A 127,412-nucleotide genomic window follows, 5' to 3' on the forward strand; every position below is an offset into this window, starting at 1 on the left:
GAAATAGCGATTTCCGGGACAATCCAAAACTACTTCAAGTGGAAGTAGAAACTGTAAGGCCAAAAAGTATTTGAGTTGTTAATTTCAAAAAGTAGATTTTTTCGAGAGGTCGCATATTTCTATCAGTTAACCGCAGACGGATTCATTCTAAATTGCACCTTCGCGACTAGCGCAAAATGACTCTAGACAGTACAAATAGGGGCGATTTTGGAACATCTATTCGATTACCGTGATACAGGGACTATTTCACGCGGTTGTTATGACAATTTCACACGTACAAGTCATCCAAAACCACTTAAGGTCCAAAATGGTCCAACATGGTCCAAAATGCAGCACAAGTATAGGCAAAATAAATTTGAGTATTCCGAAAAAGTATAAATGACCAGGTACTGATCGCCTTTGCATTGTACATACTCAATGCTCATATAGCAAAGATAGCGGCAAGACTGTGTTATATGTTACGTTTTTAGGGTGCATTTAGCGGTGATATTCACTCTCTTCTGACCCCTTATCGTTTTATGGGGATCTACATTGCAGATTTATAGAACCTCGTTTCGTGAATGGCAAGAAATTTATACTAAAGCCTTTTCGTACAGGTTTGGCATTCACGTTCCGGGTAACCAGCTCTCAGCCACTAGTGCGAACCGCCGCGCGAAAGCGCCTGCCCGGTACTGATTCAGTGCTGATGATGTTGAAATGGGTTGAGCGCCACATGACCTTCAATAGACTCCCGCGATCGCCATCGCCCGCGCGTTCTCGAAGCCCGCCAAGCCTGTCCTCATCAGACGACGAATCCGTGGAATACAAGACGGAGATAGACAACTACACAATACCACGCGGCGACCCTCCCGCCGCCGCTGTCATCGCGAGTTGAGCTCGAAATAGTTATACCGCACATCGCTTTTTCGTATGCATATCTCGGTACGCCTGTGTCCATGACATGAGATCCGGCTCAGCGGAATCTAATATTCCTGTAAGCTATACACTTCGTCGGAAATGCAGTGTTCCCTTTTGTAATGATTGCAAGAGCCTATCAACGCGTTGCCGATACGCTCTGTAAATCTGTTCTTATACACACAGGCTCCTTGAGCTGCTCTAAACAATCGATCGTTTATAAACTTTATAATCTTCATGACGACTGAAATTTGTGCATTTATATATACTTGCAGCGTTATCGGTGTTTTCTTTATGATGCATTTCTTTGCCAAAGTGTTCGTTAATATAATTTACTTCTTTTTCAAACTTTTTATCGAATAGGCTGTGTTTGCATATGTACATTAGGGCTCTTCAAAAATGACTTTTTTTCTCAAATCGTACTGGCTACTTGATAAAATTGTTACGTTACCTAATTTAAGCCTACACACAAAATTTGGTTCAATTCCAGCCAGTAACCGATTTGCTACAGGAGAAGAAAGTTTCTATTTATGATATAAAAATAAATAATAAAAAATTTGAAAATTTTTTGTTCACCCCATGAAAGTGTTAGGCTGTCTATAGAAACGATGCTCACCAAATTTGGTTCAATTCCAACCAGTGGAAGCGGAGTTATTGCCGTCGAAAAATTTGGATTTGAATAAAATAGTATTTACGGTGAGCACAACTATATTAAATAAACAAAGAATCGGTCACCGTAAATACTATTTTATTACTGGGTGGAATTGAACCAAATTTTGTGTGTAGGCTTAAATTAGGTAACCTACCAATTTTATCAAGTAGCCAAGAGTACTAGCATGCAAATTAATACTTCTAAAAGAACTAGCAAAGATGGACAAACCTTCGGAATTTTGGCATAGACACGCGATGTATCAGTTCGGATCGAAAATCAAGGACATTAATCCGCAACTGTACACAAACGAAATCCCACACAAAAATAAACCGGACAAACATTGGCTGAACATCATTGCCGAAAACAAAAAAATGGGATGGAATAGACTAGAGTGGGCTGAAACGAGCTACAAGACACTGTATTTAAACCTGACCAAATTGCACGAAAAGAGCGATGATTATGGAAGAAAGAATAAAATATGGACACACGTCAACAAGATCAAAAGCCTTGACAAATCATTTCTAACTAATAAAGAGAGAGAGATAAACTACAGATTAGCGAACGACGGTTATATATTTGGAGATAGAAAATTCAGAATGGGTTTGCTAAAAACAAAAGAAGGCAGACAGGAAATCTATCGGTGTAAATTCTGTAATAGAATCGACACCATAGAGCATGTGTTTCTTCATTGCAAAGTGACAAGAGATATACTATCGATGGCCGAGAATGTTCTCGGAATACGACGAATCGAAAACGGAAAGATATTATACAACGAAGGCGACAAAGTCGACATGGTGACGACACTAATTTCAGTGTATAAAAAGAAGATTCTGAAGAAAAAAAGGAGCTTGGACATTGACAACACACTGCTGAAACAAGAAAACAGTTGTAAGGAGAGTACGTTAAGGAAAATTTTGACAAAAACATACAGAAGATTGGAAAATATATACCAGAACCCAACGTATGAAAAGACAATCAGGAAATGGAAAGAAAACATTGAAAAATTTATGGAAGAGAAAGACAAATAATAACAACAACAATATTTACCCTCCGTACTTACCTCCCAAAGACACTGACGATTGATCGATCACCTGGGACCGGTCGATGGAAGTTGAAGTTAAAAACGGAAGACGTATGTTCCACGGAACAAGAGACCGAACCGGTCACCGATGAAAGAAAAGACAGAACGAGCCCGGAACCAGACGAATATGCCTGAACATAAGCGGCAAAACGAGCCCGAGCTTGCAACAAACGATCCTGACAGCGACAAAGGAAGGCGAAACGAGCCCGGGCCCTGAACGCAAGATCCTATGAACGATGAGACGACCGGAGATGACGACCTATGACGATGTTGATGAACTGATGGAATTGGAGTGACGAAAAAGAATTTGAAACTTTGCAATTTTTGATATATTTTTGAAATTTATTGTATTGAAATTTTTAAAGTATTAAATATTGGCGGAAGGCCGTAAGAAAAAAAAAAAACAAGTAGCCAGCACGATTTGAGATAAAAGGTCATTTTTGAAGAGCCCTAATGTACATGCTGCTGACAATACAACGTGTTATGGAAATTATACCCGGAGAAGTAAATTGTTGAGCACTGGTTGCGCATTTAGCGCTCGGTTTCGACTGCGGTTTCTTTATTCGAAATTTTATTTATCGTCAGACTAGACCGCGAAGCTGGAAGCAAGATCAAGGTCATGCACTTTCAGGTCTGTTGCTGTGTAGGGTGAATTAGCGACAATCTTGCGCATGGAACCAGATCTGTGGACTTCCCTCAAGACTCCATGTCCCGATACCTAGCACGCGACTGCGCAGTGCGCAAGTGCGCATTCGAACGCTAACAGTTTCTGTCACAGATATGATATAATGTGGGATTAATGTCGTAGCTTTCAAGTTCCAAGCTCATTCATAAAATTTCATCGCTTCAAAAATCACAAGACTGCGATGCAATGAAAGATAAGAAGGTGCCGAAATGACTTGGAGTAGTCTTTGCGATCAGACACCAACCTGAGCCAAGGCGATGTAAATAGGCGGCATGCACAGTGAATGAAAGTAAAAGAAGATTATATAAAATGATAAGCGACAAAATCAGGTGGCAGGTGCCGGAAGGCGAGATCGATTTCTCAGGTCATGGTCCGGTAAATGTTGGCGATACCGGTGCAATATTTCTTAAAACCGATCTTAAACGAAATCCACTGTCTCATTTATTCCGAAAGGGTAAAGGGAACCCAGATAAACCTACGATGCTTCGGAACGCTTTGATGCCGAGAATCGAACTGCGCCATCTCGGCTGATTGGTCGCCCTGCGACCACAGTAGATATCACAAAATTTGGGTGCATGCCCTGCTAACAGTGACTGAACTGTTCTGAACCGTTAGCAGGGCACCCAAGTACTGTGATATCTACTGCAGTGGTCGCAGGGGGCCAAACCGCCAAGATGGCACAGTATCCACCGTCATCGACGATCACGTACCTTGTTCAGGGAACAACTATGTGATATCTCGGAGAAACAAAGTGCGCGGTAGGCCTTTTCTTGTTATAAAAAAGCGTTTGACTGCGTCGATCTGCGGGTTCTGGGGTTCACAACTAGAGCTGATGAAATACGTAGCCTACTCATTTAGGAGGATCTGTCCTCTTTTTTCAGGAAATTGAATATGTCCTTCTAGGACGCCTAAATGTCCTCCTTTTTGGCAACTCGTCCTCCTTCACAGCTTCTACAGCTAGGCTAACTTAAGGTTGCCATACGTCCGGACTTTCCCGAACATGTCCGGAATTTCACTGTTCAAACTTGCGTCCGGAGGAAATTTCTAAAATATGCCTAAATGTCCGGAAGTTTGAAGGCTTGGCGTAGGCTCACTATTTTTTCGTAAATCACCATAATAACATTATTTTTGGGAATACTTAATCTACATGGGATTTTTCTTCGCGCTGCGCGCGATTTACCATCGCATTTATTGATTTCAATATGGGGACTACCATTCTCGCAAAAACTGCAATAAAATATAACTAAAAGTAACCTTCATCTACTGAAATAAGCCTAATTGCAATCGCAATTATCGGAGAACGGTATATTCCTAAAGATGGGCGTAAAAATGCTTTATTCAAAGATAGTGGTTCCAAACGTGGAGGTCGTTTGCCTTTATTGTGGGGTTCGCGAAGATGCTGAACGTAATCAGCTTCCAAAATAGCCTGTGAGTAAGTCTGAGCAAAGTTGTTGACTTCTTTCAATAATCAGCTCGATAAATTTTGATCTGGGCCACGGTACATTTTCAAATTGGAGAATGAGTCGCGACCATAAAAGGTTGGAAACCACTGGAAGCAATGTTCCCTCTAATTTTCAGGAGTCTGCGCGCACTCACCAACTCACTGCGCGGTCCCTCGGACAACAGTGCGTAACGATTAAAAAAAGTTCATTACTTCAGATTTTTTGTGCGCAGCTTAGGTTTTCAGTGCGCTGAGACCATGTCAGCACTGTACAATTGCGCACGTGTGCACTGTGCAGCTTGGAGGGAACATTGACTGGAATTGGGATTTTGTAAAGGTCAGTGGTGCGCACCGGCATAAGGCTGATAAACAATCTTATCGGTGTGACATGAACATCATGACTTAACGATGTACAATTACGCTCCCTGTATTTTCGAAGTCATCATCCTCCACCAGCTCTACCGCTAACTCTGATCATGTGGGCGGAGAGAGGATCAAACTATAGTATTATATGAAAGAACCAATGTTATTGACAGAATTCATTCAAAAAATTTCACGACCAGATGCATATTGAAACCAGATTCATATAGCAAGTTCCCAGAAGTTGCATCGATTATGCTATGGTGGGCCCAAAATCATTGTTTAACTGGGCGGGAAGGGGCTGGAAATTAGGTTTCGGTCCCAGTTGCACAACACACAGCCACGTAGCCTACTCCTGAACCGGATCGTGACCACCTCTGGTCTGTAGGCAAAGCTTTGCTAATGTGACGTCATATTGACAGACAAGGTGTTAATAACGCATTTTGAACTCCACTAGTGGGCGCTAAAGAGTGTCCGGAATTTGGATCACAGAAATATGGTAACCCTAGGCTAGCTGAAAATCGGCATAGATGACGCGAAAAAGGTGATGCGGACTTTCGAACGGGTCATTCGGGAGTACCTTTTTCAAGTCAACACAACAAATTTCCAGTAAATATTTCAAAATCCGCTATTTTCAATTTCGGTAAACTATAACTCTTATGATTTGAAAAAGTGTCCTCCTTTCCGGATTCCAAAATATGGTAACCCTACTGTCTAGTCGACAACAAATGGTTTCGATATCCAACACTTTATCATCACCCGCCTATTGTTTCTTGTGATGTTCCGCAAGCCTCAGTTCTTGGGTCGTTTTTCAAATTTCACTGATATCTTTGAAAACTTATTGAGCACAACAAGGTTCACTGACCTATTATCTCACGCACCAGCTTAATACGCCATCACTCATCGTGACTATAAATTGCTAAGACTATTCCAATTTTGTCATTTCAATACAATACAAGATTGCAGTACAGCGTAAAGAGTTAAATGACCTGTTCATGAATCCTTTTAATCATTATGAAAAGTGATAACCCTTCCTGTCATATGAATATCGAAAAGGCAATGGTAAAATGCGAGAAATGTAAACTGAATGAGAGAAAATAGCATGGAAATGTAATTGCAACAAATTTGTTTGAAGAGGCATGATTTCATACAATGATCCATACCAGTGGTTCCCAATTTTTTTGAGCTACCGCCTCCCTGGACAACGAATGAAGTGCCAGCGCCCCCCCCCCCCCCGACACCCCCTCTCCACGCTTAAATCACAAAACAAAATTTGTTCTGCATTTAGTACAGCTAATAACAAGACAGATAAAATCACGCATGGCAGTGTCTCTTGAAAAATCTATCACACCTTGCAGTGAGCAATAACTGCTCAAGTGCTCAACTACTTCGTAGTTCTCACAGCACACAATGAACCACGCTTTCCATCGATTCTGTCGATTACAAAATTAGTCCATTGATGGGCAGGATCAACATTAGGCCCATTTACATGACGGTTTAAGCATAGTGTCCTATATGGTGTCGACACAAGCAAATCGCACGGTTCAATGAAATTGTATCACGTCACAGTTTCCATTTGGCTACAGGCAATTTGACGGTGATTTTTGACCGGCTTGCCGAGCATTAAATTTGATGAGTCGGGTATCAATCGGAAGCTGACTCTGCAGTGATTACGAAAATATAAATTTTATTCCGCTCGCGGCCCTGGAACCCCCACAATCAGCCTCCAATTATTCATTGTCGAGTAGATTGGCAGTGTGACGCAACAATGATGTCTGGCGAAACGAGAGACTCGCTCAAGAGCAAGGATGCGGCCGAGCGGCGAGAGTGGGATCAGCTGACGTCGCGGCAATAGCGATGTGCAAACGCGCCACAGAGAAACGCTGCGCTGTTGATACTTTTTCTATGCGTTTCGGTACAAGCGAGCACACACCAGCCTTTCCTTGACTTGTAAGGGTAGAACTGGGTCCACGGAATGTATTAGGGCCCTACCAATTTTCGCGCAATATCCTTCAGCTGATAGAGATATGTAGGCTACGTCTAAGTAGTCTACATTGGATATGTCAGATTATTATGATATCGATTGCCTTAGCCCGCTTGTTGCGTAGGGCTCCAGATATGCGTGGCGCTGTTGATACTTTTTCTATGCGCTTCGCTAAAAGCGAGCACACACCAGCCTTTCCTTGACTTGTAATGGTAGAACTGGGTCCACAGAATGTATTTGGTCCCTACCAATTTTCGCGCAATCCTTCAGCTGTTAGAGCTAGTAAGAAAAATATACTTTCAAGTAATAAGATTCACTCAAGACAGCAAATTTAGATAATGTAAATATATCATATTGTAGTAATACAACTACAGTGTTGAGTTTTCACTCTAGTCCCCATAAGCACCACGTCGGTGACCTTGCCAAATTCCGAGAAGGCAAAAAAGTGCTAACTCTGTTGGGCCGAATGGACAATGGACATTCAGTTATTCACAGATGCGAAAAAATACTGCAAATCCGTATTACGTAAGTTACATTAGGAATATATATACAAATACAGGCTACAGAATGAATATAATTCAAATATCTGTGATACCACTGTATTACTTTTAACGCAAAAGGTCCCCGGCATTCAAAAAAACTATTTGGTGATTGAAAAATGCTAAACCAACTTCCAACGTCAACGTTTATAGTGATATCAGATATATTCCAGTGAAAAACAAAGGTATGAATTTGGTGGTAACATTTTGGAATCATTTGGCAGGTATGGCCCGCAAGCTTTCTAGTAACGGATTGAATCCGGACAGCGATACCAGTTTAATTCGACACTCCTGCTGTTAAACTTTATTCAACAATCAACATTTTACCTGCTGCATTCGCGGACCAAGTCCTACCCATACGGATCAAATAAAAGCTTGTAATGTATGCTCAATGCTCATGCTCAATGCTCCCTGCTCACACTTAACCATAAAAGCGACTATAGAAAGTATCGACACCCGCCATCAACAGCGCGACGTGTCTCTGGAGCCCTACGCAACAAGCGGGCTAAGGCAATCGATATCATAATAATCTGACATATCCAATGTAGACTACTTAGACGTAGCCTACATATCTTTATCAGCTGAAGGATATTGCGCGAAAATTGGTAGGGCCCTAATACATTCTGTGGACCCAGTTCTACCCTTACAAGTCAAGGAAAGGCTGGTGTGTGCTCGCTTGTACCGAAACGCATAGAAAAAGTATCAACAGCGCAGCGTTTCTCTGTGGCGCGTTTGCACATCGCTATTGCCGCGACGTCAGCTGATCCCACTCTCGCCGCTCGGCCGCATCCTTGCTCTTGAGCGAGTCTCTCGTTTCGCCAGACATCATTGTTGCGTCACACTGCCAATCTACTCGACAATGAATAATTGGGGGCTGATTGTGGGGGTTCCGGGGCCGCGAGCGGAATAAAATTTATATTTTCGTAATCAGTGCAGAGTCAGCTTCCGATTGATACCCGACTCATCAAATTTAATGCTCGGCAAGCCGGTCAAAAATCACCGTCAAATTGCCTGTAGCCAAATGGAAACTGTGACGTGATACAATTTCATTGAACCGTGCGATTTGCTTGTGTCGACACCATATAGGACACTATGGTCGGATCGACGAGTCAGCTTCGAAGCTGACTCGTCGATCCGACTCTCTCGTATTTGATGAAGAGAGAAAGGCAAACTGCTTCAAGTTTACTCGAGCCTCAAGCCATCGTGTAATGTGGTTTACGATCGGCTTGAGTATTCGGCCATCGGCGTCCGACGATTTTCGTTCGACGGCGCTGGTTTTTGCCGCGCGGGCTCTTGGCATCGTAATTCATGTTTTTCATCTGTTGTTGAGAAATTGGGCAAACATGGCAAGGAAAGGTGGGGTTACTTTGTAAGTGCTCGCTTGTTTACGATGGAATGCATGTAATACACCAGTACCGGTGTAGCAACCGTGCTCTGTATTTCTACTTCTCAGACTACAGATCGGAAGATATGTGGATTGTACCGGTATATACAATTCGACTCTACGACATGCATATGCAAAACCGATTGAAGAAACGGCTGTGCAGTGTGCTACATCGATACGGGAATACATGAACGATTGCTGCATTTCGTACATACTGTTCCACTGGCTAAACTATGTGAGCGCGCGTGTGATGGGATGGAGCTGGTGTCTCTCCCGGGAGGATGATATGGAGATTTGTGACTCTTCTGGTGATGATGAAGCGCAGCGGTGTTGGGATTATTGCTTTGTTTTTAGTTCTGGGTTATAGTGATCTGCTGACAGTTTTTATAGACATTCTTGGTATTGTTTACTTCCTATTTGGTATCTCATGCCGACAAGATGCTTCAATAAAGTCTTTGCAGTAGTTGCTGTATCGTGATTCTTGATCGAGTCACCCGCATACATGGGGTAGTCTGTTACAGAGGAGCGGCCGAACAAATAGAGGCCACATATGGGTTTTGCAAGTGGGTCACTTGAGTGGTAATGACCTTATATTAATCGCATCGACAAGTGATGCCTGAAATATCAATACAGTCGTTTCTCCTGCCTACTCCACGGCCCATCTTCGTTGACGCCGAAAAAGCTAGCTGCATGATTACTTATAGGCTACTTATTGTTTTCCTTGACAATCGTGACATGAACAAGAGTATTTTCCTCTACAAATATCAAGTATCTCATCATCCTCGTTAATTTCGAGGATAAGAAACGTTTCAGAGTACGACCAAACACACATTGTCGTTGTACCTTAGCCCACCAGACACTACGAAAATATTTGTAAGGGGTAAAGCGACACCCGGTCGTCCACGATACCGCTTCCTGAAGGATCATGTAAACAGGGCCCTTTTACGAGTCAGCTCGGACATGAGGCGTGACGTCACCGGAGACGACTTGAACGCAAAGTCGAGTCGAACATGTAACCAGGCCTATTGTCTAGTAGCAAAGGACTTTTCCTGTACAGCTGAATAAATAGGCGGACGTCCCTAAATTGTCCTGACTGAATCGATTGTGCACTTTACTTCATATTTAGCTGTTTTATTTATCAATCGTTTCAACACTACTCAGCAGTTGCCTTCTAAACCTACACCACACCAATTTGCTGTCAGCGCCCCCTTACCGCCCAATTTTATAACCAGCGCCACCTTTGGGAACCACTGATCCATACAAATATTAGAAGGTGAGAGATATAAGCGATATCAGTATACATAAAATGTGATCCGGCAATATCAAAAGCATGATTAATGATTACGCATGTTCGCTTGATGACAGATCATCGATGCTGAAGTATCATGTCGTAGGCTACTTCTGTCAACTACAAAGGCAGTAGGCTAGGTAGCAGACGGTATCATATACATGCATGGCCGAATGGCCAACTATAATGCACGTTTTTCCCGGGATCAGACCACTGAGCTATACAAACAGACCAAGTCCACGACTAGTTCAAGATAATGGTAAAGCTTTGTATGCAGCTCTGTGGTTCGAGTGAACAGCGTGCTGTGCAATCAAGCGTGTTAATTTATGTGATGGACGAAAATGACTACTGTCGAAAATGTACTAAAAAGCTTGCATTATAGATAACTAACCGACGGTACGCTACGAGGAGGTTAGTTGTCTGTACTTGCATTGTATACCGTATCGCAGATTTTCCTAGTAAAGTAACATAGGTTTATAACTGGTGTTCTGGCAATTGTGAAGACTCTTCTTGTGTTATTTTGCTAAGTTACATACCGTACTGAAGCGATATGACAGGCTTAGTGACCGCTGACGCTGAGTCGTACCAAACGACGTACGAATAATAATGGAAATGCAAATGTGTATAACTGGGAACGTTGGTAACAGTCTAGACACGTTATGCTAATTAAGGTGGTAGTGGTGTTACATATATCATTACGATTCAACTCACCAATGACCGAAGATCGACGAAGACAGATTTATTCATCAGTCTGTCGTCTGTGTGACTATATAGTTTACATACAGGGAATTGACGAATTGTGTAAACACGGGACACTAATTCCGTAATCGTGTATTGCCATTAACAGTATGACTGACTCCATGCGTGGAATAGGTCCTATTCCTATGTCAAAACTGAGTTATTTACTTGTTTTGAATTGTATAAAACTCATCATTAATATGAAACAAATGTTTTAAAAGGCATTTCTGCTGTGGTTACACTCATCATACACAAATCATGAATGATCACTTATACTGATTATTCTGTTCTACAGTTTCGAAGGCTGTCGGTTGCTTCTTCGTAGCCATGTCTTTTAATTACGCTGTCACTGCGCACAAGTCCAGTGCCGTCCATTTTTCCATCACTGGCAGCTTCACAGGACCTGACGATCTCAACCTGATATTAGGCAAGAACACTCGCTTCGAGATCTACACGATTACCAGCGAAGGACTCCGGCCTGTTAAAGAAGTCAATGTATACGGCCGTATCGCGGTACTGCAGCTGTTTCGTCCTCCTGGTGAGAAGAAGGACGTACTGTTCTTGCTCACCGAGCGCTACAATGCTTGCATACTTGAGTACACCGCAACTGAAAATGAGTGTGAAATCATAACCAGATCGAGTGGAATATTAACAGATTCGGTTGGACGCCCGCCTGAAACTGGTGTACTCGGATTTATAGACCCAACTTGTAAAGTTATCGGGCTGCGCTTATATGAAGGTGTATTGAAATTTCTTCCATACGATTCAACCTCAAAGGAGTTGAGACCATTCAATGTACGAATTGAGGAACTTACAGTCATCGATGCACAATTTCTTCACGGATACAACACTCCGACCTTGGCTATCATCTATCAAAATTCAACAGGAAGACACATCAAAACGTACGAGATTAGTTTACGTGATAAAGAAGCTAAACCAGCCAAGTGGCGTCTTGATAATATCGATGCCGAAGCAACCCTAATTGTATCCGTACCACCTCCGTTATGTGGTGCATTAGTGATAGGCCAAGAATCTGCGATGTACCACAGCGGAACTGACATGACGACCCTGATTCCACCTTCGTTAATACAGCACAACATCGTGACTTGCGTCACACCTGTAGACAAGGACAGGTATTTAGTGGGAGACATGGCCGGGCGCTTGTTCATGCTACATATCGACACAGAAGAAATGATGGACGAAAATGTATCGGTCAAAAAACTTCACATTGAATTATTGGGGGAGACTAGCATTCCGGAATGTTTGTGTTATCTTGATAACGGTGTAGTGTATGTTGGGTCCAGACTCGGAGATTCACAGCTTGTAAAACTCGAAACCTCGCCTGTTTCAGGGGAAGGAGATGCCTCATCTTCTTATATATCTGTACTTGAAACATATACCAATCTGGCTCCGATTGTCGATATGTGCGTCGTAGATTTAGAGCGTCAAGGACAGGGACAGCTTGTGACCTGCTCAGGTGCGTACAAAGAAGGATCGTTGCGTATTATCAGAAACGGCATCGGCATACAAGAACACGCCAGTATCGACTTGCCGGGTATTAAAGGACTGTGGCCGTTGAAGCTGTTCTGCGATGGAGAAAAATATGACAGTCTCATTTTATCCTTTGTTGGGCATTCGAGAGTTCTGCTGTTTAGTGGCGATGAGATTGAGGAATGCGAATACCAAGGCTTCGATGATGAGCAACAAACTCACCTATCTACCAATGTGATCGATAATCAAATTGTGCAAGTCACTGAAAAAGAAGTGCGGCTCATCTCGAAAAAGGATAAGTCTTTATCCAAAACGTGGGCTCCCCCGAGCGGAAATATCAGCAGAGCTTCGTGCAACTCAAGCCAGATTATAGTAGCTGCTGGTAAAAAGATTTATTACATCGAAGTTGGAAGTGGCATGTTAGATGTTAAGTCTCATCGCGAATTACCAGAGGAAGTAGCCTGTTTGAGCATCGATCCTCTTGTGTCATCGCCTGGCGAGCGTTTTGGAGCTAAAGCGCAAATCTGCTCGGTTGGTCTGTGGAATGATAATAGTGTACGTCTTTTGCGCATTCCTGACCTTGAAGAGTTACACGTGGAAATGTTAGGCGGCGAGATAATCCCTCGGTCTGTGTTAATGATCAAGTTTGAAGATGTTGATTATCTTCTAGTTACACTCGGAGACGGGGTGCTGTTCTATTTCACTATCAAGGACGATATGAGAGGGCTTGGCGAAAGAAAGAAGGTGCCGTTAGGCACGCAGCCGACGGAATTGCACACTTTTGTATCAGGCGGAGCGTTGAATGTATTCGCGTGTTCGGACAGGCCGACTGTGATTTACAGCTCTAATCATAAGCTAGTGTTTTCAAATGTGAATCTACGCGAGGTGAAGTACATGTGCGCTCTGGATTCGGAGGGATATCCCGACAGCCTGGCTATTGCCAATGATAATACTCTGCTAATCGGTAAAATTGATGAGATACAGAAACTTCACATCCGCACGGTACCGCTGTATGAATCTCCACGACGTATCGCTTATCAAGAACAAACTCAAAGCTTTGGCGTTGTTACGTTGAGAAACGAAACTATCACTTCGGACGGTTTGAAATGTAGTTATCCGTCTGCTAGCTTACAGGCGTCTAATATTACGAAAGAGAGCAATTCAAAATTCCGGCAAATCGGGACTGATTCATCTTTGCACGGAGATGAGGTTGAAATCGGGAATTTGTTGATTATCGACCAGCACACTTTCGAAGTTCATAACGCTCATGAGTTTGCGGCTTTCGAATGGCCTTGCAGTATCGTTTCTTGTGTCGTAGAAGGGGAAGCTTACTTCGTAGTAGGCACCGCGTTTGTGTACCCAGAAGAAACCGAGCCGAAACAAGGCAGACTGCTCGTTTTTCAAGTTACAGACGGGAAACTTGTCAGAATCTCGCAAAGAGAAGTACGTGGTGCTGTGTATGCAATCTGCGACTTCAACGGAAAGATAGTAACTGCCGTTAATGGCTCTGTGATCGTGTATCAGTGGAGTGCGGAACGCGAATTGACAGTAGACTGCAGCCATCAAGGTAATATAATCGCGCTGTACTTGAAGACGAAAGGAGACTTTGTGTTAACAGGCGACTTGATGCGGTCTTTGAGCGTGCTGTGCTACAAACCGATCGAAGCTAATTTGGACGAAATAGCGAAAGACTACAGGTGCAACTGGATGACCGCGGTTGAAATATTGGATGATGATAACTTTGTCGGCGCTGACAACAGTTTCAACTTGTTTGTATGTCAGAAGGACAGTTCGACTGCTGGTGATGATGATACTTCGAAACTTGTCGAGACTGCTGTTTTCCATGTAGGAGATTTGGTGAATGTGTTCAGGCATGGATCGTTAGTGATGCAGCACTTGGGGGAAAGCTCGACGCCCACTAGCGGGAATATATTGTTCGGTACTGTTCATGGCGCTATCGGGATGATCACCACGTTTGAGGCGGATACTTTCGGACTGCTGGCGGAGGTGCAGAGGAAGCTGGCGAAAACGGTTAAAGCAGTGGGCAAAATTGATCACGGTTCTTGGAGGTCGTTTTCGAACGAGCGCATCACGTCGGCGCATAAGGGTTTTATAGACGGGGATTTGATAGAATGCTTTTTGGACTTGCCGAGAGAGAAAATGGCGGGCGTTGTGCAGGGAATCAAGGTAAGTCGTGTGTAGTTGTGATGTTTGATGAGGTCGTACAACAATTGAACGTGCCATTTGATCATGTGACTTTAGAACTCCAACCCTTTCCTCCACTGTTCCCTTATCCCTAAATCTCACCCTGACCCAACCCCAACTTTAACCCACTGCCGCATGTCACATGCCCATTATGTCCATGGACCAGTCGACCAGCATTTATCTGTTTGTTTTCCGTTGTCTATGTGGCTTTCGGAATTGGCTTTGTTTTGGAATACTCTATCAAACTTGATAATTTTCATGTGCCCCTTATCGAGAATTAATGGCATGATAACAATTGACAAGCGTACAAAACGACATAATGAAAACCAATCTGTCAAAGTATTATATGAGCAGAAGGTGGTCCTAGTTGGTAGCCTATCAAAGTATTTCAGCTTTTTCGAAGTAATCAAGTAGGTTTTGCGTACTTCCTCGAATTACCTCACCTACTTCCACATACCTAATAGTTTTCCAGACAAAACTGCTCACTTTTACGCTTGAACTTTGTAAAGCACAAGTTAGCTTTGGGATACATCTGTATCACTTTTATGAGCTGCAGCTATTTGTAGCGTCATTAGTCAATTTGCGTTGGTTTCGAAAATTCCCCTGCTATTTCGAAAGTTGCCATCACCAATAAACTGCCAAAATACGTGATTCCTCAACCAAATCTACTTTCTGAAACTGCTTGAGTAACTTTACTTCCACGAGATGTAGTTTGTTATGTAATTAGTATAAATTCATGGCTTTGCTTCTACTGGTCGAGTAGTAACGCGGACTATTTTGATCTGTACGATAATTTTCACGAGCTCGACGCACTCTCGTCTGTATCGAAGGACGTATCTTTGTAAAATTTCGATTAGTTCAGAGACAAAGCCTATTTTGTACAGACGATTAGCATCCCCTGTACGATTTCTTGATCATTACGCCTTTATCGTGACAATAATCTACAGATCAAGGAAGATGGCTCAACGAGAGACGTGACAGTCGACGATATAGTGAAGATAGTTGAAGAATTGACGAGACTACACTGACGGCCCGGAGATGATCCTTTGAAATTTCCCTGGTCCAAATCTGAAAGAAGCATTCGGACTTAGTGGAACTTGCCCTCAAGTCTTTTTTTTCCGTGCTAGGAGGTCGATATCATGCCGGCGAGTTGTTCTGGGTGAACATAGACGTCTATAATTAGACTTCCTGGGGGTGTGAATTACGATTTGAAAGATTGCAATGTTGCGACTTCGCGTTGTTGAGGTGTTAAGCCCCTCCCCAGTCCCTGTCAAATACTTCTGGCTGCTACTATGTTTATGTAAATTGTGCTAACTTGTTCAATCATATTTGGAAATACTCGATCGAAGAGGTTACGGGTTATATAGCTCTACAAAAATCATCCTACGAGAGTATTTATTTCTTTGTTGATCCTCTCTGTTGGTTCTGACTGTAATAGTTGACTTCTGAAGATGGAGTTGGATTCAAGTTTTGTGACCGACCGCATGCTTCATACCTGCATAATTCAGCGGCCAGTGCTTTTGTTAGATACCTTCAAAATATTGGATTGGATTTGGTAATGTCTTTGCGATATGCGATTTTCAATACACTTTCCAACCGAATGAGTCGTCAAATGCGGTGGGGCTTAGGTGCGTCGGTGATGATATGCTCTCGGGAGTAGAACGGGCAACCGACGGTGTAGCTGAGCGGTGGGGAAAAGGCTTATGCCGAATGTGCTTCATTCGTTAACGGAACGTATAATTCAATTCATTGTCAAATTTTTTATCATTTCAATACGCCAGAAGACCTGCGATTCAATGATGGATAGGAAGGTGTCGAAACGACTTGGAGTAGTCTTTGAAATCAGACACCCAACTTCGGTACCTTGCGTAGGCGATGTAAAAATGTAGGCATGCACACTGAATGAAAAGTTGAAGAAGATAATATAAAAGGACAGGTGGCATTTGTCGGCAGGCGAGATCGATAAGTCAGGTCGTGGTCCAGTAAGCAAGAGCGCCAAAACTTTCATTCATTCAGTAGAAATTGTTTGTATTTCGACTTAAATGTGGACAACTGTCGGCGACATAACCTCCACTAGGTAGCATCTTTAATTTGATTTCAGGTCCCTGGACGAATGACTACGCGACACTTGAGCATGTGGGTCGAAGTTAGAGCAGTGCTTCTCATCCTTCTACCGGATTAGCAAATAAGTCGGTCCAGAAATTTCGAAACAAAAGCGACCCACGAGTTAATGCGCCCCTGATTACTAACGAGACAAAATGTATTGTGATGGTTGGTAATTTTATTTCCAAACTTGCCCCTCTCCGCGTTCTTATACGTACGGGCGAGCTGTTCGTAAAGTCTAAATAAAATCCCCCTAAACTTATTCTGGCACTGTTGCGTTGCGACTGCTCTGTTGCTTTGAATTCCGTGGCACGGAAACACAGTGCTCGGCCACATTGATGACAATGCTGATGATCACGTCAGTCACTTTTAGACCGACGACTTTGCCGACTTGGAAATCATTGGATGTAATCTTATCCTGTTCTTGCTGGACCAACGCGAATCAATCATGAAGCGGGGTGTACTGTAGGCCTATATAAACTTCGTGATTACAACGTAAAACTCAGAGGTAGGTTAGCACAAGTAACAAATTCATGGTGCACATGTCGATGCAGGACCGTTGGTAAGAAGTTGAACTTCTGAACCGGTCGTTCCCACGGATTTGCACATAGTGTTGACGTTCATCGCGATTCGCTGAAGAATTTGCTATATCTGAAGTATTGGCAGGTCTATGATTTGAGCCGTTCACTTGTCATTGATTGTCGCGTGTATCCATTGTAAATAGCTGGAAACTCGTGTGTAAACCCCCGGAGACCGAGCCTGTGCGCATCCGTATCCGAAGGATACTATTCCTGCCACATACCAAGAATCTTCATCACGCGAGCACATAAGTGGTCCCCCACTGTCTCCCTGCAATAAATACCCATATTTAGACAATTTATGTTTGGTGGTAGATTATTCCAAGTAGCCTTACTGGATTGAAGTAATATAAGAGTTTGTTAATGTCTTGAATAGGGTTGCATTTAAAACAAACGGTGTCTAAAACAGTGTTCTAAACAAATGGCTATTTTGAAAAACAATTTTTTTTCCAAACGTTAAGTATAAACAAGCCATAATTTTTGTTTTCAAAAAACATGTAGTGTGAGCATATACGGACGATTTGCCCCCAATATAGGCGACGTATACGACATGGAGTGGCTAGAACCCTCGAAATCGTCGTAGGTTCAACAGTTATAGCGAGTAAATATAAATCATTGGTACGGAATAGGTGTTCTGATGATGATGACCGCCGACCGTAAAAATGCTGCATAACGATTAACGATGTGGTCCATATTAAGGATATTTCTGGTCTGTTCATGACAATCCTCGATCGGAAGCCCTTCAAAGGAGCCATATTCACCTTATATTTTCAATTGTAAATGTCAATTCACTGTGGAGTTACAATTAAAGATTCGTGACGTCATGACTGAAGCCCTCGTCAAAGGAGCCATATTCACCTTATATTTTCAATTGTAAATGTCAATTCACTGTGGAGTTACAATTAAAGATTCGTGACGTCATGACTGAAAAATGACAATAAAAACATTATTTATACAAGACCCATGTTTTAAACATAATTGATTTAAATTTATTTTGTTAATAAATGCAACCCAGTAGTAATGATCTTTTTGCTGTTGTATCCTATAGTTAAGGTTGCATTTAAAACAAAAATCAATTTAAAACAAATATGTCTAAAACATGGCCCTTGTTTAAAACATGTTTTTTTATTTATTTATTAGCCATGACGGTTGTGGCGTCACAGCGGGATAACATTAACAATTGAAAATACACGGTAAATATGACTCCTTTGTCGAAAAAGGCTTCTGATCCCTGTCCTGAACGGACCAAACAGTATGTCTGACCAGGTCTGTATTTTTATGGAGCATTTTTACGGTCGGCGGCCATCATCATCATCATCAAAACATCCATTCCGTACCAGTGTCCAGTGATCTATAACTACGTTCCATAACTGTTGAACCCACGGCGATTTCGAGAGTTGCAACCATGTCGTATACGTCGACTATGTCGGGTGCGAATCGTCGGCAGGCACATATAGTATACATGTTTTTTCGAAACTATTTACAAAATTATGACATAGTTTTGAAAAAAAATGTTCTCATTGCCGTATAAAAGCTACGCATACATATACATATTATCCATATGTACATATACATATTATACATATAATCCATATTAGTACACAACTCACTTTACACGTATCAATATCTCCTTTTTCATATCCAGCGCATATCATGTCCTTCGTCACTAGGTGATATTTATTATGAAAACTGTACATATTCCGGCAATCGCTGTTTGACAGTATGGGCAAGTTGGCTTCTTGAAGATGTGGCGTACTTTGCGCGTATTCTAAAGTTCGATCTTCCGTTATGATTGCCAGAGAGCAAAATGAGACTGTATTCTTGATTACCAGTCGCTCCCCAACCCGCGATCCAACACTTGGATCCAGGTTTTGGGTTATCCTTTCCATGACTCGGAAGACATAGAATATTTGTATATTCGTCTGTTTCAACGGGTGTTTCCAGTTTGATAAGAGCGATGTCATCCATTGGAATGGTGGAGTTTGTGTAATTCGCGGACAACGCTTCCGCTATTCGATAACTTTGATGATGTGTCGATGCTCGTCGACCTACTGATATAGTTACATCGCGAATAACATTCTTCTCCCTGTAATTGTCAGGTAGTCAATATCATAATGATGCAAAGCCTGCACCCTATTGTACGACAATGAATCTACTATACATAACACCAATCCTCTATTCCAGAGGTGGCCAATCGACTGCAAATATTTTAAAGAACTCGCGATCGACCATCAGTTATAGTCACAGCAAGAAACATCACAATATATACCTTCTTTGTACTGCGAGTTAGTTTATGCTCCACTTATTTAATCTATACGATGGCATCTAGCGTATGATACAAAATGATGTAGGTTCCACTGGCCTATTGCCTATATGGGCTGCCGTGTGACGGATGCCTACACAAAACAAACTTGAAAATATATATCTCCACCTTATTATGCAGTGGGCGGCAGTTAATATCCACGATGGATGAATAATCGTCCCTCCACAGATATGCGTCCCATTGCTTCAATATAGAAAATAAATGTTATATAACAATAAGATAGCCTATAACAACGTCACGGCACCATGCTGGGAATCTGCAGTGGTCGGTATATTGTATATGCCTTGTATCAAAGTGACCTCCCAACGATGATAACCGGCCACTGTATGAGTGTGCTCAATCCTATCGGAATAATAAATTGTAGGGGATTGCTGAGAGTCGAAATATGAAACAAAATGCCCGAGTGGGCGAAATATCAGTAATATTATTATTTTATACACTGTAGAAGTTTAGTGGTTCTTACCACCTACAAAGGTATGGTGTGGCACTGACAGTATGATGACACAGTAGTCGAAATATCATGTGCATTTACGTCACGCGTGAAAAGAATACAATCTCCTACCAAGGCCCAAAATGGAACCGATGTTTTATCTGTTTAGCAGATATATTCTGAGACTAATCCGTTTTTCGGAAACAAATTAACGGTCTTTAGTCAATGCTATCTGAAACGGAGGTTCTTCATACGCGCATGACGATTATCTGAAATTACCGACACGTAATTTCAACTAGCGTCGGAGTCGGTTAGTCGTATTACGACCGGGACGTTGTTAGAGCTTACAGATTGAGCCTTAAAGGGGCACCGCGCTCTAAAAATGATGTGGTCTCAAATTGAAGATAAAAACGAACAAAGATTTTTGGCCGTTGCCATTTCCTTCAGAACGCCACCGTAATAGAGCTGCAAGTTATTGAAATTTCTACAAGACCAGCTGCCGCTGCTACTTAACCCGTTACATGGCACGATATTTTCACCGTCGCACTTGCTCGACGCGATTAGGCAATCACGCAGAGAACGAATTTTAGACAGTTGTCAGCCGATGTTATGAAAGAAATGGGTATAACTTTCGTTCTCCGCGTGACTGCCTTATCGCGTCGAGCAAGTGCGACAATGAAGACATTTTGTCATGTAACGGGTTAAGCAGCCGCTGCAGCTGGTCTTGTAGAAATTTCAATAAATTGCAGCCCCATTACGGTGGCGTTCTGAAGGAAATGGCCGAGGCCAAACATTTTTGTTCGTTTTTATCTTCAATTTGAGACCACATCATTTTTAGAGCGCATTGCCCCTTTAAATATACGATCAGAAAGTGGAATGTAATCTATCATCGTGTCAGTAAAAATAATTGATCAACCTATTACAAATAGGCATGATTTCAACAAACAACTATGCGATCGGACTGCTTGCATGATTTGCATGAAAATCTTACCGTTTTAGTCGCACCATCCATGGCCAGCTTCGCTCAGAGGCCTGACTTCCTCCAACGACTCGTTTTATCCTTCTGGCGGAAAGTCTATCGATTTTCTCATTTCGACTGCCGCATCTCCAATCTTTAGCGATCTGAGAATTTCAAAAGAACGTATAATTTCATTCATAACCCTCGGTACTAGGGCTAGCTTAAGTACTACTGATGTAGCGACGTGTAATAGTCAGTGATAGTTTCTAGACGTAGCCAGTGCCAGTATATTTTGGACGGAACGGGGGGTTGACTCCGAGTGATGGAATCTGCAGACTTTTATTTGTCAAAAACAGAGAGAAGCAGCGCCTAAGCAATCATTACGATAAGTGCGACGCAAGAGTATACTTACGACGCAACAGTGGGTTCAGTGGTATATCGTATTTCCCAGGCTCTTCCTCTGGCCGTGAAAAGCGTGTTACTCAGTGCAACAACTTACATATTTGACGCATTACATATTTTATATGCCTGGTGTCTTGTTATGTGAAAACAAACCTTAATTGTAGGAAATTGCCTTGTAACGGAGCCACGGAAAAGGTCGGGACGACAGTTGAATATGGATTACCTCACAATGTCTTCCCCAGTATTTATGGCTACACAAACATTCGTAAACACGGCCGTCGCGAGCATTGTCTTGACACGTTGCCTCGTTCATGCAGACCTTTTGCATGCAGATGCTGTCGCCTGAAAAGGTCGATATCGTGGTATACAAAACTATATTGGTGTGTGCTTGATCTGTATGACATCGGAAAATTAAATGTACGCAAATAAAATATTTATCATTACCGGGTTAATAAAACTTGTAATGCATACCTGGTAAATAACATTTCACTGGACTTGAATCGTCAAAACAGCACCCCAGACTGAGACATTCGCTTTCGTTCGAATTCGCCCCCACGTCCGTTAGCCCGCGTAGGCAGGTCTGACGTTTACGCTTTTTAACAATGCACTCTTTCCTCATATCATTTCCTGTAAAAATGGTAAAATAAACACTTTTGTCGAGTTTTGATGGCGATGTCATTTTGTGTCTATATAGAACTTTTATTGAGATTTTATAATAACTAACAATTAGTTTCAATCGTAAATCGCAAACTCATTTATTGTCGTTTCAACCAACTGCAGACACTGAAATGTTGCGAGATTGCCGGTATATATTTATGAAAATTAGACCTATACCATTAGCATAGTATACGCGTTAATGAATTTATCCGTGTTAACACTTGGAATGTACACATCACGATGCGATTAGCAGTATGTAATCACTGATGTCATCAATTGATCAATAGGGACGAAACTAACTACCGTGTCGATATCTTTACGAACATGTTTTGTGTTCATATTTACGTAGTCGCGAATGGCATGAAGGAGTCGATAAATGATACCGCGACGTCAAGATTAACGGATTTGCATACCTCAAAGATAAACAAGACATCGCGTGGCGGAATGGCCATGTCATCGTCGTTATACCCATACCATTCAGAAATATAATTACGTCATATACGGCTGTGAAACCAGAGGTGGTCTGTAACGAAGTATATCTACTTTTTTCGAAGTATACCCAGGTGCGTTTGTCTATTCGCACTATTTACTCAAGCGGGGGTGTTTACTAACTATTTCCATGTTTACTTCGACATTTTTGAATCCAAAACAATTTCATTTCGCGTTTTAGAGTTGGAAAGGTAGTTTCGTGATATATTGGAATCACTGCAATGAGTAGAATTGTCATTACAATCAGATGTCATAGCCACTATCCATCGCAGTCGCAGAATAACTTCGAGACATACCTATTGTGACGAAATAGTTGTGTAATCTTTAAAGGTATCGCCAGCAACGACAGAAGTCTGCCACTCCGACACAATCTTCTTCGTGAGATGCGTTAATTCAGTACTTTTCAAACATTGCATTCTGTGGTTCTATTTTGAGTGGCTTTGGCGCGCCCCGTTACCTCTACTTGCCTACTAGTAAGCCCTCAAAATTACCGGACTTCGATCTGACATATCAACCTCGCGTATCGACATATGCGTCATTCATTTTCATGTAGGGTTGCATTTAAAACAAATGGTTGAAGTTGTATAATTATGCCAGAATTGTGTAAATACTTTCCAAAAACATGTCGTATGAGCCTACGGACGACGATTACCACCCGATATAGCGTAGCGATATATCGTATACGATATGGGCAGGTTGCAACACTCAAAATAGTCGGTTCAACAGCTCTAGTACGTAGATATAGATCATTGGTACGGAATGAATTTTCTTATAATGATAACCGCCGATCGTAAAAGTGCTGCATGACGATGTAGTTCTGATTAAAGATATTTTGGTTCGTATATGACTGGGGTTGGAAGCCTACTTCGTCAAAGGAGCTATAGTTACCCTATATTTTCAATTGTGAATATCAATCCACTATGACGACACGATTGAATATGCGTGACGTCATGACTTAGAAAAAAGCAAAAAAAAAACAAACAATAATAAACATGTTTTAAACAAGGGCCTTGTTTTAAACATGTTTGTTTTAAATTGATTTTTGTTTTAGACACAACCCTATTTTCATCACCACTCGCTTTATGTTATCCCTTATTTATGTCCATCCAGTGTACATGCCTCTAAACTACATCGCATTGGCGCAGCTGAGTGTCTGATTTCAAAGACTACTCCAAGTGGTTTCGACACCTTCCTATCCTTTAAACGGCATCGCAGTCTTGTGGTGTTTTGAAATGATAAAATTATTAATAAAATGATACTGATACGCATTGTAAATTACGGCATTTCATCAACTTGAATATCACCAATGACTACTTTGACCACGTGTGTCTAAAACACGTTCCTTGGCCAATTTTTAATTTCTTGAACTTCCTGTAATTTCCAAGTAATGGTAGAAATGTAAAAAGGCAACGTCAATAATAAACCACTCAGTTCAGTGGAGATTGTAGATTGGTCTCACCTTTGACACAGCGCGGTTTAACTCCGGACCACGTCTGGTCGGATTGACAGGTTCTCACTTTGTCCCCGATAAGATTCATGCCATCAGCGCAAGAGTGTCGACACGTGTAACTGTTGACGATCCCAGTACGTAGGAAGCATTTGGTTCGGACGTGTGAGGACTCGTCAATCGGACAACCTATATACACAAAAATAGATGCACGCGTCATAATTCAGCGGCCACTAGATGATATATATATCGTTTCTCTTCCGCTTTTGGGCTTGGCTCTCGGCTTTTTGAAATAGGTTTATATTGGTAGATAATCGCCAGAGATCAAGAGAGATAATCTTACCACATATTACTGATGCTCCACGCATGAAATGACTGCACGGTAAAGATTTCTTGCCGTCCCACTTCTCGGAGGGACATTGCTCAATGTTCTCTTCGTCTCCACGGCAATTCACCTTTTATAAAGCTATATTTAAACGTAATACGCATTCTAATTTGATAAGCTATATCATGCATTATATTTTGATTATAATTATCATTTATTTCACGGCGTTTGGGCATCTGGTCATTTGGTCATTGGTCATGTTACGCTATATAAGCCGATACACCTGTAAATTCGTCGACTTATAGCCTATAACTGCCCACTTTTGCTTTGTACGACACATACCGATACAATGTGAAAACATATAGTGATTATGATATGTGCTGTATATTGTTTGCGTTGAAAAAAAACTTTGGAAACAACAGGACTCCAATGTCCAATCCCCCCTCGATACTCTGGATCTCGGAAGTCACGATCGCCAAAAATGTTTACATTCTGGAGACGCTCCCGGCTGTAATGCTATGGTACACGCCATAAAAGCCCACCTTAGACATGACAACCGGGCCATATCCATGACCAAACCCGCCTTTTTTCCTCGCAATTACTCCTCCAACGCGGAAACCCAGTTGGCGACAAATAACAGATGCATCTGCCGTTGTCCAGCCATTTCCGCAGATCGTACCCCATGAGTTGTCTGGTATCGGGACTTCCACGCGACCCATAAATGATAGACTGCTGTCTACAATACGCGCTCCTGTTGAAATCTCCTCTGAATCTAAAAGTAAATAGAGGAGCATTTGATGAGTCATGCATATCTGCTGATCACGGATAGTACGTACTCATGGGTATGCCTATCAGACATGGGGTGATTACTTCATGAATGTAATCGATTGCGATTACGATTACTTGTGAATCCCGCGATTACGATTACGATTACGATTACAGCAAAATCAGGAAGTAGTCGATTACGATTACGATTACATTTCAAATGTAATCACGATTACTCACGATTACATTTGTTTTGCTTCTTGAAGAACTAATTTCAGAAGACACACAGGAAGACAATATAAGGCTTGCGATGAAAAGGTCTAATGATATAACAACTTTCTTTATATATCATACGTCATTTGCTTGTTACGTCATAATGTACCCATTGCCCAACTCTATGCAGGACTATTCGTCGCACCCAACGATTTGCATTCTTGCCAGGTCCGTAACTGCAACACCCCAAACTTCCCAATAGGACCGGAAGCGAGCTCCAAGGGGACTCAAAAGTATTTCGTGAATCAACATAAATTATTATAGAGTATTTTTAAGAGAGTTTATTAACTTGGAAATTTTCTTCGAGCTTCGGGATTTAATGTCTCTAAATAGCTTGATTTTGAAATGCATACCTCTCCCGCTCAAGAAAAAAAGCATGCATAATTTATAGGAATAGGCATTTCGGTGTCAGTAGCCGCGATCTGTGGGCGTGACGAATAGTCCGGTCCTTCCAATCTGAGCCCCAACAATGCAAATGCCGCCCACAGAGGAGTGAATACATAAGAATTCGTGTGTGCGTCTCACGAAAGTTTTTTTTAATCTGCTACGTTAGGGCGACTACAGTATCTTTTGATTATATAAAAGACGGGAGGTCACGAATCAACAACATACAATAAAGTAATTATAATAACATACCAGAGGCTATAGTTATGAATTAGGTGCCCCAGCTCTACGGGTAAATCTGAATGAATAGCAATATAATGTAATTACCAATATTATTGACGAAATTAAGTCATCAACTTGAAAACTACACCCTATGAGGCCCCAATACCCAGGGTTGTAATGACTCGAGTTCGACTCGAATCGCGATTTTTCGGTGACTAGACTTGACTCAAGTCATATTTTTAAATGCGTAAATTGACTCGTTTCGAGTCAAATTTTGTATTGACTCGACATGTACTCGATTCATTTTGCGTGACTCGAACCAAGTCATATGACTCGAGACTAGAACGGCCAAGACAGACATTCCATATGTAACTTCGAAGAATAGTAAAGTTACCACATCATTTGAATTTCGTCTATCAGTTCTGATACTTGGAAATAGGGCCGTAAACTGTGAAAACTGATGAAGATTACTATATTATGAATACGAGCCATTCTATATCACTCGAGCAGAGTTGGAAAAAGTAGGTTAAACCGGATAGACCTGAAAACTGATCTGTGAACATAACGACTTGGACTCGACCCTATGCTAGCTGACTTGGACTCGGACTTGACTCAGGGATGAATTGAAAATGACTTGACTTGACTCGAGTCAAAACTATAAAAGTGAGATTGACATTGTGACTTGGTTACAACCCTACCAATACCAACGTTTGGAGTGGAGGACGAATTGCTGTTTTGGTCCTGATTGTACCTACAACCCACGCTAACATGGTGTATAACCGGATGGCTATGGCGACAGGTATAAATGTCGAGTGAAGAATTGTGAAATAATGATTGGCGCCCGTTTCAAGTAGAGTCATATGAGAATAAAATAAAGTGAACTTAAAATTCTACCTTCCACTTTATACAGATACTACAAGCTGCCGTTAAGAGAAACGGCAAAGAACGTCTCGGTTATGATATATAACAGCAGCTGTTGATTTTAACCATCGTAATGTTTTATTTGACGAGTACAAAATTTCAAATCTTTGTCCGGTGTGCGTACAATACATACGTATACTACATAGATAGGCCTACTGCTCGCCAAGCAGCAACAGTCAAACTGCGTTTAACTTAGGCTTACCATATTTTGGAAATCTAAAAAGAGGACACTTTTTCAGAAATTTAAGACTAGCAAAAAATAAGAATTCTCAAAAATCGGTGACCCGCCGGAGCGTCACTTCTGTGCTAATTTACGGCATATCACTCGCATTTTGCTCTAAATGTTACCTAAATTTTCAAAAAAGAGGACAAAAGGGCGTCCTCCGAGGACACTTTCAAAAAAGTCAAAAAAGAGGACTAATCCTCTTAAAAGAGGACGTATGGTAACCCTAGTTTAACTAAGCATAACCAAATAGCAATACATAAGTTATTATTTGAAACTAGGCAGAGTGGTGATTGGATTATTATCTTGAGGCGAGGTAGTGGCGTCTGATGTGTATTGATAACCTGATATACAGTATGGCTTACACTGCTCTAATAATCACACAACAATGTACATCGAATATATATTTACTACGTGTGGATACTTCTTACGCAAAGACGAGCAAAGCTAATACTTCTGACGTAATAATAAGCAGTGGCGTTTGAAAATCAACCGGTTGCGCTATCAACAACCTGGTATAATATCTCTTCCTTGTTCACGAATGTTCGGTTATGTCATATTCATTGTACAAATAAAAAGTAATCGCTCTCTCACAAAGAAATCGATTACGTATGTGAAGTAGTCGATTACGATTACGATTACTTTGGATTTTTTTCGAATGTAATCGATTGCGATTACGATTACTTGAAAATGCTGTAATCGTCGTAATCGATTACGATTACTAATCGCGATTACCCCATGTCTGATGCCTATGGAAATATTCTTTTCAAGTATACTGAAAATATAAGCTACTTGTTACTAAGAGTAAATTGATCAACGAGAATTATTTGGTTTATTACTATTTTCCACTGCAGAAGGATGTAAACCTCAATTGGCCGTCTCGCACTGTACGAAACATAAAGCTTCTTTGCGTTATATGGAAATGATGTTTCTATGAAGTCATGATCAATCCACAGCATTTTTACTAAGCACATTGAACTAGGTGCGGTTGCAAAAATACTTAATAACCATTAATGTGATGTCGAAATGGCATTACATTGTTTGTGGTCCCATAAATGGCACATATTTAAATTTTTCACATCATTCATGGTTGATTTGACGTTCTATCGAGTGATTATCGACTCGGACTAAAACCCAATTATTCGATTCAATTGTTGAAACTGAACGTCAGGTACGTTTATGACATAAGCTTCATAATATTCAGTTTAAGTCAGAGAAGAGTCCAGAAGGAATAAAATTCTTCGAATCTCGGTTTCGCAAGAAAAGAAATTATTATGGTATTTCTGATTTCAACGGTTACTTTTTAGGACAAACATTAATCTCTAAAGATGCGGTACAAACCTAGGCATTTAAAGTATATGCAATCAACGCAACACAAAATGAATTATTCGAAAAGGCATAGCTTATCAGCGTCCACGATCGCCCACGCTGGAGGCGCTTAACAAGGGCCCAAAACTGATTATCTTGATGTTCTTTTGTTTCCTGTTTTCTTTTGCCCTTTATTTAATTGAAAGTCGATATATATATATTATCAGCGTTTCTTAATCTTGTCACCAGCGCCGCCAAGGGGCGATTTGGATTTTGAAGGGGCAGAAACGCTCAGGGGTGATATTGGGAGCTCTGTGTTCAGGGAGGGTGGTGGTGGTATGGCGGCTGCTAAAGAAAAATGGCGTCGCTGTATAGGGTGCAGTAGGGACATATGTTATGACATATTATATTGTAGAACGATAGTTCTATAAACCCCTGAGTTCTTATTGCAAATCAACATTCGACAAAATCTGTCAAATCTCGACATTTTTCGTCGCGCTCCGCTCGAAATATATGCCGACAAGGTTTGCAACATGTTTCCATGAATGCAGTGGCTTATTAGAATTCATATAAAATTAATTGCGCGTACTTTTAGATCCCCAATTTCCCGTCAAAATACTCCGGTCACGCTAGATGGGACTATTTTCCAGAAAATGTTTCGAACTAGGTAGGTATTTTATCCCACAGCGCACAGCGTGCCGAATTCGAAGAAAGAGGCACTGTACCACTTTTGAGAGTGAGAGCCCGTACCATATGGTTGTTATAACCACCTTGATTTGATCCCGAATATAGCACAGCATGCAATTATTATAGCGTTAATTAGTCGATTAGTCCTCGGGCGCGATTCAAGCTATTTCCAACAGTGAAGTCCCAACCAGAAAAGACCGACCGGACTTCGAACTCTTACCCGTTATTTTACGACCGTCCTTAAAATATGGGGGAGGGGGGCGCCAGACCTAGGCAATGTTCGAAAAGAGAACCTGAAAATTCTGCTTTTAACTGTCATAGCCTTCCATGCCATCAAACTATCCGCTGCAATTGCTAGCATTCTTGTTGCATTTTGTGATATCACGACGACAAGGGGGTGCGAGATTTTTCACTATCATAAAGGGAGGGGGGGCGGGTGTCTAAAAAGTTTGAGAACCATTGCTGTAGATGCTGATGATTCTGGTAATATGTTAACACGACTGGACATTGTCAATTGGACAAGTTCGATAACTGGACTGTGATGCAGTCGATTACGGCCCCCGATGATATTGAAACACGGCATATATAATGAGATCCCCTCGAACTACTCTCGGTGCAATTTATATTATGCTTTATCATGACTAGTGTGAAGCAGTTCCCATGGGCTGGGATGGATTGACTTTGATCATTTACTGAGTTTGTTTTCGTTGCGCCGAAAGTTGAAAAGTTCAGAGCAACGAAGTTTTGACCGAAGGCGGAAACTATTCTGCATATTTTCTCAAGAATTTAGCTATGATGGGAATATATATTATGAGAGTGTTTCCTAGAACATTCATAAACGAACACCAAGATAAGCTGCTATGAGAGGTGATTCTAATGAGAGGTATGTATCGTAGCACGCATTACAGTGCAGTTCTATTTTTCTACCGAAATGGACGCATTTCGTTAAGTAATCTGTTACGGCACTTAATCCGTGTAATGAATGACTGTACTTCAGAAGAAAGAAGCATAAATATTTATGGGATTAAAACTTCATTTCGTCTGATACACACATTCATGTCGATTTCATCTCGATAATTCACGTTCGCAATTAAAACAGAAATATCGAACATTTCGGTAACTCGTAATCTCTGTTATCATGATCAATAAATTAAATAAAGTTTTTCGGACTGGATCATATATGTAGGCCCTTCCGGTCGCGACTGGCGCAGATATGAGAGCATTCACCTCAACACCAATATAGCTCGTGTCCGACCGGAATCGATACCAAACTTCATACCGAATCGTTGGAGATTTAAATAGGCTCATCGCTCATACTGCAGAGACTTGCAAAAACCACGGGCCAAATTGGAGCGTGCCGTAAATCAGATATACGCTATATGTGATTAGGGTTGCATTTAAAACAAACGGTGTTTAAAAACACTTTGTTTAAAACATGTTTTAAACAGCGTTTTAAAAAAATGCCTTTTAAAAAAAAAAATTGTGTTTTTTTAAGTTGTAAAATTATGCCATAATTATGTAAATAGTTTACAAAAAACATGTTGTATGAGGCTATGGACAATTACCACCCGATATAGCCGACGTATATCGATAGGGGATGGTTGGAACCCTCAAAATAGTCTGTTCAACAGCGATAGTACATATATTTCGTCAAAGGAGCTATTTTTACCCTATATTTTCAATTGTCAATGTCAATCCACTATGACGTCACAATTGAATATTCATGACGTCATGGTTTTAAAAAACGTAAAAACAATGAAAAATACGTTTTAAATTAGGTCCTTGTTTTAAACATGTTTGTTTTAAATTGATTTTTGTTTTAAATGCAACCCTATATATGATGCAGTTTTACTATCATGCTGATGTGAAATTTCAGACAACTTCCCCCCGAAATATATCTATAAGTGTAAACGAACCAGGGCTACATGTCACAATGTCGATGATTAAACCATAGCTATAATCTAGTGTATGAACTCATAAGAGAGGTTTCCTAATATAATTAACCCATCATGAGCAATAAAGGTGTTTACAGACACGATCTAAGAACAATATTAATCTTTGTTGTGGCCAGAGTAAAAAATCCATTGAAAGTTTGAAATAAGACTAATAGATGACAACAACTTAATTTGCTGCGATTTAGGCTGTACATAATTACTTCAGTTCATTGTGACAGCAGACTGACTCTCGCTTTATAGCATGTTGTGAAAAATATCGAAGAACGCAGGCGTCCCAACGCTCTTAAGAATATCAGCTGTGCGTCGGAAAATACATGAACTAGTTGACCTCTGAGCTACTTTTCTACTTGAGTACCAACGCTGATTACTTTAACAAGTTCTGGTAATAGTCCAACTGGAGAAAACCTCTTCGAGAACTGAAGCAGGGGAACTGGAAGCATTATAATATATCAAAGAGCATCTTAGTACGTTATGCCGCATGTAAATAACAAAAATAACAAAGAACTATGGGCAGGGCATCGTTCTGAAGATTTTGCTGCGCGGTTTGACGTTCGCTATGCTGCAAAATGATTTGCGGGTTGACATGCATCAATGCACCCTACATAAGATATTTGTAATACTTAAATTCAAATCCCCGCTTATACCCTTGTAATAATTACGACCTGTTTGTGTACATAAATATACAAGGAGTGGATTAGTGGCATATTGTGTTACTAGATAACGTTTTGCCTAATTGATTAAGCACAAGTATTGATGCGACACATTGGATACAATCTTATCAAGGCAGGCTCAGATGTTGATTTCGGGTTGAAAGAGGTATATTCAATCTCCTAACTGGAAGGTCCCCAGATGATATCGGTAGCTCCCCCATTTTGTTCTCATAGCATAGCGGAGTACAGAATGTATGGAGACCTTCATATATCTCATGCGACTGCAATATAATTATTCGTCCCATTGCACATATACTGAAGAACTCATATTCACTCACGTACCCACGTATCCACGTACCCACGTACCCACCCACTCACTCACCCTCTCACCCACCGACCCAAACAACCCAGTGGTCAGATTCAGCCGGTTCGCACTGGTTTTACAGAGCCCTCTCGCGAAATCTTATGAGATTAGCGAGTCGGTTGTCATTACTGGTTACTGCCAATTACTTTTGGTATGTGAACCTACTGAAAGATATAACTTTTGTGATAGAACCGGCTGATAAAAATTTGAATCTGATCCCTCTGACTATACCGAGCAAAGGTCGTGGCCCTTTCGAAGTTCTAGATCGATATGTTTGAGAAGCACTGTTGGATACTTTATGCAGCTTGGCGGAGATTGAACAAGTTAAGCGGTTCCGAAACACGGAAAAATTGCAATGTCTCTGCGGCGGGAGTAATAATAAATACGACGCAATGACAACAATATATAAAGGCCCATATGACGGATGGCTTGTATGAAGTGACATCGGGATCCTCAAATAAAGGAAACCTAAAATATGCTGAAAACTTTTACCGGAATGTAACAGTAATGTAGCCTAGTCAACGGACAATCGTACCCGGCACATTTAATCCTAAACATTTACAATTGCTAATGGTTCACAGTTTGCTCGGTACATACAAGATACGTATCATTGACAGTATATGGCTCAAAGACACAGCAGGATACTAAACTTACAGTCGTAATATTCTGCGTCGTAATAGTCGTCAAAAGCCCATCGTAATCGTTGCTTCGGAGCATTATTTTCCGAATATTGAGTTTCATTTATCGGGTATTTCTTGTTGCCCACGCTTCCGTTTATAACTGCATTGACTTTCTTTTCCGCCGTCCGACCCAGCGTACCCGGATCTATTCGCCTCGATACATTTGGGTTGGAAAGGAGTAACAGGTAGAAAAGAGTGATCCTTGACTTCAATGCGAGGATATGGAATGATATGGTTTGCACGTTGTCGCTATATGTCGACAGTTTCATTTCAATTTGTTATTTTGCGAAATAAGTAGAGCAATATCGTCACCTGTCAAGCAGAAATTTCAATCTCTTCTTGCCACTATATTATGAATACCATATTCATGCGTTAAATGAAAAAACGAGAATGTTTCAGTGGTAATGAAGAAGGCTGGCCAGTGGCCATGCAGGCATGCAGGCATGAGCTCCTCAACACTAGAGCTTGACCGATATCAGAATTTGGCCGAAAAAATTATGTTTCTGCTATAATATAAATATGTGATCTATTTCAAGTACAACTTCTGATTAGTAGGGTGATTTTTGTGACCCAAAAAAAGGAAGAGTTCGACCTAAAAAATCAAAATTTTGACATTTTTTGACTTTAAAAACTTAATTTTGACCAAATTGTGACCTAACGTATGCAAATTACGTGTTCTCCCACGTAATGTTGGAATTTTACTTTGTAAACAATTTTGATATGTTTTGACCTAACGCTACAATTTTGACATTTTTTTGACATGTCAAAAAAAAAATCGCCCCACTGATTAGTAAAAAATTGAAAAATAAATCTTATATTTTGTTATTCTCTAGCTGAGTGAGAAACTGGTACATAACTTCGAGTATAAAAGCAGTAGGCCTACTTGTATTGTTTAGGAAACACAAATCTTCAGCATTGTCACCGAGAATTCAATCCCTATCACCCTCAATAATTAAGCCAAGATTACCGAAGATTGAATCAAAGTCAGGATATCTGGTGGAGCATAAGGAAAGGACGTGGAAAGGAAAGGCATAACTCTCAATAAATCGTTCAATATTGCAAAATTGAGCGAGCTTGGCTCAGAATGCTATTCGAGCTGAGGCTCTTGACCGACAATCTTGAATTTCATCAAATATATATTATAAACTACCTTCATCGGCAATATATCCATACCCCGTAACTTGACTGAAGGGGTCAAATTTTCGATTGGAAATTACAGTATATAGCTGGGGCGGGAAACTTCTCCAGTCGGCGGGCCGGATATAGGAAAATTGGGTACTTGGCGGGTCGGATTGCTGAATCGTACAATATTCGCCCTTTTATCCACATATACACGGAATAAATCGTATTTAAGCAATGTATTTGAACGACAGCAATGTCACCTGAAAGCCATTTCTCGCCGATAATGACGAAGACGATGCGGATTTGAGAACAGCATCGCCATAAAGGTGCCTCCGTGTCTGCTTCTCTCGGATCAACACACGGTGCATTCAAATTGTCCTTTAGTGACCGGCTTACCGAGCGCGACATTTGATAAAACGGGTATCAATCGAAAGCTACCGCGGTACTGATTGCGAAAATATAAAGTTTATTCTGCTCGTGGCCCTGGAACCCCCCCCCCCCCCCAAAAAAAAAATAAGCCTCGAATGTTGCATTGTAACAGGGTTCGGTATTGCGACGCAATCATGCCGTCTGGGAGCAAGTGAGAGCAGCGCGAACCGCAAGGGTATTGGCTATTGTTGCGCAACCGATTGAGCATTCACATTCTCACTCTCGTGCGCACTTGCTCCTGAGCTGCTCAGACGGCATTGTTGCCTTATTAACCATAAATTGTCTTTAGCCAAATGGAAAGTGTGACGTAGATCAATTTCACTGAGCCGTGAGATTTGCTTGTGTCCACAACATATATGGTGCACACTATGGCGCAATTCTTAATTAAGATTTCAAGGCGTTCGTTAAGCCCGGTACCCCAAATTTACCAAGATATCATTTCATTAGGGTTGAGTACATGGTAAATGCCGATAACGCAAGTCTTCTCGCTTCGACGAACTTACGCATAAGCTCTACTCACGCACGCTGCGCAGTGCGCACACACGTATATAATAACGTACAGTCACTAAAATTTAGCGTTACAGCAATTAGTGAGGAATCTCGGCAGAATGGGGCCGCGGGCCACATTATCATATAAGACGGGGAAGCGTCCGCGGGCCGGATCCGGCCCGCGGGCCGTATGTTGCCTGCCCCTGGTATATAGGCTATATATAGTAGCTAGAAACACAGTGCTGAAACACATTGCTGAAGGTTCGCCAATATCGGCAAGTATACGCTGTCGCCGGCGTAACTAAAAGCGGTCCTAGAATTTAAGCATTTCCCTGTGATAATATCTGCGTCACAACCGATCCATGACGTCATGATATTGCTGAAACTTCGTCTCATGGACTTTTATCACGGCGATACATCAGGGATATTTAGAACTACAGATATTCCTGTTAAAGCAAACGTCTCTATATGCGCACAGTGACCAATAACGATATACGGTGCTGATACACCATATAAAAAGAACATTAGCGAAGAATAACTTGTTTCAAACTGAGGTTCCGCACCATACGGAAACAGATGTTGGCCTAATCACTACTGACCTATGGTGCACTCTATCTCCATCGAATTTCCATAAATCTTTTTACTCCCGACCCGTTGATCGGTTGGCTAAAGCTACTCATCAACTCAATCAATGAATTCTAGCTTTGCATTAGTTGGGCAAAGATTTCGCTGTAAAATTTCAACTCGCTTGCTTTGCCTCTCACCATCAGTCAGCTCTGACCAGATTATTTGCCAATATTGATGCAAACTGAATTGAATCATTAAAGAAATCGCTTATTGTTCAAACGAGCGTCCGCTGTTAGTGGAGTGCAAGGCATCCCGCACTTTACCTGCACACGCGACCTCGAAATGGGTGCAGAAAGTCTACTGCTCCATGTTCTAAGCTATTTAACTCTATTTAACGACAAGTCCAATGGCGTAGCTTACCTTCCGGCGCCGCAAGCCGAAGACCGCCGGAAAACTAAGCAAGAGATTATCTGTTACTATTGAAAAAAGTCTAATAGACGTAAACGTCACGGGAATGGACTTCATGAAATTTACCTCATAAGATAATCCGGCAATAATCCTGACCTATGTTTTATCTGACAAACATCCCTAAAGCAATTTGGTTTGTGGTATCATATTTATGTTTATGTCACCGCGGTGATTTGTAACAGATTACTCACATTGGTAGTAGCCTATATGCCGAAGTCACTCAATCAACGTGATTATTCTACCAGTTGTTTGTGGTGTATACGTATACACTATAGCCAACACAATTTCACCAGCGATTTTAATCACGTTGATACTCGTTCTTTTGGTGCAATCTATAGATGCAGTACATCCTAATATAATAGATTATGGCAATTGTTACAGATATGTTCGTTGGATTTCGTTAAATGCTAGGCTACATAATATTTTAGCATTACTGATCACTAAGACGATTTTTTGACCTTAAAAAACTTAATTTTGACCTCGTGTATGTAAGTTTGGTGTTTTCCCACATAATGTTACAATTGTACTACTTATATTCATTTTTGGTGGGAGCTGTCTGTCCTTACGAAGTAGTTTGGCCTGAAAATCGTCTTTGACTTAAAAACTGCCACCTTTTACATGAAAAAACCTTATTTGAATGAAATCTGGACCATGAAGAATTCCAGTATCACGTATTATGGTAGAAATAATTTAAAACAAATTGTAGTACAACGAAAGATACTTTCCTACATTCTCGGGTAGAAAGTGTCTGATTTACTAAATAGCTTTCCAAGAATAGAGAAAGAATGTTTAACAGCAGCAGTTGTTGGCTGGCAAGACTGAAGTTATGCGTACACTGTTGGTGACACACTGTGTAGCTTCATTTTGACAATGTTGTCTCCGTCACAATTTTTCATCGTGCTCTGCGTGATATAATAATATATTGTAATTGCAATGGCTCTTTGACTTTTGTAGTCTTCGAGGCGATTTTCATTCTCTTCTCTCAGCCAATCGTCAGTCTCTCGCTCCCATGCGTCCCCCCATCCCGGTCTCTGCTGCCGACTTTTAGCACGGCTCACTTTCAGTCTGGGCTTTTCAATGCACTACCGTAGCAGCGAGATCAGAAGATGGTCAGAACCGGGATTCGAACCCAGTTCCTCCGGTGTCGAGACCGAGTGCGTAACCAACTGCGCCACTCGCTTTATGACAAGTGATTTTGACTGAATTTTCTCAACGACAAACGGATAGCATATGTCAGGGGCAACTTCTCCAGTAGGCGGGCCGGATACAGGAAAATTAATTACTTGGCGGGTCGGATTGCTGAATCGATACATTATTTGCCGATTTATTCACATATACATGGAATAAATCGTATTTAAAGAATGTATTTTAAGGAAGCAATATTATTTCAAAGCAATTTCTTGCCGATAATGACGAAGAGAATGTTGATTGGAGAACAGCATTGTCATACAGCAGTGGTTCTCAAACCTTTTTAAACACGCCCCCCTTTTGATAGTGGAAAATCCCGCGCCCCCTTATTGTGATATCACAAATAATAAAAAGGTGAATTAGAATGCTAGCCATCCCAGCGGATAGTTTGATGGCGTTTAAAGGTTATGCATGGCTATTGATGAGAGAATTCTCAAATATGAAATTCGGACAATAGATAGAGTAAACACCGTGAGCTTGCGGTAAATCGCGCGAAGCGTGAAAATTTTTTCAGTTAACTGTGACTTCGCGTCCCCCTTCAGATGCTTTCACGCCCCCCAGTTTGAGAACCACTGTCATACATGCACCGCCATGTCTGCTTCTCTCTGATGAATCAACACAAGGTGCAGTCCTTCATTAAGAATTTAAGTTGTTCGATAAGCCCGGTACCCCGAATTCACCAAGATATCAATTCATTAGGGTTGAGTAGGTGGAAAGATAGTGTAGTGGTATAATCCACAGTTACAAAACCGTGTTGTGGGTTCGAGTCCGACTCCAAAATTGCTACCTAAGTGTTGGAGGTTTATCTAGGCTCCTCCTCGCCATCTCATCGGCATAACTATTAAGCGGTGTCTCACAAAAGCCTGGACGTGTGCCGTGCTACCAGTTGGCGGTTACGGAATCAAAAATAAGAAATATCGGCTTGGCGTAAATGACCATTGCAGTCGACAAACACCATGATTACCACAAACAACATTAGGGTTAAGTACATAGTAAATGCTGACAATGCATGTCTTCTCGCTTCGACGAACTTACCCGTAAGCTCCACTCTCGCACGCTGGGCAGTGCGCAGTGCGCACACACGGATACATGAACATTGAACATACAGTCACTAAAATTTGACGTAGTAAGCAAGTAGTGGGCAGGGCATGGTATGGTATGGTATGGTATGGTATGGAATGGGAATCTTCCATACTCTATACCCGCCCAATCGTTCCATACCATACATGACAATTTTCCATACCATAGCAACATTCTTCCATACCATATTTGATACTTTTTCCATACTTTTGCAACTTGACCAACCTCTCAAGTGATATTCTCTGTTTGATGTGTGGAAATGTTCCGACGTTTATATTATAATTATTTTGGATGAGATCATCCATTTAAACAGTCCCGATGCACTAATGATATCCCCAGTTTATCTATATCATATGTCGTCAGCGATGTAGGAACGTATAAAATAAGCCTATACACACGTGATTATTTGGAAATCACAACAGAATCTCACGACATGTAAATCTAGTGTGGTAACGCACTGCTAGCAGTAACCTCATCTACAGAATAACATAAAACAAAGGTATTGTCAAATTATAAGATGGATTCCCAACCTTTATACACTTTAAAATTGCTCCTCCAAATATAATTTGGTAAAACTTTCTTTTGTAAAGACTTGCTATTGGTGATAGTTAAGACCCCCAGAATGGAACAGCACGCAATAAAATTAATCAGCAGTGAACTGGTAACCATACACTCAATGTTGCGCCTCCGTAAAATGGATATGTGAGGTAAGCCGACAGAAAAATAGGAAGGGTTTGACATTTTTCCATGTGTACCAAGGTAGCATCAATTTACATGTGTAAATGCCGAATATATTGCATGTGTCAGATAAACTTCCTGGTGTTGACGAACTTATTCGTATGATAGACATAGGCCACCATAATCTACAGTCTACACCAGTGGTTCTCAACCTTTTTGGCTTCGCGGACCCCTTTTGACCGTCACGGACCCTCGCGGACCCCCTCAAGTTTTAGTTCAATTTTAGCTCTATCATGGTGCAACCTTTATCTGTTTTGTGCAAATATGAACTGGAGGCTTGTGATAAACAGCAAAATAAATGATTTTTCTTGAAAATAACATCATACTATTTATGTAGAAATTGGGAGATTTTTAATACTTCGAAGCTACTTTTTCTGCTGTTTTTCTTGAAGTACGTGGTCGTGTCTTGGAAATCCGCGTCTTCGTTTTGATATGAACGAGGAGTGCCGAAAACCATTTCCGCAAATATAGATGGAGGCTAATTCAAAATTACCGCATAACGCTTCCTACGATACTTTTGGTGTAATCGCAACATATATGGCACCAAAATGAGGAAACATATATTTTATGAACATATCACCCACAGCATCTAGCGAACGGACGGACAACATACGGACCACGGGCAAGATTCGGCCCGCGACGGCATTTTGATCGGCTCGCATAGAGTTTCTACCGTCAAAGTGAAATCCTAATCTAAAAGTATAGACAAATTTAATTCGCCAAAGAATGGATCCAAGTTTTCCAACCTTAGAAAGACTGTTATGAAACGACTTGTTCTGTTCGGGTTTACGTATATATTGACGAGCAAACATTTTCGACCATGAACAATTGAACATTAACGAGACAAGGCTGCATACCAATATAACTGGTGATATGAATCTCGGGGTTGGAGCGTAATGCCTTGATAGCAGCGAAAAACTCCTTGTTCATCAAAAAAACAGCCATGTCGATAGGTCATCCGCAATAAGAATGCGCCAAATCTGATTTATAGCCGAGCTTTAAGAGCAGGTATATCATTGTTCGATTTATGACGAGTGTCAGCCGACAATAGTCTTGTCATTTCAATATGAATATACTGTCCAATTGTATATTGAAATTCTGTACCTCCAAGAAACTGTTCAAATAGTGGTTACGTATATCACAGGATAAAATGGATTTCGCGTGGCGAGGTTTCAATCCCTGCATTGGGACAAATTTGGGAAATGCTTCGGACATTTTCATTTAAAACAACTGTTCACTGATTTGACGAGACAGGCAACTTCAAATCGAGAAGGTTTCGCAGACATTGCGACGTCACCCTGATTAACGGTACTATCTCCACATTTTTATTTTTTCCACAGACCCTAACAAAACGTCTCTAAACAGCAATATGTTTGTATCAGCAGGTTATTGGAAAATTGGCAATGAAAATGAATTTCCACTCTACGATAGTTCATGTCAGACAATTATTATGATGATATGAGTCAAGGGGTTTCAGCAGTTGTGGTGCGAAACTGCCTCATGCTTTCTCAAATTAAAAAATAAAATAAAAATTAGGTTATCAACAATTCTAAAAATTTAGTGGTCTCGCGGACCCCCTGAAATTGCTTCGCGGACCCCTAGGGGTCCGCGGACCCCTGGTTGAGAACCGCTGGTCTACACTGTCGCACGCTACTAGGCTAACTCGAGCAGTAAGATATATGTCATTTCCTCAGTAACAAGTCCGGCTATGCTATCAATTAGCGATTTCACGATCTCCCGTGAATACATATTCATATACATATGGACTATCATCTTAACGAATCAGATGATTTCAATCACACCATTTCACATGCGAATGAATAAAAACCTATGTGAGCGAGATCGCGTGCCGCTGTCCAATCGATTCTCGCTAATTGGAGGCACTGATAATACGAATTGCTGAATTGCAAATGATCGAAGAAATATTAGAGATATATACGATCGCCATTTCATACAGACATTTAATAAACGAAGTTAATAATGTGAAGAATTTGTTTTCCAAGTGAGTCTATTCCGAACCAGAAGCCCCTAAATTCCATACAATTCAAATATTCCCCACCGATTAGAAACACCTGCAGTAGAATATATTTTTAAATATAATTTTACATCACTACAATCATTTTGCGACAGCTGATTATATGTCTATTTTCCCAGCCAATCTGTGGGTCACACTCATTAGCTTCATTAGCCAACATGAAGGTGTCCGCTATCCGTTATATCAGAAATAACCAGATTACAATGCGTGTTGTAGGCCGGCATATCGTAACGTCGCTCCAAGACAAGCTACATATTTTTGAATTACAATGATGGTTCTGTCAAATTGATATTGCGTGATGATCATCCTCCAAAAGCGTAGAAAATTATTTCCAAGTTCAACAGATTGATAAAAATATTCATGTAACTTCTAACTTCTCAGAGTCTACGATTTTAAAACTCCATTGGTTATTTACGTAGTGGAAGTTACGATAAGCGAAATGCAATTGTAACGCGACAGCTGTCGAATATCATTCATTTTTATGCTATTTAAATTGGACTAATTATCAATAATAATATTTTCATTCATATGCGCGTCGCGAAACTTTGTTGTCTTCGAAAGATGTCGAGCCAGGATGGGTGAGTCATGAATCACAGTTTGAGATATGAACGTAGGTAGACAGTGAGTGATTTACTGTGGTATGCAATCAATTTGACAAATCGAAAGTAGGATTATTGTCATGGTTCTGGCAAAACTGTCAAAGTATGACAAAAGTATGGAAGTATGGAAAACCCGTTCCATACCATACTTGAGAAAATTCCATACCATACCATACTTGCACTCTTCCATACTCCATACCGAAATTTCGTTCCATACCATACCATACTTCCATACCATACCATGCCCTGGTAGTGGGGAATCGCAGCAGACTGATCGACAGCGGGCCGCATTATCATGTAAGACGGGAAGCTGCCCGCGGGCCGGACAAAATGCCGTCGCGGGCCGTATGTTCCCCGGCCCTGAACCCGAATATGACCCATGGGGGAAATCTACACGTATGCATAAATCCTCTTTCTAATAATTCGGAGCTATATCAATGAACTATTTAGCTGGGCAGCTGTCGTTGTAATCGACAGCATTACATTCTGTCGTTCCTTTCTTACGATTACCTCCACGGATCAAACCCTGGCTAGGTGCTATGGCAAGGGTGGCCAACCTTTTTGCTAATCACGGCTGGTGACTGGATTTGGATTATGTAGCCTATGGTCGCCTAGAGTGCATAGTCGTAATGAACTAAGTAAACGCCAAATGTCCATCTTAAACTGTCCAAGTGTCCATGTCCATTTCCGATGAACTCCGGACCAATCTATTTATGCGTATCGGCTTACTATAGGCACCGAAATAGTTTCACATATTGCTGTCAAATATTTATCCCTTCTCAGCCCATGTGTTCACATTCACCGATTTAGGGCGGAGATAATAAAGTTGGATTAGCAATAAAGTCGATTATCGCGTTCGTCAGGATTTATCAACCCAGGATTAAGGAAACCGGTTGATCGCAGCGCATTAAGTTAGTGTTAATCTCATGATTTGAAAAACCGGAACAACTGTAGCTAAAGTTTCCTATAAAAACTGCGCACACTGCGTAGGCGTACCATTCCTACGCACAAATATTTCCGATAATGAGCGTGCCGACTGTCTCCTAGGTAATGGCTTCACTAAACAATCAACAAATCATGCACCCGCCATTGCAAAGCGATATCAATATTCTATCATCCGTTTCTGAGCTGTACCCGCGTACGAATCGGACACGACTTTCATTTCGCGATGATGATAATTCGACCTATTACAGTGGTAGCAGACTGCTGTTTCACTCAACAAATTGACAACTGACAGCCAATAAAGCGTTTTCGCATTATGATGCAACAGATAACGCCACTTGATTGAAAACTCGGGACACCTCTACTAACCAGTAACCATAGCGCGTAAACTTTTCCAACTTTATGCGTCGCGATTATCAGTATGTAATCACACGATTAGCATTCTTTCGGATCAGCTAACTTTATTATCTCCGCCTAAAATGCGTCCCGATTACCAGTTTTTAATCACATGATTGGCATTCTCCCGGATCAGCTAACTTTATTATTTCTGCCCTTAGACTTGAAAATTTAGGGCAAGTTATAAATGATGATGCATCTTCGGGTATCTGTTATTAATAGTCCCTTTATTGTTGCATGCTGTTACTTTCTGACCTCCCATCAGGATTGTTGATAGAGTTATGGTGGAAAGATATTGCCCAAACCTACCAGAAACACATTTCTTTCATGCGGAGGACGGAATATATGCGACGTTTCTGTGGCAGAGCGCCGAAGATATCAACGGAGCCGAAGAAGTGCGGGCTCGCTCTTTAGGCTTGTCGCTAAATACTGTATTTCGTCATTCGGACTTTATTGTCGCGCAGACTGTTCGAGACTACGCCGCTGAAGTGCAGCAGATCCTCTTCACTCGGATGGAACCGCTTGAGCGCTATGCCGTCATTTTTCGGTCCGACATCGAAGATCTGGTATTTATTCGAGAAGCTGAATGTAGGTTTTTTATTTTCCGAGTTTACTGTAACTCTGAGTGGAAGGGTTTTATGTTCTTTATTCTTGTGTACTTGTATACTGCCCTCAAGATTACCGGACCATGCACGATCGGACATATCAACCCCGCTTACTGACTCATAGCACATTCATTTTCATCGCTAGTCGTTCTATGTCATCCTTTGTTTCTTTTCGTACAGTGTAGTGTGCAAGTGCATGCCTCTCAGCATTTAAATGCTCTAAGCCAGGGGTTCTCTAATTTTTTTGATCGTGGACCGTATCACGTTTTGTTGGTAGTTGCGCGTGCTCCCAAACTTTCAGAAGTCGATGTCTAGACGGTAATCACATCAATCTCAGCTCTGTTCAGGATATTCCAGGCCTAAAATAAGATCACTATAATGAGTTGACTAAACAATAAGCCTATGTATAGTCGCCTTCCACTAAAAAAAAGAGAGGATGGATTGCCAAAAAAGGGGACATATGGTATCCCTACTAAACAAGGAAGTTACAGTCCCATTCACGACGTCATTCTTAAACAGAGGTGGTCAAAGTAGTCAAGAAAGCTACTCAAGTAGAAGTAGAAGTAGCGACGAAAAAAAATCTACCCAAGTAGAGTAGAGTAGAGTAGAGTAGAAGTACTTCTCACATAAGCAACCTAAAACTACTTGAAGTAGAAATAGAATTCACTGATTTTAAATCTACTCAAGTAACTAAGTAGTTGTGAAGACGATCGTAATTCGTTCGCATAGCCAGTGGTTCTTAACCTTTTTTCCTCCAGCGCCCCCTTTCAAAAATTATCGTGCACCAGCGCCCCCCAACCTCATATTGTAAGGAATGTAATAAAGACAATGAGTAAGAGGGAGGGCCGTAACAGCACTTCGTCAACCCCGCTGAAAACGATTGCCTTGCGCACCCAGAGCGTGATAAACCAAACTTCTGAAGGCTTCGCTTCCAAGAACCCCCGTAGCGTGATTTCGATGGTCTGCAAAGTTTGTGTGGCCTGGTCGCCTTAGGTTTCTATTATGCATGAATGAATAGGTGGTTATTACATATTTAAGTCGCTATAAACTTTTTATCCTCTCAGCCCACGTAATCAGATTTACCAGTAGCGCTGAGTGAGCTGTTGTATTGGAAAATAAAGGGCACGTAATTAATAATTAAACATATTCGGGCGTGCCCGTGGGTACAATTAATTCGTTACCAGAGCCGTAACAGCACTTCGTCAGACCCCCAAAAAACGTTGGTCTTGGGCCCCTCATCGGGTGATAAACCAAACTTCCAGGGGGCTTCGCCCCCTGACCCCCTTTCGGCTATCCGCTATTTGCTGATACTAGTCATCTACGTTTGGTGTCCATTTACTGAGCCAGCTATTCTCGCCTAGACGCGTGAAGAGCGAAAAATTTCAATAATAAATGATTGAATTGGTCAATATGATCGGGAATCGCATGTATATTGATATCAATTTTCATCGTCTCTCTGCTCACGTAAACAGATTTACCGATAGAGCTGAGTGATGTGTGATTGAAAAGGTAGGACCTCTCAATAATAATTATACATCTTCGGGCGTATACCCGTTGGAAGGAACGAAACCGCACTTCGTCAGGCCCCCCGAAAAAACTTGGGTCTTGGGCTCCCATAGGGTGATAAACCGACCGCCCCCCACCACGTTGTTCGCTTTTGCCACGAAATCAGCTGTACTGTTTACCGAGCCAGTGCGAAGCGCGAAAATTTTCGATAATTCATGATAAAATCGGTCAATAAGATCGGGAATTGCATATATATTGCTATCAATTTCTTGTCCTCTCTGTTCACGTTACCAGATTTACCGGTAGAGCTGAGTGAGGTGCAATGTTCCCTCTAAGCTGCGCACGTGCGTACTGCTGACACGGTCCCTGCGCACTGAAAATCTACGTTGCGCACAACAAATCCGAAGTTATGACCTTTTTTTAGTCGTTACGCACTGTTGTCCAAGGGTCTGCACAGTGAGTTGTTGAGTGTGCGCAGAATCGTCAAAAATTAGAGGGAGCATTGCTCTTGGGTGACATCGTCTTGGGTGACTCGTCAAAACGTAGAGGGAACATTGTGAGGTGTCTTGGAAACTGTAGGGCCTGTAACTAATAATTAAATATATTCGGGCGGGCGGGCCCGTTGGTATGACTTCGTTGCAGGATGCTATTTCGTGACCTCCTGTCTGCTATATCGAAAATTTAAAATCGCCCAATAGGGATATCGCCCAACAGGGATATCAAGTTCAATATATCCCTGTCGCCCAATCGTACTAAACTAAAAGACGCACACGATTTCAAATTGTTATTTTTTCACTGGCATATAATTTTTCCCTGCCCGATGGAATTCGTCTTCTGAGGTTCAGATTGCCAAAACAGGAACATTCGGTGCCAGTCATTTAAGCGCCCATGGACAATTCAACCTATATGTCTTTTGTAGGCTATATATAACGAAGTTTTCGGTGTTAATTTGCTCTGAATACTCATTAAGGATATGTCTTACCACTACCACATCATCTACTGCGTAGCCATTTTTCTCCAGCACCCCCCCCCCATATCGCCCCCTGAGCCCAGCGCCCCTCATATCGCCCCACGAGCGTTTCCGACCCCTTCAAAATCGCCAGTGCCCCTTGGGGGGCGCTGGAGACAAGGTTAAGAACCACTGGCATAGACTGTCAAAAGCTGTAAATGGAGCTATGCGGAAGGTGTAGTGCGCTTGATTCATATTGATGCATCCCAGCAGGAGGTGTCAATTTTTGACAGAATAAACAGTCGTCCACATCATGGGATTTAAATGATAGTATTGATATGGAAATGCGATACTAATCCCTTGTTTACTCCAACATCCCATTTAGAGAATATTATGGCATGGCGCCCTCCCCCATATAGTGTCAGGGTTGTAATGACTTGAGTCATGACTCGACTCAAGGCAGACTCGAGTCACGATTTTCTGATGACTCGACTTGACTCCAGTCCTTTTCTCAAAGCACGGAAATGACTCGACTCGACTCGAGTCAATCTGTGTATTGCCTCGACTAGGACTCGAATCATTGCTCATGACTCGAACCAAGTCATATGACTCGAGACTCCGACATTTCATTGTCATTTCGAAGAATAGTAAAATAACCACACTATTGGGATTTCGTCTATCGGTACAGGTATTTGAAAATGCGACCAGAAACTACTAAAAGTGAGGAAAATTAGTATATTATAAATTTGAACTATTCGATATCACCAAACAGAGTTATAAAAAGTGGGTTTAACAAGACTTCAACTTGAAACTGAGCCGTCAACACAATGACTCGGACTCGAGTCATATTACCACGATGACTCGGACTCGGCCCTCTTCTCGCTTACTTGGACTCGGACTTGACTCGATGGTGAATTGAAAACGACTCGATTTGACTCGAGTCAAAACTATAAATGTGAGATTGACCTGTGACTCGGAGCCCTGTGACTAAGTTACAACCCTGTATAGTGTATAGCTTTATTTTCGGAAAATACGAGGCATTACAACACTTGCTTTTATACTTCAAAATGTATGTTCTCCAGACAAAAGAACTGAAACTATAATTAGAACTCAATGTATAATACTCGTAATTGAAAAAATACAAATACTACTTCTAAAAAGCGGAAAATATATTTAATGTCTTTTGTCCAGAAAGTTTCAATGGTGGTCTGCTAAAACAGGTCCAACGTTAAACGTTTCTTTAATTTCATTGCCGAAGTCATGAAAAACACGCTAGCAAGCTTTATAGAAAAAAAACGAATCGACATTGAAGCAATCATAGAAAAATCAGCGAGGGAAAATCTTGGTATTTCGGTGACAAATAATCACGCATTCAATCAGAGTAACGGTAACCAAGTTAACCAACTCAATGCCATGATGACGACTCCTGAAGTCGATATCGGAGGTGTGATCGATCTGACCTTTAGTGGAGGAAATAAGATGGATAATTTAGACTATTTAGAGCATTGGTTCCCAACCTTTTTGTCTTCATTTCCCACTTCAGATTTATTCCGAGCCTTCATTCCCCGCCAAGACCGTAACAGCATTTCGTCAGCCCCTCCCCGCCCCAAGAAAAACGTTGCCCTCCATAAGGTAATAAACCAAACAAAGCCCCCAGAACCCCATCAGCCCCCCTGAGCCCTGACCTCCTATGTCTGCTATGTCAAAAGATATGGAAATCACCAAAACTAAAAGGCACACACGATTTCAAATTGGTATTGCTTTACTGGCAAATAATTTTTCCCTGCGGGATGTCATTTGTCCTGTGGAATTCAGATCGCTAGGACAGGAACATTCGGCGCCAGCCATTTAGCCACCTATGGACAATTAAACATATGTATATTGTATATATATCGAGGTTTTCGGTCAGCACAACGGCATTCCTTCTCGTCCAAGCTCTTCTAGCTACTGATCGTTCTGGCACACTTCTCAGGGTTGCAGGTTACATGGCCTAACTTCATATGTCTTGGTGCGTAGACGCGCAGTAATGGCCGACGCCGAAGTATCCATTTCTATAAAAGCTACGTATTTTCGTGGGGGAAGGGTACTCAGTACTCAATAATCAAGATATTCGGCAATATTAAATCGCGCCTCCAGCACGAAAAAGTTTTGAAAAAATGTCATAAAGTTTCAAAAGAATACTCTATAATTTAAGTTAATTCGGAAATTATTTTGGGCCCCTTCGAGCTCCCCCCCCCCCCTATTGGAGGGTTTGGGGTGCGGCAGTTACGGTCCTGTTCCCCACTACCCAACACTTTATTCATCACAGAGCAGCTATTTGCTGGTTTGACTATACACAAGACACCAAACCACACCAGTGCGCAAGACAATCGCCTATAACTGCAACATAAAACGCATTGTGAACCGATACCAGTAACGGTCAAAATTTCGTGAAAGCGTTATTTCACGTCAAACTAGTCGTGCTGGATGCGTTTGTGACGCCATTATTGGCCAGCCAGATTTAAAAATGAGGTTTTGTGAACAACACGCAATATAATTTGCGATACATACATTCCAGAGCAGTTAACTGGTAACGGTAATTGCGCTGTGTCTCCGTGAATATGTAGACTGTCCTGTATATAATTTTGAACAAATGCGTCTATTCCCCACCAGAAACCATTGAATTCCCCACCACTGGGGAATTCCCCACCGTTTGGGAACCACTGATTTAGAGTGTATGGAATCGCATAACAGTCTACAAACGAGCGAGCCAACAATCGAGAATACCACGAATATGACTGAGGGTGGGGGTCCACTCCTCGCGAAAGACGTACAAGAGGTCATACAAAATTCGGGTAGGAACAAAGGACGTTCTTCACAATAATGCAATGGAATTGCCGCGGCATATAAAGAAAGATCAATGAGCTGAAACATTTTTTAGAAGAATTAGCGGAAAAGCCGCAGATAATAGCACTACAAGAGTCACACTTGGTGTCCCGTTACAAGCCGAAAATCCGTGGATATAAGCTCATTCGAAAAGACCGAGACATATATGGGGGTGGGGTCTGCTTATTTATCAAGAAAAGGGTACAATACGAGGAAATTGAACTGACCGGATTGGACCCGATAGAAGCACAGATTATCAAGGTTGAAGGGATCAACATCATGAACATTTACGCTCCACCAAATCGAGCACTTTCTAAGGCCACTCTAGAAGCATGCATGAACTCTCTGTCTTCGAAATCAATTATTGTAGGCGATTTTAATGCGCATCATCATCCATTATGGGGTAGCAGCAACACAAACAGATATGGGCGGAACCTTTACGAAATGATCCACAGCAATGATTTTGTGATTACCAACGTCACGGCAGGCACTCGCATCAACATCGCGTCAGATTTTGGTGCCACATCTCTGTTAGACTTATCCATTGTATCAAAGGACATCGCACTCAAAATAGAAACCACGGTCACAGACCACTTACTAGGAAGCGATCACTTTGTCATATTCATCACGATCAATATCCCAATCGCTATACCAGAAAATCACTTTCGCTCATGGTCATTCCGCAAAGCGGATTGGGACAAGTATAGGCGAATTGCTGAACACAAATTAATGTCAGGACTTCAAAAGGGTGATAATACTATTGAACATGCGGTCCAAGCAATCATACAAGCGGCACGAGCATGCATTCCTGTATCAAAACCCCACAGTAAGACCTGTGTTCCTTGGTGGAACGAATCCTGCTCCAGAGCAGTTCGTCGCAAACGAGCGGCGTTTCTGAAAATGAAACTATCCTTTCATATTGATTCAGTGATCGCGTTCAAGAAGCAGCGTGCAGAAACAAGAAAAACAATTCAAGCTGCCAAAAAATCTCACTGGGAAGATTTCTGCTTATCACTGAATAGCAATTCTAAATTAACAAAGGTTTGGCGAACAGTACGATCAATGATGGGGACCCGCACATGGAACGTCATAAATAGCCTCAAGTCCCAAGGCATTAATTTAACAGACAACGCCGATAAAGCAAACGCGCTTGCTGGACAATTTGCGTCGGTCAGTAGCGACCAAAATCTAGATTTACAGTTCAGGGTCAGACGACAAGAGTTCAAAAACGAATACATTGTGCCAATTATGCAAGCAGAAAATACAACAGACGACGATATCAATAAGCCTTTCACCATGAATGAGCTGGAAAGAATATCAAATCGAGGAAAAAGTACAGCTCCAGTACGCGATGAAATTTGCTATCAGATGATAAGAAATCTTAACCAACGCAGTCGAAATTATCTGTTGGCAATCTTCAATAGATATTGGAATGATGGGCATTGCCCGGATCACTGGCGGCACGCGATAATCATCCCATTGCTAAAAGAGGGTAAAACCAGGTCCGACCCAGCGTCATATCGACCCATATCGTTAACGAACACCACGTGCAAAGTAATGGAGAGAATGATAGCGAATCGCCTGAATTGGTTTCTGGAGAGCAAAGATCTGATTAGTCCTGTGCAAAGTGGTTTCCGGGCTCGAAGATCGACAACAGACTGCATCATGACTCTTAATGATGAAATATACAAAGGAATTTGGAACAAACGTTCAACAATAGCAGTATTTCTTGACTTCCAGAAAGCGTATGATTTGGTATGGCGAGAAGGTGTGATCTATAAGCTTCACCAGCTTGGAATATCCGGCAACATCCTGAAATGGATATATTCATTTATCAGTAATCGCACTTTCCAAGTACGCGTAGGACAAAGTCTATCCGATACATACATTCTAGAAAATGGCACTCCCCAGGGTAGTGTGCTAAGTCCGACTTTATTTAGCGTCATGATTATTGATCTCCCCACAGCAGTGAACAGCACAATGAATCTGTTTGCGGACGACGCGTGTTTGTGGGAAACAGGACTGAACATTACCGCATCGGCAAAAAATATCCAAAAATCCTTGGATGAAGTGCTCAAGTGGACAATAAAATGGGGACTTCGTGTCAATGTGCAAAAATCAGCTGTAGTCATATTCTCCAAGCGTAGGAACCTACTACAAGTAAGCCTTCAGATAGGAGGTACACCACTTTCAATCAATAAACAACATAAATATCTTGGAATCATCTTTGATTCGCGCCTATCCTACCGACTCCACAAGGATGAGGTCGTGGGGAAATGTATTCAAAGGATGAACATTCTGAGGTTATTAAGCGGGACATCATGGGGTGCGAGCAAACCTTGCCTTATAGCTGTATATAGAGCACTCATTAGATCCGTCATTGAGTATGGCTGTGAAGCTTATTAGCTTATTTATTTTCGCCACTCTATATATCATACAAGCAATACAGAAAGTTCAGAACGCAGCTATGAGAATCTGCTGTGGGGCTATGATGAGCACGCCAGTCTACGCCTTGCAGCATTCCTGCGGTGAACCACCGATTCACATAAGACAGCTTCAAGCGTGTTATAAGTATCGCAGTATTATTCTGGCAACTCCAAACCACCCCTGCATATCACTAACTCGAGAATCTTAGCACGAATTCTATTCCAAATCGCATCAGTTTATTACGTTCCATATGAAAACCAGATCCGCTTCTGTCCAAAATATTAATTTACAGTCTAGGAAACCGAGTACAGTGCCGCCTTGGGTGAATAAACAGCTTGATGTCGATCTGAAATTGACGCGTATCACCTGTGGGGCACACCATCCTGAATACATACGTCAGGAGTGTGAACATTACATTGCGACGCGCTATCGTAATTATACGAAAGTATACACCGACGGTTCGAAAACAAATACGCGCGGTGGTGCAGCATTTTGGGTCGAAGAATTGCAATATTCTCATTGGGCCACGCGTAACGCCAAACAATCGATATTTTCCTCGGAATTATATGCAATTATGTTGAGTTTAAATTGGGCGAGCAACGCATGTATGCCGTCCCAACAGTTAGCGATATTCTCCGACATTCAAAGCGCATTGATGTCCATCAAAAATAATGGCAATTCGAATAGTTTAATTGAAACTATTATCTTACTTTGCAGAGACCTGGCAACAAAGGGAGTACAAGTGACGTTCATTTGGATTCCCGCTCACACAGGAATACGTGGCAATGAAAGGGCGGATGAACTCGCAAAACTCGCCGCGAGCACACCTGGATCCAACGACGAAAACGAAATCATTCTGTCACTTGCAGAAATGAAGTCACACACTAATGGAATATGTATTGAGAAGTGGATGTCGGAATTGAACGGTATCGAGCAAGACTCTACGTATACATACGTTTACACGCACCATTCTCATGCATTCCCCGTTCACGAAATTTGTCGCGAAGGGAATCGTCCATAATATTGCGACTACAAACTGGACACTGTAAATTGAACTATCACCTCCATCGCATGAGTTGTCATGACAGTGGTCTCTGCGAAACGTGCAGCGTACCAGAAACTGTCGAACATTTCCTACTGACGTGTCCTCGATACTATCACCAGAGACAATATTTAAAAAATGTAGCTGCACGTAGCAGTGTGAGCTTTAACTTGGACTGTCTGTTGACTGATCCGCGTATGGTTAATCCGGTCATAGAATTTGTTGTACTGTGTAGACGTATCTCATTTAACTATTAGCTCCCCCAGGCCTGGTGCACAAGACCTTAGTAGTCGAGCACCATAAAACCCCTTATACAGAACGTTAAAAAAATTTAAAATACACTTTTTCAGATTAGGACACGTCATGGCCTGCTATAGGTATAATAGGTAATTGCTAGATTGCCAAACGGTAGTTTCAAACGTAATGGGGGCCATATTTACTGTGATGAAACATTTCATATAGGCGACAATGCTGTGTGAACGGAACCACGCAACCCGGAATCTAAATTATATTCAGTGTTACTTTCGCTGAAACATATTTGTCGCTCCATATCTACTGTGCGCGAAGCACATCGAAAATTCTGGGTAGGCTATTACATGACTTTTATGCAAATTAATTGTTGGTACTACGTGAAAACAACCACGAAATTCCTTCGGCTATCTTTCTTATCGGGGAATTAAACTACTTCTACTTGACAAACTGAAAATAGGTAAAAGTAAGTAAGTAGTTCACAAAATATTACGAATTAGAAGTAGAAAAAAATATATACTTGAGTAAGTACCAGAAGTAGAGGGAAGCTACTTGATTACTTCGAATAAGTAGAAGTATTTCGTTACTGACCACCTGTGTTCTTAAAGGATGACATGGTTTTATCATTTCTTGATGAAGTATTGCCCTTTCGCGGACCCACTAGAAATAGCTCGCGGACCCCTGCTCTAAATCGATGTGGGTGGCTGATTGAAATACTACTATACAATCGTTTCCGCATCCCCCTACCTTTTCTTATATCGCAATCCTGTATTTTGATAAGTAAAATATGATGATTGATTGATTCTCGATTTCAGGCAGGATATGGAAATGAATGCTATATGTGCTAATATGTGCAAAACAAAAATCAATTAAAAACAAACATGTTTAAAACAAGGGCCCAGACATGGGGTGATTACTTCATGAATGTAATCGATTGCGATTACGATTACTTCTGAATCACGCGATTACGATTACGATTACGATTACAGCAAAATCAGGAAGTAGTCGATTACGATTACGATTACATTGGAAAAGTAATCACGATTACTCACGATTACATTTATTTTGCTTAGAACTTATCTTACAATATATACTGAAGACAATATAAGGATTGCATCGAAAAGGCCTAATGAGATAACAACAACTTTCTCAATAAATGATGCGCCATTTGCTCGTTACGTCATAATGCACCCATTGCCCAACTTAATAGGGGACGATTTATCGCATCCAACGATTTGCATTCTTGCCATGTCCGTAACTGCCGCACCCCTAACTCCCCAATAGGCTGGTGAGAGCGCTCGAAGGGGACTCAATAGTATTTGGTAAAACCAACATAAATTATAGAGTATTTTCATGAGATTTGATTAACTTGAACATTTTTTTCGGACTTCGCGATTTAAACGTCTCTTGACAGCTTGATTTTAAAATGCATACCTCTCACCGCCATGAAAAAAGTAAGCATCATTTACAGGAATAAGCATTTCGGTGCCGGTCATTACCGCGCCGCGACATACCAAAAGACAAATGCAGTTTCGACCAACATGCGACTGCAAGAAGTGTATTAGGCTTACTTAGGAAAACTTTGAGCATGTGTCCATTGTCAACAGACGCGCTGGGTGTGCGTGACTAATAATCCTATCCTTAAAATCAGAGCCCACAATACATATGCCACCCGGGTCACCCACAGATGAATAACGAGAGGGCAGTTATTTCTGTGTGCGTCTCACGAAAGTTTTTATTTTCGTCATCTACGTTTGGGTGACTGCAATATCTTTTGATGTTATATATAACAGACAGGAGGTCAAGTACTAACAACATACAATAACGTAATTACACAACATACCAGATGTTATAATTATGAATTAGGCCTACATGCCCTCAGCTCCACAGGTAAATCTTACTATCGGGGGCTGAGAGAGGATTAAAAATGAATAGTAATATAATGCAATTACTAATATTATTGTCGATAATTCAGTCTTCAACTTGAACATTGACCACCTTATTGGGGCCCAAGACCAACGTTCGGAGTGCGGGACGAATTGCTGTTTTGGTCCTAATTCTAGCTACTAGTGCGGAGCATGGACCGGAGCCGGATTGGATATCCGGTCGGATTATTTCAATTTTGGCCGGACCGGATCGGAGCCGGATCAGTACTTTTTCTGTTACGTCCGGAGCCGGATCAGAGCCGGATTACTGCTTTTTTGGTACGACCAGAATCTTTATGGATAAGCATGACTTTTATAACTAAATAACTACCAACCAACTACACGCAAGTAACGGCCAAGCCAGTGCGAAAATATACGAGGCATATTCATGAATTCACGGAACCCCCGTACCGTGTAGGGCCGGATTTCTGGCCGGACTTTTTCATTTTTGACCCGGAGCCGGATCAGTACTTTTGCCTGATACGGCCGGAGCCGGATCGGAGCCGGGTCAGAGAATTGAACAACCGGATCGGAGTCGGACCAGAGGATTTGTCGATCCGCTCCGCACTACTAGCTACAATCCACGCTATCATGGCATATAAGTGGATGGCTATGACGGCAGGTAAAGAATTATGAAATAACGATTGGCGCCCGTTTAAAGTATAGAGTCATATCAGAATAAGATAAAGTGAACATAAAATTCTGGTTTCTACTTAATACAGATAGGCTACTGCACGCTGCCGTTTCGAGAAACGGCAATGAACGGTTCGGTTATGATATATATCAGCAGCTGTTGATTTTTAATGCTTCGTTGTGGAAATCGTAATGTTTTATTTGGCGAGTACAAAATTTCAAATCTTTGCCTGGTGTACGTACGTACTACATAGGCCTGCTGGTCGCCAAACACCAGCAGACAAACTGCGTTTAACTATAAGCATGACCTTTAACTAAACATCAATACATCAGTTACCCTTTGCAACTAGGCAGAATGGTGATTATTATCCTGCTGCGAGGTAGTGGCGTCTGGAGTGTAGCGATAACCTGATATATCGCATGGCAGCTCGGCCGGTGTTCTTACAATCACACTACAATGTACGTCTAATATATATTTACATAGAATGTGTGGATACTTCTTACGCAATCATGAACGAAGCTAATACTTCTAACGTAATAATGAGCAGTGGTGTTTGTAAATCAGACGTTTGTGCTATCATTAACCTGGTATAATATCTTTTCCTTGTTCGCGAATGTTGAGTTTATGTCATAGTCCTTGTACAAATAAAAAGTAATCGCTCTTTTACAAGGAAATCGATTAGATATGGGAAGTAGTCGATTACGATGACGATTACTTCGGAATTTTTCCGACTGTAATCGATTGCGATTACGATTACTTGAAAATGCTGTAATCGTCGTAATCGATTACGATTACTAATCGCGATTACCCCATGTCTGCAAGGGCCTAATTTAAAACATTTTTTTCTTTTGTTTGTTTTTAAGTCATGAGGTCACGAATATTCAATTGTGACTACATAGTGGATTGACATTGACAATTGAAAATATAGGGAAAGTATAGTTCCTTTGAAGAAATATCTACGTACTATAGCTGTTGAACCTACTATTTCGAGGTTTCCAACCATCCCATATCGTATACGTAGCCTATATCGGGTGGTAATTGTCGGTATAGGTTCATACAACATGTTTTTGGAAAGTATTTACACAATTATGCCACGATTTTACAACTTGAAAAAAACACAATTTTGTTTTTTTTAAAAAGGCCTCTGTTCAAAACACTGTTTAAAGCACCGTTTGTTTTAAATGCAACCCTAGTTCTCAACATTCCGCTTCTGCCAATTCCAAAGACTATGCAACGCAATGGTCCCGGTCTTTCTGGAAATTTTACAGTTACTTTAATAAAGTATATCTTCAGTTCTCTAACATGAATAGTGCAATACCGATCGCTAACATGGAGCGGAAACCTTGTTCGCGCATGATTAGCCCATAGTTATACGTTTGGATGTACGTCTGGATCGGTATATAGATGACCGATCTAGTCCACAAGTAAGCGCAATGAGTGATATCACCATGCCTTCAAAATTATTCTAAACAATCGCAACCACGCACGGACCGCTGTTATGGTCATTGTGCTGCGCCGTTGCAATTGTTTAGAACAATGCTGATTTTCAGGCTTTGAAGGCTATTTCGGGGTGGTTCCATTGCCTTGATGAAAGCTTAATGTATATCATCAGAATCAGCGCGACTGTAGCTTTCAAATGAGATCAACTTTATTTAATTTGAGCGCTCGGGTCGTCATCTATGGGCTTAGCAATTATGCTCCCGTTTCATGCTGTGAAGCGACAACAAATCTGCCGTTGTCGCATCAATCGACCGTAAGTCACGTGTTGCCCATCTATCCGTAGGTTAGTTATCTATAATCAGTGGTTCCCAAACGGTGGGGAATTCCCCACTGGTGGGGAATTCAATGGTTTCTGGTGGGGAATAGACGCGCCTGTTCAAAATTATATACAGGAAAGTCTACATATGCACGAAGAGACATGCGCAATTACCGTTACCAGTTAACTGCTCTGGAATGTATGTATCGAAAATTATATTGCGTGTTGTTCACAAAACCTCATTTTTAACTCTGGATGGCCAATCATGGCGTCACAAATGCATCCAGCACGACTAGTTTGACGTTAATTAACGTTTTCGCGAAATTTTGAGCGTTACTGGTATCGGTTCACAATACGTTTTATGTTGCAGTTATAGGCGATTGTGTTGCGTACTGGTGTGGTTGTGTGTCTTTGTGTAGTGTAGTCAAACCAGCAAACTAGCTCTGTGATGGCAAAAGTGCTGGGTAGTGGGGAACAGGACCGTAACTGCCGCACCCCAAACCCCCGAATTGGGGAGGGGGCGAGCTCGGAGGGGCCCAAAATTATTTCGTGAATTAACACCAATTAAAGTATTTTTTCAAAATTTTATGCCACTTTTTCAAAAAAATTTCGCGATTTTATATTGCCGAATATCTGATTATTGGGTACTCTTCCCCCACGAAAATACGTATAATTGATAGAAATGGAGACTTGGGCGTCGGTCATTAGCCTACTGCGCCACGGCGCACCAATGCATATGAAGTTATAGGTCATGTAGCATGCAACTCCGAGAAGTGTGCCAGAACGATCAGCAGCGAGAAGACCTTGGCAGAGAAGGAATGCCCTTGTGGTGACCCAAAACTTCGATATATTACAATATACATAGAGTTTAATTGGCTAAATGGCTGGCGCCGAATGTTCCTGTCCTAGTGATCTGAACCCCACAGGACAAATGCCATCTCGCAGGGAAAAATTATTTGCCAGTAAAGCAATACCAATTTGAAATCGTGTGTGCCTATTAGTTTTGGCGATTTCCATGTCTTTTGACATAGCAGATATAGGAGGTCACGAAATAGTATAATGTAACGAAGTCAATATACCAACGGGTCCGCCCGAAGATGTTCAATTCTTATTTAGGGGTCGTACCTTTTCCGACACATCTCACTCAGCTCTACCGGTAAATCTGATTACGTGAGCAGAGACGGGATAAACAATTGATAGCAAAATAATTCCCGATCATATTGGCCGATTCAAACACGAATTATATAAATTTTTCGGGCTTCGCGCAGTAGATCCAATGTAGCTAATAAGTTGCAGGTAAAAGCGTACAGGCTCAGCGGTGGTTCTGGGGGCCCAAGCCCAACGTTTTTTTGGCGGGGCTGACAATGTGCTGTTACGGTCCTGGTGGGTAATCCGATTTGTGCGAATAATTATCGAGACGACCGATTTTGAATCGGTTCCATTTGTGTGCCTTGAAGTCGACTTTTATCAAAATACACCAACCAAAACTCTGTCAACAAAAGGAGTTCGTGTACCACCTAAAAATAGTACATTGAACGCTCTCTCTCTCATGCTGGTGACGTCATATTTTGTGATACGATTGTTGATATACAATGTTCTTTCCAATTCTCTACTAGTTGCTGACGATGACGATTAGGGTGGAGTGAAAAATGAAAATTTTTGAATTTCGAAAAAGGGTCTTGATATGTGGTGCCAAATAGTAAACAAATAAATTATATCATAATTTTGGGTTCGTACACCCTCTAGTGGTCGTGCAATTTCACGGAACGAGCCAAAAACAGCTAATTTCGCCATATCTTGATCATCACTTACTCTAGAAAGTCAGTTTTGGGCTTAAAAGATGCACAAGCAACATGTTTCTATCTCACTTTCATAGAACTTACTCTTAAAAATGAACAGAAAAAAAAGTTACAAGCAAATTTCAGATTTTATAGGTAAAATTAAGCACTGAAGCAGTGGGTAGGATGTCAAAAGCGTGTAGTGATTGATCTTATGACCGAGCAACATACCCTATCAATTAGAACCACTATTCAAAACTTGTTCAAACAAATGAAACCCCCTCCAAGCATAAATAGGGCTCGGGCATCGAATAGAGACTGCTAAAACTATTTAAAACAGCGTCCATTGGTAGTGCAGCGTCACGATATCGGTAAGTTTATAACAACGGCCCTCATGAGATTTCTTACCAAAATGCTGTCGGAGGGTTTGTATCATATTAGTCATAAAGCTCCTGAATGAAAGCACAAAAATTGGAAATACACATTCAAAACACAAACATCAATTCTATACTGGAAACAGAAAATATTTGTAGCAGTATCATATGAGTATCAGTGTGCACAAACATTACAATCATGTTTATTATTGAAAGATTTCATCTGCTTTCAATACTTCAGTTTTTGTCTGATGAGGCTATCTCTACGTTTAAATCCTGAAACATGGGTAGATGCTTCAGTAACCACGTTTTGATGTCTTTCCACTGCCTAGTTGTGGCAAGGATGACTGAGCCTTAATGGTGATGATCTTAGGTTTTCCACCTCGACATCTGACAAGGTCTTGATTGCAGGCGGCTGTTCAATATCTTTGTGGTTTAAGTTGACAATTTGGTGGAAAGATTAAGCCTTGATGTTGATAACTGGAATTTGGGAGAAACTGATGCTCAATGTCCCTGTTTTTAGGTTTGGTGTCATTTATATATCTTCCTTCAAATTCATAATTGGAATTTGGTATGGTGTGGTTGTTCTGCGCATAGCTGTAATCTTGTTAACTGTAAATCTTCGGACGTTTCCCTCCTCGTCAGCAAAATATTTTCTGGATGTTCAAAATGAGCATTTCTTCGTAGCAAAGATAGTGCAAGGGAGTGAATTCGGGTATCAGTCAGCTTTGTGACACGGGAAACTATATTGTGGAAATTTTTATCACCATCTACAATGGAATAGTGCATTTTTATTTCAAACCATGACGGAAAATAGACCTCCATGCAGAATTGAGCAAGACAGTTCAGATTTATCGATGGACGACTCTGTCCCACAGAGTACTTTGAAATTTGAGATGCGAGAGTCAACCATATTGAATGAACGACGGGCCCAGCCTCTAAATATTGCAGATCTGGTTCCAATTGACGACTTTGAAGGAGGATATATAAATGAAACCAAACCCTAATGCAGCAACATTGACACCAGCATCAGATTCTTTCAAATTCCAGTTATCAACATCAAGGCTTAATCTTTCCACCAAATTGTCAACTTAAACCTCAAAAATATTGAACAGCCGCCTGCATCGCAATCAAGACCTTGTCTGATCACGAGCTGGGAAACCTATGATCATCACCATTAAGGCTCAGTTATCCTTGCCACAACGAGGCAGTGGAAAGACATGTGACAGTGGTGACATAAGCATATATGCTCAATGTTTCAGGATTTAAACGTAGAGATGGCCTCATCAGACAAAAACTGAAGTCTTGAAAGCAGATGAAATCTTTCAATACTAAACATGACTTTATTGTTTGTGCACACTACGGATACTCATATGATACTGCTACAAAAAATTTCTGTTTCCAGTATAGAAGTGATGTTTGTGTTTTGAATGTGTATTTTCAATTTTTGCGCTTTCATTCAGGAGCTTTGTGACAACTATGATACAAACCCTACGATAGCATTTTGGTAAGAAATCTCATGAGGGCCGTTGTTATAAACTTACCGATATCGTGATGCCGCACTACCAATAGACGCTGTTTTAAATACAGTTTTAGCAGTCTCTATTCGATGCCCGAGCCCTATTTATGCTTGGAGGGGGTTTCATTTGTTTGAGAAAGTATTGAAAAGTAGTTCTAATTGATAGGGTATCTTGCTCAGTCATAAGATCAATCACTACACGCTTTTGACATCCTACCCTCGGCTTCAGTGCTTAATTTTACCTATAAAATCAGAAATTTGCACATGTAGGAACTCGTTTCCTACTGAGTAGTTTACTAACTACGTAACTCTCATTTCGATACTGAGAACGCCAGACAAGTACAGTTACACTCAATCTGTAATCACAACAACAATAATATATACATGCTCTCTGACTGGCACCTTTTGAGCGTGCAAGTCAGAGCGGTACGAATGTATCAGAATGTTAATATTCGAACGGTAACGCGTCAGGAATAAGCGTAATACATTTGTGAGTCACGATCGCTTGGATATAGTTTGTAGGTGTATTATGTGCAGCTACACCACCCTCCACCAGATCGTGACTAGCCTTTTCATGCTCGGAATCGAGGGGGCACGTTAATCATTCTTCCGAAGCGAGTCTTCATCTGCTTGTTGCGCGTATACGTCGTGTCATCCTGTTCACGTTGGGAGCTTTCGGGTGATCGTTGCTCATGATCTGGAGATGGTATCGAACGATCACGCAAGGGCGGTCTACCTCTTGTAGGTGGTTGCGCCGCCACGAATGGATGCTCTTTGTCAATGTAGGCTGGCTTGAGTCTGTCCGCCGAAACAAGTTCTTCGCGCAAGCCAATCCTCAGTCTGAAGACCTTCTCTCCTGGGGAGATTACCTCGTATGGTCCGTCATACGGTCTTGTCAGCGGGTGCCCATGTGCGCCTCTTCGCACGAAAACGAATTTACTGTTTGATAAGTCCGAAGTCACATGAGCTGATGTGTTTCCATGAGACGAGGTAGGGGTTGGGCGCAAACTTCCGGCAGTTTCTCGGAGGCGGTTAAGCAGTGGATTGTAGTTTGTAACGGCCTCAGGCGTGGCCATGAAATCTGCTGGCACTGCTATTGTCTCACCGTACACAAGCTCTGCCGAAGTCGACCCTAGGTCCGCTTTTGGCGTGGTTCGAAGTCCAAGTAAAACCCACGGTAGCTCGTCTACCCAGCCTGGATGCGTGCATCGAGCACGCAAGGCAGCCTTCATAGAACGGTGGAAGCGTTCCACCAGTCCGTTGGCTTGGGGATGGTACGAAGTGGTCCTGTGAAGTTTGGTGCCAAGAAGTTCACAAACTGCGTCCCATAGTCTGGAAGTGAACTGAGGCCCTCGGTCAGATGACATATCTGCCGGAACGCCAAATCTCGCCACCCAATTATACAGCAGTGCGCGGGCACATCCGGCGGCGGAAATGTCGGAAATCGGTATGGCTTCGGGCCACCTGGTGAACCTATCGACAATTGTGAGGAGATACGTGTATCCCCGCGAGTGAGGCAAGGGGCCTACGAGGTCGATGTTCAGATGACTGAAACGCCTTTCCGGAACACGAAACGTTTCAAGAGCAGTTTTCGTGTGTTGGGTGACCTTCGACTGTTGGCAGGCGATGCAAGACCTGCTCCACTGGTTCACGTCTTTTGCAAGACCCTTCCACACATACTTGGCGCTTACCAAATTCTTGGTGGTCCTAATGCCCGGATGGGACAAGGTGTGTACAGCGTCGAAAACCCGCCGTCGCCACGATGGTGGAACCACCGGCCTCGGTGTCCCAGTGCTGACGTCACAAAGCAAGGTGGACCGCCCACCGTCAAATGGAATCCTCTGTAACTCAAGGCTGGTATCGCGTAGATCAAGGTCCGTTTGTTCTCGTGCCATCGCTTGGAAATCAAGGCCGTCGTCGATAGCGTTGACGGTGGCACGCGACAGTGTGTCCGCTACCGAGTTGCTTTTCCCAGAAACGTGCCGTATATCAGTCGTGTACTCACTGATTGCGGCCAATTGTCTGGATTGCCTGGCCGACCACGGTACAGATTTCTTCGCCATAGCAAAAGTCAACGGTTTATGGTCGGTGTAGACGGTGAAGTGACGTCCTTCCAGAAAGTAGCGGAATTTTCTGATGCTCAGATGAATCGCCAGCAGTTCCCTATCAAAAGCACTGTACTTTCTTTCAGCATTATTCAGTTGACGGCTGAAGAAGGCTAACGGCTTCCAAACACTCCCCAACTTCTGTTGGAGGACGCCTCCAACAGCCACATCCGACGCGTCTACTGTTAAGGCGGTTGGCGCGTCTGTTTTAGGATGCACCAAGAGCGTGGCCTTGGCTAAAGCAGCCTTAGTAGCGTTGAAAGCCGTGGTCATGTCTGTTGACCACTGGACAGTTTGAGTCTTGGATTTACGACCTGCGGTTGCTCTGTATAGAGGCTGCATAATTTCCGCAGCACTCGGTAGAAATCTGTGGTAAAAGTTCACCATTCCATTGAATTCCATAAGTTGCTTGACCGTCCGAGGCGCAGGAAAATTGCGGATTACCTCCACCTTCTCAGGAAGAGGCTTGATGCCGCTGGCTGAAACTCGATGGCCGAGGAAATCGAGCGTGGACCGGCCAAATTGACATTTGGTGGGGTTTATCACAAGCCCGTGTTCACGAAAACGGGAGAATAATGTCCGTAAGTCTGCTAAGTGCTGTTCTTGGTCTTGGCTCGCAATTAAGACGTCGTCAAGATAAACAAACACGTTTTGAAGCCCTTGACAGACAGAATCCATCAAGCGTTGGAATGTTTGTGCCGCGTTTTTCAAACCGAACGGCATTCGTAGAAATTCAAAGAGTCCGAAAGGCGTGGTGATTGCAGTCTTCGCCACGTCCTGTGGCCTGACGGGGATTTGAAAATATCCCTTCACAAGGTCGACTTTTGAAAACACCGATTTTCCATCCAAGTTGTGTGAGAAATCTTGAATGTTAGGGACCGGGTAACGATCCGGTGTCGTGGCATCGTTCAAGCGCCTGTAATCGCCGCAGGGGCGGCTTTCGCCATTGGCTTTTGGAACTACATGCAGAGGTGACGCCCACTGGCTGCTGGACCTGCGTATAATCCCCAGTCTTTCCATGTTGTCAAACTCATCTTTCGCGGCTTTGAGACGGTCAGGGCGCAATCTGCGTGGGCGCGAAAAGACGGGTTGGCCGGTCGTTACGATGTGGTGTTCCACACCGTGTTTCGGCTGTTGTAGTTCAAAAGACGGTTTGGTAATCTCGCTGAATTCATCGAGAAGCTTCGAGTATACCGTATGTGGATGCTTTTCGACTACATGGAGTTGCATGTGACGAGACCATGACAGGTGGCCTACGACAGCTGTACGGCATGTAGAAGCTTCAAGGAGCCGTCGCCCACCTATGTCAACTAGGAGGCTATGCCGCAAAAGGAAATCTGCTCCGAGAATGGGACGAGAAACGTCCGCGAGGACAAACCGGCACTCGTACGTTTTGGTACCGATGTGCAGTATTTCCGTTCTGTATCCATAAGTCTTGATCTCTGAGCCATTTGCTGCTACCAGAAGGGGACCGGTATTGCGAGAGAGGCGATCAGAGCGTAGAGCGGGAAGGATGCTAACCTGGGCTCCTGTGTCTACCAGGAACCCGCGGCCGGATTTGGCATCGTTGATGATCAAGAGGCAGCTACGAATTCCACCAACCGCGTCAGCCTCTACCCGCGATCGGCGTCGTCGTTTCCCTGTCGGGTCTTTCTGCGACGGGCGTAGCGCACCGTGTGCGGTGCCGAAGATTCACTTTTCTGCTTAGACACCAACTGGGCAAATGTGCACCCTTGTTTGCAGTTCGTAGCCTTCATACCGAAAGTTTTGTGGTAGTGACAAATGAAAACTCCGGTTGCGCTGTCTACTTCTGCCTGTGGGGCGATATCCTGCGCGTCATGGCGTAGGGCGCTCACGTTGACTGTCTGAGTTGCGAAAAACACTCTATCCGCAACTTCGGCCAGTTTCTCAACATCTGTTTCTGCGGATGTGGCCAGCGCTGTTCGCACTGCAGCAGGTAGCTGGGCCAACCAGAACGCTCGCAGTAATGTCTCTTGACTGCCACCTAGCGCACGCATGTGTCTCAACAAACCAGACGGCTTTCTGTCTCCTAAGCCGGCTATGTTAAGAAGTTCAGAGTCCTTAACTTCTTGTGGCTTGCCATATACTTTGATTAGCGCGCTTTTGATAGCAGGGTACTTTTCTGTTGCTGGCGGTTCAGTAAGCAGAGAGGAAATTTCGCTAGCAGTGGCGTTATCCAACACCGAAACCACATGGTTAAATTTCGTATCATCTCGAGTGATGCTTGCAGCCTCGAACTGAGCTTCAGCTCTAGCGAACCACAAAGTAGGGTTGTCAGTCCAGAGTGACGGAAGTTTAACGCTTACCGCATTAGCTGACGAAGGGATGACGAGTTTCTTCAGTGCGTCGGTCAATCCTTGCATAGCGGCGGTATCCATGTTGGAAAGCGTCCGTATAATCCTGGCTGTGCACAATACTTGCGGTCTTCTGGAGTCTTCCAGGTAGTTCGGGGTCACCAATGTAGGAACTCGTTTCCTACTGAGTAGTTTACTAACTACGTAACTCTCATTTCGATACTGAGAACGCCAGACAAGTACAGTTACACTCAATCTGTAATCACAACAACAATAATATATACATGCTCTCTGACTGGCACCTTTTGAGCGTGCAAGTCAGAGCGGTACGAATGTATCAGAATGTTAATATTCGAACGGTAACGCGTCAGGAATAAGCGTAATACATTTGTGAGTCACGATCGCTTGGATATAGTTTGTAGGTGTATTATGTGCAGCTACACACATAACTTTTTTTTCTGTCCATTTTTAAGAGTAAGTTCTATGGAAGTGAGATAGAAACATGTTGCTTCTGCATGTTTTAAGCCCAAAACTGACTTTCTAGTGTAAGTGATGATCAAGATATGGCGAAATTAGCTGTTTTTGGCTCGTTCGGTGAAATTGCACGACCACTAGAGGGTGTACGAACCCAAAATTATGATAGAATTTATTTGTTTACTATTTGGCACCACATATCAAGACCCTTTTTTGAAATTCAAAAATTTTCATTTTTCACTCCACCCTATTGACGATTACCCCTGACGAGTGTCAGCCGAAAATATTCGGGTTCATTTCAATATGAATATACTATTCAATTGTATATTGAAGTTCTGTACCTCCAAGAAGCTCTTCATTATAGTATCAATGCGACAAATCATGGTATAGCGAAAACAAAGTTGATAACCCAGAATTTCCCAGTAATAACGTCCGTCTTTGCTAATTAGCGTCATTTTTGTCCATTTTCACTCGAATCTATCCATTATCCTAGCTGTAAAAGCTGTAAAGGAGGACGAATTGCCAAAACGGAGGACATTTAGGCGTCCTCGAAGGACATTTTCATAAACCTGAAAAAGGAGAACAAATCACCCCGTTCTATTTCCGGCAGCGGAGTATTGAAGTCGTAGCCTCTTTTCTTTTCACCGCAGGTATCCGTATATGTTCGTTCCAGTTGCCTCTGCGGAAACGCAACAATCCACCCGACGTTTTATTCTGCAACCGGCCTATAATTGTTCGCGCTGGCTTCGAGGTGGCAGCTTGCATAATGGCTATGATTATCCTCTTTGCTTTGATTTCCATCCCATCCACGTCTGATGACATCCATCAGCATTTCCAGTGACAAATTTCCTTCAGAAGAGTAAGTTCAGTCAGTCACAATGAATAATGAGTATAAGGACCACCGTCTATATCGCCTATTCACAAGTGAAGGGTGTAAATGTAAACCCGTCTTGCGAAGAGAAAAAGCGAATGTTGATAAAACTTGAAGTTATCCCGTTAAAGTTTAGTGGTGCAATGGGCTTCTTACACCCTTGTATCGAACAAGGGGCTACAGCTGTTTTGTAGACTTTCGTAAATTTACGTAAGGTATAGTATTCTTGGGTAGATTTTATTCAACTTACGACACTTACATCAACTCTATTACAAAATTCTATCACGTAGGCCTATGCAGGGCTGACCAACCTTTTTGATATTCAAGGTCGCATTTCAGTAGCCTACGACCGCATTTCAGTGCATAGTCGTAATGAACTAACAGGAAGTCAAATACCCACGTTAAACTGTCCAATTTAGTCTTTTTAATTAAAGTGATTCAGCGAATTTGGCTCAATTCCAACCAGTAGAAGCAGCGACAGACCAATTAAACATTTCGGTCATTTTTGTAAATAATGTAGTATTTGCCGAATTTCGTCAATTTCGGCCGAATTCCTTTTTGGGAATTCGTCATCCTTTTTAGCTTTGACAGCCAGGTCATAAATGCCATAAATGACACGAAATCTATAATGTGTATGTTCGAGCGGGTCTTTCGGGATTAGGACTGGAAAATGGCCTTTTTATTTTTTTTAGTCAACACCACAGCAGTATTATTCTACGGTGGGTCATTCGGGACTCGTGTTCTAGAAAAATGACCTTTTTGTTTAGTCAACACAAGGTGATTTCCCGGAAAGATTTTAGAAGCAGGAGTTACTAAGACATACCTAGTAATCTCGCTAGAGGTTTAAAACCTAACGCTTGCAATAGTTTCGATATTCTCGTCAAGTTTAAATAGCTTAGTCAGTGGTCACTGGTCAATGGTGGATTTCTGATATTAATGGCTACTCCAAGTTGTTTCGAAACCTTCCTATCTTTTCATTCTATCGCAGTCTTGTGATGTTTTGAAACGATGAAAATATTTATAAACCTGATTGATTGATGATGGTTCTTACAGTTTTTTAAACACGCCCGTCTTTACTATAGTGAAAAATGTTGCCTCCCCCTTATCGTAATATCAAAATTCTCAGTGAACTGCAGCTTCGTCCCCCCCCCTTCACATGATTTCACCCCCCCCCCCCAAGGGGAGCGCACCGCCTAGTTTAAGATCCACTAGCCTAGTGGGTTTACCGAAAAATCACCCGTTCTAACTCCGGCTGCAGAACCGGAACCTGATCATTGGCAATTTCAACCATTACCGCCACCTATTGGTACACAGATGTCAACAAAGAGAGAAAAAATAAGCGAGGAGATTGTTAGTTGTTCTTGATATTGCGCTATGGTGTAGCTTCGTTCATGGTAGTGTATCTGTATCAGTTTATTAATAATTTCGCGATATTTAAACACCACAAGATTGCGATATAACGAAAAGGTAGGAATTCTAGCGTTGAAATTTCACGTGTCTGAAGTTCCGTGTCGAACTTGTCATCGAAGTATGGGTTCCTAATTCTAATTCAATTCACCAATTTCCAGAATTTCGAAGCACATAGCTTGTAATTTACTGCCGTAACCCGTAACAAGTGCCGCTTACCTTGTGTTATTAGCGCTTGATGGTTGCCAGTAAATTCGGCCTTCGGTAAATTCGACCCTTCGAGAATATTGTATTACAATGTAGTACCAACCGTTAACATGCATTAATTACATAATTATATACTATTATCAAGTGATTTTGAGGTCAGGGTATGCAATGCATAGATCGCGTAATCGCGGGAGATAGCGCGGATATTTATGGGGCCTCCCCCAACCCTAATATCCCCCCTCCCAACCCTAATACCCATCACCCCTAACCCTAATTTTGGGATACCTTAGCCCTCCTAACCCTAATATCCGCCCTCCCAACCCTAATACCCATCACCCCAACCCTAGTCTTTGGATACCTTGATCCCTAAACCTAACCAAGCCTTATATCCATCAACCCCAACCCTAATCTTGGAATACCTTACTCCTTAACCTCAACATGGACCCCAACCCACCTCCAACCCGAATGCACCCCCTACTCACCCACGGCCCGTTAAACTTCCCTATTTGAGAATAGTAATTCGTATTAAATGCATTTTTATTGCAAAATAGATCAAGGGCCGAATTTACCGGCGGCCGAATTTACTGGCAACTGCGCTTGATGATGTATGATGCTATAAACAAGTATAAAGTACTAGACATAGCTCTGTAATGTTGTTAAATTCAAGTTGAATGGAAGAATATGTCATTTTCAAGGCTGACCCCTGATGAGAATTATGTTGATTAGTAAAGTATATAGAGGCACGTGTTATTGTCTCTTGTTATTGTATGAGGTGTGCGACAATTCAACCCGATTCTGTTTGATAAAATCAATTACTCACCCAACTGTTTGAAAATGTTGATGAATGACTTGTATAGAATTAAGTAACCAAGAAATTTCCTTGGCAAAATCTGTGTTTATCATCGTTTTGTATAAGACGCATCATTTCCCTCCTATAAGAGTTTGTAAAACCTCGTATTGGAAAGAGGTATCAGTATGAAGCTACAGTTGCGATGATAATCATATTTGCGAAATATAAGCTTTATCACACTGAATTTAGTAATGTTGTCGAGTCACCTTGAAATCACTGTAATATATTGTCGTTCTGGAATCCAAGTAGCTTATGGCCATTTTTCAAATTTTGAGAAAATCAATTTTAATTCCCATTTACTTTCAGCCTTATCTTGGCCATGGTTATGATTTTCACATTGTTTCAAAGTTAACCATGGCTTAGGTATGGCCGAAAGAAAATGAAGCCGTAACAACTTGATTCTCTCAAAATCTGTAAAATGGACGTGAGCTACTCTTATCCCAGCGTGACGGTATATTGTCACACAGTCATCAGAATTATTATAGTAATATTCTGACTTAAAAACGCGACATTTTGAATATCGGGTGGGCCGATATCAAATACAGTACAGTTATGTATTTTACGATTTCGATTCTTTCGCAGATGTCAAATATATAACACAGCGCTATATATTTACAAACCCAAGATAATGGAACAAATCGGCGACTACGAATATGACTTGAAAGCCATGCTAGGATATGGCTCGTTCGCGGTAGTCTACAAAGGCCGACACAAGACTACAAAGTCGCCCGTCGCCGTCAAATGCATCAGCAAGAACAAACTCTGCAAATCCAGCACACTTCTCATGAAAGAAATAAACATATTGAAAGAGCTTCCGCAGCATGTGAACATCGTCCAACTGTACCAATGTAGCCAATCGGCGCAAAAGTGTTTCCTTGTTATGGAGTATTGTAACGGCGGAAACTTGGCCGAGTACTTACAAATCAAAGGCACCCTGCGAGAAGACACGATAAGACTCTTTTTCCGCCAAATCGTAAGCGCAATGAAGATAATGCACGATCGAGGCATCTTACACAGAGATTTAAAACCTCAAAATCTGATTCTATCGCACAAGGTGCCTAACCCTAAACCACGCGACATTTCGATAAAAGTCGCAGACTTTGGATTTGCTCGACATCTACAAAACAACATGATGGCTGCCACACTGTGCGGTTCTCCATTATATATGGCTCCCGAAGTGATATCACGTAAACAGTACAATGCAAAAGCTGACTTGTGGAGCGCAGGCGCTATTTTATATCAGTGTCTGGTAGGGCGGTTACCATTTTATGCTAATACGCCTGAGGAATTGGGGATGTACTATGAAAAATCAAAAAAGGTTGAGCCAAAAATACCGTCAGGCACTTCTAAAAATCTGGTCGATCTCATATTGAAATTGCTCAAGAAAAACGTGGCTGAGAGAATAAACTTCCATGACTTTTTCTATCACGAATTCTTCACGTTACGAAGCCAGACGTCACCCGTGCCAGTTCCGATTAGACCGAGAGGTTCATTCGCAACGCCAAACTCGAGTAGCGCATCCGATTCTAGGAGTTTGGTGGAGTCTCCTCAAGTCGAGATCGAGTGCTCGCCGTCGGTAGGCGATCCTCTGTTTTTGAAAAGCTCGTCCGAATCAGACTCGGAAGACTTTGTCATGATACCACACCCGTTTTCATCTGAAAACGTTAACGGCGCGAAAAGTGCGGGTAAATCAAAAGACGCTACCGGGCGAAAGTATTCCATACCTACCCCGACACATAAGCCAATAGTGTCTCACCGTAAGCAGCTGTCACAAGGGTCACCCAGAAGGACCGTTGAAGACAAGGAAGTTCCAAGAATGCAATCGAAAAATCCGGGCAGACGATCACCGTTTATGCAACGAACTGCAGAGGCAACTGTGAGTCCCATAACTATCAGATATTCAGGACAGCAAAAGCGTAGGACCTCAAGCGGCGGCGATCTGGACGCAGCCCCGCATTGGGTCAAGTCATCTGCGAGTCTGAAAAGACAGACTCAAACCGTAACTTCTCAGAAAATGGTACATAATCTGGCACAAACTCACGGTAAAACCGATGAAAAGCGCCAGTTTGATAACTTTCGGGCCAAATCTTTGTCTCCGCTGTACAGTGATAATCTCATGCGACGGTTGTCTGTTGAAAAACTCCCTGTTCAAGGTAGTCCTGGTTCTTCAGGGGCAATCAAAACGTTTGGCTCTCCGAATGATATATCCACAATACCGGAAAATCCAAATGTCGCCAAAGTACAAGGGCCTGGTGCGTACCGATATCGGAATTTCAAATGCGTACCCGATAATAACAACGAGCCTTATATTAGCCGGCTGGCGAGGCCTTGGACTTCGCCGGAGCTGACCAAGTTATACGCGAATACAGTCAAGGCACAAACAGACTGTTTAGTGTCTCAGCAAGACGGAGCAAAGTCACCTGATGACAAAACGAAGCAGGTTATCAAAAAAGGTACAAGCCATTGTGAAGAAACAGACGGGTGCCCGTCGTTGAGGTCTATTTTCAAGACTGACGCAGCACTAGGTCGTGAAAAGTCACCCGAAACCGAGTTTTGCTTTTACGACAGGCTTTCAGGTATTATCTGTGAAGTCGCGGAGGAACATGTCATGTTTTCGTGTCACGAAGAACATTTTGGTGTTGAATTGGATCCTTTGCAGCAAGAGAGCCATCAGCAGAAACTCGGAGAACGCCTGTTGCTACATATGAAGTCTTTGCAGCTTGTCGCCACTGCATTACACACGTTGCGTAACAAGGTAAATGCGGGAGATGTTGAAGTAACACCGCAGATTATAGATGTAGCAAAAGACCTGAATGCGAAGTATAACGAGTATTTGCGACTTTGTGAAGAATCTAAAGCGCGTTGCGATGTGACGGAGAGCTCGCGTGTCAATCTGACTTCCGCCGATAAAATACTGCACTGTCGGGCTTTGCGCGATTGCCAGTCGGCGGCGCTCGACGAGATGTTTGAAGGGAATTACCGGCTGTGCGTGAAAAAGTACGAGAGGTCCCTGGTGCTTTTGGAAGGGCTGTCTCTGGCTACGAATAATGATTCGGACAGGAAAAGGCTGTCTAAATTCAAAAAGGGCGTTAGGTACAGGTTGGAGACGCTCAATAAGAGTATGACTACGGTACCGCCGGCGTCTGAGATTATGCAAGCGTGATTTTGATTTTATAGTGCTGTCGTTTTGAGAGACTCTTCAAGGTACAGAGCTTCAATAAATGATTGAATAATATATTTGTTTCGAAATTACCCTGAATATGTTCGGCTGACACTGGTCAGGGGTAGAGAATTCTGAAAAACATGGAGTCTAAGACATTTGTTTGCCTCGATTTATTCAAATCTTTACGCCAATGACTTTATGTTAGGCTATTCAACTGTCGATATAAAAAGTTGTTAATTGTTGATGATTGCTCCTGGCGAGTGTGAGCTGAAAACGTCCAGGCATATTTCAATATATATATATTATTCGATTATGTACTGTCATTTGTTTTAACTTTATCAATCGATGAGATTATTGAAACTGTCCACTATATATTAGTGATCAACCGATTTACTTGCTATAGATTGATTTGGAGGCTTTGATAAGTATAGTTATTGTTACTATTCCAAGCTTTTCTAACAGTGTATTGAAATCGAAATTGCCGTCGAGTATGAAATTATGCTGTTGGTGAAATTGAATAGTTGTCCGGCATTTTGTGATATCTCCTAAATTGCCATCTAATCGCCGGGAAATATTGAATCAGGCGGCTTAGTTGTACGACAGTCCAAAATATTGACAGTGACGTGATAGTCAAATATCAGCTGATCTCCTATACAAATCGAAAGAACGCACGATGTGATCACTGTGTGTATGTGTACCAGTTTCGTTGCAACCTTCGACCCACCTTTTTTGTGTAATTAGAATCTTGTCGGCTCTTGCTAAGTTTCTCTGGCACAAAGATTATACGTTGTCTTGTTGCGACTTTTGACGTGATAGCTTTTGCGCCCGAGTATTTGCACATACTGTTTATATCGAAGAGTGCGTTTGTCCTTAGACTCAGGCTTGCTGGCCACACTTATATCGTACTGTGCTCTGTGCCTGTTTACAGGATTAATTATATTTGTAAATGTATAAAGTGGTATCAAGGTTTTTTTTTGTTGTGCAATGGGATTCTGTCTTTTTGTGTACAATTTTTAAGAATTTTATTTTGGGATTGTTCTCTGTGAATATACATTCTCGATATTATTATTGATTGGATAAGATTCGTCGACGGAATCTATGTTTCATTTGCGTCCGCTTCGCGGAGTCTGATTATCAACCGTAAGGAATACGGTGGGATATTTGGGAATCTGTATGAATGTGTTTTTACACTTGTTCAAGTGTTTACCTTACTTTCTGTAAATGAGATATCTATTACGAGTTTTTCGTGTAAATGTTTTGTGATAATCGTACAAACTGTCATTTTGCATGTTTTGTGATAATCGTATAAACCGTCATTTTGCATGTTTTGTCGCAGAATTTGCTACTGTTACTTACTTCGAGTCTTGTGATGGAAGCACAGACAGAAAGTACTGATTTGAATGTTAACGATGAGTCTAAAACACCCAGTAGCAAGGAAAAGAACGTTTTGTGTTCCGTCTGTAGCGAGAACCCGGCAAAGTATAAATGTCCGAAATGCCTGACGCGCACATGCTCTCTGCCGTGCGTCAAAAGCCATAAAGCTGCCGCAGACTGCGATGGCGTCCGTTGCAAAACTGCCTTCGTTTCGTTACCGGAATACAACGAGAATCATATGCTGAGCGATTACAGGCTTCTCGAAGAAACGGCAAGATTGTGTGATAACGGCGCCAGAATCCTGCAGAGCAATCCGTCGCGCTTGTCGAGATATAACTTGCAGCACATAAACTTCGCTCGAAAAATGGGCATCACCTTGAAGATCGCGCCTCGTACGTTTTCCGTTCACAAGCAGAACAAAACGTTTTACATCTACAAGACAAAGCGTTTCGTGTGGAGTTTGGAGTTGTGCTTCCCTACAATCGACGTAAGGCTTAAAAATGAAATCCAAGATGCTGCAACCATTGCTGAAGCCGTTAAGAAAACTTGCAGTAAATTTGTGGATAATAATCCTGTGATTTTGCCTTATTGTAACTGCGATGATGTCATGGTTTTTATGAGACGCCGCGATTACCCGTCTAATGTAGAAAAATATCACAAAATCGATCCAGCATTGACTCTCAAGGAGGTGTTAGTCGGTAAAACGGTCGTCGACTTCCCCAAACTTATTATCGTACGGGATTCGGAAGCCGAACACTATACGAATAATGTTTGCGAAGAGATTTCTCCGTATACACAGTTAGACAAGGATCGCGGCCAATCAAACTTTCCCAGGAGAAATTTCAACAGAAGGAACTTCAACCGTCGTAATCAACGGCCGAAACCTTATCAAAAAAATAAACCGAAACCATATCAAAAGCCGAACGATGCTCCTAGCGTTCAGACATCGACATTATACAATCATACGGCTGCCGACTCCTTTCCGTGATCGTAAATCCGGCACTTTGCCATCGTTTCAGGCAGAGTTAAAACGTTAGGCATTGTTCTAGGGCTGCTTAAGATGTGCAGGAAATGCTTCCGATATTGAGCGCTCCGTAGTTGAAACGTTTCTGCTGCTTGCGGCGGCTTGGTCGCGCGCAATAATGTACATAGCATGCTGTGGTGCACAGTACACACTGAATAAACATAGCGTTCTCTGATTGTGATCACTCAGCTCCAAAATGCTGAAACTTGTTGGATGGTTCTGCTTGTATACATTCGATAGATGTGTCGGTTACGGTATAATTTTATTACGGCGATACGAATATCGTGATCAAGCAGCCACATTTTTAGACTAAGTTGCAACATCATTGCCAATTGGCAACTTACGATTGAGCCAACTTTGGTATTTTCAGCTAATTATGGCTAAAATGGGTTGGCTAAAACGTTGACAATAATGTACTGTAGTTAATTCCTGTGTCTTGCGGTAAATTTTCAAACTGCGTACATTCCCTTTGCCTTTTGTATTCACTGCCAACAATATTTTGTATGATCTTTTGGATGGCGATCTCAAAGCATGATCTGTATCGATATTTTGGGCAGTGGACTCGCTTTTACTACATTGCTACCTGTAAATTGTGGATGATTGAATTAAAATTTTTGATCAGTGCTATTTAATGTCAAGGCTGTCTTATTGCGATTGATCAATTTTGATGAAGCTGTCATTTAGAAATTGGTGATGCATTGATTCTCATGTTGTAACAATCTTTGGACGGAACTCGTTCTCATGTTTTGCATTTTGATTTTCTCACTTTACTGAAGATTGTACCCACCAAAATGCCTACCACCGTAATCGGATTGGAAGGTAGCGCTAATAAAATAGGTATAGGGATAATCAGAGACGGTGTGGTGTTGTCAAACCCTCGTCACACCTATGTAACGCCTCCGGGTGAAGGATTTCTTCCGAGAGACACAGCGAAGCATCACAGGGAATGGGTGTTGAAGATATTAAGGTGAGTCATGATGTTGCACAAGAAAACAATTGTTGAACCATAGTTTGAACGGTTTGTGCAGGAGTTGGATAGGGTTAGCCGGGAAGAATTTTGATTGCAGTCAATGAATTTGAACCATACAGGGTAATTACGGTAGCTGGATTGGTTATAGTAGTTATCATTGGTACTCGGTTGGAAGTCGCATCATATATTTTTAATCTCAAGTAGAAGTAATAATGGAGTTCAAAAACACCTTTGAACCTCCGAGTGTGAGCAGGAAATGATGGCCTGACAAGCAGAGGTGGTCAGTAGCAAAGTACTTCTACTTTCTGAAGTACTTGAAGTAGATTTTTCCTACTCACTACTTTTCAAGTAGGTATGATTTTAGACTACTTTTACTTGACAGTTTTCAGTTTTGTAGGCAAAAATAAGCGTAGAATATCTATTTACTTGTGAACCATCATTCCTACTTCTACTTGAGTAGAAATTTCGGCGTCACTTCTACTTGAGTAGCGGCGGTGACTACTTTAACCACCTCTGCTGACAAGTCCTCTGTGATTTTCGTCCAGGAGTTGCATACTTTTAGCAGTCTAACGTTATATGATTAATGACACTGGAATAGGTGCAATTTTCGAAAATAGGCCTATGATTCAGTTACAGTTTTACTGGGGGTATTTTGCCCCCTTTGTATGAAAATTTCACTCATCAAGGTGATCCAAACATACCCAAAAGCTACTTTACTATACTAAATTGTTAGTATCATAAGCAAATTGTTAACCTAAGAAACCGTCAAGTAGAAGTGAACTGGTCCAGAACAACTGCATTTGATCAAGTAGGCAAAACCTACTTGAATACTCTGAAAAAGTATAAGTACTTAATTACTGAGCACCTCTCATGATAATTGCGACATTATGGTCAGAATGCAGTTCAAGATTTCTGGGTGGGCATAAATCTGTGACAGATATGGTGCACACGCCATGCCCATCCGGTCATGATTGATTTTTGTGTCAAAGAAAATTATAAATTCCATGCCCAAATCAAGCCTCAAAATAGTCATGAATCCAAAACCTATCATAATAGGATGAAATTCGTACTTACCTAAGTACGAATGTGTAAAGGCAGGCTCTGGATGAAGCGAATGTAACTCCGAAAGAACTGGACTGCATCGCATACACAAAGGGACCCGGGATGGCGGCCCCTTTGCTTTCCGTGGCCATAGTTGCACGAACAATATCCCAGTTATGGAACGTACCACTCGTAGGAGTCAATCACTGTGTCGGTCATATAGAAATGGGCAGACTGATCACCGGTTGCCAAAATCCTACAGTGCTGTACGTCAGCGGGGGCAACACTCAGGTACGTATGTGGATTCATGAGATTGTGCATTCATTTGTGCTGGTAAGATTCGTCAATTCCTAGGTCATTGCCTATTCGGATCGACGGTACCGCATATTTGGTGAGACGATCGATATCGCTATTGGAAATTGTCTGGACAGATTTGCGCGTACTCTGAAGATATCGAATGACCCCAGCCCCGGATACAATATAGAACAACTCGCCAAGAAGGGACAAAAATTCATAATGCTACCCTACACGGTGAAAGGAATGGATGTGTCATTCTCTGGTGTGTATACTATGTAGTAGGTTTGTAAAACATGGATGTGACAATTTATGCTCTAACAGTGAAATATTGATGAACCAATTCATGGATATTTGTTAATGCAACACAACCAGTAGAGCTATGTAATTGATTTACAATGAGGTAGGACATATTCGAGGCTCACTTGATCCTAATTTACATGGTAGCCCGAACCCCGAAGTACCAAGTCAACTGCCTTCGAACGACAGATCCTTAGTACTAAATGCTAAAATAAATTCCAATTATCCTTTATGTATTCTACATGGGTTGATGTTTAATACTTTTTGTCGACGGTTCCAGCTGCCTCTAACCTGTGTATTTCAATAAGTTTACTGTGTAATGTGTTTTAATTAATTTTCCCCCTGTCAATACTGACTGTTACAAGCGATAGTTGGACTTGGAAATCTATTTCTCGGAATACTCAAGTAATTTTATCCTACTTTCGGTAGTTACTCAAGTGATGACTTGACTACCATTGCTTTTCATTTATTAAGGATTTACACTTTGTATTTCGTAAAGTAGTAAGTAGTCTGGAGATACATTTACATCACTTCTACGCGTGAAATTGTCGTAGAAACTGGGCGAAAGCATCATAAATAAATATATATTCGAAGATTGTGCCTAATTGTAGTGTCAATAATCATTTTGCGTTAGGCGTCATGACACATCTCGCGATTACGAATGTGGCCGCCTCCGATTAATTTCTAAAAGTTTGTGACCCTCTGTCCAAATTTACTTCTGAAACGACATAGTTGAGTACTTTTCTGACGTTCAGTAGCTTCTTCCACATGTAATTGAAAAAATTCTTGGAGGTACAGAACTTCAGTATCAGTATACAATTGAATAATATAATCATGTTGAAATAAACCAGAATATTTTCGGCTGACTGCAACTATTAGAGGATTGAAAAGAGGATTGTGTTGGTATATCAACTATTGTTGTTTGTGGTGTTCATGGTGTTTGTCGACTACTATGGTCATTTACGCCGGGTCAATTTTCTTAATGTTTCATTCCGTAACTGCCGACTTGTAGCACGGCCAACTTCTAGACTTTTATAAGACACCGCTTGCACGGACGAGATGGCGAGGAGGAGCCCAACACTTAGGTAGGAATTCTGGAGTCAACCTTGGTCGAACCCGCAACCCATTGGTGTTGCAGCTGTGGATTATACCACTACAACTATTGTATCACCAAATATGACACCCGACATAAAAATTCGAGTGTCAGCCAAAAATATTTGGTGTTATTTTAATATCAATGTGTTATTTGATTGTATACTAATAACAAGTAGAAATTTATGTCGTTATTTCTACTTGTAATGGAGTACAAACGCTGACTACGTACTTTTTCCACCTCAAGTATTTTTCTAATTGTGTTGACAGGCATCTTATCGCACATCGAAGAAGTCGCTCGCAAACAGCTGGAGATCGGAGAATGCACTGCCGCCGATCTGTGCTTCTCCCTGCAGGAAACGTTATTCGCGATGCTGGTCGAGATCACCGAGCGAGCGATGGCCCATTGCGGTTCGGAAGAGGTTTTGATTGTCGGGGGCGTCGGATGCAATCTTCGCCTGCAGGTTGATTTTCGTTTTGTTCCGCTAAACTGAATCAATCACTTTGGCGGCTGTGCTTTCCGATGCGTGGCGGTAGGTTCCGGTTGGCTGATTTTAATTGAGTGCCAAAAGTCGATGGTGGGTTGTGTGAGGGGTTAGGCTCGGTCGATTCAACAAGAAGAAGCCAGTTTGTCACATGAAACAAGCTTATATTTCTGTCACTCAAATAATGATCGTCAATCAAAAAATTAAATTGAATGTGTCAGTCGAAAGATGTCAATTCTGTCACGTGGTGGATATACCACTGTGACCAGGCAATAGATTGGTGTGCCATGCCTGTAATGGGCTTACCGCGAGAAAAGATATAGACCAGGGGTCTCATGCGGCCCGCGGTGGCATTTTGGATTTTGAAGTATTCGACAACATTTGACTCCCAACTAACTGCCACATATCTTTTTTTAGATTTGAGAACTTAAAATTCGCTTTAAAAGCATAGGTACTCCAGAAACCTGAAATTACTCATCAAAGTTCACTATCACATCACTTTCAAAATTTACCATGCAGTGGAAGATCATCTATTACGTCACATTACCTGGTTTTGATGGTAGAACATGACCCGTTGGTGATTTGTGACTGAATATTGTGATTTGGGCTTGGGCCTTTTTAGAATTACTCGAACTCGGACTGAATGGGTGATAAAATGCAAATGACTCGAGTTGAGTTGGGTCAAACGTTACAATAAGAGATGGACTTGTGACTCGTAACGCTGTGACTTGGTACAACCACCGACGCAACAAACTGTTATGTGGAATAGTAATACATCAGAAGATTGTAGCTTGTGTAGTCTAGTGTATTTAGCTATGTAAGTGGTCGGTATGGCAAGATTGGCAACCATTGGCATTATGTTGCCCCCTTCATGTATAGTTAGTCACATCCTGGGTCTCCTTATCCATGGGATTGTCATCAATTAAAGGGGGCACGTTAAGTAGTGGTACGCTCCACTGCTGTAATACCGATGGATCAGTAGGCAATTGGACATTTCTATTACTATTATGGTACATTAATTATTATATTCAAGTTTTTATTGGTCTGTTCCAATATTTGAAGGTAAATCTAACGCTGATCAATTTGACTTTGGTAATGACATGGTCAACATCCTTATTGGAGTATGCCTGATACCCGGATTAGGCTGTACTGCTCCAATGTTCCGACATCAGATCAATCTTTGGTAAATTCTAAAATGTCTGCTAGCCGCAAAATTATAACACGACAACTATTACGATGTCATGATGCATTTGTACTCTCGCACGGTGTCTATAACTAATTATTTCGACAAACTATGCCAAGTACAACAACAATTTTATTCAGATATTTAAAAAGGAGAGTTTATTCGGGCCAGGTGAGTTTATTCAGGCCAGGTGTGAATTCACAATAGTAAATCACATTTACACGATGTGTGTGGACTGCCGGTCTGCAAGGTCAAATAAGGCCTACTTGGAAATACGTTGGTGCTGTGGCCCGCGGTGTCATCAAAAACTAGGAAATTGACCTGCGAGCACATTTGAGTTTTAGAACCTTGATATGGACAGACCTCCCCCCATTCTTGGTAACGAAATACATCACGTTTCATATTTTCAAAATGGGATTCACCAGCCATGTCCCCTGAGCCTTTAGTGAACAGCATTGTCATATTTTGTGAAAGCTATTTATGGCAAGATGCCATCTAGACTAGTGGTTCCCAACTTTTTTCGACTCGTCACCCCCTTATCAAGCTCGTCGCATTTTTTCGCACCCGTATTCCCGGATCCGAAAAAGACATTTTTACTGATCTAGCTCTGATCGCTGGTGTGAATTGACTAAAAAAGGTCATTTTTCCAAGACGGTACTCGGAAAACTTGCTTCCGCGACTACTTTCCGTAAGTTGACCTTTTTTAGTCAACTTTCGCTTAAAATGCAGAGTAAGCCTGCTTAAAGTGCATTTTTAAGCAGTGTTAATTATAAACTGGACGTTCTAACATTTTTGCCCCTTGTTTCTCGAAATCGCCCGCTGGGGGGCGATATCAACCACATTGGGAACCACTGATCTAGACTCGGGCTGTCCATCGCTTCAGGTGGACCGTGATATCTAAGCATTGAATCTATGTCATAGAGGTGGGCAAAGTAGTCAGCGTTGCTACTACATTAGAAGTAGCACGCGGCCCTGCTCTATGCCACTTCGATTTAAATCCTCATTTCTAAGATCAAAAAATCATGTTACATATGGCAGGACCTTATAAAGAATAATATATTTCTCCACAACGAACAACGTTGTGTTTTACTATGCGCTCTGCACAGACGCTTGACAGACTATAAAGCGTCAGCTAACACCTACACAGCGTTGACAACGTCGCAAAATGACACATGCTACGCAGCGTAGCGTGCCGAAATCGTCCTGACTGAACCCAATTCGCTTGCAGGAAATGATGGGCGTAATGGCGGAAGAGCGGGGCGCGAAGCTGTACGCCACGGACATGCGATTTTGCATCGACAATGGCGCCATGATAGCGCAGGCCGGATGGGAAATGTTTAGATCCGATCCCGAGCAGCACGTGACGGCTATTGAAGATTCGTGGTGCACGCAACGCTTCAGGACTGACGAGGTGGAAGTGACATGGCGAGACAACTGACGGACGTGTTTCTTCATAGCCCATGATGTGCGAGTGCTTTCTAAGTTCCCTGGCTGCAGCCATGATGGTTGGTTTCATCAGCGGTCACCCATGGACTGGACAGCGGACGCATGGAAATGGATTCCGTGTACAGACAATCACGTGGATTTCCGATGGTGCTTGATTGTTCAGCATTTTAACCGATTAGCAGCGTCGAACACGTTTTTCTCAATTACATTCAGATACGGAATAAAATTTGAGCAGGACTCTGTCGATATGAAAGAAATTGTGCTCTCTCCCTGTGTCAGTAATCATGTACAAGATACAATGATGTAATCACGTGCAGTAATCGTAGTGTCTCAAGTTGAGACTCTCAACGCACAACGCGATTAATTTCTTCGAACATGATCTGCAAATTACTTCTTTTTGTCTGGTTTTATCGCGTGGTTTCAAAACAGGCCATTTTCTTAGCAATACACTTTCGGAAGACACTGTGTCGGTGGATCATGCGTTCGAGTTATAATATCCAAGATGGGGTTTGCCGTATGTAGGGCTGGGCAAATCGAGTACCTGAGTGATTCGATTCTGAATCGCGTAATATGCTTCGAGTGATCGAGTATCACTCATTATGACGTCATAACAGAATGTAATATGTCAAAGTTGAAATATGTACCTTTTATGCTACCACAAAGAATATAATGCCCGTTATCCATCGCATCGAAGATACTTTGGTATTTTTTCGACCATACCGATTTCATTATACTTGGTGACAATGTTGTGGGATGATCATGACTTCGGAAATGTGTTATTTCCTGTAACGTTCGTAGCTTTGTACTATATGTTTCGTATGCTACGATATGGCCAATCAAGATTTCAAGACTTTAACAGTGAAAATTAGTATCGAAACTATAATTCTCGTTGACAAATGAACTTTCAGTGGCGAGGAGCGTATAATTTCAGTACTCGAAAAAATCATCTTTTACTACTCGACTCGAATCAATAAAATTAATACTCGATTCAGATTCGAGTACTCGAATCATTGTGCCCAGCCCTAGCCGTATGGCCAGGAGTATATATCGTTTAAGCTTCCAAATGGCGCCTGAGCTGAGCGTATAAGGCCGTAGTTGTCGATTGCAGTGGTAGCTTTTGGGGTGGGCGAGTTGAGCGGTCGCCCGGGACTCCCTGGTCGAAAGCCCCCCACCCCCACCCACTTTGGTCAATCGTCAAATCTCTGCATTTGTCAGACAAGTCTTGTATCCCGATAATCATCATGCGATAGAGATACTTGACATGCCGCCCGATTCTTGTCGTTTTTTTTCTATACTATATTCTTTACTTTCATTCAGTGTGCATGCCTCCTCTTTACATCGCCTAGGCCAAGGTGGGTGTCTGGTGCCATAGACTACTCCAAGTCGCTTCGACATCTTCCTGTCTTTTCATATATCGCATTTTTTGTGGTGTATTGAACTGATCAAATTGCTAATAAACCAATGAACCACTACTTAGTTTTGATGTAGTCTATCCTTGCAACCCAGTGTTGGGAGGATTCGAGTCGCCTTTTTTGTATGACTTGACTTGACTCGAGTCACTTTGCTAAAATGACTTGACTCGGCGTATCAGAAATGGGGATTGACTCGTGACTCGGAGCAAAATTCACGAGTCAATTTCAAGTCAACAAGTAATCGATGTCGATAAAAATCACTATCTTGCATATGGTCGGATGGTTCGCGAAACGCTGGTGTAACCCGTGAGAGCCACTAATCATTCAATGACCGAGTGTTTTAATAAGCCTCCATTGTTCTCTCACAAATAAATTGACCGCAAACGAAGTGATCGAAGCTTACAGCTTACGTTGTCGTAAACTAGTATAACATAGTAAAGTAATTTAATAGCCAAATTCGATTTATGTTCTCTGCCTTATACCTTAACCAAACCTATTGTTTTATTGAAATTGAGTTCGAATATAGTTACTTTATATATTTCTCAATCTTTGGCGCAGGCTCGAATTGTATCATATCAATTTGTAAATGGGTAATGTATTGCATCTTATCAATTTGTGTCTCTCTTCTGTATTTTGACTGGTAACTATAAACTGAGTCTATGGCTAGGCTGGGACTATATGTGAGCGATACAGCGCCTTCTTGCGTGTATATTTAACTCTATAATCGTTCTTCGGTTCAGAATCAATGACCATGACCACTCAATCTGTAATTCAGACAGCCAGCAAAATGCAATGACGTAATCATGCCTCATACTTCAAAAAGGCAACTTTACTTGAATTGTGACTTGACTCGTGACTTAACTTGACTCGAGTCACCTTCGAAAATCGATTGACTTGACTTGACTCGAGTCAAAATGTGCAATGACTCGTGACTCGAAGTTAGTGACTTGATCCCAACGCTGTTGCAACCATACAATAATAGATATGACCTAATCCAGCGCCTGGCTCAAACCTCGACGTGGTATGCTGGATCATTACTAAAGTCAGCCGATAGCTTTCCAGATTAGTGTATGTGTCTATTTAGCAGGAGTTGTATCGCAATTCTGTTATTCCACGCTACATGCCATACATCTTCAACATGAAGGCATGAGCTATAGATAGTTAACTAATTAAATTCTTTTATAATTTGACAATGTATGATAAAAGAAGGCTCAGGAGCTAGCAGTGGTTTCCAACCTTTTTTTTAGACACGCCCCCTTTATGATAGTGAAAATTTTGCGCCCCCGTTATCGTCATATCAAAAAATCCAACCGGGATGCTAGCAGAGGTGGTCAGTAACGAAGTACTTCTACTTTTTCGAAGTACTCAAGTAGTTTTCCTCTACTTCTGGTACTTACTCAAGTAGATCTGATTTTCTCTACTTCTACTTCGTAATATTTTGTGATCTACTTACTTACTTTTCGCTGTTTTCAGTTTGTCAAGTAGAAGTAGTTCAATCTTCCAATCAGGAAGATAGCCTGAGGAATTTCGGGGCTGTTTTCACGGAGTATCAACGTTTAATTTTCATAAAAGTTGAGTAAAGCCCAGAATATTCGTCGCGCTTCGCGCCCAGTATGATTTCACGAAAGTACCGGTGAATATAATTTAGGTAGAAGGTTGGCGTGGTTCCGTTCACACCCTATTGTCGCCCTTCGTCCATATCAAATAATTCATCACAGTATATATGACTCATCATAACATTTGAAACTGATGTTTCGCAATCTAGCATTTACTTGTCATATCGTAATCTAGCAGGTCATGGCGTGTCCTAATCTGAAAAAGTGGACTCTGACTTTTCTTTAGTTTTAGAGCTGCTTTAGCATACCAACCTTCGAAACGTTATGGACTAAAGACATGAAATACATGTTCCGCTTTTAGAAGTAGTATTTATATTCTATTTCACTTTCAATTCCCAGTATCACATACTTAGAGTTCTAATTAATATCAGTTTTTTTGTCTGGATAACATACATGTTGAAGCATAAAAGCAAGTGTAGTAATGCCTTTAATTTCTGGAAATAAAGCTACACAATATGGCATTTTTACGGTTCACCATATTTTTTATTAACGTTTACTAATCGCGCAAAGTGTTTACACCGTATCCTATACAACTTCTCCGTATTGCTCTTCGACTAAACTACGGGCCTTATAATATGGAGAATGGCGCCATACCATGCTATTTTCTAAAACGTGCTGTTCGAGAAAACGGAGGATTAGCATCGCATTTCCATATCAATACTATGATTTTCATCCCATAATGTGGACGAATACTTATGCTATCGAAAATTGGATACCTGCTGCTATGCATCAATATGAATCAAGCTCGTCACTTATCGCATAGCTAAATTTGCACCTTTTTACAATCCATGTGAACGAATTAGGATCGTTTTCATAACTACTTACTTACTTGAGTACTTTTAAAGTCAGTCAATTCTACTTCTACTTCAAGTAGTTCTGGGTTGCTTATGGAAGAAGTACTTCTACTCGTACTTGAGTAGATTTTTTCGTCGCTACTTCTACTTCTACTTGAGTAGATTTCTTGACTACTTTGACCACCTCTGGATGCTAGCAGCCTCAACAGATTGTCTGATGGCATGGAAGGTTATGACTGTTGATGAGAGAATTAAAAAATATGAAATTCGGTCTATATATAGAGAAACACGCGTGAATTGGACGTAAATGCACACTGAATGAAAATTAATGCAGAGAATAATAGACGCAAGCGACAAAATAAGGTGGCATGTGGCGGAAGGAGAGGTCGATGTTAGCTCGTTGTCCGGTAATCCTGAAGGCCGTTTGGATGCTTTAGTATAGTCAAAGACAGTTGTTCTAAACCTGGAGGTCGTTTACCTTTATTCTGGGGATCGCCAAAATGTTGGACGTCATCAGCTTCCAAAAGAGGCCGCGAGTAAGTTTGTCAAGCTGACTTTTTTTAAATTAATCAGCCTATCATTTTTTGAGGTGGACCGCGGAACATTTTCAAATTGTAAAAGAGCTTACACCATTATAGGTTGGAAACCATTGGATGTGCAATCTACTGGTGTATTTTATAGAAGCATATAGACGAACCAATTGACAGATTTCATTCACAAATTGTAACAAGCAGATGCACAGGCTGTAAGCCCCTAAGAAGTTGCATCGATTACCCTATGATGGGTCCAGGATTAGTGCTTTTTTGGGCTGAAGGGGGCTGAAAAAATAGTTAATTACAACTCACAATCACATAACTACACCGATCTAACAGTTAGCAGGGCTGTCAAACACACAACCGGTGGACCGGATAATGTCCACCAGACGATTTCCGGCCTATGAAGAAATCTGTTGCAAACCCAAGCAATCATCGGCGCTCACATTAAAGATGGCTTTATTCAAAACCTATGTTTCACTCCTGTATGCAGTCGATAGGCGAAGCTTTGCTGGTGTGACGTTATATTGACTGGATAATGTGTTCGTACGTCATTGTAAAATCCGCTAGGGAGAGCTAAAGACTGTCCAGAATTTGATTGACAAAAATAGGGTAACCCAAATGTAAATATGAGGCGAGATAGCGCAGTGGTATAGTCCGCGGCTGCAACACCAACGGGTGCGGGTTCGAGTCCGACCGAGGTCGACTTCCCAATTCCGATACCTAAGGTTTACCTATATAGATGTGAGTCGACAGTTACGGAAAATGATAATAAGAATATCGGCCTCGTGTAAATGACCATAGTAGTCGACAAACACCATGAATACCCCAAAACAAACAAATGTAAATATTAGCGATGGTGTGAACGCGAACGTTAACCTCATGATGTCATATTGCTAATTCCAACCTCTCATTTCAGTGAATTGATATATTAATGTACACGATACCTAGCGACAACTCTCCACATTAGCCTATGCCACAATGCTGAAGTACGTATGCTGTCTTTTTAACCGTTGCCAAACGTATCAACTGAGGCAATCAAATGATATAATAATCCCTTAAAATCAATATCTTCCGTCGCTTTCTCAACAATTTCGACGAGTATACTTGCAAGCAGGGCTTTGGAGCCGGAGCCCGGAGCCGGAGCCCCGGAGCCGTGCATTTTCACCGGAGCTGGAGCCGGAGCTCTACATAAAATTCAGCTGGAGCCGGAGCCGGAGCTGGAGCCCGCTATTTGATGAGGAGCTCCGGCTCCGACGTATGTCATAATATGCTAATAGCCTATATATGCAGCAACCGCATCTGCTGATTTATCATAATTGAACAGCAGGCCTGAATTTTAATGCTGTGTACAGCAATGGCATAGAGTAAAGTGCGTTCTAGTGCAACTATGATGTTATCGACCATTGACAAGTATTCTTTATAACGTCACAAGCCGGAACGGCGGCACCTATGTCTTCGTTGCTACATCGGATGATACTGTCGGTTGACAAACTCTAGATTACTATAGATAACTAACCTATGAGTAGATTAGCAATCTATATAGACCAGAAATGGCCACCCTTTTCGGCTAAAGGGTCACATGCAATTGACGAACGAGTGCGCGGTCCACTAGCCGCGCCAAGCGGGTAAAATTTTCAAAGTTTATATATAAACTAGGTCAATAATATTATTACTTGAGTATATTGCGGGTCTATACTGTATACCGCCCGCTAGGCTCAGTTTGCAAGGACACGACTATTTGGCGTCTGGCCACATCGATATCGAAGGTCTCCGATGACTATGATTTTGTGCCTACATTTCATCGTCGACGATCTTTATGCAAGCGCAAACGCGAAAAGACTATCTCCCGTAATTGCGAATAGACTCAATCGGGTAAATTGGGCGTTTTTTCATTTACGGTAGGGGGTAGGCTACCAAGCAAGAAATCGTGTGACAATTAAACACGCGAAGCGTGAAGAAAAATTTCACTACTATTTTAGTTTATTGTAATGTACGACAATTTACTGAAAATGTGACTGGACCCGGGATCTGCCAATGCGTCGGAATTGATATTTTTGTCATCAACATCCTAAGTGTCGCAGCCAGACTTGTAATTTTTGGTTGGCATTGCAAGTTCACAATCTGAGCAATTCATTTTCGATAATATAATAGGAAATTACCTAGCGGGCCACGCAAAACCCTCTCGCGGGCCACATTTGGCCACCCCTGATATAGACTGGCCCATTCGATAATTTCAGAGCCGGAGCCGGAGCTGGAGCCGGAGCAGTGGAAATAATGCGGCTCCGGAGCTGGAGCCGGAGCTAATGTATGACAGAAGAAGCTCCGGAGCCGGAGCTGGAGCAGTTTAAATTTACGGCTGCTCCAAAGCCCAGCTTGCAAGGGAGTTAAAGCTTACGCCTTGATGTTCTAGGCCAGACCGGACAATGTAGGCGTATTCGGCGTCTGAATATTGCTACATTGATATAAAGAAAAGTGTAAAACCAACCCTTCAATCACACTGATTTGGTTTTTATGATACAATAAACATATCAATTCAAGGTGGACCCCATACACCTGCTAGACTTTTTACATTAGACAACGATGTAATTTTTGTATGAATTTCGTTGATTGGTTGAATAAGCTTCATTCGCTGGCGTTTTTCACTCTTGACGTTGTGTGATTGCGGGTCAAGCTCACAACAGAGTCCCTAAACATTCACAAACGTAGAACTGGATATTTCGAGCTAACTTTTGTAACAAAGCAAGTAAAATTTTTGAGATTGTCAAGGTGAATGCTCGTTTAGCGTTGATTTTTTATGCTGCCAGCCCCATATATAGTGTGGCCCGCAGTTGAAATGCAAAGAATTTCAACCAAGGATGTTATAATGACGTGGAAAATTGTATTATTTGAGAAAGGTACACAGTGCAGAACCTACCAAGGTTCGTTTGTGAACGTGAACCTCTAAATTTTTGAGGTTCACCACAGAACGCGAACGTGAACCTCACGTTCACACCATCCCTAGTAAATATATACAAGGCATGCGCATTTGCACAGTGCAAGCTGCAAGAAAGTGGATTCGACTTGGATTCATTGATGTGCCCAAGCTTACGATGATGAGCCCCGTCTTGTAAGTAGTGGTGAAAGTAAAACGACACCTTTATTTACTCACTATCCAGTCCCAAATGTATATACCAGGGGTGGGCTGACCTGTTTCATGTGCGAGCCGCATATCAAAAATCTTAGTTATAAAAGAGCCACAACACAAAAATTCAAAAATACAAATTTTTTACGTCACAATGAAATGTATGCTATCGAATGTAGTTTATTTATTATGTATGGTGATACGATATACGTCTCCACCTGGGCGACAAGGTGTCTGAAATCAGACTAATATGACGTCAAAGCAGTGCGGAGCGGTTTCTTAAGGCTGCTGAGCATTTAAGGAAGATTTCAACTCGGTAATCTTATCAATCCCTAAATCGTTGGGTAACTCGTGGCAAAGTTTTGGTGTTTGGTTTCGTAATGACGTTTCAAGCAACTTTCGTAATTTTTGAGTAAATCTTAATAGATTAGGCACATTATAGCTTACCATCATTATATTTGAATACAAACTCTTCCTCCCATTCTGTTTTAAAGGTCATATTTTCCTGTTCATATTTTCTTTTGCAATTGCAATTAATTACCGCTCAACGGTTAAACTCTGCAATCATTGCTAGTCTTAACAATACCATTGTTTGCCCAGAAATAATCGTGACCTGCGTGCCGTGATTAATTATTATCACGTTCATTGTCGAACACAATTATTTATCATTGATTGATGACCATTGTGCATAATGTGCAATCATTAAAGAGCCACAATCTTAGGCTTAAAGAGCCGCACTTTGCCCACCGTCGGTAGGGTGGCCAACCTGCGGCCTTAGAGAGAACTTTATGCGGCCGCGGACACGTATTCAATTAGTATGTGTTGGCGGACGTCGACATGCAATTTGAATTTACGAATTGACTCCCCCGATTTCTTGAGAGATTTTAATTGATTTTGAAATTTTCTTCGCACTACTCGCGAATCCATGTGCTTTTTTGTTTGGGGTATTCATGGTATTTGTCGACTACAGCGGTCATTTATACCAGGCCGATTTTCTGCATTCTTGATTGCGTATCTGTCGACTTATAGCACGACCCACTTCTAGGCTTTTTGTAAGACACCGCTCACGCGGATGAGGTGGATTCCATGTGTCTTCATTTTTCGATTTTGATATATGGTAGCAACCTTTGCAATCAGCGCCCACAGTGCAGATTCGAATAGCAGAGGAAAATGATGCGCCCCATATTGAAATACAAACTCGCAATCGTGTGCTCCTAACTGCACCGACAATCCTGATGGGACGTAAAGAAATAACAGCATGCTACAAAGTGACTAATAACAATTCGCCCACCCGAAGACGCATCATCATAACTTGCCCTAAATTTTCGAAAACACCCCCTCCATCAACTTTACCAGTGAATCTGATCACATGGGCTAAGAAAGGATAAATGTTTGATAGTAAGATGTAAAACTACTTATATTAATGACGAAATTCATTAGTGAATCAGAAAAATTGTTCGCGCTTCGCACAACTATGAACAAACCCATAACATGACCATGACCACTAGGGTTGTTCAAAAAAAACTTTTTTTTCCAAATCTCACTCGCCTAATGACTAAATCGTCAGGTTGTCCAAGAAAACGATGCACACCAAATTTGACTCAATTCCAACCAGTCAAGGCCGTGCAATCTTGAATTAAAATTTTCAATTTATTAATAATGATTAAAAAAAAAAAATTCTAAAATTTTTCTGTCAACCCCATGAAATTGTTGAGCTGTCATCAAAGACGATGCAAAACAAATTTTAGTCAATTCTGACTTGTAGAAGCGGAGTTATTCGCGTTTTTCGTTATTAATTGTCGGATTATCCTTGATCCGGGGATTATCAACGAAAACCTCATATAGTTCCGCTTCTACTAGTCGGAATTGACTCAAATTTGTTTTGCATCGTCTTTGAAGACAGCTCAACAATTTCATGGGGTTGACAGAAAAATTTGAGAATTTTTTTTAATTATTATTAATAAATTAAAAATTTCAATTCAAGATTGCACGGCCTTTACTGGTTGGAATTGAGTCAAATTTGGTGTGCATCGTTTTCTTGGACAACCTGACGATTTAGTCACTAGGCGAGTGAGATTTGGAAAAAAAGTTTTTTTTGAACAACCCTAATGACCACGCAGTCACCACACGCGATTTTGGTGCGTATAGTAAGCCTATAGTGAATAAATAGATTGGTCCAGAGTTCACCGGAAATGACCACAGACACTTTAACATGGGTATTAGGCGCCCAGCTAGTTCATTACGACTATGCCCTGGAATGCGGCCGCATGGTACATCAGTCGTCGAAATGCGGCCGTGAATGCCAAAAGGGTTGGCCTCCCTGGTATATGCTGTAGTTATTGCGTTCTTATACGTTGGCGGAAATTTGGCCATTACATGCCAACAATTCATAACCGTTGACAAGCTTCGTCGATATCATTATTTGAAGATTTAGGTCAAATTCTGATCTATCGCTTGCCCATTCTGATTTTTTCTCATTCAGTGTAGCCAACATGCGACGTTTTCAGTGCTCATCTGCCCATTGTTCAATTTGTTCACCCATTGTATGACCAATGATCATTGGCCATACTTTATTATACTTGTATTACTGCATATATACAATACACCAAGGACCAACTAGTCTAGGGTTGCCATACGTCCGGAATTTCCCGGACATGTCCGGAATTTCACTGTTCAAACTAGCGTCCGGGAGGAATTTCTAAAATATGCCAAATGTCCGCAATTTTGAAGACTTGACGTAGGCTCATCATTTTTTCCGTAAATCAGCATAAAAACAATATATTTTGGGAATATTTATGCTGATGCATGATATTTTTCTTCGCGCTACGCGCGATTTCCTATCACATTTGTTGATTTTAATATGGAGATTACCATCCCTCGCAAAAACTGCAATAAAATATGAATAAAAACATTTACTGGAATAAGCGTAATTGTAATTGCACTTATAAGAGAACGGTATATTCCTAGAGATCGTTAAGGCCGTTTAAACGCTTTATTCAAAGATACTGGTTCCAAACGGTGGGGGGGGGGGGTCGTTTGCCTTTATTCTAGGGTTTGCGAATATGTTGAACGTAATCAGCTTTCAAAATAGCGCGTGAGTAAGTCTGGCCAAAGGTGCTGACTTCTATTAGTAATCAGCTCGTCAAATTTGGATCAGGGCCACGGAGCATTTTCAAATTGTAGATTGAGTCGCGACCATAAAAGGTTGGTAACCACTGGATTTTGGGTCTGTATAAAGCTTCGTGGTGCGCACCGGCATAAGGCTGATAAACAATCTTATCGGTAGGACATGAACATGACTCAACAATGTGCAATTACGCTCCATGCATTTCTCGAACTCATCATCCTCCACCAGCTCTACCGTTAACTCTGATCATGTGGGCGGAGAGTAGTATCTATATAGTAATATATGGAACAACCAATATTATTGACAGAATTCCTTCAAATAATTTAACGACCAGATGCATATAGAAACCAGATTCATATAACAAGCACCCCGCAGAAGTTTCATCGAGTACCCTATAGTGTGGGCTCAAAATCATTATTTATTTGGGTGAGAAGGGGCTGAAAACATGTGCTTTCGGTCCCGGTTACACAACACACAGCCACATACTCCTGAACCGGATAGTGACCACCTCTGGTCTATGAGCGAAGCTTTGCTAGTGTGACGTCACAACTCATTTTGAAGTCCACCAGTGGGCGCTAAAGAGTGTCCGGAATTTGGGTTGCAGAAATATGGTAACCCTAAACTAGTCCAGAGGTCTCAAACACGCGGCCCGCGAGATCATTTTGTGCGGCCCGCGACGGCATTTTGGATTTCGACGTATTCGACAATATTCAACTACCAATTTTTCTTTTGAATTTGAGAACATAAAATTCGCTCTAAAACTACTCCAGAAGCCTGAAACTACTCATCCAACTTCCCTATTACAACACTTTCAAAAGTAAAGACGCAGTGGAAGATAACCTATTACGTGACATTACTTGTTTATGATGGTTAAACATGACCCGTTGATGATTCGTACTGAAAATTGTTATTTGGACTTTGGCGTGACCTTTTGTCAAATTACTCGAACTCGGACTCAATGGGTGATAAAATAAAAATGACTCGAGTTGAGTCGCGTCAAAAGATACAATCAGAGAAGGACTTTTTTGACTCGGAACGCCGTGACTTGGTACAACCACGGACGCAACAAACTATCAAACTGGTATGGAAAATAGTAAAATATCAAAAGGTCTAGGCTTGCGTTTCGTAGCTTATTTAGATATCTAAGCAGGTCGGTATGGAAGCCATTGGCATTATGTTGCCGTTTTGATGTGTAGCTGATTACATCCTGTGTCATCTTGGGTATCTTTATCCATGTTACTATCGTCAATTTAATGTGGCGAGTATAAAGTAGTCGTAGCCCACGCATCACAGCTGTAACACTTATGGTTACTTCGGCGATTGGACATTTCTATTGCTATGGCACAGTGATCATTATATTCAAGTTGTTATTGATCTGTTCAAATATCCAAAGGTAATTCTATCGCTGATTTAATTTGACTTTGGTAATAACATGATCAATAGCCTTGTTATCAGGAGTATACCGAAACCCGGAATAGGCTGCACTGCTCCAATGCTCTGATATCAGATCAATCTTTGTAAAATTCTAAAATTCCACCTATAATTGCGGCACGTCAAATATCCGCTAGCTGCAAAATTATAACACGACAGCTTTTACGATGTCCTGATGCATTTGTACTATAGCATAGTGTCTATATCTAATTTTATTGATAAACTATGCCAAGTACAGCAACAATGTTATTCACGTATCTAAAAATGTCATTTTTTCGTGCAAGGCGTGTATTCACAATAGTAAATCACATTTTTACGACGCGTGTGGAATGTCAGTCTGCAAGGTCCCGCCAAATAAGGCCTACTTTGAAATACATTGAATTTCCCTATTATTGGTGCTGCGGCCCACGACGACATCAAAAAGTGGGGAATTGGCTAGCGAGCACGTTTGAGACCTCTGAACTAGTCAGTGTCTGATTGCGAGACTTTACCAAGTCCTTTCGATCCCTTCCAATCTTTCACTTTATCGCATCGTTGTGGTATTTTCAATTAATGAAATTGATCGCAAATGATTGCAATTCTGATTTCATTTCAAATTTAAAACAGATATGGATATGAGGTTTTTACAATGAAATATTCGCTTATTTTATTAGAAAGTTAATTAACAGATTAATATAGCTTCCGCCATTGAGTCTGGGTGCGATGTCTATTTCATTCGAGCCCAAGATATCGATAGGAATGGAATCACGCCACGACACTGAACTATCACAGCCTATAATGTAGGATGCGACTTGTTTGTTTTGGTTGCTGGATATCTCGCGTCCGGTGAAGGTATCGCGGGTTCGTTATTAGCCGTCGGCGAACCGCGATTTCCGATAGACGGCTCAAATTGATGCGTCGCTAATCGAGTCAAACCTCCAGCGGCCAGCACCTTTCAAGTTTTTTTGTGGCTAGAAAATAACTGCGATTGCTCAAATCATTCTTAAACAATGGAGCTTAGTCGCGGGGACACGAGTCGCAGTGTATGTTTGATCACCGGCGGTTCTAGAGGTGTCGGAAAAGGGGTCGCTCTTCATCTTGCTAAACAAGGCTGCACCGTGTACGTCACCGGCAGAAACATTGATGCATTGCAGAAGATAGCATTGGAGGTATATCAATTCATTTTACTAAGTTGATGATACTGAACTGTACAGAAATCGATGCTGTAATGCACAAGGTCCAGAAATGCTATAAGCACCACTATAATGGCTTGAATTATTAAGAGTGAGTGATGATAATTTTCACGTAATAATGAAAATAAGTCCAAGAGGGGCCTACGATATTGAATATCGTAGGCCCCGGTCCAAGTCTTCCGGGAATCAATGAACATTGGTTAAATGGATCTTACACGTGATGCTCATGTCCCTTTGACAGTATGTATCGTTTATCTGTGACTGTGTGGCTCGATCGAAGATGAAATTATTTGATGATTTGATGGACTACTATCTGCTATGTTCCAGTATTCTACACCAATCTCAATGCACGATCACGTTATTAAATTTTCAGAAAATCCTAAAACAATACATTAACGATGCATTCACATTACATTCGTCGTTCACGATGCTTTTTGTAGAGTATAAATAAGTGAATGAAGTAGTTTCAGACGATATTTGTAGACAAGCCGGATAGAATTTCTCGCTTTCATACAGAACAGATAAATTTTTCTAACGGCGTGTCTAATTAAAATACAGGCTGGTCTATACAAAAGCAACATCAACCCAATTCAATGCGACCATGCACGCGACGCAGAGGTTCGACATGTTTTCAACACGATCGAAAAAGAACAGGGATGTTTAGATCTTCTTGTCAACAATGCGTTTTCTGGAGCACAGGTGAGTGGAATCGTAGTGATTATTTGCTGTGCCAGTGATGAGTCGTTATTCCTCTACCCTCGGTAGTTTTATAATGGCGATGCTGCATCTACCAACTGACTAACGGTGTAGGCCTAGGTGTTAATCAATGTCAATATAGTATTTGCTTAATATTTTTGTTGGTATTGTTGAACGTCATACTTTTCCGTTCGGTCAGTGATTGCCAAATTCGTTTGCTTGTAACCAGATAGCCTATTTATCACACCACTCATATTTTCTAACTATACTGTATATTGATTGACTTATTTCGAATTCATGTGTTCACTGAATTAAATTCGCATTTGGCAGTACGTAACTGAAAATTCCAATCTGCCGTTCTGGGATTTATCAGAAGACGCTTGGGATGAATTCAACAACGTCGGTCTACGGTGCGTGGCGTGTTCTGTGCCTTTTAGTTGATCTGCAATAACACAATATCTTTCTCGGCGTAGAAATCATTACAGATGTACAGTGTTCGCCAGTAGAATGATGGTGAAAAGAGGACGTGGTCTCATCATTAACATATCATCGATAGCCGCTCTGGGATATATGATGACGCCTTCGTACGCAGTCGGGAAATGTGCAGTGAGTCGATATAGGGCGACTTCGTCATCAGTTTCGACAAGTGATGGATTTTGGAGTAATGCAGATTTGCAACTATTCGATTAGGCTTATGATTTGACGTGATTATACGGAATTATGCGCTCTCATTTGTAATTTACAATGCGTGTGTGACTTGGGATATTAGCCACAGGAGACTAAACAAATCGATGAATCCAATTATTCGTAGCGAAGAGCAACAATGAAAATATCATTCGCAACTGGAATGCTCAATTATTTCTGTAATTCTGATAAAAACATAGTCAACCAAACATAAAATGAATCGAGTATGATTTATGATACGAAAATAGCAACAATACCGTGGAATTATTGCGATAGAAAACTGTAGCAACAGCGCAGCCGTCATTATCTAAAATCCTCAACTTGCGAGAGGAAATTGCATCCTTTGCAGCGATAATTTATGTTATAAGTTTTCAATCAATCTATCAATTTATTGTTTTATATCAGCATATGGCAATATATAGGTCTGGTTCTGACGTTCTCAGTTCCAGCGTATGCAAAATAAAGTAACTCGAGACTGCGTTGTGATGAAAAGACAAGAGAGAATCGGAACTACTTGACGAATACCATCATCCATCATTCCAGCTCCCCACTTTATCCTATAATGATAATATGGTATGGTATGAGTGCAAACTGAATGTAATATGCATTAAAGTAGCCGCGGAATGCGTTTTTAATTCATTGTCACGCGATTGTCTCACTTTCAGATTGACAGACTCACGAAGGACTGTTCGATCGAACTGCGGCAGTACGGGGTTGCCATAGTTTCGTTGTGTCCCGGCTCCGTAAGGACAGAATACTTCGAGGAGTGTATGTCTCGTGAAAATTCAAAGTTACGAAAACAGCAGCCGGAGGTAAACCGCGTTACACAGTAATTCTTTTCCCTTTGTTTCTATGGAGTTTGGGATAAAAGCTTCGGTATGATTTTCGTCTACTTCATTCTACTAATCATCCCTAACACGGACAGGTATAACCAAGGAGGAATACTATCCGGCAATCCGGTGATTGAACCACAGAATCATGAAATACGTCATAATGATAGCTATCAGCATCAGTTGATTAATATTTTCATAATTTCACACCACCACAAAAACTGCGATACAATGAAAAGATAGAAAGGTGCCGAAACGACTTGGAGTAGTCTTTGAGATAAGACACCCACCTTGGCATAAACAAATAGGCGCACACACTACGTGCGACTATACAATGAATGACCATTGACCAAAAATAATATAGAAGTTAATCGATTTGAAATTCATCCCACGTTATCAGCTATACATCTGGGGCCTAAGATACAACTGTTATGCATCAACTTTTATGCAGGCCAAGCTACTGCTTTCAATGATATGTTGTGTGGTTACCTTGATTTTGAGCCGGAAATCGTGGCGTATTACGGTGAACTGACATATAAATGCGCATAATTGGCAGTTCACGGGTGATATTTTCAACAAAGATATCGATGCAAATCTGCATTCGAACCTAAAAAGTAATTATCTTTGCTTCCGGGATCACGGGATCATTCTATTCATTTTGATAGGCGCAGTATTTTTTCGATCGGGGAGAGTCTGCGTCTTTTGTCGGGCAGTCAGTTTGGAGTTTGCTTCAAGGTTATTACAATTTTCCGGCCATTTGCGTTGACACAATATCCTTACAATTTGTTTAATGTTTAGAAGAGAATATTCTGGGCACCAGTGGAGAGACGGTGTCGACCGCTGACTTATCGAGATTGTATGGCTTTACTGATAACGGTAGGTTCGTAGCTTCGATTCGCTTTCTATGTTACTGAGGTAACTAGAAGTGAGAGAGCAGCCCTTCTTCGTGTGTATAGTGCAGGGGTGGCCAAGCCTTTTGCTATTCACGGCCGCTACTCTTGTAGTCTGCGCCCAAATTCCATGGCATAATAGCCGTAATGAACTAACTGGACGCCAAATACACATGTTAAACTGTCCGGTGATTTCTGGACGAATCTACTTTTTCATAACGGCGTACTATGCGCACCGAAATCGCGAGTGGTTATGTTATGAATAGTTACGTAATTCCCAGTACTGGGACTAAATTTCGTCCTTAATATTAGTAGTTTCACATATTACTATCAAATGTGTATCCTTTCTCGACCCACGTGATCAGATTCACCGGTACAGTTGACGGAGGGTGTTGTGTCGAAAATGTATAGGGCAAGTTATAAATGATGATGTAATCTTCGGGTGGGTCAGTTGCTATTAGTCACTATTTCTTGACCCCCGTCAGGATTGCCGGTATAGTGGAAAGATATTGGATTCGTCAAATCTACCAGAAACAATCTTTCGTGAGAAGAACACGATTCTAAGTTGGTATTTCTATTAGGGCGCACCATTGTCCTCTGCTGTTCGCAATTATACTCCGGGGCTCAGACTGCCAGGGGCGCTACTATAATAAAATCGAAAATGAAGTCGCATTGAATCGCGCCCAGCGCGAAGAAAATTTCAAGATTATTTATTATATCTCAGAAATTCGGTAGTCAATTCATAAATTCAATTTGCATGTTGACGGCCGTCAACCAGGGTTGTAATGACTCGAGTCAGACTCGAGTCACGATTTTTTTATGACTCGACTTGACTCGAGTCATTTTCTTGAAATGGGAAAATGACTCGACTCGACTCGAGTCAATATTTGGATTGACTCGACTTGTACTCGAGTCATTACGCATGACTCGACCCAAGTCATTGACTCGGCTTATTTTATATGACTTGAAGATGAAGAAATTTGCGAATCGTAATGGCTAGATCAACGCATCCGACGAATTCTGCCGACATCGCTATTTGTCACCACTGCTTTCGTTGCACTTGTCTGATATCAGATATGCCACCGTAAAAACAACAGAAAATGATACATAGTAGCAATAATGCATTGTACAAAATCGTCCAGTGATGAAGAGGTAATAGATCTTCCGCAATTAAAGTACTCAAGACTTTTCAATTATACAAGCAAACAATTGAAGCAAAGTTCAATTAGAGCCAATGAAATGACTCAGATGGTCAAGAGACTGATAAGCTCATGTGTAGATTTGAAGGCGATGATTCTTTGCATTTTTGGGCGACTAGAAAGAATGAGTATTCAATGCTCTTCAGTGTGGTTCAAAAATGCTTGTCAATTCCTGCATCTAGTGCACTAGTGGAACGTGTATTCAGTAGATGTGGATTCATTCTACGGCCATGCCGCTTTGACATATCTGAGGATCTCCTTTCCACATTAGTATTTTTGAGGTGTAACTCATTGATTTGATCTGCTGTCTGTGAAAACACACAATGCCCCTCGTCCATTTGACGTTTTGTTAGGTATGTGCATTGTGCACGTGAGTATAATAATGAATGGCTAATGTTGTGTGATGTTTGTACAATATGGCTGTTCTAAAATAACTTCTTTTTTATTTTACTGGATGGTTACTTGATAAAATTGTTATGTTGCATAAAAGGAACACTGAATCTGGCTTAATTTGAAAAAAGTGGAATCAATGATGTGAGAGGAGAATATTTTGGATTTGAAAATAAATGGAGTATTTTAGTGAGAAATTCTTTCTTATAATATAATTACATAGTAGTAAGCCGACTATTTTTTCATATCCAAAACATTCTACTCTAATAACTTCACTTTTTCTAGTTGGAATTGAGTCAAATTTGCTATGAATCATATTTTTACACAATGTAACAATATCATGAGATAGCCGGTAAAATTCTAAAATCTCTATTTGTAATTAGTCTAAAATTTTCTTTCATAGCATTGCTTTCTACTGGTTGGAATTGAGCCAAATTTGATTTTTTAGGCAATCTAGCAATTTTAAGAAGTAGCCAAAAAATTTGAAAAAATGTTTTTGAACAGCCCCATTGTACAATTATTTATCCAATGCTGTAACTGCGATGTAGTCTGTAATGCAATTGGGAAAACCTTTAGTATAATCAAAAGGTATCTGTTCTGTTGCACATAGTTGCATGCACGCTTTTACAGCATGCTGGCCTGTTGTAAATACCTCTACATAAACATGCATCTATATTGATTCTCTATCAACTAGTATCTTGACGTGAATTTGTTGGTTCTCTATCAGATAGTATGTAGACTTGAATTCGTTGGTTCTCTATCAGCTATTCGTGAGCTATCGTCGATGTGCTCATAACAAAAACTGAATGCTTGTAGGCTATTGGTGATGTATCAGACTGACAAGAGAGATATTTGATTTTAAGTTCTAAGATTAGTAAAGTTATATTTAGCATCGGTAAATGAGGCAAGGACCTGTCCGTTATCTGCCTAAATAAACACGTGCCAAGACTCTGATAGGGACAAAATGAGCATGTTTCGCAAACAAGGAATTCGATATCACCCAAGCAGGATTGAAAACATGAGTTGAACATGACTTCAATAGTGTGACTTGGACTCGACTCGAGTCATAACACCATGACTCGGACTTGACCCTTTAAACGGTGACTTGGACTCGGACTCGAGTCTGTGATGAATTGAAAATGACTCGACTCGACTCGAGTCAAAACCACAAAAGTATGATTGACTCGTGACTCGGAACCATGTGACTTGGTTACAACCCTGCCGTCAACACATACTAACTGAATTGCCTGTCGACGGCCGCACAAATTTCCTTCTGCGGCCGCAGGTTGGTCACCCGACTTCAGTATACGGAAGAAAAATGCATTAGGCTATACTTCGTTAGTAACCACCTCTACTGCTACGGTACGCTGTTACTTAATGTTTCACAATATCAATACGCAATTTACATTAACCATATTTGCAGCAATAGTTTGGAAAATGGGCTCGATTCTGTTATTACAGGGTGGCCGCGGTGGTGCTAGTAAAGATAACAGTAGTTACCGTTAAAATTCTAAAACGGTTTAAGTATAATCTCGTGTTATAAATGACATAGCAGGGAGAAGCTATATGGTTGATTTTTTATCTTTCAGGCCATCGACCCGTGGATTTCTGTTGTTTGAGAGATCTCGTGGAAGCGTCCGGGCACGTTTGGGCAGCGAAGATAATCCCGGAATTCGTCCGTTTACCTCGATGGCTCCTTTCCATTCTTCTGTCATCATCTATAGCGGCGAAGGAAAGAAGCAAACACGCGTAGAAATGAGCGCTGTGTGGAAATAATTATCAATGTGGTGAAATGGAATATGGGTCTCCCAGTGTTACCAACTCTGGATGGACTAAAATCGTTATGAGTGGTGTGGAAATCGTCAGATAGCGCGAAATCATAAAAAAATTGCTTAAAGCGTCGCATTTTGCATATCATAAATACTAGACTAGAAGAATTATAATACAGCGAAGAAAAGGAAGTAGCCTGGTCGAAACGAATTTGGAAGTCATTAACGTCTCAAAGAGGCATGTACATTGCACATTCAGAGCACATTCAGAAATGGTCTACATTCATGTTTACGCCATAATCACCATGTTGACATCGTCTCTGTACTTCGGTGCAATAGAAGGTTGGGGATTGCTATCATGCGAATATGAAATTGCACACTCGCCGTAAAGGGGGGACGTGAATTCTGAGATAAGGTGTAAAGGAGGTGTATGAAGAGGTCTAATCTCATCTCTTTTAGAACCTCCTCAGAATTTTCGAACCCTCGGGCGTGGGTCATTTGGATATGCGTGGTACAATTTGGATTAGAAGGGGTACCGGCATACACACTTTCACACGTTATTTCATTACTTCAATTTATACATGTAATGTAATGCAATGCCACAGCAGTAGGAAACGGGTGCGCTCTGCTGTACCGCCGTACACATACGAGGAAATGGGCCTTATTCCATTTTAATAACTTTTGAAAAATATATCGTTTTTTCAAGCTCTTAGTCGAAGATATGATGAAACACTTTGGTGAATGGGATTTTGAATATATGATGTCTCGTGACTGTATGATTTCATATTCGAGCGCTTTTTGTTTGTTATTTTCAATATACAATTGAATAGTATATTCATATTGAAATGAACCCGAATATTTTCGGCTGACACTCGTCAGGGGTAATCGTCAGCAACTAGTAGAGAATTCAAAAGAACAGCGTATATCAACAATCGTAACCCAAAATATGACGTCACCAGCACGAAATGTCGAATACGAGAGCGTTCAATGTACTATTTTAGATGATACACGAACTCTTTTTGTTGACACAGCCTTGGCTGGTGTATTTTGATAAAAGTCGACTCCAAGGCACACAAATGAAAGTGTGAATGACCCTTTCCGAGTACGCGAAATCTGTCGTCTCGATAATTTTTCGCACAGGCGGGATTATCCAACAAGTGTTTGCCAATTGCAGAATTTATGGCTTTTGATTGTTCCGCATCAATCTTGAGCGGATGAGTTAAGGGTGAGCTTTTCACCGAGCGTGTTCTAATGAATCTAGATTCTAGGGACATGCTGATTTATGCGTTCCTGCAAGCGCTTTGACGTTCTTCCCACGTAGCCACAATCACAGTGACACTTAAATTCGTAAACTACATTGCTCTGTTGAAGTGCGGGAAGCACGTTTTTACGTGTTGCAGGGAGCAGTTGCGTTGTCATGAAAATCACGTTGGTCTTCACTGTGTCGTAACACTTATTGACCGCTGAAATCGATTGATTTTCAAAGCGGGTGGAAATAGGCCCTATCCAAGGTAGGTGGATGTAAACATCTTTGGTTGTTCGTTCGGTAGGCTCTGTTGACTTTTCTGCATTGCATTGTGATACTTTCCTCTCTATGCCGCGGTTGATGACATGTTCAGGGTAACCGGATATTGTCAAGTTCTGAGTTCAGTTTATTACCCGAACATATCATCATCGCTCTATGCACGAGGGGGCCTATGAGGTTGATTTTTCTGCGTCTAGGACTAAATGAATTCCAACGAAGGTATTGGCCAGTGAATGTCGGTTTCCTGAAGATTGATGTTTCAAATTTATTGGTATCATGTTTTTCGACTAAAATGTCCAAAAATGACAATGAGTTATTTCGTTCTTTTTCAATTGTGAATAGCAGAGCCGGGTGAAGCGAGTTTAAGTGAATGAGAAATTGATCACAGTCCAACTCATTCCTGAAGACAAAAGTATCGTCTACATATCGCCGGTACAACAACGGTTTGACGGAAAGTCGGACACACGCTGGGAGAAAAGCTCGCAACACACGCTCAACACAAATTCGAGCATCAAAAGAATTTTGCCTTTCGTGAATATCAAATACAGATGTAAAACATTTCTGGAAATCACCTCATAGAACAGTCGTTGTTTTATTGCCGAACCAGATTCGTGGCCTTTGACGAAGCCGCGTTGATAACTCGCATACCTACGAGGCTGCTGAATCTCGTTGGCACCATACCTCATTTTCACACGCCTTGTCAATGTCTTCGTTACGCCGAATGCTTGTAGCCCTAATTAACAAGTCTGTTGTCCCTGCGGCTGACCAGTGTCCATGATTATTTGATAGCGCATGTGATTACACTGCTCCACTTCCAGTACAGTGTTATGGCATAAACTTAAACCATAGCTGCAGACGACTGTGAAAATATCTCATCAAGCCGTTGTGCACGGTGGTCATCTCGTAGCATCGCTATGTGTTAATTACGCCGATTAAAGTATTTGAGATAGATAAGACTACAACCAACGCTTACTGCTGCTTCCAGGTATGTCGTTACTCTGATATTGTTTGAAGTCATAACTTTGTTCCTGATGGTCGCGCCGTAAGGTACCATGGCCATTGAGATTAAATCGAATCGATGTGAATTATATAAATGTATGGTGGGCTGCATCATTTATATTTAAAACCGTCGTCGCAACCTTTCAGAAGTTTATAGAAAATGTGGAATTATCGATGGAATATTTTCAAGGCCTAAACCGATAGATCGCTACTTCTCATGAATTCTGATTTAAATAGTCCAGAATGGACCAAGTCGTGCAGCATATCAGCTTTCCTGGAAGGAACCGTGGCGTTTGCAGTTATGTTCACCAATGTGCTGGTTTTCGAAGCTATTCGGGCATCTCCGGTAAGTTGATGTGTCATCGTTACTAATGGTGTGCAATGCGCAATTGTGCATGCGGTAATACGCTCCAGCATTAACTCCATCGCCTATCCCGCGTATGCAGACAGAGTGCTTAGCTTGGAATATCCAAATATAACTGCGAAGTACCAAATCTGTGTTGAACACAGTTGGGCAGTGGGCACCCCCTTCAGCTGATGCCGCCAAGCCATGTGATTGTGATACACACGGGGATATTAAATTAAACGGAATGTGTCCCCAGCACTCAGCTAAGCATTCCAACTGTTTGTGACTAGCATCGACGGGAGCCGACGAACCGTCTCATGCAAACACTCGCGATTTTGGACATACTGACGGCGGTGATGAACTGCTTCATTGCTGTGCTGTGCGTCCTTCCAAGCGACGTCATACTCGGTACACCCATTTGTATTGTACAGGGCTTCTGGAATGGCGCATATAGTAAGTGTATCATTTATATATATACTTAATGTTTTGATAATTTGTACTTACCTGTAATTACGTTTATTTATTTAGGATTATTACAATCAGTTGATAGAGCAGTGGTTCTTAACCTTTATTACCCCGAGGAACACTGACGGTATTCTGGAAACCTGCGGGGAACCCCAATTTTTCGCTGATTCACATAAAGAAAAAAATTTACCACAATAGCATCTAACTACACATCTAATTCATTACTATAGGCCTGTATATTGCCGTTGCGCAGAATGAACTTAGCATTAACAGAGTGTTAAAAGAATAAAACCATTAAAATATGATTTCCACTCAAAACGAAACATTGTAATGAAGATTCAGTACTGGGGCAATTTTTTGTTTTAGTCAAATCCGTGTAAAGTCGCACTTATTTTCCCCAAAAGTTACAGTAAAAAGTTGCATTTAATTTTCACAAAAGTTGCATTAATGGACAAGTGTCTTGAAATTATTTGGGTATGAGATACTCGAATCGTTCCGTATCCAAGGCACTGTAGCAAAACTGAATGTTGGCGACTTCAACAAAGTCAATACCCCGAAAAAATTGACCCAGTGAAAGTATAATTTTCGGCGGTCTAGCCTGAATGCACGTCAAATCAGAAAGGACCTCAAATTTAAACGATAGTGGTCCATTTACATATAGTGCCAAATATTTTCAGTAAAAAGTTAGTTGTATAAAAAATCGAAAAAGTTGCTAAAAGTTGCATGAAAACATGAAGAAAAGTTGCAAAGAGTTGAAATATAAGATTCCTCCAAACAGCTTATAACACCGTACTACGCAACTTCTGAGTATTTAGGAAGCTGCCGAAAGTTGAAAAAAAGTTGCAACTTTATTCATTACAAATCTCATGTTCCCTTTCAGAAATGCGAGGCTTCACTTTGTAGCGTGTTGATCGGTCGAAATGCTAGCGGGAAACCACTTACTTGATTACAAATTAGCTTATGAACATTGAAGTTAGAATTGGCCTTTCAGAAAAACTGGGTTTCGATTTCGCATCCCGTGTGTGCGCCCCAACAGTCGCAATTCAACTGTACAGATCGGACCTAAATGTCTGAAACGATGATGAACAAGACAAGCGTGTCGTCATAATCCGAGTAGCGACGCGGCTTTAGAATGCAACGAATATTGTATAGAGGGACGGGGTTACGATTTTAAACCCGTCCTGTGTACGGCTTGGCTATTTCAGAACTTTCTCCATGCACTACCATAGTAGTGAGATCGGCGACACTTAGAGAAGTTGGTCAGAACCGGGATTCGATCCTACTTCCATTGGTGTCGTGTCGGGACTGCAGTGCGTAACCAACTGCACCAGTCACTTCCCCGTGGAAACCACTGAAATAGACATCGTGTTTGCGTTTACAATGTTTAATGCTGGTGTGATTAGACCATATACAGTATGGGAGTTCTTTATGATTATTTTTGCGTTTGTAATGTATTTGGGTTGGATGGAAATGATGTCTCTCTCTCTGACGGTGCCGCGTGACCCCGTCACAGTCTTTCATCAGCTGATTTGATTGTTGTGCGCCACAATTTGACTTCGTAACTGTCAAAGTCAAACATCCATATTTTGGATGCTAATCCGTGAATTATTTTGAGCGGTATCTCTCAATATTGTATTTGGGCTACCGTGATTCACAATTAGCAAATTAATTATTCTTGACTCATAACATGAGGTCTGACGTTATATTGTACGCTAAAAGATTTAAATGAACAGGCCGTGTTAGGGACATGATAATATTGGTGAAGTATACGCATCAAGTGTTTTGTTTACGCAGGAACGGCAAAGTTATCATTTTTCGCATTTTTGGTAATCACAAAGCGAATGGCGTACTTGAATATATCTCGTCTCACACCCAGTTCGACGAGTCTAGGTAAGCCACGGTGCTGACTATTAATCAAGTATCGTATAGGAGGCAAATAGCAACAGTAAATATGGCAAGCTGTGATGTGTCATCAGAATTATATAGACATTGTTTTGTAATATACTTAAGTTGGTCGCTCTTGTATTCAGGCATGGCCTTCATCGTGATCTGGAGCTGTGCCTGGCAATTACCACCATTGATATTTGATGGATATAATATAGAAGGGCCCAGGACTCATTGTGCTGTGGTGTGGCGTAATATGGAGACATATACCATTCTCTTCAGAGTGTTTTGCTTCCTCTTGCCTCTATTGCTGTATATTATTCCCTGCGAGTGTCTGAAGGTGAGATAGGCCTATTGTACGATTTGAGGAACTTGTTACATCGATGCTAATTATTGGCATGGTCCATTTGGTTACTATTTGACGTAAGCTGATACATGAATCAAAAATACTTGTAATTTCCTACGCAAATTTCAATGCATTTAGTAAAATGTTCATAAAATCTGAACCACGGGACTTGAACCGACACCCAATATATCGCTGTAATCGTGAAACAGCCGCCTAACCAACTGAGCTACTCTCAAAGCGAGAGAGAAACAGATGATGCCCCTATACCAAGAAGTGTTCTCAACTTTTAGAAAATAAAAGAGAATTTGATTTTTGAATTTGCGACTACGTCATACAAAGACCTGCTCGGGATAGAATCATCGCCTGACTGATTTCGCAAGGATATCAGGATTCTAAAATGACCTGAGTGAGGTTCTTACGATAATACAATCGAGAGTAACGACCGCTGATATAGCGATGGCTACAGTTGGATATAGCGCGATTGATGCCAGGCGTCTCGCATTCGGCGCACATACACGCGCCGTGAGTTATTCTAGTATCGACGACGTTCAATGATTCATTTCACCGCGCCGGTGTATATATTAGCTTTGTACGAGTTACTAAGTACTAGATAGTGCTTTGTCGAAACACACCTTGCTCTTGTACAACAACTAGAACTGAATATATAGTGGTTGGATTGACAGGTAGTCATACCTGCAATATAAAATACAGTGTTTCACTGATATTTTACTGGGCATATTATGCAAGCCTTTTATCGATAATCGTGATGTAGACAATCGCTTTGAGACAAGGGCTGTCTATTGAACAAATAGGCATTTTGAAAACCCAGTGTTCACGACATGCGCACCGCAGCAATCAGTTTCGAAGTGCACAACTCGACCGCTGACTCTACACACCTATTTTATTCGCTAATTTGACAATGGACATTGGACATTCAGCCATATTTTGCTTTTGTTCTCTACCATGGGCCAGATCTGAAACATTTTCACCAGAAGTGAAGCCATTTACGGACATACCTTTGCTGTCATATCGATTGCGCGTTGGAGATCTTGTAGCTCGTTGCACATTATCATGCTGGTAATGCTGTATTAGTATAAAAAGCAGCAATCGATATGCGTAATCTGCAACAGCGAATCTGCGCTAATCACAACAGCAAATATATTACCGCGTGTTATTGTTTGGGTAATAACATAGTATCGCGGACGTTCAAATGATTCATTTCACAACGTCGGTATATGTAATCGCTTGTCTATCCTTTGTACGAGTTAGTGCCATGTGTTGAAACTAACATTGCTGTTGTACAACACGCGCATCGCAGCAATCAGTTTCGAAGTGCGTTCGTGACCGCAGACTCTACATACCTCGATCCGCTAAATTGAAAATCGACATTCAACCATATTTTTGTAAAAGAATTGATTGCATGGCGCAATATATCATGAAATAATGCACCACGTGTGTAATGCAATAGCAAATCGAAATAATAACAAGCCAGCACATCTAGCACCAACACATGGAAAAACGTAAGAAACCATTATAGCATTGGCAACTGAAGTTATTGCAATTATATTCGTTGCCCACACTGCAATGATAATAGGTCAACTGCTTTGACAGAGTTACGCCGAATTTTCTTGCCTCTCTCGTGAATCATGGACGAATAAAATACTTTGAATCAAGAAAGTGCATTGATTAGATGGAACCGGGATTTGATTTGCTTTGCTGGTCGTCAAATTTTCATAAATGACCTGCGCGTTGTGGACGGAAATCTCGAGCAGACACGAAAATACCTTTCAATACCAGAATCGCGACCGGAGCATTGATGTGCCGGTGCATTTCTTTTTATTCGCTACTACGGGAAAGACGTGAAACATTTCCACCAGAAGTGAAGCCATTTACGGACATAAATTTGCTGTCATATCAATAGCGGAGATCTTGTAGCTCGCTGAAGAACATCATGGCAGTATTGGTGTATTAGTATGAATAGCAAAAATATTCAATATGCGTAATCTTCAACAGCAACAGAAAATACATTGCTAAAACCCGCGCATGTTATTTCGTAACATTTTTTTACTTCCAGTTCGAAGAATCTTCTGTGCGACTAATTTTTGATTATAAGTATTCCAATAGATGGGCAATGGGCATTACCAGCACATGTTAGGAGAAAAGATCTGCAAATGAATTTGATGTCTCTGAGATGCGCTGATTTAGGTCACGGGCGCTGGTTTATCTCACGCGCGCACATTCACGCGAACGTCGTGGCGAATTGTATTTTGCGCAAAACGTTTTTATGTATTCAATCTGCATTTTGAACAGGCTATTCGATAGTATAAGATGTTATTTATGGCTCGACGTATGCGTATTGATAATAGCTATCCATCTGTAATAGTTGTAATTGTCTACGACCAGAACAACCCAGGAAATTTTGGATTAAGTAAAGCCTGTTCGTGAAAATACGCTCAGTAATCATTAATGAGTGTGCCGTTTCGATCGGGATAACGCGCTGATAGACTAAACTAGCTATGATTCCCTGTCATTTGGTAAGAGAGGTGTTGGCCTATACATACGTTCAATAGATCCAGATTTTTGGAATAAGAAAACGCAAAGTATTACACTTATTACGCGGACTGTCAGTGCAACACATGTTATGCGAACTCATTCTGATATGCTGAGCAATCTATAAACCGAACAAAAACTGCTTTGTTGTATCAAATTCATGGTTGTGACTTTTTACGACCGTGTTTGCATATCATCGGATAGCTGGTATTGAAAAAATAGCTTCCGCGTTTCAGATACACTGCAACGGCGAAGAAAACGATTCTACCCGGTCGAGGGTGATTCTGAAGCAAGAAGCATCAAATTTCGCTAAACCTCTTTTATCCACCGTTGTCCTGACAACCCCTTACGTGATTATGTCGGTACATTTCAACGATCACAATAAGGTAAAAATTTAGGACTTGTTGGTCAGTTTATCGATTTAGTCCGGGTCAATTCAATATTCATTGCAGATCGGTGTTATGTCTATTTTAAACGTCGTAGCCAATTGCACTGGGTTATTGAATCCGATCGTCTATTGGTGTTTTACAGACGAGGTGAGTTTCACTCCTACCTTTACCACTACTAATAACCACTATTATAGTCTATAACAGGGGTGGGCAGACCTGCTTCATGCGCGAGCCGCATAGCTTTAAAAGAGCTACAACACAAATATTCAAAAACACGAATTTATTACGTCACAATGACATGTAGGCTATCGAAGGAAGTTTACACCGTAGGCCCTATATCTGCCAATTTACTCCGTAAATCGGCCTTCGTTGGGTAAATTGTGGCAAAGTTTTGCTGTTTGGTTTCGTAATTGCGCTTCAATTTACTATTCTATTTTCCTGTTCATACTTTCTTTTCTTGCAATGATCGATCGGAATATAATTTAAGTCGGTCTTTTGACAAAAAACGAAGACAGACGCTCGGTCAAGGGAGGGCGAATTTCAGAAGAACTGCAAGGTTCGCTCAACAAAAAAGGTTATTTCACCGAGCTGCGCAGTGTACACTACTCAGAAGGCAATGACCAAGACAATAAGCTTTGCAATATCCCAAATACACTTTAATATATTTATGAAAAAATGTGGGTCAGGGTTTAAAGAGAGTTTAAAATGTATCATGTTTCAATTTGTTTCGAATTATGACGGCAAATAAATATTTCCCATTTCCTAATATCAATACATCTACTGAGCAGCATTTATTAACAAGTTAATTCACTGCTTTCATTTAGAAATAAAATTAATACGCTTTAAAATATGCTCGCGGGCCGCAGTTTGCCCACTCCTCAAACCACTCACGTAATCGATGTTCCTCATTTCCCCCGCATTACCTGGCGTTTCACCAACTTGATAAGAGCGTGTACTCAAAAGTGACGTGGACACTGGGAAAAAACCACGTTGATAACTTACTATGAATATACATGCAGCAGTGATGTTACGCAAAAGCCAGAATTCATCTGTGTGGGTTTTGACGGTGTTCCATACCGAGATAGCTGACGATATTTCGCATGGAGTATCCTGATGGTGTCATCTAGGCCAGAGGTCTCAAACACGTGGCCCGCGGACCGCATGCGGCCCGTGGTGGCATTTTGGAATTGAAAGTATTCAACAATATATTCAATTGCCGTATATCTTTTTAGATATAAGAACTTTAAGTTCATCCTAAAACTACTATAAAAATCGCTGAAATCTCAACAACATCACATCACTTTTAAAAGCTACCATGCCGTAGAAGATCAGCTATTACGTCACATTTCTAGTTCATGATGATAAAACATGACCCGTTGATGATTCGTGACTGAAAATTGTGATTTGGTTTGGTGCGACCTTCTCGAAAATTAGTCGATTTTGGATTGACTGTATGATTAAATAAAAATGACTCTCGAGTTGAGTTGGGTCAGACGTTAAAATCAGAGAAGGACTTGCGACTCAGAACGGGGACTTGGTAACCCTACGGACGCAACAATATATGAAACTGTCATGGAGAATAGTAATATCTCAAAAGGTTGCATTGCGTAGGGTATATAGCTATCTAATCCGGTCAGTATGGCAACCATTGGCATTCTGTGACCCCCTTCACGCAATGACGCATAGTTGGTTACATGCTGGGTGTTGTTTGTTATTTTTATCCATGTTATTATCGGTGACGAATAAAGTGATAGTAGTACGCTCTACAGCTGTAACACCAATGAGATCTTCGCTGATTGGGAATTTATATTCCAGGGTTTCTTAACCAGGGTCAGTAGATCCCATCGGGGTACGAAGCACCACACCATAGGGTGTACAAGATGCATTGTGGAATTAGGCCTATATGCCATGGAATATTTTCTTGGCCAATTTATTCAACTGGAAAATAGTCTTATTTTTTGTGAATGGGCTTTCTGATTTTAATATAGGTAGCATCAGAAATTGTGTTGAAAATGGACAGGGGCTACGAAAAATCTCATTGGAAACACAATGGGTACGATCGCTAAAAAGGTTAAGAAGCAATGCTATTACTATGGCTCAATAATGATTATATTCAAGTTGTTATTGATATGTTCCAATAATATTCGAAGGCAATTCAATTTGACTTTGGCAATGGCAGTAACAATACCCTAAACTTATCACGACTATTTCAAAAGCAGGATTAGGCTACACCGCTCTAATGCTCTGCTGATATCAGATCAAACTTCAGTAGATTTTAAAATATTCTACCTAAAATTCTGGCACGTCAAAGGTCCACTAGCTGCAACATTATAACCCGACAGTTTTACGATGTCATGATGCATCCTCTCGTATGATGTCTGTAACTCATTAAATATAAAAATTATGCTCGGCACAAAAGCAATTTTATTCAAATATTTGAAAATGTGATTTTTTCCGTGTCAATCGCGAATAATACAATAGTAAATGACATTTCCACGATGTTTGTGGAATGCCTGTTTGCAAAGTCCCGTCAAATAAGGTATACTTGTAAATTATATATTGAATATCTTTATTATTGATGCTGCGGCCCGCGGCGTCATCAAAAACTAGGAAATTGGCCCGCGAGCACATTCGAGTTTGAGACTTCTGATCTAGACTGTGGTAAGCTGCAAGATTGTCACTGAAGGATTAAGGTAGTAATTTTGTTATCGAAGTAGAGTATGTATAGGTATGCCCTGTGTACTGATCTGGCATCCAGCTTATCGCTTAAAATTTTTCACGAACGCCGGTATCAGGTAGGCCTATATATGAGCCACAAAACGGCCTCCCCGCGTCGCCCGGATGATGCACCTGCTTTAACCTCAGCGACTAACGAACGTCAATCAGTTTCCGCAATGCAAAACATAAACTGTATACGTCTGCAACTCCGTATCTTATTTCGTTCAATGTAGTGTACTTATTTTTCCATGTTTACTCTTCAGTTCAAAAACAAATGCTTCAGAGTTTTGCGGAAGGACGGAATCGAGTATGATATGGAATTGGAAACGGGCGAACTGCCAAAAGCTCAGGCTTGATTCAATTGAAAAGCAAATGGTGGATAGAATATGGTGAAAATAAACGCAGAATCGCAAACGCGTATATGTCTTTGAGAATAAGCTATTAGCTAGTCCCAATTATCCTCAGAGGTATGGTCAAAGTAGTCAGAGATGGTACGTCGTGCATTACCACTAAAGTACAAGTATAACTTGCAATTTCCTGTACATGTTAAAATTATCTGTAATAGAAGTGAAATGAAGGAAATGGAGGTCTATAAGTTCATGTAAGTAGGTGCAAAAAATAAATTTGGTCGACTTGTCGCATACCTTAGCTGTTAATCGGAAGTACTTTTGAAGTTGGCGGGTGCATCTTAGCGACAAAATGATCTATGACACTATACTAATAGGTTAGGTCTAATATTCTATTATAAATTCGGTTACCCTGGTACAGTGGCTATTTTGTCCGCTTGGTGTGACAATTTCACTCATATAGGCGAGACAATCACACTCCGAAACTAACTCTACTTTGCTAAATTCAGAGTGTAAAAAGTAACTAGTTTTGCCTAAAAAATATCAAGTATAAGTTGAAGTAGTCTAAAACACAGAAACAACGGAGTAAGTAATACAAACATAGGCAAAATCTGCTTGAGTACTCCGAATAATTCGAAGTATTACTTCGTTACTGGCCACCTCTGAATATAATAGCTCACGCACGGAGAACATAGATGCATAATTGAAACAGGAGAAGGTTCCACACGCCGCATTTAGTCTGAAAATATTTCAACAGATCCTGACAACATCATCCAGCATTCTTGCGGGAATGGGTAATCGACGTCACGGAGAGATGAAACGTGGCCTTTGGACTCAATATACCATTCGTGCGTAGACCTGCTTTGTCTATAGGACGGATTGTTTTCGCAAAATTAAAATTTGAGGATGTAGTTGATGTTATATGCGCTAAGTGTAATCGCGTGTAAATCTAGATTGAAGTAGCCTATATTTGGGCCAGTGGAATATAGCATGTTCCCGAATCCCGATTTTGCGGGCATATCCGAATTCGTCTCCATTAGGGCATAAAATGATAGGCTTGAACACTGTTCCGGTGAATGTAGCTTTGTACAGTAGTACAAAAAGATGGCTGGATGAAGGATATGTATTTCAGGATCATACTAAATCTAGCAATTTGAGAAAATGAAAGGTCGGAAGAATTTTATTAGAATTGAAAAAAATGGAATGTACATTGCTCGGGTATTGCTCAAGCGAATTCATTCGGTAACGAACTATAGCCGTAATCCACCAAACATGTCAGTTCTCGAGGCGTAATGTAAGGTAGAATTAGTGGTTACACCAGTAACCATTTAGAAGACAGTTGTCACGTGAAATCTACGTGACAAATAGGGACACAACTCAGGCCCAAGAAACTAACAAATATGAATGACTTACTTCGCTGCACTATCCTTCTGAGACTTGGGACATCCCTATTCTGCAAATGGTCTATTACTATTATCGATCACAAACTATGGAATTGTATGACCATGAGCATTGAGCAGGAAAATTGGTAGCCTCGTTACGCTGCTACATCACCAGGCTGTGACAGCCTATCCTCCAATCGCAAGACATGCATGCATTTAAAATTGCAGAAACCTTGCAATAATCCAGCGCATGTACTGATTTCAAGGATGCAGATTAGTCGACATTGCCAATAAAATCGATTTACTACTGTGTCACTAAGCATCTTCGATCGCAGTGACGTCAGCGTGTTAATTTGCGATCTCGTGTATAAGCAATCCGTCCTCGGACATCGACGATCGCAGATGTGTGAGATTATTCAGATTTGAGATCTTATGCCTGTCAGGATCACTGGCCCTGCAATATATATCCGAACATATTTGAAGAAGTTAGCATAAAGCTCGAAGCCGGCGCGATAAGGGTGAAGCAAATGGACTTGATTTCAATCTATACAGGACGCGGGTTCAAATATGATAACTCACCAGCTCTAATATAGTATCACACTCCCGTACCGGCGGACTTGGTGCTAGAATGTTACCATTCCTAAAGATAACATTAAACTATTCACACGAGTTGCATTTAAAACAAACGGTGTTTTAAAACCCTTCGTTTAAAACATGTTTTAAACAGTGTTTTAAAAAAAGGCCTTTAAAAAAATGTGTTTTTTTAAGTTGTACAATCATGCCATAATTGTGTAAATACTTTCCAAAAACAAGTTATATGAGCCTACGGACAATTACCACACAATATAGCCGACTTATATCGATATGGGATGGTTTGAACCCTCAAAATAGTCGGCTCAACAGTTATAGTACAGATATTTCGTAAAATGAGCTATATTTACCATATATTTTCAATTGTCAACGTCAATCCATTATGAAGTCACAATTGAATATTCGGGACGTTATGGCTTAAAAAAGACAATAAAAAACATGTTTTAAATTAGGGCCTTGTTTTCAACATGTTTGTTTTAATTGAATTTTGTTTTAGATGCAAACCTAACGATAGTGGTCTTCTGCGCGTCAAGCTATTGGATTTGTTTCCGGCGTTTTAGAATTTAGAGGGCAGCGTTGTAAAATCCTTTTCCCAGTGTAACTCAGAGCGACAATAAACAAAGGTTGTTGTTTGTGGTATTCATGTGTCTATCGACTAGAATGGTTATTAACCCCAGGTCAATTTTCATTATTTTGATCCCGTTTCTGTCACTTCTATAGGCGCTTTTAAGACACCACTTGCTCGGATGAGATGTCGAGGAGAAGCCTAGATAAACCTCCAACACTTAGGTAGGAACTCTGAAGTCGGCGCCGGACTCGAACCCGTAACCCATATTGGTGTTGCGTCTGTGGATCATAAAACTACGCTACCTCGCCACCATAAACATAATATAAGATTGTCTCCCATTAGCCATTGTAATCTGAACTGCTGTGTTATCCAAGGTCGAGAATTTAGATGCTTAGTGTGGTGTTGGGAATGAAATAAAATTTAAAAATATGGATGTTCGAAACAAGACTCTTGCTTTAAATATGTCTTTTATTTAGCCACTGTAAATTCATAGGTGGTCTGAAACAAAATACTTTACTTTTCAGATGTACTTTAGTGGGTTTTCCCTATACTTGCAATGCTTATTCAAGTGTTTAGTATCTTAGCAACAGTTTTTAGTTTTTAAGCAAAACTAGGCCTATTATATACTTTGTACTTGGAAATCGCGACTTCGACTTTTGAGTGTAACTTTACGACGTTACTTTTATACTTCTACTTGAGTACAAATTATAACGACATTGTTCACCTTTAATATATTCGATATCAACCCTGCAAAGACTGCATGGAATTCATTTATTTCGCTTGGCTAGCTGCCTGAGTGCCTGCTGTACTCGATATCTATACTTAATGAGGGATGTCATTCAGATTTAATTCAAAACGACACGATCAATCGAGTTCATATGCATGGTAGCGCGGCAGAGAACAAAATTACTTCGGATATAGTCTTTATAAATAATCGCAGAAAATCACGCCGAGTACTCCAATCCCACCCAGATTCATTCCGGATGATTGTGAGTTTATGTCATATGGCTAATGCTATCAAAGTATCCGCGTTTGCGATTGATTGAAGATATATTACATTCATTTTACATCGGGCCTTCTTCATATGTGATTACATTTTTAAGAAGGAGTACAACGTATCAGCTGTTGCGAGGAGTGGGATTCTATTCGGATATGAACACTGAACAGGTCGGTTGAAATCCGCCTGATGAATCAAAATGTGCATAGTGCGAGTTTAGATTTGAAAATTTTTGAAACCATATACCGCGGAGAGGTTTCTTTGGAACACCTAGATTCAAACTGTTCGTTTCAACACGTTATGTTTAATCATTTCTATCAGGCAGGTCATCTTGAAGTTATTCTAGAATAGTGGTTACGTATAAATCACAGGATAAAATGGATTCCCTGTCAAGGTTTCCATCCATTTGTTGGGACCGATTAGGTAAAACTAAAGGATTTATTTTTAATTTAAACGACTATTCACTATTTTGCTGAGACTGACAACTTCAGATCCATAATGTTTACCTTTCCAAAGATTGATCCTACTACTACAACTTTTTATTTTTTCCACAAGCCCAACATAGCATCTCTGAATAGTTATATGTTTGTATTAGAAGGCTATTTATTATTGACAATTTGGCCATTTAAATGAGTGTGCAGTGTGCACAGTAGGATATCTCATGATGTGAGTCCTGACGTTTTAGCAGTTATGAATCGAAATTGCCTCGCGGTTTACCTTATTTAAAAAATGACTAATTAAGTTATCAATCATTTTAAAAATTTTGAGGTTTCGGGGACCCCTGGGTGCTCGCGGATCTCCGGTTGAGAACGATTGATCTAAATCAATAACAATGCTAAGATAATATTTCATACATAGATCCTGAGCGACTAAATCACTAAATCTACTAATGTCTAAGCGTGACGCAATCTATTTTGCTCCACACAATAACAAATTAAGGCCACGAGTGTAGCATGGACTCATCAACAATCAGGACATTTCTCGTTATTACATACACCAAGACAGTCCGGAGACCGCTATCCTTTATTATCCCTAACTATCTTGCATGTATTGTCTGTACTGTAGGCCCCATCTGGGACACAATTTACGAGCTAGTCGAGATGAACTATGAAGATCCATGACATCGACAACCTAACGTCCATCATCAATGTTCAGGTCCGCGCATTAGAGAGAGAGAGAGAGAGAGAGAGAGAGAGAGAGAGAGAGAGAGAGCGAGCGAGGGAGAGAGAGAGAGAGAGAGGGAGAGAGAGAGAGAGAGAGAGAGGGAGAGAGAGAAAGAGAGTATCTTTATCAAACGCCGCAAATCAATGACATAAATAGCAAAATTGGGTCAGATGTGAAACGACGCAATGACGCGCCCAAGCCAGGGAGGCCAGGAGTATCTTATATTTACATCAATCAGATTGATTTATGAATGAGAGTGTCGAGTACGTACCCAATTCGAGCGCATGTATGCCCTATCGCAAGGGAGGGCAACATACGGCTCGCGAAGGGATTTTGTCCGGCCCGCGGACAGTTTTCCGTCTTACATGATAATGTGACCCGGGGCCCCAGTTTGCCTAGATTCCCCACTATACTTGCTTAGTACGTCAAATTTTAGTGACTGTATGTTATTATATACGTGCATGCGCAGCGTGCGAGAGTCGATTCGGCAATCCGGCCCGCCAAGTTCTTAATTTTCCTACATCCGGCCCGCCGACTGGACAAGTTGCCGCCCCTGCCCCATCGGGTCAAGTTGAAAGGTTTCCTGAGGTCGCCACGCACAAGTCTGCTAAAGGTTATCGCTGTTGTTGGCCCATGGGAGCTGTGAATCAAAACACAATATGTCTATTCCAGTTGATTCGATTACATATGATGCGAATCATACGAGAATCGATTGATTCGAATTGATTGGCATCGAATTATCAGTACAATCATATAGACCCAACCCTTTCGATTTAAGTCTCCCCCCTCGTTATTTGTGATCTTAAATTCGGCTCCTCAATATTTAATGAACATGTTCTGATTATAGTAGATAAATCCATTTCGAGGAACGGAATTGTTACGTAATCTTTCCGCTTGACAAGGTATACGCCACTTCATATGCATTAAAATCCAATTCAGGCAATCACATGCAAGTAAATTCCTATGGTGAGCATATACGTGACAGCTCGTTCGAGAGAAATGGCATCGCTTCTAATATATAACGCCGAGTACCTCGTCTCATACTGTCACAATTCAGAAGATTACGAGACTCCTGTCGATCACTGGTACTACCGAAGTAACAGTTGCAGTAGCGATTTATGAGAAAGCTTATCAAACTATTCCAATAGACTCCTATGTCGATTAGAGCAGTGGTTCTCACGCTGGGTGGGGGGCGCGGTAGCATCTCGGGGAGGTGCGAAGCCGCCTGAGAGTAACGTTTCTTGAACTCAGAACGAGCTTATTTTGTGATGAAACAACAATGGCAATAATCCTAATTCTGTTTCGATTTTAAATGTCATATTTGCGTCATACCATCCACACACTGATGCTGAATTTTGACTGATACCGAACCTTGCACTAACCAGAAGATGTTCCCGAATGATATGTGACTGGTCAAGGCGTGTGAAGCTGTGTCATATATTTTTTATTCAGCTTATGGTCAGTTACGTTTGCGCTAAGCTCAAGTGTGAAAATAGAAGGGATCAGGCACCAAAAACGCTAAAATATCATACACCATTGCACATGATTGGAAAATTTTTTCGCACTCCGCGCCATTTACCTTCAGCTCGTATTTATTACTCTGTGTATAGTCCGAATTAGATATTTGAGAAGTGTCTGAACAGCCGTAACACCTTCCGTGCCACCAAACAATGCGTTGGGAACGCAAACATTCTAGTTGCTCTTTTTAATATTCTTGAAATGACGATAAGAGGATCGCCAAATTCTGCACTATCGTCATGGGGGGGGGGGGGGGGGGGGCGTGTCGAAAAGAGTTTTAGAACCACTGGATTAGAGGAAACAAAAAGCCATAACGGTGGTTTGGGGCATGTGTAAAAAAATCATTTGCTAATAGAACATATAACAGTGTGAGCATACAATGTTGCATACGTGACCAGCGGAAGAATGGTATAGGTGGTGCCGCAATTCGTTGCCTAGCTAGCAAATTTGGACCGCTGATGTTACAAAACTATTGACAATATTCTCGGACTTCCTATTCTATATCGCTGTGTATATTGTATTGTATTGATAAGGTACGGCAGTGGTGCTTTTAGCCTTATGAGGCTTTGTGCTCCACGACAATGGCACGACGGCAATTTCAACAGCACAATTGTAATTTCAACAGTTAAATGCATTTTCTCATGACGACTTTTCTTACACTCTCTCTTCCACGAATCAGTCTCTATCTCTTCCATGCGCCTTCCTTCATTGGATCGTTGCTGCCGACTTTCAAGCTCGGCTTACTGTACTTTCTGGACTTTTTAAGTCACTGTAATAGCAGTCAGGCCGGCGATGACGAGCCCAGAAAAACCTCCGACACATAGAAACTTGCTGTGTATAGATATAGTCGTTGTTTGTGGTTTCCATGGTGTTTTTCGACGAGAATGATCATTTTCACCATGCCGATATTATTTATTATAATTCCGTATTGGCAGATTACATATAGTTATGGTTACGGCAAAAGCACGGGAATACAAGACACTAAGAGTTTTTATTCCGTGCTATTGGTATTAATCGGAGGTTGTCCGAGGTCAAAATAGTCATGGATTATTAAGTAGCTGACAAGATTGCCGGACCACAATCCGACTTATCGACCTCGCATACCGACACATGCAGCATTTATTTTTGTCGCTTCATTTTATGTTATCTTTTTTTAAATCCAGTCTCTATGCCTCTTATTTACATTTTGTCGGAAAGGGTGGGTGTCCGATTAAAAGACTACAACAAGTCGTTTCGGCACCCTCCTATCTTTCCATTATATCGGAATCTTGTGGTGTACTGATTCGATAAAAAAATTAATGAAATGATGATGATATCTCTCAAAGTCGCTGTTGATCTAGTCGAGGAAGCGATGACGCGCGACCTCGACACCACAGAGATACACGAGAGTGGAAAGTAACGCTGGTGCAAATCTTTTATAATCAGTTTGAATGCGGTGGCTTTCTGAGGAAAATGATTACTTCCAAAATTTTTTCACACTTATATCTTCGATTTGAGGAAACATCATATTTAGAGCGCAGTGCCCATTTAAGTATAGTTGTATGGTGCAGTATATATCAGTGTTGGGATGACTCGAGTCATGACTTGACTCGAGTCAGACTCGAGTCAACTTTTTCGTATGACTTGACTTGACTCGAGTCACTTTTCAAAAATGACTTGACTTGACTTGACTCGACGCTTCAGAAATGTGGATTGACTCGTGACTCGGAACAAAATTTACGAGTCAATTTCAAGTCATCAATAAGTAAATGGTGTCGACTAAATCACTGTATCATGTGTATGTTTGGATTATTCGCGATACGCCGCTGACACTTGTGAGAGCAACCAGTCATTCCCTTATTGTACGTTTCACTGGTCCTTCCATTGTTACATCACAAATAAATTGACCGCAAACGAGATGATCACGGCTTACGTAGTCATAATAGTAGTGGTAGATTAATAGCAACGTATCTCTGTTTCTTAGTCGACTCAGCGCTTACATTGAGCAGTGCTCATCTTTACCAACCCTCCTGTATGATTTAAATCGAATGAATATCGTTTATGCGTTTATATTCTCACAGCTCTGTAGATGGGTATAGTGTATTGTACCATATCAATATGTTGAAACTTGTCGAAGCTTCGTATCGGCTCGTATTTGCCTGATAATAGCAGACTGTAGCATGTAACTAGTTAATCACGTATTTTAATAGCAGTTGTACGTGTGCGTGTGCGATTTATCGCCTTTTTGCTTGCATATTTAACTTTATATTCGTTATTTGATTCAAGCTAAATGGTCAATAAATCTGTCTTTCACGCAGCTGGCAAAATGTTTTGACTTTCAATCATCTCTCATACTTCGAACATTCAATTTGACTTGAATTGTGACTTGACTCGTAACTTGACTTGACTTGACTCGACTTGACTCGAGTCACCTCCAAAAATCGAGTGACTTGACTTGATTCGAGTCACCTTTAAAAATCGTTTGACTTGACTTTACTCGAGTCAAAATCAGCAATGACTCGAGATGACTCGTGACTCGAAGGTAGTGACTTGATCCCAACACTGATATTCTCACGGATGCGTGTAGATGGGTAGCGTATTGTACCATATCAATTTATTTAAACTTCTCGAAGCTTCGTATTCGATCCTCTATTTTGGCTGATAATAACAGACTGTAGCATGTAACTAGTTAATCACGTATTTTATTAGCAGTTCTACGTGTGCGTGTGCGATACATCGCCTTTTTGCTTGTATATTTAACTTTATATTCGTTATTTGATTCATGCTAAATGGCCAATTAATCTGTCTTTCACGCCTCTGGCAAAATGTTATGACTTTGAATCATGACTCATACGTAGAAAATTCAATTTGACTTGAATTGTGACTTGACTCGTGACTTGACTTGACTTGACTTGACTTGACTCGACTTGACTCGAGTCACCTCCAAAAATCGAGTGACTTGACTTGACTCGAGTCACCTTCGAAAATCGATTGACTTGACTTGACTCGAGTCAAAATCAGCAATGACTCGAGATGACTCGTGACTCGAAGGCAGTGACTTGATTCCAACACTGGTATATATACACTGTACTTACTGCAGTACTCTGGACAATTTGGACCTCTTTGTTACTGTTATGTTCTTGATCTTGTTTGAACAATAACTCAATACGACGAGGTTGCAATACGGAATCAGTATATTATACAGCAGAACAACATTAGGCAGCGACACGATCCAGAGTTCAGTTAAATGAAAGACCACGAGACAACAGAACACAGGGAATAAATACGAAGCACGACATACGAGGAAATAATGATTGGCGGTAATTACTAATCCTAGATAAATAAGAAACAAACGATACCAACGTAAAATGCACGAACATAACAGTTACTGAACTTACCTCTTGAAATAATTGACTGAACTTTCAAAATCTCTGAATCATATTCAGAAATCGCTACTTCCTTTCGATGTAACGGTATCTTTTTTATTAAAAAACGAATTTCGTGGATGCTCATATTGAATGTAATTCTTTTTTAATAACGTAAATACGAGATAGCATATTGGTCTAATATACTCGGTGAATATTGAAGATTTCCTCCAATTATGATTCTATATTTTTAACATATTGTCTTAATACTTTCCATCGATTTCATATATTAAGCAATTTTGATATCCACACGAGATTACATCTTTTACGCGAAAAAGCATGTGGGAAAATTTAATCGTTAAATCGTTCAGCAATATAACGAACTAATCGGCGAAGCTCTCTCACCCACTCCCCCAGCGCTAGTTTTCTGCGTAGATCTCGAAGCACGCACTTTCAAATGAAAGTCCAATACACAATGTCATAAATTATTGCTTTCGTATAGAATTTCAAAATGAAATCAGTACCTAATGTAATTAGTCGAGAAATGACGAATCTGTCGTCTCGTGGTATCTCAGACATGAATACGATATCATTCGTAATGTTAAAATGTTGTTCCTTAGTCGCGCACGTCTGAAGTCCCCCTGTCGGACAAATTTCAACAATCAATACCCACCAATTATTCGCCTATCGATAATTAGGACAATTTATTGTTATTGACCTGTAAAGATTGCCGGACGAGCTTCAAAGGCGATGTGTCTCGTTCATCTGCATTACGTAGCACGAAGCTCGAGCTGTGCGCTGTGTTCATAGTATATTTGTGAAAGAGTAAATCCAGGAAAGCATATGTATAGAATTGGTAAATTATCTTGTAAATTTCATGTCGAAGAATCTACAATGGGACCGTTACCTTCGCGCTTGTATCCCGAATACTTTAAGAATTGTGCATTTACATAGTGGTGTAAATAGAGTCTTTTCGGGGTACCATAAGGACAGGACCGTAACAGCCGCACCCCAAACTCTCAATTGGAGGAGACCCAAGCTTCGAGAGGGCCCCAAATTACTTCGTAAATAAACTGAGCCGATACGTTCGTTAGTGTATGTCATGCATATTGTCAAAGGGTATGTACAGAGGTATTAATGAAATGATGCGTATGAAGTGAGGGTGGTATGGGAGTCGATTTGTGGCACGCGAGATAATGTTTCATGGCACGCCAAATGATTTGACGCAGAAAGTGAAGCAATTTTATTTAATGTACAACACTCGTAAGCGACTCAAAATTATTTCGTAAGTCAACATAAAATATAGTATTTTGGGCAGATTATATTTATCTAGGAAAATTGTCCGCGCTTGACGCGATTTACTGGAACCTGATTTCTTGATTATAACACTGGTCAACACTTATTTTTAGGCAGACAAAGTAAGAGTGGTTTGGCGGGGGGTTGAAGGGCACTGATTCCGAATATGGGATTATTTTTTTTCAAATTGGCTCTAGTTTTGGAGTTAACCCATGGGGCTATTTCGACTAAAATCTCATATTTTTGCTGTATGCGCTAGATAAAGAATCGGCTCAGTCGTACTATAAAGTTCGGAAATTTAATCTATTATCATTTCTACACACTGAAGACTGTTTTAAATCAAAATACAGCAGCATTATATTTAGGTATGTTCGATTTATCATAGTTGGGGACTTTCATGTATATCATGTGCATAAATAAACTCCAGTCATATAGATAAGAATTTTCCGTGATACTCAAATAACGTTATATTAATTCAATCAGTTTTATGTCCACCACCTATCGCAAATTCAAAATATTCTGTTGGAATATAATATTAATAATTGGTCGTGAAAAAAATTGTTTCTTGTACGATTTTCACTTGTAAGCAATTTAGTGCAGTTTCTCGAAAGGTTTCAGCAATAGTCTGCCATAATATATTCATCTCATCTGCCGCGATGTTTTTCGCTAGTTGCTATGATGTCTTGGTGGAACCTTTCCGCTTGTTATTCCCTCTAATAAACAAGATGATCAGGAAATATATCAAAATGCTTGAACAGGTAGTGAACTTTAATGCTCATGTTGGCTCCAAGTTTTCCATATGCAGATAGCAATTTTCGGACAACTGTTTGTAGTTGGGTCCTTTGTGATCTTCCAAAGAGTTTTATTTACAACATCCTAGAAGAAATTCCATGTACTGAACTCCTTTTCTTAATGAAATTGAATGAAATTGGAATTTTTCATCCGTATTCGAATCTGACGTCTGAGATACCAGGTTTGAACTTCTTGTTTGATAGCGAGACTAGGTATTCCACTTTGTTGGCTCAGCGGAAAATTATCCATTTACAAGTCAAAAGAGATGAGACGCATATGAATATTGTTGTTAAGCTTTCTAAGGACAAATTTGATAGCTTATACTCCTCTTTCATGTTGGTGGAATGACCAATTGGTACAGGAGAAAATACATTTCTGTTGTGTAAAAGTACAACTTCTAGGCTTGCCAAACTGCTTTTTTGACAAACAAAGAGACGCGAGGGTTCTTCATAGTCAATTATCTATTTATGCGAGCTATAAAAATTTTAAAAAAGGTACGATTTACTTCCTACCAAGTGAAATATTCAGGGGTAAATACAGTAAGTTTGGGAATTTTTTAAGGGTATAAGTATCTTCCAAACTGGAGTCAATCTGTCATAACTAATGTGATATTCGTAATCAGCAACCTTGAAAACCCAAGAAACGACTCCTACATGTTCTGCCAATTCTTTTTTTCAGTTTGTGGACCAGTGTAATGTGAAACCCCCCAAAAATATATATAGAAAATATATTTTTCAAATACGAAAAATGTACAGTGATGAGTCCACCCGTATTAGCAATTATGAAAGAGCGGCAACCAAATATCGTATGAAATAGTTTGGACGATTTAGTGCAGCCTGCGGGAGCGCGACTGGTAGGCCTATATCAGTGATTCCCAACCTGTGGTACGCGAAGGTCCTTCAGGTGGTACGCGAGTAGATTCTGTTTTTTTTCGAATGAAGGGAGTTATTAGTTCACGTGGGGTTGATTTAGAGTTTTTTTGAAGCCGTCGTCGTCGGGGTAAGGTGCGTCCGTGGTAAGGTAGCCTACGTCGAAGAAACGAAACCGACTTGTTGCACCCATGCATGACTTTCGATGCGGTGTGAGCAAACGTATGCCACCATGGTGTCCTATATGGTGTGGACACAAACAAATCTCACAGCTCAGTGTAATTGGTCTACGTCACACTTTCCATTTAGTCAAAGGCAACTTTACGGCCATTTTTCATCGGCTTGCCGAGCGCTAAATTCGATAAAACGGGTATCAATGGAAAGCTGCTACTGTACTGATTCCGAAATTATAAATTTTATTCTGCTCATGGTCCTGGAACCCCCCAAAATCTGTATCCAATTTTGCATTGTGATCGAGTTTTGACATTGTGACGCAACAATTCTGTCTGGCAAACCTAGAGTGTAGCTAACAGAATTGTTGCGTCACAATTCAACACTCTAACACAATGCAAAATTCGAGGCTGGTTTAGGGGGGTTCTAGGACCATGAGCAGAATAAAATTTATATTTTCGTAATCAGTACAGCAGCAGCTTTCCATTGATACCCGTTTTTTCCGAATTTAGCGCTCGGCAAGCCGGTCAAAAATGGCCGTAAAATTGCCTTTGACCAAATGGAAAGTGTGACGTAGATCAATTTCACTGAGCCGTGCGATTTGCTAGTGTCCACATCCACACCATATAGGACACTATGATGCCACGCATCGACCGGCTAGTGCAAAATAAGCAATGCAGCCATCGCATTAAATAAATAGACTTTTGTTTGTTGTTATTTCAATATGTTGTTCTTCTTGTGACTGGTGGTGAAAAAACAATTCCATGCATCCCATCAATCCTAGCTGGTGATGCCTAGTTTAATAGAATTTGTTAACACCCCTAGCTTAGGTCAAATACCTGATTATGACGTCATAAATGGTGGATGTAGGTGGTACGCGAGCACTGCATAAAACTTCGAAATGGTACGTGGGCGGAAAAAAATTGAGAACCACTGGCCTATATGAACCGGCATTTCGGCGCTGTACATTTTCACGCTAGGAGACGCGGCCTAGACATAACATGCGACCCCGTGACTCCTTGCGGTGTGTCCGCTGCCAAAAGGATTGGCGGCGATAATGAATAAAATAACCGCCGCATGTCGCACGTCCGACATTGATGTGCCCGCTGTCTGGGCGCCGAAATGTCCAACGCCAAATATAGTCCAGCGCCCCAGCTTGAGCCTCACGTATCAAATGAGACACGCCCAGGAAAATAATGAGGCCCGTGTCCAAATGCAAATTTGGAATCGTGTTCGTCTTACGGAAGGAAATATTCTTTTAATTTCGTTTGATACGTGCAAGAGATTCCAATACATCTGGAGCAAAGACCTTGACCACTTTACCGCCACCTTTGGAGCTTTGCAGACAAATCTAGTGCCAGGACACCCCTAATGTGACATCTGACCGACTTGTATGATACAGAGGTGGACACATTTTTCATCATCATCATCGTAACAAAATTGATGCGCCTGTCACTTATTGGCTATGGTTCCTAATACATTGGACTTGGAACGACCAAAGCAACCACAGAATATCGATCATAGCGAGACTAGAAATAAATGATGCGAATATTTCATACGTCTAGTGCGGTAGCGACCGAACTATATAGCCTTCGCGACCAATATTTCAAGATTCACTGGCACAACCGATGCCTTTGCCAGCTGCAGTTGAGCGGTTGGTTGGATTCCTTGCTTTAAACGCGAAATAAGACAAAATTTTAAATGTATGGCACACCAGTTGGTAATATTTTGACATTTTGGCACGCTGCACGCGAAAGGTTGCCGACCCCTGGCGTAGACAATCACGAAACTGCTATTCCCTCATCGAGTCTAAAAATGGCCGGCATGCGTACAATTGAATTGTATCAGTCGGCTCTACTTCATATCAAATTAAAAGCACCGTTGCAATTAGAGTTGCATTTAAAACAAAAATCAATTTAAAACAAACATGTTTAAAACAAGGCCCTTGTTTAAAACATGTTTTTATTGTGTGTTATTTAGCCATGACGTCACGAATATTTAATTGTGACGTCACGGTGGATTGGCATTGACAATTGAAAATATGGAGCAAATATGGCTGCTTCGACGAAAAGGGCTTCCGATCACTGTCATGAATAGACCAAAAATATCTTTAACCATGACTACATCGTTGTGCAGCATTTTACGGTCGGCGGTCATCATCATCGAAACACCCATTCCGTACCAATGATCTATATCTACGTGCAAAAACTGTTGAACCGACGACGATTTCGAGAGTTCCATCCACCCGACATCGTATACGTTGACTATTTTGGGTGCAAATCGTCCGTAGGCACATACTACGTGGTTTTTCGGAC

At 41.2% G+C, this 127,412-nt stretch overlaps 8 protein-coding genes and 1 long non-coding RNA gene across 11 annotated transcripts in view; 8 read left to right on the forward strand and 1 right to left on the reverse strand.

Annotated features, from left to right (window-relative positions):
* The window catches only part of LOC145458942 (trehalose-6-phosphate synthase-like), a 12,330-nt gene extending 9,169 nt beyond the window's left edge, over nucleotides 1-3,161 (forward strand). The window contains exon 14 of the mRNA XM_080337457.1: nucleotides 597-3,161. Within this exon, the coding sequence (XP_080193583.1) occupies nucleotides 597-874 (278 nt within the window). The 3' untranslated portion in view covers nucleotides 875-3,161. The remainder of the gene's footprint in view (nucleotides 1-596) is intronic.
* A 3,475-nt stretch (nucleotides 3,162-6,636) lies between these two features.
* On the forward strand, nucleotides 6,637-9,483 carry LOC145459348 (uncharacterized). Its single transcript, XR_013921355.1, has 2 exons — nucleotides 6,637-9,005; nucleotides 9,097-9,483. It is a non-coding gene; the product is annotated as an uncharacterized LOC145459348 (long non-coding RNA).
* A 1,858-nt stretch (nucleotides 9,484-11,341) lies between these two features.
* Nucleotides 11,342-16,343, forward strand: LOC145458574 (DNA damage-binding protein 1-like). The gene is made up of 2 exons (XM_080336985.1): nucleotides 11,342-14,724; nucleotides 15,690-16,343. The coding sequence occupies exons 1-2, from the start codon at nucleotides 11,374-11,376 to the stop codon at nucleotides 15,768-15,770; spliced, it is 3,432 nt and encodes a 1,143-aa protein (XP_080193111.1). The 5' UTR covers nucleotides 11,342-11,373; the 3' UTR covers nucleotides 15,771-16,343.
* A 956-nt stretch (nucleotides 16,344-17,299) lies between these two features.
* LOC145458575 (neurotrypsin-like) lies at nucleotides 17,300-34,499 on the reverse strand. The gene is made up of 11 exons (XM_080336986.1): nucleotides 32,861-34,499; nucleotides 24,997-25,226; nucleotides 24,473-24,584; nucleotides 24,142-24,318; nucleotides 22,008-22,163; nucleotides 21,760-21,878; nucleotides 21,168-21,298; nucleotides 19,855-19,929; nucleotides 19,253-19,509; nucleotides 19,034-19,191; nucleotides 17,300-17,694 (listed from the first exon to the last, which is right to left on the reverse strand). The coding sequence occupies exons 1-11, from the start codon at nucleotides 33,153-33,155 to the stop codon at nucleotides 17,530-17,532; spliced, it is 1,875 nt and encodes a 624-aa protein (XP_080193112.1). The 5' UTR covers nucleotides 33,156-34,499; the 3' UTR covers nucleotides 17,300-17,529.
* A 33,280-nt stretch (nucleotides 34,500-67,779) lies between these two features.
* LOC145458446 (serine/threonine-protein kinase ULK2-like) lies at nucleotides 67,780-73,298 on the forward strand. The gene is made up of 2 exons (XM_080336815.1): nucleotides 67,780-67,800; nucleotides 69,380-73,298. The coding sequence occupies exon 2, from the start codon at nucleotides 69,426-69,428 to the stop codon at nucleotides 71,958-71,960; it is 2,535 nt and encodes an 844-aa protein (XP_080192941.1). The 5' UTR covers nucleotides 67,780-67,800; nucleotides 69,380-69,425; the 3' UTR covers nucleotides 71,961-73,298.
* A 31-nt stretch (nucleotides 73,299-73,329) lies between these two features.
* LOC145458448 (box C/D snoRNA protein 1-like) lies at nucleotides 73,330-75,135 on the forward strand. Its single transcript, XM_080336819.1, has one exon. The coding sequence runs from the start codon at nucleotides 73,330-73,332 to the stop codon at nucleotides 74,320-74,322; it is 993 nt and encodes a 330-aa protein (XP_080192945.1). The 3' UTR covers nucleotides 74,323-75,135.
* A 12-nt stretch (nucleotides 75,136-75,147) lies between these two features.
* On the forward strand, nucleotides 75,148-81,634 carry LOC145458447 (tRNA N6-adenosine threonylcarbamoyltransferase-like). Of its 2 annotated transcripts, none has more exons than XM_080336816.1 (5): nucleotides 75,148-75,325; nucleotides 76,423-76,660; nucleotides 76,724-76,928; nucleotides 78,326-78,519; nucleotides 80,952-81,634. In XM_080336816.1, the coding sequence occupies exons 1-5, from the start codon at nucleotides 75,150-75,152 to the stop codon at nucleotides 81,159-81,161; spliced, it is 1,023 nt and encodes a 340-aa protein (XP_080192942.1). In that variant the 5' UTR covers nucleotides 75,148-75,149; the 3' UTR covers nucleotides 81,162-81,634. The 2 variants fall into 2 exon arrangements, with proteins under 2 accessions (XP_080192942.1, XP_080192944.1); XM_080336818.1 differs by having other exon boundaries at nucleotides 75,163-75,325; nucleotides 76,427-76,660.
* Nucleotides 81,635-94,079: 12,445 nt separating this feature from the next.
* On the forward strand, nucleotides 94,080-101,291 carry LOC145458989 (dehydrogenase/reductase SDR family member 1-like). Its single transcript, XM_080337506.1, has 8 exons — nucleotides 94,080-94,354; nucleotides 94,937-95,077; nucleotides 95,405-95,484; nucleotides 95,548-95,680; nucleotides 96,424-96,570; nucleotides 97,254-97,323; nucleotides 97,387-97,464; nucleotides 100,657-101,291. Exons 1-8 carry the CDS (start codon nucleotides 94,196-94,198, stop codon nucleotides 100,818-100,820), a joined length of 972 nt encoding a protein of 323 aa, XP_080193632.1. The 5' UTR covers nucleotides 94,080-94,195; the 3' UTR covers nucleotides 100,821-101,291.
* Nucleotides 101,292-102,362: 1,071 nt separating this feature from the next.
* On the forward strand, nucleotides 102,363-112,472 carry LOC145458990 (medium-wave-sensitive opsin 1-like). Of its 2 annotated transcripts, XM_080337507.1 has the most exons (7): nucleotides 102,366-103,706; nucleotides 103,997-104,159; nucleotides 105,966-106,061; nucleotides 106,202-106,395; nucleotides 109,188-109,337; nucleotides 109,404-109,487; nucleotides 112,322-112,472. In XM_080337507.1, the coding sequence occupies exons 1-7, from the start codon at nucleotides 103,578-103,580 to the stop codon at nucleotides 112,412-112,414; spliced, it is 909 nt and encodes a 302-aa protein (XP_080193633.1). In that variant the 5' UTR covers nucleotides 102,366-103,577; the 3' UTR covers nucleotides 112,415-112,472. The 2 variants fall into 2 exon arrangements, with proteins under 2 accessions (XP_080193634.1, XP_080193633.1); XM_080337508.1 differs by lacking the exon at nucleotides 105,966-106,061 and having other exon boundaries at nucleotides 102,363-103,706.
* The last annotated feature ends 14,940 nt before the right edge of the window (nucleotides 112,473-127,412 follow it).

Source organism: Botryllus schlosseri, chromosome 16 (genome assembly GCF_051294905.1).
Source record: "Botryllus schlosseri isolate E-star chromosome 16, Bs_hap1, whole genome shotgun sequence".
NCBI classification, from domain to species: Eukaryota; Metazoa; Chordata; class Ascidiacea; order Stolidobranchia; family Styelidae; genus Botryllus; species Botryllus schlosseri.

Coding starts and splice junctions, on each gene's coding strand:
- LOC145458446 (XM_080336815.1), top strand. CDS start 69,426: ATGGAACAAATCGGCGACTACGAATATGACTTGAAAGCCATGCTAGGA.
- LOC145458990 (XM_080337507.1), top strand. CDS start 103,578: ATGAATTCTGATTTAAATAGTCCAGAATGGACCAAGTCGTGCAGCATA. Junction 103,707..103,996: donor AAGCTATTCGGGCATCTCCG/GTAAGTTGATGT, acceptor GTTTGTGACTAG/CATCGACGGGAGCCGACGAA. Junction 104,160..105,965: donor CTTCTGGAATGGCGCATATA/GTAAGTGTATCA, acceptor TTGTTTACGCAG/GAACGGCAAAGTTATCATTT.
- LOC145458989 (XM_080337506.1), top strand. CDS start 94,196: ATGGAGCTTAGTCGCGGGGACACGAGTCGCAGTGTATGTTTGATCACC. Junction 95,485..95,547: donor TTCAACAACGTCGGTCTACG/GTGCGTGGCGTG, acceptor TTCTCGGCGTAG/AAATCATTACAGATGTACAG. Junction 97,465..100,656: donor GTATGGCTTTACTGATAACG/GTAGGTTCGTAG, acceptor TTTATCTTTCAG/GCCATCGACCCGTGGATTTC.
- LOC145458575 (XM_080336986.1), bottom strand. CDS start 33,155: ATGAAACTGTCGACATATAGCGACAACGTGCAAACCATATCATTCCAT. Junction 24,585..24,996: donor GCCCGGTTGTCATGTCTAAG/GTGGGCTTTTAT, acceptor GCTTTATAAAAG/GTGAATTGCCGTGGAGACGA. Junction 19,930..21,167: donor TGGATGGTGCGACTAAAACG/GTAAGATTTTCA, acceptor TCTATATTGAAG/CAATGGGACGCATATCTGTG.
- LOC145458448 (XM_080336819.1), top strand. CDS start 73,330: ATGGAAGCACAGACAGAAAGTACTGATTTGAATGTTAACGATGAGTCT.
- LOC145458447 (XM_080336816.1), top strand. CDS start 75,150: ATGCCTACCACCGTAATCGGATTGGAAGGTAGCGCTAATAAAATAGGT. Junction 76,929..78,325: donor AATGGATGTGTCATTCTCTG/GTGTGTATACTA, acceptor TTGTGTTGACAG/GCATCTTATCGCACATCGAA. Junction 78,520..80,951: donor GATGCAATCTTCGCCTGCAG/GTTGATTTTCGT, acceptor ATTCGCTTGCAG/GAAATGATGGGCGTAATGGC.
- LOC145458574 (XM_080336985.1), top strand. CDS start 11,374: ATGTCTTTTAATTACGCTGTCACTGCGCACAAGTCCAGTGCCGTCCAT. Junction 14,725..15,689: donor GCGTTGTGCAGGGAATCAAG/GTAAGTCGTGTG, acceptor AATAATCTACAG/ATCAAGGAAGATGGCTCAAC.